This window comes from Stegodyphus dumicola, chromosome 7, assembly GCF_044657685.1.
Source record: "Stegodyphus dumicola isolate Sdum_Otavi_A_Nest chromosome 7, ASM4465768v1".
NCBI classification, from domain to species: Eukaryota; Metazoa; Arthropoda; class Arachnida; order Araneae; family Eresidae; genus Stegodyphus; species Stegodyphus dumicola.
In genome coordinates this window covers 131,869,334-131,991,229 of record NC_140774.1, presented here as the reverse complement: position 1 = coordinate 131,991,229, position 121,896 = coordinate 131,869,334, and the positions used below count along the sequence as shown (strand labels likewise).

Here is a 121,896-nt window from a genome sequence, read left to right as displayed (position 1 = left end):
AGTTTTGAGTTAAGATAATTAAGTTTTTTCTAAGAGGTCTAATTCACATATATTGGATTCCCATATGTCTGCTCGAGAAAGAGATAACACTTGTTGGCGCCAATCTACACCTATAACTAACAAAGAACTTTCGCTTTTAACACTGTTACCGATTGAAAGCAGTCTGTGCTTGCAATTTTCGTCGATTTATGTTTTGTAGCACAAAAATAGAGAACGTAAAAAGATCATCAATTCTTTGAAAAAAAGGAAGGAAAAAAATATTTAAACAAAGTAGAAAAGGAGATGGATATATTAAAAGAAGTGCATATATATATATATATATGCACTTCTTTTAATTTGCCTCGGACCGGCAAATTAAAATTCTATCCGCGGGCCGGATAGAAACTTCCGTCTACACGTACGATAACAAAGTTTACTCAGAACTCACGATATGTTCCAGTCCTTGAATTTCATTATTAGAAACTTTTATATAAAAATTAAAAGACATAAGTATTTATTCTATCGCCTTATTTTATCTTTATTAGGTGCTGAGGACAATGATCCTCTCAGCTGCTTTGAAGAAGTAACAGAAGAAAGAATAGTGATAGATGAAGAATCTTTGAACTCAAAGACTAGCTTACAGTTTTTCTAAAGAAAACTCACCAAATCCAAAACGAAATTCAGTATTTTTTTTTTCTTTTTTACTACATGCGTTATTTATTTAGTATTATAGATATTATTTTGCTCGGAGGAAGTTTTAAAATTCAATAGAAAATGAAAGGCATGTTTTTAAAATAGCTTTCATTTGGGCAGTCATTTTTGTAACAAAATAGTGCCTAATCATGTGTTTGTTGAAATATCTTATCCATAAAAATTTGAAACAAAGGCATGTCATTAAGGATTACATGTTTAAAACGTTAATGACTTTCAGTATACTTTTAAGGAAAAGATATAGTCAATTATACATTCTATATTTACTGTTACTTTAGGACCTGAGAGCACGTGACAACTATATTCTTTAAATCTAATCAAGCGTAATTTTATCTTCTCTTAGAATTATATATAGGATGAAATTACATGTTTAGGATTTTCTTGATCAAAAACATTAATATGTTAACTACAGTTCTCTTTGTCTTTCTCCGTTCTCTTTATTTTGTTTATGTATTTGTTTATGTTTAGCTCATAGGGCTTAATTTCATTTTGACATTTTGAATTGAAAATTATAAATGTCGGTTCACGTTTTCAAATCGATGCCACCAAATATTATCCCCCTGTGTTATTTTAAAGAAATTAAATAATGAAGAATCTGCATAAATTCACAATGTTTCTCGCATTGTGATAAAACAACGGTACCTCGGTGGAGTCATGAAATTTTGAATAACGTAATCTTCCACCGTAATATGGGCATCTGGAAGTCTTAATTTGGAATTTGAAATTTGTTTTATTATCGATTTCATATTTTGTAACACTTCCAACGAATTTTGACAACAAACTGAACGATTTCAAAGAGAGCAATGGCAAATCTGTACGTAAAAAAACATTATCTCCAGCGTGCGAGACTGTGTATTGGAAATTCTAACGATATGCTCATTTTAGAATTATTTTGCGATATTGCTGGATCTTGGATCATATCTTTGCTTCTGGCTTCAACTACTAAAAATTCCAACCAGTAATTAATCATTATACCAGAGGCCATTAGATTTTTTTAAAAACTAAAGGTGTATGTAATAAAATACACTACGCCCGAGGACGAGAATCAATATTTGTGTAAACTCAGCAAAAAAGCGTTTGTGTAAATAAGCATTTGAAGGCATAAATTTGTGTTAATAAGCATTTGAAGGCAATTGATGGTAAATCAAGAATAGCAATTTTATGGCAATAGGCAAGTAATCTGGCGGGGCACGAGCAAGAAGTGAAAAAGCAACCTTCATCTATGGCAGCAGCAGTCAAAATGAATGAGTAGCTGAGCTAAGTAAGGCATTGAGATAAGAGACTGGTCACAGTACTATTATGGAGAGATAAACTTGAAGTACTAATTTGCATTTAAAAATAATAATTTTATCCTGTAACTTGTAAATAACCGTAATTTTAAAGTGACAATTAAGACGTAGGTCTTGTAAAAGACAATAATTCATGTCAGTCAAATTCAATAAACAAATAATGATTTCAATACAATAAATGAATTTAGCCCCACGTGATGGGCTAGAGCCAATGAGGAGATGATGATATAATTTATGCAGTTGAAGGAGTATCCGCGAACTAATTTTTACACACACATTAAGAATATAACAAAGTCATAAATCTTTGCAAGAATAAATGAAGTTCTCTCTTTGTAAGTAATTGAAAATGAAAGTTGAAAAATAGTAATAATAGATATGTACAGAACAAAGTCCGTCAGCTTTGTCAGTAAAACAATGTACTATTTTTGCAAGGTAGCGTAACACTTAAACACAGTTCTTAATTAGGTAAGCAAAGTTCTTGAAAATATTAAAAATATATACAAATTTACGTTACCACCATAACGCATTATGATGGACAGTTTGCGGTCTCTTTACTGCATGTTCTTAAGGATCACAGTCGGTTAAATTCCTAATTGCTTCATATGGTGAGTTTTTAATTTTTTCAAAGAAGTTATGGGAACTCTAATAGTATATGATCATGAATTGGAATAATATCAAGGTCTTTATGAATTTTTAATGCGAAGATTTAAATTAGATTTTCATCCCAATAATGAATAGAATGCCGTAAAGACGGCATTAGCTTTATTTGTCACGTAGTTTATGCGTTCTTTGAAAGTTAAACATTTGTCAACAGAGACTCTTAAATATTTGTACGAGTCAGCAACAGGGATCAGAGAGTTATTAATTCTGATGTTGAAGTCAATCAAGTATATTTCCTGTGTCGATGATATAGGGCAACACAGCATTTCGAAGAATTTAAATTTATTTTCCAATCTTTATACCATTCTTGGATGATGTTAACTAGTAGTTGCAACTTATCGAGGGCATTTTGAGGGTTTTTCTAGCTTGTCAGTAATACTGTATCATCCGCGTACTTTATTATGTTCGAATAAACTGGAAGAGGCATGTTATTAATAAATGTGTAGAAAACTTTTGGGTCTAAAACCGAGCCAGGAAGCTAGTTTTACTCGAGGAAAGAGCATCTCCGCATCTTACTTGAAACGTGCGACGGTTGAGGTAGGAAAGAATGAGTTTAATGAAACTATTGAGTAAGAGAAAATTAGATACCGTGTGCGGTAAGTCTGAATGCCACACTCGATCAAAGACTTTCAAAATCGAGGCAATATTCGGCTACTCCATCTTATTACAAAATTCCTGGGCAATGAATTCAATCAGATTAAATATTTGATTGGGGATTATAGACCAAGATAAAAAGATATGGTTCACTAAATCCACTGTAAACTAAAATTGCTGCGTTTTCAATGGAACTGGGTGAGTTGAGATTGAATTTTGTATGCTTGATATGGTTTTTGATAATGATTTCGTTACAGCCGCCTGTGTTGTGTTGTCTGTCTTCTCTAACAATATAATAAATAACCTTGAATTTTAAATCTGTCGTAGGGACAGAGATGTGCCACATTGATGAGCATGATGTCTATTTTATGCTGAAATGAGAGATTTCATTTTGTTCCTGCCGGATAACGTTAGCATTAAAGTTGCAAACTTTGAGGTAGTTGAGATAAGATTTATATTATTTTGAATGGTCTAAATTTCATAATTAAGGTTTGTAAAATAATCATTTGCAGTCATTCCAAATTCCTGCTTATCAAATATTGTTTTTGTTGCTTTAAATTTGTTAAGAAATTATTTTACTTGTAAAATTTGAGCTTTAATCAAGTCGAAGAAACTTAATTAGCTGCTCTTGGGTTTTTCATTAGTATTTTCGTTTGCGATTGGTATGTCTCAGGCAGGGGATTTCCTTCGAATTATTTCCAGGCAGGGCAGGGAATTCTTTATCATTTAATTTAAATTGCTTGGGATTAGTGGTTTTCTTATCTTCTTTTCTGCTTATGAATTCTTCTATTTGTTTTTTGACATTATAAGGGTGTTTTACACAGCCTTTATAGGAAGAGACGTAATTTTTACCAGATTCGCCAGGCCCAGATTGGGATTTTAACTTTATCTTCTTTAGTTTGAGAGCATGTACAAGTTTCGTGAGGTTGTGCGCATTTAAGACAACGAGCTGTGTAATTACACAGATCCCGTATATGCCCGTACCTCTAGCACTTATAAAGAAAATTATATTAATTAAATAAAGGCAACACACAAAAGGTGAAAAAAATCCCTTTGGGCGTAATGTTAAATCTGAAAGCTTTCAGATTTTTTAAAAACTTTTTATAGATATGTTTCTTGTTAGAAAATGTCATACTCAGCCTCAAGCTGTGTTCCTATCTTTGGCATTTTCACAACTCTGGCAAAACAAATCTTAAATCACTGTTAAACATTTATTTTATAAGGAAAAAAGTCTTATATATAATTCGAAATAACATCTATAAATTGTATTCGAAATAACATTGTTTATAAATACTTGACCTATCTTACTGCAAAAAATAAATAAAATAAAATACAACTTGTTTTAAAATAGTTCTTCGAAGCTATGGTTATTTTACATTGCATACTTAAATGTTTGATTTATGAAAGTCAAATGTCTGATTGCCGTTTATTTTCTCTCCAGTGCAATCAAATACTGAAGCGATGATAAAATCAGTGTATTAGTGAACATTTTTGAAAACATCCAACATTTTTTAGCATTAATATTCATAAACTCATTTTCTAATCTAACAATTAATATTACTTTTTTTTAAACTGAAAATGCTTTTCATAACAACTAAACTGCAAATTTTGAAGACTAATTAATCAGTGTAGAACAATTCGGACACATCACATTTGCATTGAAATTCTTAAAGGCTACTGTGGCGCAATAGAAGATCTAATTTACAACTGTAGTCCACACATTTAATGTGGCCCTGCCTGAAGCAGATATCATAATAGTGGCAGACGATGATACTATATGGATTGTGCACCCTTAAAATTAGAAAAGCTCATAAGATTCCTGAAAAACATAAAGCAAATATAATACAATAGCTCACAGCAAAACTACTCATGGCAAGAAGTTTTCTTTTGGTTTGTTTTTCTCTTTTATGACAAAACACTCAAGGACTTCTATCTGAAGGGAAGGATGTCTTCGTGGAAGACTTTCTAAAGAAAACTGGCTTGTATGCACATTACAAATGGGAAAGCCACGAAAACGCAGTGCAGCCAGCCCCTTCTTTGAGATTAGAGCCCCATAGCCAACTGCAAGTGTTTCGCTACTTTACCGATCAAGCGGCTGGTGTGTTTGTTATAGGAAAAAGAGCGCTAAATACATAACATGGCAAAAATTTGTAAACAAAGATCACATTACACAATATGAAATCGCGTTTGGAACAACAGTGAAATTTTGACCTTTCACATATCAATATGGGGCTTTGTTTGAGTTTCAGTAGAATCCTAAATCTTTACAGACATTATTTTGGAGATACTGCTGTAATCTTTAAATGCCTAGATAGCAAAGGTATGAGAAATTAAAATCTCTAGTAAACAATTGATTAAGTTCTCAGTAGATGGCGCAACAAGTCGCTATTTTCTACTTTCATGTGGTTGCATCACAGAATTCGATGCCGACGAAATACTATGATTTCAGTGCCTGTACTATTGTGCAGGGTGTCAGCATCTATTTGCAACAGAAATTCAAAAAAAATTTCATTAATTCAAATTAATGACTAGTTTGCTAGTGTTTTTATAAGCTTTTTGTATTAAGAATTATGTTGTATATAACAAAGAGTTACTACCACTGCCTATATTATTTAATCAAGAGTAATGTTCAATGTAATATGTAGCCAATACACACAATGCATTAAGTGTAGAAATGAGTTTTGTAAGGTGTCCTAAATATAGTGCAGTGTTCAATGTAATATGTATTATAAAAATTTTAGTGTATTGAGTATTTTATATATAGCAGTATGTTAAGGTGCAATGTAACCAGTAGAATGTTTAATTACAAAGTTATTTTTGGTATGTTTTAAGAATACAGCAAAATTTAAGCCACAGTTAACTTTTAACATGTTATTTAATCAAAAGTAATATGGGCTGTACTGTGTCTTTAAATCTGTATTTTGTAGCACAAAGTAAACAAAGAGGATTTCTGTGTGCAAAATGTGTAATTTGTTTGTAATGTGCAATTTTGCTCTTTATTTAATAGCTCTTAATTTATTTATCTGTTGTATCAAGTTATTTATTTAAGTCTGTCTTATATAACGAAGTTATGGACTATATAATCCAGTTATGTCTTATTTAAACAATTACATTGTTCAGAATCTGTGTTGAATTTTCAAGAATAATGTGCAGCGTAATATGTTGCAAAGAATATATAGTGTATTAAGTGTAGCTTAGAGTTGGAAAAGTACAGTGTAGTGATCAACGCAATGCATATTATGAAATGTATATTGTAGAGAGTATGTGTAGCAATGTGTTAACATGCGATGCAGCCAGAAAAACGTTTAATTTCGCATGCAGAAAAATCTACATTTTGTCCTTGTATTGTTTTCGGAGTGTAGCTTTAGATAGTTGCGGGATCCGGACGATACCCGACTAGTCTATGTAAGCCGTCCGAGTGTCCGGACCTGCTTTCACCTGTCACCTGTATTTTAGCATCTGGCAATAATATGCCTCATTGTAAAAAAATGAAGGAAGAAATGAATACCTGTATCAAAGATCAAGTTAGACGCCATGTTTTAATATATTAATAATAAATTTCAGTTCATAACTATTCATAATTTTATGCAAAAGAAAAATCAATTAAAATTAAAAATTATTTACATTTTATTATACAATATTAAAGTACAGAAAAAATATTATTAAAATTATATTAAAAATACATAAATAATACATATAATAAAGACTAAAGAATATGGACTCCAACTCTCAGATATGCTTCCGGATGATGATAATTTTTCTTGAAACATGAATTTCTGAAAAATATACAGAAGTCCACATTAATAATAAGAAAAAATATTTTGGAATTTAAAATTTTTAAAATAACAGCAATAAATTGAAACAAAAAAACAACTGAGAAAATTTATTTCCAAAGAGGAATCAATCTTCGTATGACATGAAAAAAAATTTTCACCTCTTAAACTGATGAGTAACCTTGAAACACTGAAATTGCGCTTGGAGCTTTTTTAATTCTTTTAGTTAAATGGGTTTCCCAAATCCCTGCACGGACTACACAATTGCGTGCTTTTTACAATCTTTCTTTAACAGCATAGGATAGGAAGTGAAAGGTTCCTAAACATTTACATGATGTAAATATAAAGAACTTTTACTGGACTATTCCTGTGCACGTGGAAATTAACTATCTGTATCTCTGAATGAAAGAAACATTTTTTTAACCATGATTCCTTATTTGCTTTCCATGCTCGAACAGCATTGCATACAAAAGAAAATTTCAAATAATAATGATAACATTCACAATAATAATCTTGTATTCATCAAAAATTTCGATTTTGTATAAAAATACCGGGTAATGCAAAAGAAGCGCCATCAGGTTTTGAAATTTTGATAATTCTAGAAGAGATAACAATGACAAATGTTTTCAGTGCATGACCCCTATATTATTACAAGTAATATATCATTTGAAACCGCAGCTGCAATTTATGTTGCCAGCCTTAAAAGTCATTTTTTAAATGCAAGATGGAGATGAGATTTTCTCAAGCTATAAGAATTTTTTTTTTTATTAAGCATTACTTTGCAACGTATAAATTTGAATACGATGCTATCTTTCTTATACTCGATATTGATAATTGCAACATTTTATTCCTGACTTCGTGCATTTTGTTCGAATTCAGAGGAGAATGTGGCCATTTCATTGTCAATCATAAATGCTTTTGGTTTCTCGAAATCAGATTGCCAATAGGAAAATCATTGTCTTGTTATGCTCATGAGCATTTGGGAAGGCCTCTTTAAACGAAACAACTTTTCTGGGAAAATGCATCATTGCGAAGTACTTTCCGAAAAATTCGTCCGGGTGCAGAAATTTGTTCTGCATGGAAAATTCTGTCATTCTGTCTTGCAAAAAAAAAAAAAAAGTCGCCCAGACGGTATAGTGATTAGGGAAGCCTACTACGGTACCGAACGGCCCGGGTAATAAGACATGGATGTTTGTAAATATGTAGTGTCGATGCGGCATGGAGGCACTCTAAATATGCGGCGAGCCGAAAGCTCTCTCGTGTGGGTTAGGAGAAGGGTGGAAGACTCCCCGGAACGCTCTCCCTGTGATTGGGGGCGGAAAATAGAAGTCCATTCTCACTTTAGAGTAGGATCTGGCAACCATTGTTCCATGTAATATGGACTAGATAACAACAACAACAAAAGCGTGTTTGAAGGTAACAGCGTAAATTGTAACTGAAATTTCAAGTGATATGTTACTTGTAACAATATAGTAACAATTTGCCACTCATGTACATTTTGGATCATCTTGCAGTTTTAAATAAATTTTCGGACAGCCTATAGCTCACAGACGCCAAATGGATGAGACCATTGTGTATTAGCAATTTTTCTTGGCTTCTATTTCCGGCGGACACATCTCAGTTTTATGTAAATACGATCCAGTTTCTCCTAGAGGTTTTGAAGAAAAAGGACTTTCCTAATAAATTAAAAACCTTGATATGAAATGTTGTAATAAAATAACATCTAATTTAATCAAGCTTGACCGCGTTAGTATACAGCCATAAAAAAGTTTGGCTCCAAATTCCATATTCAGAACCAAGTCGAACAGCTGCGATTCATGTCAATGCTTAGTTAGCTGGATGTAAAAACCGAAAGAAATATTTCATTAAAATAGGTATGATTAGACAGCTTTAGCTTTTTATACCCTGCGATTTCTAATTTGCTATACTGTTTTTCAATCTTAACACCATTATTTTTCCGAAAGCTTATGCTTAAATTGAATGCACAAATTATTTTGTTTCTGATGCAATTTTTCCGGAATACTAAAAATCAGATTGTTAAACTTATATTAGGAGGCATATGATGATGGCTGTGATGCTTGTACTTGATATTTGTCTGTTAAAATGTTCAAGGAGTACATTAGATTAGTTACTCTTGTAAAGCACTCTGCCTTAGCAGGCATGCATCATCGAAGACTCGCATTCACAAAGTACATGAAAAGTATTTTCGAAATTCATTGTAACAAATCCATTTAGTGAATGAAATGGAGTGAATTACCGACAACCGCTGACTTAAAACCTTAGAGTTGGTGAGGACCATTTAAAGTAGGGGTGAATGAAACAAGACCATAGGAAAAAGATTGTTGAAAAACTGTTGAAACATTAATCATAATTGCAGGATTTATGCAGCAAGTAAAAAAAAATATGATAAATAAACTTGTTGGAAGACTAAAATTTACTGCCACTCAAAAAAAAAATTAATATGTTATGCAAAAACCAGCGTTTCTTTCTTTTTTTTTTCATTTACAGACATATATACATTTCAAGACAGTTTGCGCTAACGCCACATTGTGCTAAAAATATTTATAAACAACATATCTTCAGAATTTCGGATAAACAGTCTCATGCGCTGGAGATAAAAAAGGTTTTATTCTCTACAGTGTTGCTACTGCTCGCTTTGAAATTGTTGAGTTTATTAATCTAAAATTCGTTAAAGTTTTACATAATATGAAAAAATAGATTACAAAACAAATTCCAAATTCGGGCTTTCAGGTGTCCATGTTCGGGTGGAGGACTACGTAATTCAGAATTTTATGACTCTAGGTGTTGTTGTTTTTTCACATTGCGAGAAAAATACATACATTCATGCAGATTCTTCATTATACAGGGAGATAATATTTAGCGACAGAAATTTGAGAAGTGATTCGCACATTTAAATTGATTCGACGCAAAATGCCGTTTCGAGACTAATAGCCCTTTCGGCTAAAACATCAGTGCTAAATTAATTGTAAACGAATTAAGTTTATTGCCTTCATTAGGTAGTCGCAAATTCATGTTTGCTAACCTCTAATATATATCTCTTACCAATCCATTAACTGGTATCATAAAAAAGAAGAATTTTTATGTCTTGCCACACTGATGATTTCATAACGATTCCCGTACTTTTTTTCAATTCGGTGATTTTCCATTTTGGTAAAATTCTTCAACTGGGTGCCCCGGCATCTTAATGCAGATTGTATTCGTCATGATATAAAGTGACTTTCATAAAGGTGCAGGACAGTCGAGCGACCAATTTCCAATAAGGAACCAGCACTTTTATGCAAGTTGGCGACTTAGATAAAGATTCTTGGTACAAACTGAAATCCGAATAATACTTGGGAAAAACTTATAAAAAGATTCTAGCACCTTTATGCAAGTCAGTAACAATCACCCAGGTAAAGATCTTCACATAGGTGAGCCGACATCTGGATGAAGAGTGTATTCTTCATTGTGTAAATAGATCCTCTTAAGAGTGCCGAGTAATCTTGCGATAAACATGCAAAAAGGTACTGATACTTTCATGCAAACTTGCTGCGCCGGTTAGATTAGTGCCATCTGCACCTGATTTAATAGAAAGGACACCGTTTTTAGTATTTACAAATATAAAATCGAATTACGATGGATAGCTTTTATATAAGCATAACAAATATTGTAAGCATTTTGTTTTGAAAATCGCTGCTGTAGGTGAAAATGAGAAAATAAACTTCTTAGTATATGAAATGAGATATGAAATTATGAGAAAATGACTGTACTTACACCGAACTGAGGTGGTATGGTTTCTTTTGAAATCCCTTGCCACTCGTTCACACATTCATTTTTCCAATCTTTAGGAACCAGATCTTGGATGAAATCTTCATAGAACCACAGAGGACAGAATTCGCTACAACCTTGCAGCAGGAATATATATGGATTTTCGATAACAGTTTCGGGATGAGAGGAATTGAAGAAAAGAAATCGAATGGAACCATCTCCACTCCTTTCTCTATACAGTTCAGCTACTATGGTCGCTGCATGAGGCGCGTGTTTCATATCATACATCTGTAGAGCACACTGAATAGCAGCTATATTACTTCCATGCTGAAAGAGAGATACACGAATTTATACTTACTCATTAAATAGCACATAGAAATTAACGTTGCACTTTAAAATCACAGCCACTGTGAAGTAAAATTTAAGCAGATAGGTAATTCAAATTCTTTCATGGGAGAGGAAAGAAGCTATCCGTATTAACTTTGCTCAAGTTAAAAGCAAAATTTGACTGTGTAGAGTCATTAGGTATTTTTTGACACCAGAAGAGATGAAAAATGAGCAGTGCCCTCGCCGTAACTGGAACCACGGCCTTCTCGAGTAAGCACCAAGTGTGCTGACCACTACACCACGAAGGCATGCTAAGAAGGTGGGAGAAAAGGACGAGTATATAATACTCGTCCTTTTGAAGGACAACTGGGTATTAGGGGACCCAATCGCGAAATCTTGGTAGTGGAGAATCATCATTCACCACCTTTTTTTTTAGTTCGGGCGTCACTGTAGAATCATTAAGTTATTTCGAAGCAGACGTAATGAAAAATGAGCAATGCCCTCGTCGGGTTCCGAACCACGGACCTCTCGAATACGCGCCGAAAGTGCTGATCACTACATCCCGAAGGCATGCTAAGATGGCGGGAGAAATACCTTATAACTGCAATAAAAAAGGCGGCATGTTGACATTTATAAGACTATATTCCCTTCTAAATGGAGAAACACACGTTACATAAGGCCGCCGGATGAGGAACCACTGGAGAGAGGAAACTTACAAGAATCATCGATCAGAAAACGCAGATGAACGGCAGACCACAAACCTCAAGGGAACCTTTCAAAAAAGAGACACGCACCACAAGAACGAAGGTCAAAGGAAATCGACAAGGATCAATAACTGAATCGAAAAACGGGAAAGGTCAGGCCCAGCTCCGTCGACGAATTCTAGAGAACAGAATCGTGACCATAAGGAACGAACACTGTAGACTCTACGTAGAAGACGAAGTAGTGAATACTCGCTATTTCTTTTGAGAATAAATACTGCAGAGGAAGGTTTTTAAATAACCCTTTTATTTAAACTAAGTTAAAACGGACGCACGCAATCGGAGCTTACAAATCACCACTACTTGTGACTAACGTAAATTTAACGGAAAATGAGAATGTAACAAATCGCGAATAAATTAAGATACTAACGACTGGCTCCTTAGCTTAACGCTAAATCGGCTACACACAGCAAAGCCGAGCCTATAAATATCAGTTTAAACGGAGAGGTGTCTAACACTGACTAGAGAGCTAAATTCAAACACGTAGCATAAACTCGGAACTAAGTCCGCTACTACTACTCACGAACTCTTGAAATGCAGCTTAAATACTGCTCCTGAAACAAGTTTAGATTAGCACCTATGTCATAACAAATTTAAATTCCTGCAGGAAACTGAAATTAAGAGGGAAAAGAAAGGAAAACTAAAACATAACTGGTTAGAAGTCCTTACTACCTTTACTATAAGTTTTTTTCTGTATATCTCACCAGAATATTAATTAGTTGTCTGAGTATTTAACGCGAGGGTTTTGAAAATTTCAGTGTAACAGATTTTGGCAGCCTCGTTTGCAGTTTTCGTCCTATCTCTAGCTCTGGTAGAGATTATTCCAGCTTCAGCCATTTTGCTAGTGCTCGTCAAAAGCGTGCTGTTAATTGTTTGAGTTAGTTTACGTAAACCTTTCGTATAGTCTCCGACTACAATACCTGAGTTTAAATTTCATCTTATCTTATTTTAAATAATAATAAAATTGAGGAATTTTGTTTTGTAAGTATAAGTGGTGCTTTCTATTAAAGTGTTAACAAAACCTTAGTTTAACCTTTTCTGTCATTTTAATCTAGACAGTGCAATGATTCGCTTGTTAAGTCTTATAGGGTCTGAAGGACATGTATTTAAACTTATAAGCAACTCAAATGGCACAAATTTCTCTGCATTTTTTTTTGTTTTGTTTTGTTTTGTTTTCTAAGACCGAACAACTGTTTGATTGACCAAGTGTGTTGTGGTAGTTATCAAATTAAATATGAATACCAATAATGTTACGCATTTACTGAAATATTCATGGTCATGGGTCATGGATTTTACTAACATTAAAATACAACATGATAACTGAAAACACTATATAAAAGTTTAATTTTTCACACTTATTATTGCCAAATAAACAAACGAAAAAAATATAATACTGAATTCGGTAAATAAGAGAAGTTAAAATTTCAATAGTTTGCTCAAATGAGTAATTACTTAAAATCCACAGCTAATTAAATGAATCAAAATTAAAAAAAAATCTAGGTATCATAAAACTGTCAAAAGTTTGATCACTTAGTGTTACATAGAAGAATTCAAAGTTTTCTAAAATGTTCACTAAATGTTTTTGTTGTATTAGTTTTAATTTGGCATAGGTTTCTATGTAAAACTTTTACGCCATCTGTTCATTTTCATTCTCGGATTTGTTTTTCAAGAAACTCGCATTAAAATATCTGATGCTTCTTTACCTGGACCACAACGTATTGACGGATTTTCGGGTGGGTCTATAGTTTCTGATGTATTTTTGCTTTTATCTTCAACAGAGTTCTTTTTTCGGACATTTTATAACGTATCTTTATCCATTAGTAAACTCATTGCTTCCACTTCATCAATTATGTTAACAACATTACTTAGGAAAGTGGTGGTAATGGTGGTGTTGTATCCATAGGAATCCAAACACTAATCACAAAGGAACATATATAGACAACACGCAGCTGGCTATCTCAGTGATATTCCAAGAAGAGAACTACGCAGAATCAAAAGGATATTCTCAAAGAAAAATCAAAGATCTTATACTTGCGGGACAGTCCAAAATATGGCCAACTTCATCATTTGGTCACAGTTATTGCAGGGAAGGTAGGATCTTGTGCCACCTCTTTCTGCCTTCCCACAGCGAAAGTGCTGGGTTCTGAGTCGAGTTATAGTTTTTGTGATGTCTCGAATAGCATTAATTTCAAAAACCTGGTAGGATGTTTTTGATGGTATTTCCTCTTAAGTCGACATCGTTCACCGTCAAGAGCAATTATATTAGTGTTGCAATCCTTGAAATCTTTTGCCAACCTGTCTCCCATTTCGTTTCCTGCAATGCAACGTGAGCAGGTATTCATTGTAGATGCAGATCCTATTTAGATTGACAATTTTCCCCAGGTAATGCTGAATATATTGGACAAGTGACGATTGATTGACCTTTATGTATTGACTCTAAAGCAATAGATTTCGAGAATTCGATGAAATAGAATAGTTAATGTTAGAATAATTCGAGGAAACAAGTGTAAGTTAAGTGCATCAAAAAGGTGTATAATTTAATAGCCGTACAAAGAAGTCATGTGGTGTCTACATTAGTGTTTTTTATAATATGACTATCAATATGATCTATTGGTGTCCGATTTTATTTTATGACATTACACAATTCAAAATTCTGGAGCTCAGATTTATCACAAATCATTTGATGCATTAAACAAATTATTTAGAAAAACCTAAGAAGAAAATAAGAGGAATTACTCTTATTCTAAGCACTACGCCACCATTTAAATCGTTACAAATTTACGAAATGTATTACGGTTCAGAAAACTAAAGAATTCCAATTTTTATTTAGGAAAAGCCACTGAGCAAAGAAACTAGATATTTCCTTTTGTTTAAAGCTGGGTAAATGATTCCTTTCCTTATGAAAAAGAAACTTGCAGCTGAACCAACATCTTGCAAAGCCAGTTATATATGTCAATTTCTTGTTTAAACAGTTTTCTTTCTGAATGGTTTCGTTCGAGTTATTCTTAGTCTACATCACCACTAGTATCTGTTTTATGTAGCATTTACGAAGGATAATCGGTGGTTGTATGGTCTGTCGAGAACATTTAATATTGATCGATAATTTTGCCCTAGTTACTTTAATTTGACTTTTTCTCAGCCTTTGAAAAGTTAAAAAGTTGGGATTGTCAGTAATCTGATTACAGCAGGAACATAAGGGGAAGCAAGGCTGCGGGCTCTTAGGGCCCCTTAAACTTATAAGGTATTTCTCCCATCTTCCTAGTGGGCCTTCGTGGTGTAGTGGTTTGCACACTGGGCCGGTATTCCAGAGGTCCGTGGTTCGATTCCGAAGGCGGTTGTTAATTTTTCATCTCTTCTGCTTCCAAAAATACCTAATGTCTCTACAAACTTTGTACGTTATAATTTTAAAAGAAAAATAGCTTCTTTAAATATTTGTACCGATGAAAATACAGAAAAATGTTTTTTGAAATTTCAACTGAAACAAATTCTTATACTAAATTCTTATACTTATAACAAATTCTTATACTTATAATAAAGTTGCATACTTTTGTTCTGACACCCTGCTAGACGAACGCTTTCGAGCCATTCATTAGTTATGAGCGTCATAAGTAATAACTCCTGATAAATTGGGCCTCAAGCTTGTGGGAACACGGTCTGGAAGCTAATATGTGAAGGGGCTTCCGAAATGAAGTTATGGGAGGTCAGACACCATTGTAGTTACCATAACTCCAAGCTTTAGGAAATAATTTGTGTTATTGGCCCCACATAAAATTTTCTCGGAAATACCAAAAGTGTAACTTAGCTTGATGTAAGCTTTCTAACTTTCTAATGCGTCTAAACTGGGTTTCTCATCCGGGGGGGGGGGAATTTCTCCCTAGGGAAAATTTCGTAGTTTTATGTCAATGCGATCTGACTTTTATATGGCGGATAAGTATTTAGTTTTAGTTAATGAATATATATATATAAAATAATAAAAAAAAAACTTTTATTCAAGTTTTGGTATTTACCAAAATTTTCTATACATTTTTGTTTAATTTATAAAACACGTTAGAAAATAATCTAACTCTAAATAAATATATATATATGTGTTTATTTTTCAAGTTTTAGAAAGGAGGGGGAGAAATGATTTTCTAGCAATGGTGACAGGTGTCTGCGGCAAGAAAGATTGAGAACCTTTGGTCAACTATACACCAAAATTTATATAGATAATTAATTTATCTACGTAGATTTCATGATAACGGTTTAATACATATATAAAATAAATAAGAAAGTAAATAAAATGTCTTTTCTTCTTTTCTTTTAGTTTAAAAATTCCCGTTTCTTCCCATCACAATCTTTTACAAATGAGACATTTTTTCTTTTCATTTTTTTCTATTTGTCAGAATATATGATTAATTTCTAACTCTTCTGATGCACAGTAAGTTCAATGCTTGTTTTAGTATATATAATTTTAGGGAAAAAATCTTCTTTCTTATAAGTTATTTACCTAATAACGAAAGTAATTTTTTATTTGTAAAGAAATATTATTTGGTATTATTAATAAAATGATTAGCAATTGTTACAAATATATTTTTCATTTCTCACATCACGCAGAAAAAGGATACGAATCTAATGAAGATAAAGAATGATCACAATAGTGAAATCTGATTTGATATACTCTTAATCCAGTCGTGGGCATTCGTCTACGGGCCGTTGTGATGGGATAGTCGTTGTATCAAATGGTCATGGATTTTACTAACATTTCCAGTATTCCTGTCTTGAGCTATACAGAAATTTATCTTCGAAATCAGAGAAAAATTAAAGGCGATAGATAGGTAACAATAACCTATTTTACATAAAAAGCGCTTCAAAAATGTTTCAAGTAGCAAGCGTTAACAAATCTAGCTATTAACACAAAAAGAAAGCAAGTGCAAGTATTCGCAACGAAATCTTAGTTCAAAGTATGTTATTTTTTATTTTCGATGCATTTTGATTCGTAAATAAATAACTGCCTAAAATTAGTATTGAATAAAGGATTGTATAAGTTATCTGCATCAGAGTTATATGTAAGAATCATATGATAGCTATTAAGTTTGAAATGACGTAGGTTAGAAAGGTTTAGAATGAGCAACTAGTCAGTCTACGAATCTTTAACGACTCGATCAAACGAACCACTACGTATAAATATCGGTTTAAAAAAACTGAATAGATTCATATTTTAACGTCGCATAAGAAGATTTGTTAAGGTTTTTTATGCTTTCCCTATGAATCTTTAAATAAAATAATTAAAAACAGAATATTAGACTTCCCGATTGAGCGTTAGGGGTTTCCATACATTCATATTCGCTGTACTTGAAAACTAGCCGCTCAAGCTGTCAGCCGCCTAAAAGAGTTAGCATAAGCGAAAAACGTGTATAATGATTTTATAAAGCTAGCTTTTATAAGAATATTTAATATGTCTAATTAGGCATCTTGTGATTTGAATGTATTTTTACTTAAATCAACCAGGTTAAAAAGCAGAAAAAATACTTTTTAAGAACTGTGTTTATAGTTTATCAGTCACTTGGTGTGCTTCTCAGTAACAGAAAGATTAAATTTGAAAATTACATATCTTAGGCTGAAAGACAACACGCTGGAGCGTGGAGGCAATAAGTATTCTATGAGACAGTAGGAACACACTATTTTCAAACAATCAAATTTGAGGATTAATATTGAAAGATTACTATGTTATATTTAGCCGAAGAGCATCAGTTTGGCGATCTGGAAATAAAAATGTTTTAGTTCCAGCTGTGTTGTCAATTCCCGCTTTAAAATCTTTGAGTTTATTAAATAAAAATTCGTTAAATCTGTACAAAATATGAAATAAATCAAAACCAAATTCGAAATTTAAAATTAGGGCTTCAAGTTGCCCATTCCGGTTGGAGGACTACGTGTATTCAAAATTCTGTAGCTCTAAGTGCCGTTATTTCTCCGCAGTGCGAGAAATATTGATACATTCAATATTTTATTTTTTTCTAAACCAATACCAATATATCGGGATAACAATGGTGGCGACTATTTGAAAAGTATCTTGGGCACAAAAGTGATGCAGACAAAACGTTTTGAAACTAATAGCATCTCTTATGCTAGAAAGGGACACTTAAAAGACATTAGATTATTTTAAATTAAATTTATTATTATCATTTTTAAATTACTAAAGCAATATCTTTTGAATAAAGTTGACAAAATATGTGATGCAAAGTGTTAGCACAGTAGCTTGAAAGAGTACATTGAGCTGACAACTCGCAGTTACCGGAGCAGCAGATTAGTGTAGTTGACTCTTGCAGTAATATCCAAGTAACTGAACAGTAACTAAGCTACTCCCTTGATATGTACTACAACTATAATAGCTGTGTAAACTTTTTCAAGCAATTCAGCTAAAGTACCAGAAAATTGAGTCACATAGCTCCCTACCCAGTTTCAGCCAGATAGTACTACAACATATGAAAATCAACATTAGAAAAATAGCTCACCCCGTAAAATAGTAACAGGACTGTAAGAGCAAAAACTATTGTAATGTAAGCATACTACTATCCATTTTGTATGCACTTGTTAAAAATAATGTTGTAAAGCACTTTAAAAATGACATAGAAAATACAGTCAATGAATTACAAGTTTACTTTGATTACCTCGGTAAAAGTATTGTAAATATGAATTCAGATAATGTTTAAATGTGCACATAACTGTCATAATTTTATGTAACTATCACATATAACTTGTACAAGACAATATTTGTAATTAATATATCTATGCTTATACTCATATCTTGTATGTCCATGTAATAGTTATATTTTTATACGGAAGAAATTATCCCTTCTGACAGGATGACTATTAAATTAACAGTGTAAGACTTTTACAACTAGACTTTTTTTGTCAGGTCAGTAATTATGTCAGGCGGCGCTCAGTCTTTATTATTAAAATATCAAGCTATCGTTTGAAACGTTCTATTGCATATATTGCTACTTTATTCAAAATTTATTAGAATCTTCGATATTTTAATTTTTAATAGCATAACAGTTTTCAGGTAAATTGTTGTTAGCCTGGTGGTTTGATGGTAGCGGAGCAGGCTACCATAGCCTTGGACACAGGTTTGAATTTCAGAGATGGTAAGAATGTTTATATATGCTTAGTAACTGAATAAAATACTGTCTAACTGAAAGCCCTTTCAAAAGGTTAGTTGCAGAAGAAGACGATAAGAGATACTTGATTTCCCGATCAAAATTAGGATGGAATTTTTCAAAATCATATTGTCATATATAACGTGCCTAAGACTTCTTGTCCGCGATAAAATTCTCGTATCTGATTTGGCTTAAGTTCAGAACAGGAGGCTAGAAACAACAGTATGAACAGTTTTTCAGTAACGCATATTATCGTTTACATATTACATGGATTAATGAACGCAAAAGTTATCTCTTGAAAAGAGATTTATTTCCCAGTTTTCTAGTTTACATATTACACCCAAATCCCATTTTTTCATAATACTTATTTTATTATCATAATTAATAACTAATTAATAAGAAAGAAAAAGAAATGTGGGTTAAAAATCCTTTCAGAATAAATTATTAAATATTAGTAAAATTTTGTCCGTAGTTTCCTTTAATCGGGATATACTGAAGTATGAAATTTAGTTTTCCCAATAATGTCATTCAAATTAAGCAAAGTTGAAATCATATGTTTTACATCTTGAAGAGACGGTAAGTTTTCCGAAGTCAAAAAACTTGAGAAATCAATGAAGAAATCTTGAGAAATCTGTTTGAATTATGTTACTTTAAGTTTATAGATGAGCGTGTTATCATTTATACCATAAAAGCCCGCTTGGAGAAACGCGATAATTCTTTATATGCTTCCTACTTGCAACTTGAGACCGGCACGAGATACAATTTTCCATCACGCTTTAATTTGGGCGAGACTATAGAGTTTATCAGGCTCTTCAGATCCAGGAAATTGGAGGAATCTCTTATGACCTTACCTGAATTTGAAACACGGCTCTGCTAATTATTAGATAGACGTGCTACTACTCACACTATAAGAGGAACTTGGGGAAATGCGAAAATTTCTTATACTTTTATCATCCCATTTATATTATTTCTCTTTATTGTGAATTCGTTTTTTTTTCTCTATGTATATTTAACTAACTTATAATGATAGATGTATTTCGCCAGATAATAAAGAGGATTATTCTTAAAACTGTGTTCTACTGCAAAACGAAACGTAAAGAACACGATAGAACCCTAAAATTTGAAAGAATTTCTCATATCAAAGAAGTCTGGAAGTAAAGGAAGGCTTCGTTCAAACAAATATCTATACTTATACTGCATTATAGATTTTCAGAAACGATTTCAAAATAAGATTTTATCCTATTAAACAGATTTAAATAGTGCTGAATAAATATACTCACTCCTGAATATACATACACCTTTTTGGAACTGTCTCTTCCTTCCATTTTCTCCTTCATGCGCTTTAGAAGTAAATTTAAAATTGGGCCTAAAACAGAAAGATGAATGAGCTGGAAATGTAATGCTAAAACATCTAGAATCTAGGCTTATTATAAAAAATTTGAAATTAAGATTTTGGATTTTAAAACTCAATCATTAATGGATATCATAAATTTATGTAAATACAATGATATTTTAATTATATTCTTAAATGAAAGATAGAATGAAAAACAGGTTTAGTATATTCGCACGTGAAATACAGTAAAACTTTCGTAATTATTATCTCCCTAACCTCTGTTCCTGGCGGTTACCTCCATCGTACAGTATTTATAGGAATGCATTAATATTGATACTAAGTAATTTTAATATTATTTGAGATGATCATTTCCGAAATCCTTTTCTTTTATTATTTGTTCATCTGGCTCCTTTCAACCAATATCTTATCGAGCAAAATTAATTTGCACTTTTAAAAAAAATCAGTGATTCTCATTTACAAATCTTAAATAATTGTAAACTTATTATGATGGAAAATAGCAATTAACCATTTAAATTATCCTATCTTAGCATGGTACAATTTATGTTATAATCTTGATTCGGTGTTTGTGATAAAAGAGTTCTTTAATGATTTAATCTGTTTTTAAACTGAATATACATTTTATTTTTCATTTTCTGCCTATTTAATTGACAACATACAATAAATAAGTGTTCAGAAAGTACCAATTCTGTTTTTTTCCTTTATTATTAAGTGGAAAAGAAACGTTAAATCTTGATTAATGTTAGATTAAGATATTTGTATTAGGCTGATGTGAATGTTCAGGCCGTTTTTAAATGAAAAAGAAGAGTATATAAAGTAATATATAACTTACATGTGTATTCATATAATTCCCAGTATTTAGTATATCTTTTGCTATCTGCTTTGTTATATATTAATCCCTCGTCAATAAAACACCTCTAGCTTAGAATTTAAAAAAAAATCTTATAATACTGTTTTCACATCTTTCGCATCATCCAAGGTTTGAAAGGTTAAGGAATTCTGTAAGTTTGAAAAAGATGGCAGTTCGAAAGAATAGGAAAAAGGTAAAGCAATGTCTGGGGTACTAAATAAAAAAATTGCTATCCAAAGTTCAGTAGCTTTTACCAAGTGTCTAAAACAGCGTGAGGTGTGGAATTTTCATACTGAAAAATAATACATTGGCGAATGTCAAGTACCGTTTAGATATCAGTGGCCGCTTACATATTAATTTTTGTTGTCATAACAACTGGCAACATAGTATGTCCAACTGTTGGCATAACAGGTCAACACTAACGGTTTGTTTGCGTGGGAGCTACGCTGTGAATTATTCCCTTCCTGACATACTTTTAACAAAGTCTTTTCGGGATGCTGTCCTGCTCTTGATGTGAGAGAAGCAAGCTGCTACGCGACACTGGAACTGGTGAAATTTTGATATTGCGATACAGCAGTGGTCTTCAAACTGTGCCCCGAAAGTCAAAGCTCAGGGTTTCATGAGTCAAAATAAAATTTCGGAAAGAAAACTGTAAAGCTCTTGCGTTAGTTGACTAATAATAATTAACTAAAAAATATAAAGATACATTTAGTTACAGATCAAAAATTAATATGTGGTCATCATGCTTCAAAGAGAATTACGTGCAATGCTTTGCTAAACTAAATAGTTTTCTAATGGAAAATGAACTGAATTTAGACGACAGTGTTAAAAATTTATACAATGCAGCATCAATTTCAATTGAAGAAAATTATAAGATAATATGTCGTAGAAAAAAAACCCTCTATGACTAGATAAAAGAAATCCGTTGGAGTACTACGATAAGTCAAACGTTGTGCCACTGAACAATTTATCAACAGATTCGATATCTAAATTTATGCAATAGCAGCTCTTACGATTTTGGTTTTAGATTCATGCAGAAAACCTAGACGTTTCTCATACACATTATAGATATTTTAATGCTGGTTGTAGGAAGTTAATTGATAGAAAAATATTTCTCAACGCATACGGCATCAAAATATAGGAACAAATTAAACGCATAATATGAAGTGCGACTACAGATAACATCAGTAGTTGACAGTTTGTGTCAAAAAATGCAAACACATTCTATGGAATACAGGAGTCGACAAAGTTTGAAGACATTTTACTGCTGTAGACTACGCGTTTGTCACGGACGTCAAAATATGGCTCATTTCTGGAATGAGAAAAGAAAAAAAAGACACCTGTCGTTATTCTTCAAAGAACTGATGCGGAGCACACAGATTTAGGCTTATGATGAACGTTGTGATGATGAACCTAGCCTTGTGATGGACATCCAGGGCATGGTTGATTTTCAAAGCTTATGTCTCCATCCCGAAAATAATCTGTGATATATGCTGTGATTCTTCCTTTCCATACACTTGACGAACATTTGGACATGATCGGTCAGCAATACTATCATACTGCCTATATCAAACTTGTACAGCGAACAATGTCTGATATTCTCATTGTCCCTTGTTTATTTAAACCGTCTGATATTTGTTTACTGAATAATTTACTGTTATAAGAACGTTGCCTTTATATATTATCTGCCTACACATTTTATTTATCTAAAAATTCCAAATCATTGCAGAGTCATGTACGACGTCAAATCTACTCGTAATTTCAATCTTGTTTTTCCTCCTTAAGGAACGAGCTTTTGGATAAGCCCAATAAACCTAAAAGCATTAAAAATCCAATTAAATTTTGCAAATACTGGCAATGATGCGCCCAAGGGAAGACACGTCATTTGAAGTCGTAGCTTAGAGAATTTAAATGAATTAGACAATGAATATTTTGATGAGCAGTTTTTTTTCTGTTGTGTTTTAACTAAATTTATAATGTAAGGGCTTTTGTATGGTTTCTTCCTATTTACTCAAGTCCTGTTCCCTGCATTTTAATATAATTCGCTTAGTATTAGGAGCTTAAAAGTGAAGTATTTTTTGCTACATTATAAGGTATTTCTCACCCCCCCTCTTAGCATGCCTTCGTGGTGCATACTCGAAGCGTATTCAAGAGGTCCGAGGTTCGAGACTCAGCGAGGGTCTTGCTCATTTTTCACGTCTCTCAGCATAAAAAATCCTAATGTCTCTAGAACATTATTGCCTAAATTGCAATTAATTTTCTTAAAGTAACGGTATTAATAAACCATCAGCATTTTGCTTTAGCAGTCCTCATTTCGTCTTGAAGAACACCGAAGAAGATAAATAAATTTTTGAAATCTATTCTTTCTATCATCTATAATAAACTTCTATTAGATGACCATTTCTATACGAAACCAGAATCATGCAGAACCTTAAATAATCATTTTACAGACCGTTTATTATACATACTACACTATAACATTTTTCCTAGCTGTTTTACGTTCTAACTATTCTTGCTTGTGTAGCATGCATGCACAGATATTTAATTTTATGCTGCCTGCGAGTATATTTTCATTATGTATTTTTTTAAATACATATAGTGCTTATAGTTTTAGAGACATAAATGAGCTTAGGTGCGCAAGGAAAAACGATAGAATGAATAGGTTGAGGCTTTGTCACTGCATGCTTGTACGTCAGGCAACGTGACGAGAGTGATGAGGAGAATTCCACACGTTGGTCAGCTGGAAAACCAAATTTACTGACTGTGCTGTTAAGGTCAAAGGAAGTAAGTTATTTAGAGATTATTTAAACATATTGGAATTGCCTGAAATAATTGTCCATCTAAAAGTTTAGTATTTAGATGCTAAAGTTAGTATTTAGATGCTAACAGCTATAAGTATAATGTGCATAACTTTTGCATATTGACAACCCCCACATTTAGAACATGTTATGCTCTGAACGATTATTCCTACCATGAATTAGTTCATAAAATGTTACAAGGTTCCCTACGCATATTTCCTAACAATATTCAAAATATAAGAACTATAAATACTAGCAAATACACAGTTAAAAATTCTAAAACAAACAATTATTACATTGCAGATTTTAAATAAATAAAAACTTATACATGGATAAAATTTTATTTTAATATACAGTACGAACCTATGCTGATGGAGTGAGGACTGGGCTTATTGATCTTTACATGTATTGGGGTGAACTAAGGTCTGATTAACCCTCTGAAAACTCATGGAGAAATAAATGGGACGTTTCTAATGTCCTCTCTACTTGACATTAACCTAAAGAGAGGTGGCATGCTCTGGCGTATTATACAGGCCAACAACCCCGATTTTTAATGTATCTTTCTTAAGAAAATATGTAACTAAAATTAACTGAAGAAGTTTTCTTTTTCTTTCGACGTAAACAGTGTAATGAAGCACTGTATGACGTCATGCACTACAGATTTTCCTTTAGCAAATCTCTCAGAATTTGGCAATTCAGAAAAGTGAGGTTCCGAGATCTTTTAGGTTCCAAATAAATTTCATTCTTTGAAAACAAGTTTGTTCTTGTCTGTGAAAGTTAGTCAAGTGTGGGCACCAGTATATTAAAAAGCCTTTATTTAGTATCATTTTCATTTTCTCTTTGGAAATTATTTAAAAATAGTTACTTAATAAATTATAATTACCTAATGATCTCTGATTTTCACAAGAAATGCTGCGTATCAGCATCAGAGAAAGCTTTTAAAAACATTCTTTTCCAATGCTTTTTATAAACTTTGTTTTCAGATTTAAAAATATTGCATCACAGTAATTCTAATTCCTAATTTATATGACAGATGGCTTTATATTGCCCATTTAAATGATATAGGTATTTAGTATCACGTGCAAAAAAATAACTTTACCTGCTCTCAGTCTTTGTTGTAGTCTAGATTGAAAATGCAGGAAGTAAGCCATGTCAGTAAGTTCAATGAATTTATCCCAATATAACAATGCCCACTCAGGAATTGTATAATTATAATCCTTCTGCAATTAAAAAGAAGTATAAATATTTTTAAAATCCAATTAATTATATAACAAGGTTGGTTTATTGTTCGAATCAATCTTAAATTCAACTCATCATTATTGTAGAATATAACTAGTTTTCCAAAATCTAATAATTCTAAATAATTCTTTCCAAAATGAAATTTTATTGCACTTTCTAGCTATTAATACAGTAAACACTTACCGAGCGGGAATTTGAGAAACGCGATTCTCGTATTATGGTGCATTAGTTGTTTCTTTTTAATTTGTTCAACGCTATAATTTCATTCATACGCAGTTCATCGGATCCTCATCAACACTGAATGCTTAATGGCATCATCTCTGGCCCGAAATTACCAATAATTTTTAAAAAATTGCATTGATCGAAAATGACGCCAGAGAAATTGTATAAATTGAGAAATCATTTGGTGGAGATTTTCAAATACTGAAAAAGTCAAAGAATTAATCGAAAAATCATGAATGAAGAATTCGATGATCTTAAAAGATCAGCTGATTGTGTGTGTGTATTTAATGTGTGTATTTAATTATGGCAAAGCACACTAGGGCTATCTGCCTAAGGGGGGATGCCTTCGTGGAGGACTTTCTAAGGGAAACTGGCTCGTATACACGTTACAGATGGGGAAAACCACGAAAACACCCATGCAGCCAGCCCGTTCGCGAGATTCGAACCTCGGACCGAACTACCAGTGTTCAGCAATTTTACCGCTCGGCCGCTGGTGGACATCAGCTGATTGTGAAAGCAGTGATAAGAAAGAAGAAGATAAATCGCTTTCAACTGAAAAGAAGTTTAATGTATTGGTAAAAATAATTCAGAGGAACTATCTGATTTTGCACAGGCGATAGATCCAGTTAAAGAAAGAAGCAAAGATTTCATTAGAGGCATTGAAAGGTCTGCACTGTTTACTGCAAAACTTGAAGAGTTGCTACAGTTATTATATCAAGCAAAATCCCCAACTTTTTTTTAGAAAGTAAGTATATCAAGTACTTATTTAGCCGTAACAAAAACCTTTCAATTAACATGTGTATTTTTCCTTTTATTTGCAGCAATATTTAAGTTTTTAAAATTAAATATTCTTTCTTAATCTGAATTATAACCTGACTCATTTTTTCCATGGAAGGTTAACTACGCGGGATACGATTTTGCCATGCGCGCCATATATTAATCACGTAAACCATGCGTTCGGCAAGACATAATCGGTTTATAATTGCAAAAATTTCTATTGTAAAGTAGATAATCTTCCAGCCGTAAGGTGTAATGTTTAAAAATAGCTTTAAAAACTTTAGAATCTTATAGCCCATAACAATATATAGAGGTGTAAATATATAATTTTAATGTATGTCACACAGCTGCCAACTCTCCTGATTTACCGGAGACTCCCGGTTTTGTATCACATTTTCCGGTTTACATGTAGACCTCTGAAAAAATCCGGTTTTAAATTTTTAGCCTTCACTAAAAAACATTTCTGACGAAAATGTTTTCTAATAATAAATGAAATGTACTTAATTAATAGAACTTTTGTCCTAATTCCATTCCCCTCATCTTAGCGATTTTCAGCAGAATTTTTCTTATTAAAATTTATTTGATCTGAATGAAAATTCAACCTATGCTTAATTCACTTCATATTTGTATTTAATGTTATTTTGTACTAATAAAAATATATTACAAAGTTTATCTCTATTAATTATTAAGCGTATTTAAAAATACTTTAATAAACAAAAGCTTTCCTTCCCTACCCCCTACTCAGGCACTCCATGTACAAAAGCATAAGAAAATTACAGAAAGGAATTAACCAAAGAACTTAAAATTTAGAATATTTAATTAAATATAATTGGAGATGTTATTGACTAGAATATTTTATATTATTATATATTATAGATTAGAATATCTATCTAAATATAACTGGAGATGTTAAGGCAAGAAGAATCAGCATAATATTCATTAATTTTCATGACTAGATTTCCAAGGATTAAATACAGAAACTTTTTATTCAGCTGAAGTAGAGAAAATGGGAAAAAAAGGAGCTGAAGTTCAGACGATAACAATTCTAAATAAAGCTACTGGCGTCATCTACTGATAAAAAATGAAAATAGCTATGAAATAAAGCTGAGGGTAAAGACGATTTGAAATAGGGATAATTACCCGAGCTAAAAGATTTTTATGAACGTGAAACGCCCCTAGAAAATCTAATACGCCAAGGAAGATGTTTTTTAATAATTTATACAATTGTATTTAGAGTGTGTTATTTTAACACAGAATTGATTAGCTCCAAACACGCTTTACTTTTCCTTCCAATTATCGTTATTCAGCATGCTATTTTAACTCAAACCTAATAATACAGGCACAGGTATTTTACAGGCACTAAACCAGCATCTCAATAGTACAGGTGTTTGATGTATTGTTGAACCACAGGTGATTGAAGCATTGTTGAACCTAGCTAACTGTTAAGCTTCCGTCCCAATTTTAAAGAATAATACGCCAGGGCGGTCCAAGGGTCTCCGAACTCTCCTCCTCTAAACACCAACCTCTTGAGAGGACTTTCGGGTCTCCGTGTATTTTGAGTGCCTTCGTCGCACATACACTGTACTCATACAAATATCTATAGTCTTCAGGATTCGAACCGGTTACGGTAATCAGTGTGCCTAACCACTATAATGACTCAAGGCAACACATTTTACAGGACAGAACGGGAATAAGCGCACGAGACACCAGGACTTTGCAATATAATGATATAGGTTCTGTCTCGTGATGCTACTGATCCAGTGAAGAATTCTGCAGAAGCTCCGTGCAAACTTTCCAAAACATTTTCATGCAGTTTTTATTCAGAAGAATTTGTGTACTAATACACAGACTTTTTTGTAATAGCTATAGTCCACAAAATATCTTGTCTTTGTTCCAAAAGTTATTTTGCAATGTCAATGGTTTTTGTGATGAAATTTTGGATTATTTATAATATATCTTAGAAATTCGAGTTCTTTTATAGTTGGCCTAACCTAACGCTGTGATGGCCTTGTGTTAATGGGTATGATAAGCGATAGAATTTTAGAGAACCTCTTTTACCGTTAACACAGTTCTCTAAGGACGAGATGGTTCTTCGTAGTAATTAATGGGAAAGAATCCATGTCCAGATATCAATTTAATCGGAGTCTACGAAGACATTTTTTTTCCTTTTCATTACGTTGATTAGTTCATGTGTTCTCCTGCCTTGGGGATCAGAGTTCCATTCGTGCTGCCAGATTTTTTTTCTTGTATGTATGCTTCCTTTTTTTTAGATATGAATTAAGCCTTTTTAAGTTCATACATTCGGAAACAGGAACAGTAGCTGCATTCTTAGCAAGGAAATCGGCGTCTTCGTTTTTTTCATTCCCAGCAAGTGCCTTCATCAACCAAGCGAAATTTTAATTTGGCTACTTTCTTGTAGGAATTGAATAATTTCTTGTGCTACTGCAAAAGCATATTGAAGTTCGCTATTGAATGTATGAAGAAAGAGAATCTGATTGAATTTTGAGCTGACTGTATTTATTGTTACTTGTAATTTCTATTAGCTTTTTAACTACTATAATTTCCGCTTGGAAAACTGAATTTTTCTGGGCACAAGCGTCTTTTCCAGGATATTTTTAGATTTTCGGCTTTGTGGAAAAAACAGGCTGATCCCACTTTTTCATGTGTAGATTTTTTAGAAAGTTTTAACTGCTTGATTAATAACTTCCAACTTCAGTACTACGGTTTACCGTAAACCTTCATCGGTTTGCCTTCCACCACATTTTAAATCATGTCATCCGACTAAACAAAAGTTAACTTCATTTTATTCCTATGTTTTCCGTGCTCTTCAAGTTTGCTCCTCCAAACTAGCCCTTGATAAAGAACTAAATTATTTAAAAGCAATAGCTATTGACAGGGGCTTTCCACCCAACATTATTAATCAAGCAGTTAAAAAATTCTCATCTCAACACACTAAAAGGCACACTCTTGTTTTAGGAGATTATAAAAATTCTGTTGTCATTCCCTTCTTTCCATCAATTAGCTATAAAGATGCACATATTTTGCAGAAATTTAACTTTCGGGTTGTTTATTCTCCCATCAATAAAATTCCGAGTTCCATACTCAAGGACCCCATTCCGGATATGAATTCCTGGGGTATTTATAGGATTCCTTGCCAGTGTGGTTTAATTTACATTGGCCAAACTAAGAGAGCCTTAAAATTTCGCGTCAAGGAACATGAGGCATATGTTAGAAAAAAGGAAACACAGAAGTCTTCTGTTGCTCAACATTGTTGGTCCGAAAACCACACTTTCAGTTTTTCTGCTGCCAAAATTATTCAAAAAACATCTTCCATTGGAGAACTGGATTTTCTAGAAGCATTTCACATTCATAAAAATCTTTCTGTTCTAGTTAACGATCCTAATTCCAATCCAAATTTGCCTTCGGCCTTTAAAGAAATTATGTTTTAGTTCTGGTTTTACCAACAGATGGTGCCACTTGCTTATTCTTGTCCAGGCTTTCTTATCTTATCTAATCATTATTTCCTATCATGTTCATTTGTGGTTTTGCAGCTGAAGATGGTGGTTCGGTGAAAATTTTGTAAATATAACGCTGATTTTTGTTGTTTGACTTCTGAATTAGTATTTATTCGGCGTGTTATTGTGTCTTAATCTGTATTCTCTTTCCATTAATTTCGGAGGCTGGTTGTCTTTGTATGGTTTGGCCAGACTTATAAAATGTCATACCTTTGTTCTTTTCCTCGGAAATTGTTAGTTGTGCGTTACATAGTTGATCTGAGATTTCGAGAGTACGGATGGTATTATCTCTGAATTGTTTTCTTGATCTTCCAGAGATGATAAATGCGGCGGCGTCTACAAATACCAAGCTTTTGTATCATTTCGCCATTGATGTGATCTGATAGAGTTAAAGGTAAGAATTCAGAAATCCAGAGTGCTAAAACAGGATCCTTTTGGCCATCCTCTTGTACAACGCTTTTCTATTGTGGATGATTGTTCATCAGTTGAATAAATAGCTTTAAATAATAACAAAGATGTTTCTTGTAAGGTTTGTCGGTCTGAGAGCTTGAAGAATGGTAGGTCACCAGACGAAATCAAATGCCTTTGTAAAGTCAAGACAAAACAGAATGAAGATTTTGTGATTTATTTTATTGCACTGTCCTCACGATTTCGTCTACGGCACAGGTAGTAGAACAATTTGTAACGAAGCCATATTGATTTTCGCTGATTACTTAAAATCTATGAAAGTGGTGCCTTATTCATCGGTATTTGTTCTTATCAGAACTTTACTAATTGCTGGCAGAAGGTTGATGAGTTTATATGAACACGAATCTACTGGAAGTTGATCCTTTTTTGACAGAATGACGATATGTCCTGTCTTGAAGACATGGGAAAGGACTACTAATTAAAAACATTCACTGAGGTAATCTGTAAGTTGTCGGGGTGAGACCCTTTGAATTAGTTTTATGATTTTACTTTTTATCCTGCTAACCCTCGTGCCTTTTTACTTGAAATGATCTTGATAATATTGTGTATTTCTTTAGCAGTAAAACAGTGGTATTCCTCGGAATTTTCAGTGTGTTGACCTCTGTTGACTGAAGCTTGTTCTGATAAGTCGTTTTCAGAAGAGTCCTTTATAAAAACAGAATCCATTATATCTTTCAACAAGAACAATGTTGCGCCAATTGATATTTTTCAGAAATTTGGGCTATTGTTTGATAATGTAATTTGAGTTGGCTTAAAACTTCTTGTAATAAGATTTTATTGAGAATTAGTGATTTGTATTGTTGCTGCAGATTAGTATTACTTCTCTCCAAATCTTTAATTTGGCTTCTATTATTTCCCTTTTATAAATAACTTTTCGCTTTGGGTAATCTAATTATATCTGTTTCTATCGCCTTCTGAAGGAGCGGTTTTCATCTTTCTTCTGAATGCTTTGGTTCTGCTTCTTGTGGCACGTAGTTTTTCTCTCCGGCAATTAACATGAGTTTGGCTACTCGGTTGTTCGATTCTGAAGATTTCATTGCAGGTCTTTTGTATGAGTTTGTAAGAGTTTGGGTTGCTGAAGAGATTTGCTGTACACTATTTGCGATATGAATATTTTCATGTATTCTAGGGATGGAGTTATTGAAGAGCCGAATAAATTTTTGCTGCTACTATCTGTGATTTTAAAATGCTGAGTTCAACCGATCTGACTTATCCATGATTTCAAAGCTACTATATTTATGATCAGATAGGGATTATTACTATTTCTGTTCGAAACCTTTATAATTAAAGAATGCTGTTGCGAAGATAGTGAGATGACAGAGTAAAGTCTGGCCATCCTCTTCCTGAAGTTGCTTCAAAAGGGGACGGACGTTATTTTTACTATGTATACATATGCTGTTATCAGAAATAAAGTCTTCTAATAGATCATCTCTGCTATTATTGTGTTGACATTCCAATATTCGGTACGGGACATTTAAGTTGCCCGCTATTAATTGTGGAGATGATCGGAAATTCTGTAAAAAGAAATCAAATCTTTGCATGGGCAAACTGAAGTCTTCTTCTGGAGATGAGTAATCATATTATAAATAGTTTAATTACCTGAATCACGAATTATAAAGTTAGGATAATTATAAGCCAATTAAGAGCTCTCCTGAAACGGCCTTCCCACAAAGAGCGAAAACTTCTTTGTTTTCGAGCGTGAACTTCTCAGATTTACAGATTTGAGAGTTTGTAGTTATAATGCAATTTACTTTTAATTAATGCCTTGCAGTAAATGGGTTTTAATAAATATACAGAATACTCTTTCTATCAATATCAGTAAAAGTTTGATAATCCGAATTCCAGTAGTGTGGTATACCCGATAATATTGTGCAGGTATTTTCTACTTGTATGCCGTTAGAGATCACTTCGAACATGGAATTTAGCAACATTATTCGAAAACATTTAGCAGTCTGTCTAATTATCAGTCTTTGTTTCTATGTATGAGGTAATAAAAACAATTCTGAAAAGTATTAGCCTCCTATGAACTTCCCCTCCTAAGACTTCTAAGGATTTTTTGAGCTTATAACGAAAGACCTTCTCTTCATGGAAAGCTATCACAACCCCTTTGATTCATTTTCTAAATGAAGGAGCTATTTACAAATGCAAATACAGGAGTTCTTTGAATAAAATTTATTAAAATGAGAATAGCAATATCAAGAAATTGCTTTATAAATGCAATATTAACTATGGCTACCTGCTTCGAAACATGTGAGAAGCATAACTTTAAAGAAAGTTTAGCAAAATATTTTGTCAAATATTAGAAAACACAATTCTTTTTAAGAAAATGGACGAAATTATCTATCTGTAAGGTAATTATTTGAATTTCAAATGCTCATGCAAAATTAAGGGGTTTGAGTAGGAATTTAGTTTGTGGGTTGGTTGTGTATAACAAAATAGTTTTTAGTAGATTACATCGTTATTGCAAAAGAACTATGCAGTGACATATGTTCCCATCTCGAACCTCCGAGATTGCATTTGAAAGCGTATTTTCCTAATTATAAATATAATGAATTTTCACGGGTTATTGATGCTTTTCAATGCGGTTTTTGAAAATAACAAACTATCACTGAATAAAAGAAAAAGTTAAACTTTCTAATAACACCAGACTTGAAATGAAATGCTATGCAGAAGGTATGATGAATTTCTGGACATCATTATCAGTGCAAACAGAATGCAGTTCACTGAGCAATGGTGGATTAAAAATTATTATTCGTTTTAATCTACGTATCTGTATAGGAAAGTACCGAACTCGACTTAATATATGCGCCTATCTTAGTATACACCAAACATATAGATCATCTGTGCAAGAATCATCAGGTTCCTCCATGTCATTAACCTTGAGTACCAACATTTATTAATTTTTAGTTAATAAATAAAGATAATCCAAACTCTACGCGCCTTTAATTATTAAAAACAAATATTATTCACATTGTAATGCAGGGCTGTCCAGCTGCCGGCTCGCGGACCGTATACGGCCCGAAATTATTTTTACGGCCCGCGAGTACTATGAGTAAATTTCTGTTACTAAATTATTATTGTTATTAATATTAAAATTATTTTATTATGCGAAAATTTAAATCTAATTTGAATTTAAAGTAGGTACTATTTAGTTTTCGTAACTTCACTTAACCTGGCTGAATACAGCAGCAATCCGTTTAACGTCTGATGATAGTTGCCTCAACGTTGGCGCCACATATTATATTTGTGGTTGGTTGTTATTTATCTATGGTTAGCGCACGTGATGCGCACACTACCCTGCGCTATTTTGGTTGATTCATGCAATCGTGCGAGTGCAGACTTGTCTAGAATTTGTTGAGGGGTTGACTGTTTTATAATATTATTAATTTAATTTCATATTTATTTATTAATTAAAATAGTTATTGAATATGAGTGCTACTAATAAAAGAAAAATAGACCTCGAAAAATGTTCTCATTAATATATATTACGAATATTTTAAAGTTTTCTTTTTAGTATAAATAAAATATTTTTTAATTAACATAAAGTGATTTTCATTTATCAACCTTCTTGGCCTCCGAAATGTTTGGTGAAGAAAATATGGCCCGCGGGCTATGAAAAGTTGGACAGCGCTGTTGTAAGGTATTTCCTCATTCTTTTCTGCATGCCTCGTGGTGTAACGGTAGCACATTCAGTGCGTATTCGAGAGGTCCAGCTTCGCGTCCCTGCGAGTTCATTTTTCACGTCTCCAGCATCAAAATAATCTAATAACTCTACAGTAGCGCCCGGACTAAAAGGTAGTGAATGATGAATCTCTACCACTAGGATTTGGCGACTGAATCCCCAGTCGCTCTCTGCTTTCTGCATGCTTCGTGGTGCAACGGTAGCACATCCGGAGCGTATTCGAGAGGTCCAGGTTCCAAGACCGGCGAGGGCATTGCTCATTTTTCATATCTTTTGCTTCAAAATAACCTAATGACTCTACAGCATTTCTTCTGTTGATTTAATTAATTAATATCAATGTCACGTAAAATGAATTTTATTCATTATATATTCAAAATATAAGTACATTAGTAGTGACATATGTTAGAAAAATTACTTTTGAAGGGATTTTTAAGGTGGTTCTTAGCATGTTCTATATTATAAATGTGGTTCCTACTTGAAACAAGTTTGAGAAATGCTGACTTAAATTAAACAGCTTTTCTCGTTATAAAATGCAATATCATTTTTAAACTACTTGAAATACTTCTTTATACTCAAAAATTATTTTATTGCTTTTAAAATAGTATAAGTAACCAATTACAGATCTTGGAAAATTTATTTGCAATTTTTCAGTTTTCCAGAATTATAACATGCGGCTTTTACTAGCATGGAGGTCCGTATGCAAGAGAAACACATTAATATAAAATGTAAAACTATTCCAAAATAATTACAGATTAAAGTAGATTTTAAATAAAATTCAATTGATTTCGAGGAGAAACTGTTGTGTTTTCTCCATTCCATATCGAAATCCATAGCATTTTATTACAAAATTACACCAGATTTCGGTTTTTTATTTCCCGCTAACCTATATACACAGGCAAGGAAGGTAAGTTTTCCGTTCCGAAAATTCGACAGTGAGTCTTCAGAGAATAAGCACGAATCGGAGTCCCCACAGTACGTTTCAATTACTTTTACAATGATGTCTCTCTGTCTATTAGTCTGCCCACCAGCGGCCGAGCGGTAACTTCGCTGAACACTGGTAGTTCAGTCCGAGGTTCGAATCCCACGAACGGGCTGGCTGGATGGGTGTTTTCGTGGTTTTCCCCATGTGTAACGTGTATACGAGCCAGTTTCCCTTAAAACGTCCTCCACGAAGGCATCCCTCCCTTAAGGCAGATAACCCTCGAGTGCTTTCCCGTAATCTAATAAACCAAACCAAACTGTCTATTAGTCTGCATGCGTATGATGATATTTTCGTTAACAATAACTTTTACGTAAAACTTCAAAAAAGTTTTTTTTCATATTTAAGCTTTCTACAGTCATCTAAAGAGTTAATTAGATTTTAAAAACAGGGTAAAACAGGACAACGAAATGTAGTACACGAAACCTATAAGTTTTTATGTCCTACTGGTAGTAGCCCATAACAGGTAATTGAAGGAGTTAAAACAACAAGAATCAGAGTAATATTCATCAGTTTAAAGGTCTAGTTTCTAAGATTTAAATATAGAGCCTCCTTCTTGAGCTGCAGAAGTGCGAATGACGAAAAAGAAGGCAGTGATGAAATTAGGCGATACGAATGAGAAGAAGATAATCAAGATACTGGCGCCACCAAATCGATAAAAAGACGAAAATAACTATGAGATAATTTATTTAAAACTAAATCATGGTTTGTTTAAACTCTTTTTTTTTCTTCTAAGGTAAATATGAATTGAAATTGGAATCGTTAACTAGAACTGAAAAATTTAAGAAGAAAATTAATTTGTGGTATACGTTTTTTAAATTATACTATGAAGATTAATTTGTTTTAATTAAAATCCAGTTATATTATATGTTATTAAACTGCCCAAATACAAATTTTAGTAAAAGAAATGGAAGGACAAACATTTTATTACGTTGGTATAAACTTAAGAAAATGAGATTTTACACATGGTCAATTATATTTAATAAAATGTAATCCCAACTTTCTTATTACAGATCTTCTTATTTATTGGAATAAAAAATTAGACTTTGTTTATAAATGATCAACCGGAAGTGATACTTTACTTGAAGCTCGTTGCCATTTAAAACATGGAACTGAGTGAAGGTTATAATCTGAACATATAGGATTTTAGTAAATATATTTATTTTATTTTGGAGGAAGCTAATTTTACAAAACTTAAATACGCTTCCAACCTTTTATTTATTACATTTTAAAACATTTGATACACTATTTTCATAAATCATAATGTTCATAAAGCGTTAATTTCAGTGCGAACGATTTAATTTATGTTTCCATTTATTAGTTATTCCTTCATAAAATTTGACTTGCTTTCATAGCACAAAGAAATATCAAATTCCTAACAGACGTCTGGATTATTGCTATGTCTGAACAGAAATACAAAGTGTTACAAAGGTTTTAAAGCAAATTGTGTTATGAAGGTTTTTAAGCAAATTAAATGAGGACACTGAATATAAATGTATAACTTGTACTCATAAACTTTGCCACCTACTTGTGCTGAGATAACTTAAAGAAATAGTAATCTATTTAGAATTAAATTAAGTCTAATAGCCAGGGGCTACACAAAGAATTTAACGTGAAATTAGTTAACTTCTCACCGGGGAAACAATTTAAATATCGGCAACATAATGCAAAGCCGAATAGGCCCCTACGCAATACAGTCTTATCTGAGCTAGCTAACTTAGTAACTTGGCCTCGAGAGGCATAAAATGCTCTGAATTAAACTCCCGAAACTAAATACTATCTCAGTGTACCCCATTTATATTCCGATAGGGAAACGGAAACGAGTAAAGATCGAGTAAGTAAACGAGTAAAGATCGAGTAAGTAAACGAGTAAAGATCGAGTAAGTAAACGAGTAAAGAGGTGACAGTAAAGATCCAAAACCTAAAGTAACTGGTTTGTGAAGAATAAAAGTAATAAACCTAAGCCTTACTTAAAATTTTATTATTTATTCATTATTCTTATAGTGTCTCACATTTTTTATCGAGCAGTGGTGTTTTCCAATTTTATTCGTAAATGTCAGATGTGAAATGCACTGGTAGACAATTGCTAAGGACGAATGAATGACAGTATCAGCAATAGCAACCACAAAATGGAAGACAGGAAAATGTAAAAACTAACATAAGTGCGAATACAGTAAGATGTGTTGTGCGTATACCAATTTTGGATTCCGAAGCTGTTCGTCACGAGATAGTGCTAATAAGAGATATCAAGGATTTGACGCATACTGACCGTTGTTGTTCAAAAGCAAACTTTAACAGGAACGAATCAATTGACAAACTTGCAATTTTCAGTATATCTTCCGGACATCACGTAGATGATTTTACATGGTTGGAACATTATTCTGAAACAATGAATACCGTATAGAAATGTCATATAGAAATGGCTATGAAATTATAAATCGAGCTGATATATTCGGAAGCTGAGGCGACAGGGAGAAACTGGTTAATTAAAAATGCAACTAGTCGAGAAAAGTCAATTTTCATTTCGAATTCTATGTTTCGGCATTTATTTTGACTCAACAAAATTTCGACACTGCATTTTTCAGACAAAAAAAAGTAACTAGTGCTTTCTACCGCGCAACACAGAACTGAGTAAGAGAATGCTGACATTATTACTTCTATTTAGTTTAATTTGTGATTAATACACCAGTTTTTGTTTCTAATAGTTATAAATTTTATTTTTCAACCAAATATTATAGTATTAAAAGCAGTAAGAAATATTATTACCTCTACAGACAACGTTTTGTACAAATCACCTGCGTTTTCAAAACTTTTGACTTTTCTTCCACTGTGATCAGCCCAAAACTCGTAGTAAAACTGAAAGAAAAAAAAAATTGGGAAAAGCTCAAATTATTTCTTATATATATGTGTGTGTGTGTTTATGAGCGTTAATGTTCACATTATCTAGCTAATCTGCAGATTAACTGATTTGCTTCATTAGAGAGCAGAATCAAGAGTTTTTCGCACTTTACCTAGGTAATGTGCACATTAACGGCATCTCTATCGTTAAAGTTCCAAAGTTTCTTTCCCTCTCCGTCCTTGATTGTATTAACTTGATTTTTTAGATATCGAAAAATAAATAAATCACATTATGTCAGTTTTCTTATTTGTAATAATATTTTAAACCGTTTTTTTCTTTTCATTACAGTTTATTAACTGATTGATGGTTGATTCTATCAACTAATTTGTTGATTATTCGATGAATTACAGCTTGATTTTTTAGATATCGTAAATAAAATTATGTTCATTTAAGCGTTTTGAAACGTTGCTATTGCTCCAGCAAAAATCTTATTTTCACTTTAACAAGTGCCTAGTATGTGACGTATCTATGTAATATGCAGATTACATAGGTAATTTGAGAAAAGAAAGAATTTGCCGCACTTTAACAGATCACCCAAGTTAATCTACAGATTAACTAGGGTGATCATCAGATTAGCTAGATAATCTTCAGAATAAGGGATTTCCGCATATACATATATATATCTATATATGCATGCATGTATCTGTGTATAAATATATACATGTCATTTGGTGATTTGGGAATAGCTGTAATAAACTTGTGGCGGTTTGTTGCATTTTTATGACTTAGAGATTCTTTACTACGTGGATAAAAGAATGGCGTGTGAAGGCGGAACTGACAATAGATTCAAAATTTAATTTTTATTTCTTATATATATATAAGAAATAAAAATTATTCATATAACTCTTATATGCATATAATTCCTTAGATGCAATATTTACTTCACATCACAGCGGATACAATATGTTGCCCACAATTTTGAAAGCTTAGCCCATCTACAGCCAATAGAAGACAGCGGCGGTGTATGTTAGCAAAAGCGAAGATAAACCGTAAATTTTTATAATTAGTAATAATATTAATTATTAATAACAAGATTTATAATTGAAATTGTCTTATTTCTCCGCGCAATGCAACGCGTGATAAATTTTAAGTGAAAACTACGTGGAAAAAATAAAAATATAAGAGCACGTCATTTAACATTGAATAAATCGATACCTCTTTTACTTATATTGAAATTGAATAAATGTAATTGACTATTGTGGTAGCTATATCCGTAATTCCATCTTCTTGTTAGTTTCCATGAAGAAATTACCAGAAGTCTCTAGCGACCGTTTGACAGCTTTATAAGAAAGCCAAAGAGAGACAGACATCTCAGCTCAGTCGTTTAGTTAGCTGTAGTTGTTACTGTTGATCGGATTAGATTTCTCTGTGCTGTGCTTTGCGTTCTGTTTGACGTTTTTATTAGTTTAATGTACAACTACTGATTATTACTGCCTGATAATGTGAAGTGTTGTAAAAATATTTCTGAGAAAAATTTCAGCGTTCTGTTATATTTCTTTTAATAAGAATAAACTTTATTAACCTTTTATCAGACTTGTGCATTCAGTTTGATACGAACCCGTACGCACGCAACTGTATTAAATTAATTGATTCACCTTAATTTTTTCCAGTATAAGGTATATTGCCTTTTTAATATTTAATATTTAATATTGTATTTTTTTTCCATTTTAAGCTATAAATCCTCCATTTCTGTATATGTTTTTTTCTCGCTTTTCTGCACGGATCAGAAATGTTGCTTTGTTGAAAATTCTCCGACTGCTCCTGAAAAAGACCAAGAAGTTTACAACAATTCCTTATATTATTTTTATAACGTTAACTTATTGTTATTATGTAATTGATATTTATGTTATTTTAATTTCAATAAAATAATTTCATTATTTTATTGACTTGTTTTGCTTTTATCTTTGTTTCAATTTTAATATGTTTACTTCTTGTTAGACTGTTAACCCCTTTCTTGATTAAATTCTTAATTTAATTCTTATCTCTCGATTTTATTTCTACATCAACATGTATTTCTCTCTATCTATATATGTATACCGGCATCATGTCCATAGTCCTAACACGGACTTTATTTTCGCAACCGTTAGTCGCCGACATATACTTCTAGTTACAAAAATTATTCAAATTACGGTAACCAGAAGGAATTCACTTTTGTAGGAGGATTACGTGCGTAGATCAATAATGTCGACGTATTCTTTTCTGTTTTAAAAGTAGTTGCATTTAAAATTTATAGAACAAGAAATGGTGTGAAAAATAAATGTTGTTTTTTAAAAAGTGTCATCTCAGTTTAATGGACGTGGTAATATTTTCTTAAGCAACAAATTTTGCATCCCTGTATCGGGACGAATGTCACAGTGACATCAAAATCGACACTTGAATTATTTGGATAATTTAAGAAAATAAGTGAAACGTGCTTACATACAAACATGGGCGACTTGAGGATAACAAAACAAATATGGAAAGCTGTTAGAAGCGCATTTACGAAAACAGCTAATAATTTGGAAGAGCGGATTCGATCAGATTTTCCGGACTTAGATGATTTAGAAATTTGTTTAGGTCAAATTTTCCAAAAGTATAAAATTTTACGAAATACTGATGACCCCTTTTTTGGAACTTCTACAGAAAAAAGGCTATACCCAAGAAGAATAAGAAAGATAATTCAGTGCAGCTCAAGAATATTACGACAAATCATTTACATCAAAAGTAAAAGTTGAACGGAAAAAAATATAAGTGTTCACAGCCATGTTCAATATAAGTGTTCGCATGCGTAACTAATAGCGATACTCCATCAGTAATTCTTACAACTGCAAAGCAGAAACTTCCGAAAATCGAGCTGGTGAGATTTGATGGGAACTCTTGAAACTGTCTAAGGTTTTGGACGAGATTTAGATGAGATACGTGAGTTGAAGATACGAGCATCGACAAGAGAGACAAGTTTTATTAACTGTTCCAATCAACAAAATTTTAGACAGAGTGGAGAGTTTAGCAACAGTGGAGAGTTTTCCAGCTGTAGAGGAAAATTACGGGAAAGCTGTGGAATACTCAGAGCCGGATTTAGACTTTATAAGGCCCTAAGCTATTTGAGATATGGGGCCCTTTATAAAACTTTTGTATTATATTTATACAATATTTTAGTTTTTTTGGGAGCCCCCCAAAACGTGGGAGGCCCTACGCTATAGCTTGTGTAGTTTATACATAAATCCTCAAAGAAAGATTTGGAAACGAAAACTTTTTAATTCAGATTTATATCAGAAAGCTATTAAAACTGGTAATCAGTGACAAACAGAAAACGGACTTATTAATTCTTTATGACAAGCCGCAAACTCAACTACGCGCATTGGAATCCCTCGGTTTTAACTTAAGACCAATTTGCATGTGTTTTATTTCCGCTAGTGGAATTTATTTCCTCTTCCTGCCGATTTAATCAAAAGTACGGAAAGACAACGAAGTAAGTCTACTGAAACGACAGGCAAGAGTGATTTAGATTCATTAAACTGATTTTCTAAAAAAGGAAGTGGAAATTGAATTAAGAGTCAAATATACTCGTAATATTTTAGGTTTTGAAAAAGTAATAAGAAAAATAAGTTTTTTGAGACAAACTCTGTTGTTTCAACTGCATGTGAGCTAATTAATACAAATAGAAGTAATTGTAAATGTAATGAAAAATTTCAAATGCATAAAAAACTTTATTCTTGTATTTTTTGTGAAAGATCACGTATGTCTAAAAATTGCAAACATGCAGCTTCAATTAGTTTAGAATGTAAAAACAATATCAATAAGTAAAATAATGTTTGTTTTGTGTGTCTTAAGAGAAATCATACAGCAAATCAGTGTAGGTCTAAATACAGGTGTCCTTATGTAAAAACCGATATTCGGTGATTATATGTTCTGATTTGCCTTCTGATAAAATAAATAACGTCACAAAGTCAGAAAATCATGAAAACAAAACAAGTGCTGTTAATAATCATGTTAAAATATCAGATGTATATCAACAAACTTTAGTTGTAAAAATTCGGAATGGTTTGTCTGAGCAATTTATGATAGTGGCCGCTATGAAATCATATATGTGCAATGGTGTTGCCCAGAAGTTAAATTGTAAGTGGATTGGTAAATCGAACAATATAGATAAGTGTGAATTAGAGGTACTTAGTCAAAACTAAATTTGTTCTAAAATTAAACAATTCCCATCTGGTTCATGGTTACGCGAACTTAAGTAACGTAGTATCAAAATAAATGATTTAGAAAATGGTCCATATAACGTTGATAAAGAGAAAAATTTTTAAGTGGTGCTGATTCTGCTGGTAAGTTGCTAACTGGAAGAATTGTACCTCTTACGTGCGGCGTGTGGAAAAATCCCCCAAATGATTTAGATATCGCCGTTAGAGGGCGCTTCGCTTCTGAAAAGGAATGTTAGTTTTTAGTTTGCGACGTAGTTAGTGAGCAGTGAACCTTCGATGCAATCCAGGTTGCTTTGTAAATAAAATGATTATTTTTGTAGATTGTTGAAGTATTTCACTTCATTTAGAATTAGAACCACCTTTCGCAATATGGCGCATCGGTGCCGAGAACCTTTGGCCAATTTAGAAGTTTGTGTTTTTTAATTTTGGATATCATTTTATGCGAAGACAGCCAAGGTAAGCCTGTATTTTCTATTTTTATATAATATGGAAGATCTTATTGCTAAACTGAAATCGAAACGAAAGGTATTGAGGACCGGAGTGTCCAAGATATTAAAGAAAATTGAAACCGAACTGAATAAAGATGATAGTAGTATAAATGTAAATGTATTAGAAGAAATTTTAGACCAGTTAAACGAAAAATCAAAATCCTTGAGCAATTTAGACGCTGAAATAGAACGAGAATTAAAAGTCGGAGAAGACGAATTTGAACTTGAAATCTCATCCGCTTTGGAATATGAAGAGAAAATACAAGTGTGGCAGTTTAGAGGAAAGAAAAAGTTGAAAGAGTTGAATAAGTTGGAAAATTCGGACAATGCAAATAGATACACTTCTAATGAAACCGTTACAGAATCCCAAAACGAAAGTAACAAATTCACTCGTCTTCCAAAATTAACGATCTCTAAATTTTATGGTGATTCTTCGGATTGGTTAGAATTCATGTCAGTTTGAAAATGCGATTGATAAAAATCCGAATTTATCAAAAATAGAAAAATTAATTTACTTAAAAAGCTTTCTTGGTGGCTCAGCCGCTAAAGCTATTTCTGGTTTCGCTCTCATCGAAAATAATTACGAAGCTGCTCTTGAACTGTTACGTTCCAGATTTGGTCAAAAGAACATCTTAATTAATTCGCATTTAGGACAACTCTTAAGTACTTCACCTGTTAGAAATCCTAATGATATAAACGGATTAAGAAAACTTTTAGATCACGCCGAAGTACAGATAAGAAATCTTGAAGCATTAAAAATAGACTCTGATACCTACGGAAATCTCTTAACGCCTTTAATTTTGAAATTACTTCCTAATGAATTCGTTCTTGATTATAGCCGAAAAATTAAAGACGAAAATTGGGATTTAAAAGGTTTGTTAGCCTTTTTGAGGAACGAAGTATTCAGTAGAGAACGCGCGGCTTCTGTTAATTATAATTCTAGAGAAAAATATTCGCGATTGGAAAAGCATTTGCCCTTCAAACATAAACATTCTCCAGCCATAACGAGCAAGCCGTCTACAGTTGAGTTATTAACGGCGTCATCTGAATCGCAGTGTCTGTTCTGCGGGAACACAAATCATAAATCTGCGGATTGCGAAATTTTAAGTGTAGAAAAGAAAAAGGAGATCTTAAAAAGTGAATCGCGGTGTTTTTTATGTTTGGGTCGATTTCACCGGATCCAAAATTGTAAACAAAAAATAAACTGTGCCTTCTGCTTTAATAAACACTCGAAAGCCATTTGTTATTCATTCCATCAGAAAAAAGATAATGAAAAACCTAAAAAGAAAACGTCGGATTCGAGCGTTATTTCCGCTGTTTCGTCATATAATTCCGATGAAAATAGATCTAATAAAATATTATTACAAACGGCTTCTGCATTGATCCGAAATAATGATAAATCTGAAAATGTCAGAATTCTTTTTGATAATGGCTCAATGAGATCTTTCATAACCAAAGATGTATCTACTAAAATGGAACTTCCGATTGTTAGAAAAGAACCACTTTCTGTTTATTCCTTTGGTGATAAAAGTGCGTTAGAAAAAACCTTTAATGTTGTTAGAGCAAAACTAGAAAATGTAAACGATCCTAATCTTAATATATATATTGAGCTTCTTGAAACCGAAAATATATCCAATACTGTTATCTCTCCTCCAGATTTGAACTTTGCTAAGAAAAATAAAATTTTACAAAATTTACAATTAGCAGATTGTTGTAGAAAAAGTGACAAAATTGATATTCTCATAGGGGTAGATTTCTACTATTCTATAATTACTGGTAAAATTAAAAGAATTTCAAGAAATGTAGTAGCCACAGAATCTTTATTTGGGTGGTGTTTGCAGGGTAAAGTTAATAATGATCATAGTGAATTATTAACTATGAAAGTAATTGTAAATGAAAACTTGATATCAGATCAGTTACAAGAGTTTTGGAAGCTAGAAAACTTGGGTTTGGAAAGTGATACTCAAAACGACAAAACTGTTGATTTAGAAATTATGAAATCTTTCGAATCTGATATCAGGTATAAGAACTGCAGATACCAAGTAAAATTACCTTCGAAACCGAATTCAAAACATTTAATGGAAGATAATAGGGATATAGCACTTGAAAGATTTAAGAAATTGAGTAACAAATTTAAAATTGATAACTCTTTGTTTGTTCAATACACAGAGGTTTTAAAGGATTACGAGTTAAAACATATTATTGAACCAGTTCAAGAAGACAATCAAAATGATAAAAACCCTATTTTATTTACCTCATAGAGCAGTCATCAGAAAGGATAGAGCAACAAGCAAACTAAGAATAGTTTATGATGCTTCAGCCCATAAACCAAAAACACTCTCTCTAAATGACTGTTTATATACTGGTCCGAACCTATATCCTGATATTTTTGATTTATTGATAAAATTTAGACAAAATTCGATAGCCTTTACAGCGGACATTACACAAGCATTCTTACAGATAGAGTTAAATGAAGAAGACAGGGACGTTACACGATTCTTTTGGAAAGATGATCCTAATGATAACAATGGAAGTTTGAAAATCTTTAGATTTACAAGAGTTTTGTTTGGAGTAAAATCTAGTCCCTTTCTCCTAGCTGCTACTATTAAGCATCACCTTCAAAAATATTCAGAAATATATCCTGAAACAGTAGAACTCTTAAACAACTACCTGTATGTTGATGACATTATTGGTGGTCACCAAAATTTAGAACAAGCCCTGAAAACAAGTTTAGAAATTGTGAACATTTTTAATGAAGCTAGCATGTCACTATATAAGTGGCATACTAATTCCAAAGAACTCAAAGATATTTGGCATCGCAAAGAATTTTCGATGCAAGAATCTCCTGAAGTTGTCCCAATTAAAGTGTTAGGAATTAACTGGGATACGGATAATGATAATTTTTATTTTGACACTCAGCACTTGACAAATTTCATTTCCTCGTCAATCAACTCAAAACGTTTTCTATTGCAAACCGCAGGCCGTATTTTTGATCCTGTCGGATTTTATGGCCCTTTCAATATAAGAATAAAGTGTCTGATTCAGGAAATCTGGTCTGCCAAAATTGATTGGGACGATGAACTGCCACCTGATCTTAGTTGTAAATGGAAAGCCTGGTACGAAGAAATTGAAGAACTGAACCACCTCAGAATTCCCTGCTACTATTTAGAAGGAATATTAGATGCAGATGTGAAACAAATAGAACTCCATAGCTTTTCTGATGCTAGTTTGAAAGCTTATGGATGCGTGGTATATCTGAGAATAGTTTTGAACAATGGAACTTTTCAAACAGTTTTTGTTGCTTCCAAGAGTAGAGTTGCACCTCTGAAATCCCTTACACTTCCTAGATTGGAGCTTTTGGGTGCGCTTTTATCCGCTAGATTGAGTGATAAAATAGCAAAATCTTTAAAATACGAAGTAATCCCCTTCCACTGGACTGATTCTCAAATAACGTATTTTTGGATTCAGGGATCTCCCGAAAGATTTAAATCTTTCATCAAAAACAGAGTTTATGAAATTCAGAAACTAACTGAAAGCAATAATTGGCATTATTGCCGTGGGAAAGATAACCCCTCCGACCTCGTATCACGAGGAACTACTGTTGCTAATTTAAGAAATTGTTCACTTTGGTGGTTTGGACCAGAATGGTTGCAAAACAAACGTATAGACTGGCCAGTTCAACCGAAGTTTGACGTGGGAAACGATAAGCAACTAGAACTCCGTAGTAAGATATCTGTTTATGACGTTGTTGTGAAAAGAGATGATCAACTATTGGATATAACAAAATTCAGTAATGTGCTGAAATATCTCAGAATTATGGCATGGGTTAGACGTTTCGTTGCTAAGGCAAGAAAACTGCCTGCTAATAGTGGAACATTAAGTGCCTTTGAAATTCAGGACACTGAAATTTTTTGTGTTCGTAAATCCCAGATGGATTTCTTCACACCTGAAATTAAGGCTCTTCAATCTAACAAGTCAATTTCTCCAAGCTCTGATATATTCAGCTTGGCACCGTTTCTTGATGAAAATAAAATTCTCCGAATTAAGGGAAGATTAGAAGAAACCGAATATACAGTTGACGAGAAGCATCCAGTTCTTCTTCCTAAAGATTCCAAATTTACTGAATTAATTGTAAAAAGGGAACATAATAACGTTCTGCATGCGGGAGTTGCAGCAACTTTAGCCAAACTAAGACAGAAATTTTGGATTCCTAAAGGCCGTCAGTTGGTAAAGAAAGTCTTAGGGAACTGTTTAATTTGTCGGAAATACGCAGTAAAACCAGCGAAACAAATGACAGCTCAGTTACCTAAAGATCGAATTGTTGAAACTCCACCTTTCTATGTTACAGGCGTGGATTTCACAGGTCCAGTTTACATCAGGTCTGGAAACGACATTCATAAATCATACATCGTATTGTTTACGTGCGCTGTTACACGAGCGTTACATCTAGAACTCATTTCCAACATGTCTGCAAACAAATTCATTTTGGCTCTCAGACGTTTCATTTCGAGAAGAGGAAACTGTCGCACCTTTTATTCAGATAACGCGAAAACTTTCAAATATGCTGCCAAAGATTTACAGTATTTTTACAGCATAATTAAAGGTACAGAGTTTCAAAATTTTCTAGCAAATGAAGGCTTGACTTGGAAATTTATCGTCGAGCTTGCTCCATGGTGGGAAGCTTTTTATGAACGCCTTATGAAAACCATAAAGGAACCATTGAAAAAGATATTAGGCAGAGCTCAATTGAATTTTGAAGAATTTATGACTGTGTTGACAGAGGTCGAATATATTGTGAATAGACGTCCTTTGACCTACGTTTACAACGATTTACATGAACCTGAACCGCTTGCACCGGCTGATTTTCTATTGATCGGACATAAGGATGAATATCCATACAACTTTGCTGAGACCCTGAATAACTCTCCAACAAGAAAGAGTGTAATAAAACGAAAAGAATATCAGACAACGCTTATAAAACAGTTCTGGAAAAAATGGAAAAATCAGTATCTTCTTGAGTTAAGAAATGCTCACTTCTTTGGTACACCAGAAGCCAAGAAAAATCTTAAAATTGGTGATATAGTTTTACTTGAAGGAACAACTAAATCTATGTTCCTCTGGGATTTAGGTCGAGTAATTCAAGTCTTCAAAGGACGTGATGGTCTTGTACGATCATGTGTGGTAAAAACTAAAAAAGGGGACCTTAAGAGACCTGTGCAATTGATATACCCCCTTGAACTATCAGACTGAAAATGAACTAATTTTGTAACCTTTTAATTTTACTTCTTATATTTCATATTCACTAACATTAAATTTAGATAATTAGTTTAGTTTTTACTAATAATTTACTGTTTGTAATTTGAATTAATATTTACGTATTGAGTAACATTTGAGTTGATGCAGTTAACTATATTTGTTTATTTTATAGAATTTCCTTTTGCAGTTTATATTTACATCAGTTGAATGTATTTGATATGTAAGTTGCTTTCTTATATTTTATTATTTGTATGCTGAAATAGTGATAATTTTTGCAAAAATTATCAGGTGGGGAGTGTGGAAAAATCCCCCAAATGATTTATATATCGCCGTTAGAGGGCGCTTCGCTTCTGAAAAGGAATGTTAGTTTTTAGTTTGCGACGTAGTTAGTGAGCAGTGAACCTTCGATGCAATCCAGGTTGCTTTGTAAATAAAATGATTATTTTTGTAGATTGTTGAAGTATTTCACTTCATTTAGAATTAGAACCACCTTTCGCAATACGGCGTCAGCGCAGTGTATACCCAGTTAGGCTGTACTAATATGGGCAAATTTAACTGCAATTGGGCCGCTAAGACAACTTTGTGATTTCTTATCTATTCGTGAACGATCGGTGTGTTAGTGATCTCTGGAAGTTAGACGTTTTAGGCATTAGTGAACTAAAATTTGGTTGCAAGAAGATACGCAAAAATATTTTGAAGAGACTCTTGCGGTAAATGCTGATGGGAGGAACGAATCCGCGTTGCCTTGGGTGTCGGATAACTCGTTTTTACCGGAAAACAGCAGAAGAGTGCCATGTAAGTACTAAACGAAAATTAGTGACTACGGGAAATTTTGAAGCCTATGAAGATGTTTTCAAAGAATGTTTGGCTCTTGGGATAATTGAAAAAGTACCGAATAAGAATAATGCCAAGGGTGTCCATTATTTGCCTCATAGAGCTGCTGTAAAATAAAATAATAATACGAGTATATGCAAAATTAACGCAAGTTCTCATTCACCTGGTTACCCATCGTTGAACGATTGCTTATCTACTGGACCAAATTTGATAGAAATAATACCCTTGATTCTTAATCAGTTTCGCAAGAGCTACGTTGGTGTCACTTCAGATGTACAAAAAGCGTTCTTGCAAATATTTATAAAGGAGAAGGATCAAGGCTTCTTAAGATTTATTTGGTTCAATAGGTATAAACAGGAACAAGCTCAACACTATCGGAATACAAGGATAAGTTTAGGTATTAAATGTAGTCTGTACTTATTAGCCGCTACAAACAACAACATTTAAGTGTGGTTCCTGAAAACTTAATACCTACAGCAGAGATTTTGAAAACATCCTTTTAAGTAGATAACTGTGTGGTTAGTATGACTTCGGAAATAGAAATGAGGAAGTTTGCAAATGATTATGCCTTCGGGGCATTTTAATTTTAAGTTCTGGAAATCCAATATAAGAAATGTTGTACCTGAGGAAGATTCCTCCACAGGAAAAGATGTGCATGTTTTAGCCTTGTATGGCATACAGATACCTTACCTTGCAAAATACATCAAGGTATAAAATTGGATGACCCAGTTACTAAAAGACTAGTTTTAGCTATAGCTTACCAAGTATTTGACGTTATAGGACATACGGCTTCTGTAATGTTGATTCCAAAACTGATTTTACAGAAAACTACAAATTTAAGGCTTAAATGCGACGATGCATTTTCCGAGGATTTAGCCAAAAAATTTAGGTTTTGGCGTAAAACGTTGGAACTGTCTTCAAGTATTCAAACACCTAGATGGGTAGCTTTCAAATATGTAAATATATCTGTAAGGTTTTTTGAGACAGTAGTAAACGTGCGTATGGTGCATGCGTCTTTTTTAGAGTCGAGAGTGGCAAGAAGATAAAGGTTTATTTGGTGCACGCAAGATCTAGAGAGGCTCTTTTAAAACCCACTACGATTCCTCGCATAGAACTTCTTGCTTGCAGTATAGGTGCTAGGTTATTGTGTTATTAATGATAATGACCCGCATGAGGTTAGCATTCATTGTTGGACAGACTCTTCGATGGTTTTGAATTGGATACGGCGAGATCGACATTGGGGAGCATTCGTTTCTAATCGTGCACAAGAAATTATATCTTTGACCTCCCGCACTGTATGGCGTCATGTACCAGGTAGTCTCAATGCAGCAGATATACTTTCTAGAGTTTGTTATTCAGATCAATTAACATAACGACAATGGTGGGAGGGACCTATTTGATTACTGGAAGATGAGGCAAATTGTCCTAAATCTAATGACGAACCAGATGACGATTGGGTTAATTTAGAAATACATAAAACAGTTATTGTACATTGGCAAAGAATAATAATTCTATTGACTGGTACTATAAGTATTTTTCAACATTTAAGAAAATTGTAACAATGTTAGCATGGATAATCAGATTTTTTAATAATGTACGTAAGGAGAATAACAACACAGTGCTAAGAATTTAACTGTATTTGAAATAGAAAAGGAAGAAGTAGCTTTAATGTTGTTAATACAAAAAGAATCGTTTAAATGGTGAAATAGCTGATAACTTAAAAATACTCAGACCATTTGTCTATAGCCAAGGTCGATAATTAAGTCTAATGTTACTCATTGTGACTACTCCATCATATTACCTAATGAGCATCCAGTAGTGAAATTATTGATCTTAAGTGCAAACAAAGACTGATTACATGAAGACTTATTACATTGTTAATGTCGTATTTAAGAGAAATACATTGGATTTTAAAATCACGTAAAACTATAAGAAATTGTACAAGAAAATATGTGACATGTCAGAGATTCAAGGCTAAAAGATATGAGACAATCCCAAGCATTTTACCAAATCACAGTGTTCGTGATTCAGCCGTCTTTGAAATCATGGGATGTGATTTTTCAGAACCCTTGCGTTTAAAGGATGGACGAAAATCATATATTGTGCTTTTTACCTGTGCGGTGTATCGCGTAGTCAATATGAAATTGATTACGTCTTTAACAACTGAATTATTGTTTTCGAGTCTGAGGTGTTTTAATGGCACGTCATGGACGCCCCTTCACCATATATTCTGATAATGGGAGAAATTTTGTTTGTGCAGAGATAGTTCTGCAAACTATCGACTGGAACTGTCTCTGCTCTAAAGTTGATGAAAAGAAAATAGAATGGAAGTTTAATCCTCCATCAGTAGCTTGGTGGGGCGGATGACGAGAGCATTTAATTCAAATTGTAAAGCAGATATTAAGAAACATTATAGGTAGGTTCTCCTGATTATGAGGGATTACTCACAGTTTTGGGCGATTATGAAAGAGTTCTCAATTCAAGACCACTTACTTACGTGTCTGACGGCATTGATGATCCCTTGCCTTTGACTCTTCAACGATTTTTGCATGAAACTCCACAGTCGGGTGTGCCTGACATTGACAGGGTGGATAAGGAACACTAAGGGCGAAATATCTCCAGAAAATGAGAGTATTGTTAAAATTAAGGGAGATTTCGCTCTGAGTATCTAGGCAATTAAAGCAGAAATCTCTCAAAAATTACAAAAATAAGCCTCTCTCCGTAGGAGAAATTGTCCTACTGGAGGATCAGAACAAGAACCGTGCATATTGGAACTTAGCACACATGATTCGGGTGATTCCTGCTCGAGATGACAACATAAAAGTTGCTCTTGTAAAAACCAGTAATTCTTAAGTTCTTGAGAACACTAGAAAGATCGTTTAGACTGAAATTGGAAAATGTAATAGATAATACTCAAGATAATCAAATGCCTTCCGCCACCAGTAGTGACAGAGTTGTAAAATCACAAATAATGTAATTCATGTATTTGAGTTAGCCCGATTTAGTTTCTTGTACTGTATTATTTGTATTATTATTCCTCAATATTAATTTTGTTTTCAAGTAATGAGATTGAAGTATTAAACGTTTATTTTTGTTGGGAGAAATCTGGCAACCTGAATGAATTCCCCTTTTTACGGGGATCACGTGTGCAGATGCATAACGTCTAAATATTATTTTCTGCTTTAAAAATAGTTGCATTTAAAAATTTGCAGAACAAGAAATGATGTGAAAAATAGATGGTGGTTTTTTTAAATCTGTCGTCTCAGTTTTATGGACCTGGTAATATATTCTTACGCAACATACGAAAAGACTAATGTTCTGTCCTTTTTAAATCGAACGAAATCAATTTTTGTAAAAATTACGAAATCTAGTCTTTTATGGATACCCGTGGTCTCCATCTATAGAAAGATTTTGTACTCAATATAAAAAATAAAACGCAAAAGGTTTAACTGCCGCATGATTAAATTGACCCAGATATTGGGTATTAAATTTGAACATCATATTCAGAGGCCGTAAAACAAATTGGAGAGCGAGATGTTCGCATTTACTCGGAACTAAAAATAAAATAACAATTTAGGAAGCGGTTTCGGGACTAAAGAGATTGAAATACGAGCACCTCTATGGAGATTTTGTAGGAAGTCTTAATCAATATACATTTCTCCAAAATGGTGATCTTATTCCCAGAATGTTAGAGAATTCGTGTTCTAAAAAACACTGGCATACTTTATTATTGGCACGTAAGCGTAATATTATAGCCGTAATTCGTAATATTGTTTGCAATAATTAAAAGAGTAAAATGTTTGTAGTTTAATGAATTTTCTGTGTGTTGAGCATATTATGATTTTAAAGAAATGAAACTTCATGGGGAATTAATGACGTATTTTTAGACTTTTAAAATTTATAAATTACCTTCTGTAAAAATTCTTTCGGCATACCACCGTAACAGAATTATAAATTAAAACATTAGTAAATGTCAAAAGAATGACACTTTATAGGGAAAACATCAACCTCGAATTATTTTAATATATTTATTATCAACATTTGAATGCAAATTGAAAAGCACCTCAAGTAGAACAAATTTTGGAATTAAGAATTTGAATAAATTTTTCTCTTACGGAAGTCAAAAGTTTAAAGCTTTATTTTTTATAACAAATATGAAGTTTTTCCTAAATATAACTATAGGGATAGGAGGAATATATAAAATGTTAGATTTCGTAATTTTTACAAGATTCCAGTTTTTTAATTTAAAAAGCGAAAAAAATGATTATTTGCGTCTTTTGAAAGATTTTTGTAACTAGACGTATATATCTACGACCAACGGTTGAGAAAATAAAGGCCAGGTGAGGAATTTTGGGGACATAATGTACATTCTGTTAACAGTAAATGATCCTGTTATCATACAGCTCTTCAAAATATTTGCATAAATCAATTTATTTTTCAAAATATGAAAATTTTTCCATCATCCATGAGAAGCATTTGCTTGTTTAAATTAATAAACATTATGCATTATGTTTTTTTTTTAAATTTAACTTTGAATATAGTGAATATACTACTTCGAATTGCCGAAAATTGCAGTAGATTTCAGATTTTGAAAACATTAATTACTAATAAATCACAAAAATATTTTCCTCAAATTTCTTTCAAATGTGAACAGAATTTTATATCTAAACATTTGAACGGAAACTTTTAAAATTAAACTTCACGTATATAACAGTATAACCTTCGACAAATTAAACTGCTCGTCAGAAATTAAAGCGACTATTTTTTTTAATTCTTCTTCGACAAAAGGATTCTGTTTTTCAATTAAACAAATTGTGAAGAAAATTTGTTTTCACCTTGTTTCCAGGGTCTTCATGTTTTTCATATTCAAGGATGAGTTCATGTTTTGACGTCTCGTACAAAGGACAATTCGGGTTAGACTGGAGATACTGCAAAAAACAAGATTAAAAATAATTATTTTTTTCAGTTATTTCTTATTGAGTTCCATTATTTTTATTAATATATCGATATTTAATGATTTTTAGGTTATTATTATGAATGACTAGCTTCAACGGAAGCAAAATCTATAATTTTACTAATGCTCTAAATTTATGGATACACAGTAATTTATTTCTATAACTTCTCTCTTCTTTCGAAAACGGGAGCGACTTCATCTTCTCTGATTCTGAATGACTAGTACTCAGTAAATCTGTGAGCAAAACACTTAGAACTATTCTCTGAAATCTTTTCAACGGAGGTTTGAAAACGCTTGAGATATGAGCTTGTGAAATCCATTTTTAATTCTTTGTACGATGTAAAGGACGTATTGAAATGCGAAATATTTTGGTTTTCAGATTTCAAAAGAAATACCCATTTTGAACATTCTCAAATCTATTATGATTAGTTCCGTCCTGACATCTTAAGCTGTGTGTCTCATAGCTCAAGATCTCAAAGGAAATAGTCATTTTGACCATCCCTGAATCCATTTTCACTAGTTTTAGCGTGATGTCTGTATATATGTGTGTATGGATGTATCTAGCGTGCTCAAAAATGATTAGTCATAAAATCTTGAATTTTTGTATATAGGATTCCTATAAAATCTAGTTGCGTATCTTCCTTTTTCATTGCAACCCACCACCGGATGAGCTTTAAAATCTCTAAAATCTAATTTTTCACTGCTCACGACAGAGCAAAAAGGACATTTTTATTTTTTTATTTTTAATTTTTTAATTTTTTGCATAATTAAAAAATGGTTTATCATAGAATGTTGAAATTGTATATAGGGAATTGCTATAACATTTAGTTATGCACCGTCATTTTTAGTACTAATCAGTCTTCCCAAAGTTCACTTTATTATTATAAATTTTGAATTTTTCAGAATTTAAGATCCAAATTCTGTATTTAACTATTATACAATTAGCAACTCCGCTACAACCAAATTATGTGTACCCAGTAAGTATAATAAACATTGTACAATTGCATACATATTAACTATTACAATATATAACGGATTTAGATTAATAATAGGGCTGAAAAATTCCTTAAAACGGCCAATACACCATCAATTTTTTATTTTACATTACTACTTCTTTCGACAAAGAACAGTTTTAGTATCAAAAACAGAGAAATGCTTCTGAGTTAAATCGTGTGCTATGTATGAAAATATTTTAAAATTTAACTCAAAACAGTTCTTTGTTTTAGATTTTAGATGAATCTGAAAAAATCTCATTTCCTTTAAATTTTTAGTAAACAAACTTAAATAGGAAAATGATATGTTCGTTTTCATTTATTTGATGATGTACCAAGCCACAGCCAATCGGGAAACCGCCAGTATTCCCGCAATCCACAGTAATTTATTTAATGATTTATTTATTTACTTGGTAGTGCACCAAGTCACAGCCAGGAAACTTTCGCTATCCCCACAATTTAGTCTGTGCCTGGTGACTGTGTTTAAACTGAATTGTTTATTCACAATTATTTGCTGCACGGAGAAAATAAGTTATTCTTCGTAAATTAACAATAATTCAATTATTCCGATTGGAGAACTTCTGTTTACTGGCTATATATGTTAACCTTGACCATACGATATAAAATATTAAATTTTTATTATAAGATTATTTGTTGATTAATCAAAGAGGGAAAACAAACAATTAAACAGGATAAGAAATTTAAAATAAATATACAAAGACAAAAACTCTACAACACTATACTCATTTAAAACCCTGTAAAACATGCTACAAAGCTAAACTAAAAAATTGTAACATCTTCCAGTTTTATTTATATTTTCATTGAATTTGATGAAACATTTGCTGAAGAAACGGAGACAACTCTTTATTTGACAGAGTTAGCACAAAAATACAGATTTTAGACGAACTAGAAAGACGTATACCGATCAGAAATATGCTACAGTCATACAACACATAAGATTTTTAAAAAAACCAAAAATGCTTATTATTTTTTATTTTGATAAATATACATTGAATATTTCATTAAAGGAGAAAAACAGGGCTGTACTTATAAAGCCAGTAAAATTATGTGTAATGATATATTATGGCTGATCAGAAAGGATAATTATACATGACAGTATACCTCTAAAATACGTATTATTGTAATAATTATTATTTAAAATAAATAAATTATTTTATAAGAATATCAATAAAGTTACCAAAACATATTGCGGATATCTACAGAACCTACTAATACAAATCGTGATTGAAAGAATTGTCCGCATCACGGATGATATGTCTAAAAAATATCTTCCCTTAGACAGATAGCCCTCAAGTGCTTTGTCATGATCGAACAAACGAAACCAAACCTATTCCTAATGCAGATTGCAGTGATCTCAGGTGTTGGGAATGCTGTAAGATCTCTCTCTAACGCCTTACGAACAAACTATCTAAACAAAAAATGCTTCGCATGATGAAAGGTGTCTTGACTTACAAACACTCAAGTCAGAAACATATGATTTTCAGATGTGTTTTGAGGTAATCTAAGGTAATCTATGCTCGATAATTAACACTCAGGGGCTACTGAAGATATCATTTTAATATTTTCCATAGCTTTTCTCTCCTTAACGAAGCTTGACAGGAAGTGACTTCGGCCTGGAGGAAATTACAGATTGAGTTGCAGGCAGACTTTGAGTATTTTGACACTTTTTGTTATCTGTGATACGGTGTCTCTAAGCAAAAAGGCCTGAGTAGTTAATGAAGATGACTTCCATCGGAAGTCAATGAAAACGTGGAGAAGTTACTAAAAGATCATAAAAATAAGCTTAACAAGCCGAAACAAAAGGCGATTATGGAAGAAAACGTCTTTGGAAGAAGTGGAAAAGAAGAAAAAAAAGATTATTCAAGTGTTTAAATCAACGAAATTTATTCAAAAATGGAGTAGGATGCAAGGTTTTCACATATCGATATCACCCTAATAAAACAGTAGCAAGGTACAGCAACTATTTTATTAGGCACAGCTACTGTTAAGCATATTCAATAGCAATGCAATGTGCACTTTAGGAACATTTTAAAAGATAGGCAACAAAAAATCACATTAGACAAATTTTAACTGAAATAAAAGCCCAGTGAAATGAAGTCGAGTGAAGCTTAAAGACAAAGAAAACGGAAATGCTCCTAAAAATAGTTTAGCTGATTTTTTATTGAAGTGAATTTCACCATCCAAACAATAAATATTCTAAGTCATTTTCCGCTTACGCAGTCCACTCTCTTTCTAAGTACAGCAAAATTAAATAAAGTTTTGCTCTGTTTTATCTGCTTAATATTTTATTGATCTTTTTTTTTTCGCACAATGTACTACTTTTTTCACTGTACATTTATTGTAAAAATTTAAAAGCAATCACATGTGGTCTTAGAACAAATTAATCCATTTTGCATTATTTCCTGTGAGGAAAATTATTTCAGTTTACAAATATTTTGGTGGATGAACAGGCTTTAGGAATGAATTAAATTCGGGATTCGGGATTTCACTGCACTTACTAGCCCTATGAAACTAGAAATATGTGCCTTTTGTGCTTTTAATAAGTTTAATCAATTTTAATTAGTGCCAGGTTTTATAAGCTTTTAATTTGTTCACTCAGGGTGTTTCACTGTAAGCGGAAGTTTACTATTTTTATCCTACTTTTCGATAACCTATCGAGTTCAAAATCTTGTAAGTAGCAATTAAATGTGGTGAAGCAGGTTTTTCAAAAATTCGATTTAGACTTTCTCTTGTTTAATTTTTAAGCAATGCTTCGCGCATACCTTTATTTAACGAACAAACTAACTTAATTAGAATTTTACTATTTGCACCATCTAATAGAATGGAAAAATCCTTATCAAGAAAACGTGTGTAAAAATTGTAACTTAATGTCTCAATTTTTGGCGAGTTTTTAAAAAATTGCTCTATTTTTTAGACTGTTTGATATTTATGATTTTAAAATTTCGAAATGTATAACGTATATTAGCTATCTGACAAGGGGGTACTCAAATTACAGGTCGAACGGAAATCCTCTCGAGAAGATAACCACACTAATTTGTTAAGATAAACAAAACAACAACAAAAATTAAAATTTGATGGTTGTTGATATGTCTCATACATGTCTATAAGTCAACTACTGTATTTCCTAGAGTAATTTTCTCCCTTTTCTAACTAATTTTATTGTTCGAAAATCGAGAAGCGTGGTGTGTATTGAGAATACGGCAAAGCACACTAGGGCTATCTGCCTAAGAGGAGGGATGCCTTCGTGGAGGACTTTCTAAGGGAAACTGGCTCGCATACACGTTACACATGGGGAAAGCCACGAAAACGCCCATGCAGCCAGCCCGTTCGCGGGGTTTGTACGTCGGACCGAACTACCAGTGTTCAGCGATTTTACCGCTCGGCCGCTGGTAAGCCAAAATCGAGAAGGGAGAATTATGCGAATAATTTAGCTTCCGAAGAACGCGGTTACAGTAAGACCATAGCAAATGAAAAGTGATCATGGATAAACTACAGGTAACTATCGGAATATTATTTTTTAAAAGAAACCTACATTCCTAAAATCATATCTTCTCAGTTCAGTCGCAAACAAATTTAGACACTGCGAAATCATGCTTAATCATAAAAGTTCTTTCTGCTTATCAAACCTGACCTCAATCTTGCGCCAAATGGCGATTTCTGAAGCTTAGAACATAAACTTAAATTTTAAGTAATATAATTACGTATAACCCTATAACGGTGTCATTCATTGAAACAATTTGTCATTAACAGCCATTCTGGAATTTCAAAAAATTTTTTAAATTTGATGCACGACCTTTTGATTTGGTCGCACCATAGTATTATCTCCCTTTTTACTTCCATGTACGAAGTAAAAAGGAAGTATTGTACTCGCAAAAAGTTTCAGGCAGCGAAAATATCCATTTTGACCGCTATCGAATGAAATTTAACTATGTTTTTGCGTGATATCTGTACGTAAGGACAGAATAAAAGACTCGTTTCCTCCAAAAAAATTACAAAACTGCTTTAAAATTAATTCTGAAGAGAATTTTTTGTGGCGTCTGTACGACCGTATGTACGTACGTACGTATCTCGCTAACTCAAAAACGAGTAGCCTCAGAACGTTGAAATTTTGTATATAGGACTGCTATAACATGCAGATGTGCACCTCGTATTTTGGTTGCAATCGGCCGCACCAAACGTATATAAGTATATCCACTCTGTTACCCGGCTCAGTGATCTCAGTTTCTTTACCCTTATATGTTTGTAAATTGTACATTTTTTGCTTTAAAAATGATTGAATTATGTTGTTTTTATCTTCCGGTTAAGGATTTTATGCCTTTACTAAATCTGTGTGCAATATTTTTAGAATTATCAGCAATTTTAATTGCCGCTAAGCCTGTTTTTAATGGCGGTCATTGATTTTTGCATTTGAAACGGGAGACTAGTGGAATTGTTGCCAATCTAGAGAAACTTAGCTTCGCAACAACAAAGATAACGCCTTCGTTTATTATTGCCAATTAAATCATGCTTAATTCTTTCTGGAATTGTTTCGAGGAAATAAGCGTTTGAGATTTACTTCGTAATTTTTAATATAGATATTTTGAGTTTTTATGTATTTTTGCCTTCTCGCGAAGTGAGAACTGAATTAATTAAATGAGAAATACTCAATCATCTGTGAAAAACTGTTTCTTTTTTGTTTTGTTTTCTTAATTTCTTTTATATATAGTTCTAGCTTTATTATATATAGTATTTGAATAGAACATGTGGCAACGATTAGATAATTCTATTCTTTAAATGATATAAATTTTGTGCATTTTGAGTTATAATATGAACGAAATATAATACTGTTAAGTGAATCTAGCGCCAGAGTGTCGCTATGGTAAACAAATACTAGAGTGAATTTTAAAGAATGCATTTATTCTATTGTGGTTTATGCGCTGTCGGCGAAGTAGATTTAATTCAATCCAATAAGTTTAAATGAAAAACCAAAACAAATGCGTATAATTTAATATTCCGTACAGGGAAGTCATGTGGTGTACACATCAGATGTTTTTACTATCCAACATAGGGTTTAATAAATAAAGTTCAGTTGAATTCTAACCGTTCTAATTGAATTATACTGTATAATTGGTAATAATATGTCTAATACATTATCATTAGTAATTATATTTCTGATAAATAACAATGCACAGATGCTTGTAATGCTTAATAATTGTAAAAGATTTATCTCTTCTCTAATACGCGCACTAGCAGACAAGCGTTAAAGTCGCTGAAGCTAAAACATTTTTCAGTAAAAGCGAATTAGGATTAAGGAACAGATTCTAAGTTCATGGCAAACATATATTCTAAACGACTAATTTGTTAAGATAAACAAAACAACAACAAAAATTAAAATTTGATGGTTGTTGATATGTCTCATACATGTCTATAAGTCAACTACTGTATTTCCTAGAGTAATTTTCTCCCTTTTCTAACTAATTTTATCGTCCGAAAATCGAGAAGCGTCGTGTGTATTGAGAATACGGCAAAGCACACTAGGGCTGTCTGCCTAAGAGGAGGGATGCCTTCGTGGAGGACTTTCTAAGGGAAACTGGCTCGCATACACGTTACACATGGGGAAAACCACGAAAACGCCCATGCAGCCAGCCCGTTCGCGGGGTTTGAACCTCGGACCGAACTACCAGTGTTCAGCGATTTTACCGCTCGGCCGCTAGTGGGCCAAAATCGAGAAGGGAGAATTATGCGAATAATTTAGCTTCCGAAGAACGCGGTTACAGTAAGACCATAGCAAATGAAAAGTGATCATGGATAAACTACAGGTAACTATCGGAATATTATTTTTTAAAAGAAACGTACATTCCAAAAGATTACATAGTAATATTGAGATTAAAATATTTAATAAGATAGCTTCATTTCTACTTTCCTGTAACTTAGATCTCGCTTGTTCTTATTGTTGTCTCTGCTACTTCATAGAAAACCATCCACATGGAATCAGAGAATGTAAATGAACAACTTGGACTCAGGAAATTTGTAGACTGGGTATCAGTTCGTACTTGCTTCTGTGTGATGGGTTGGTTTTTGTATTAGGTTGGCATAATGCTCAACACTTAGAACAGAATTGTTCGGCTTGACTTATGTCATACTTTTTTGAGAGAGCTTGTTTTCGGTAGTAAGACGAAAATAATCACGACAGGTACGAATCAGTCTTAAAATTCAGGGGAGCTCCTTTTCTGCACATATTGAGATAAAGAAAAATTACCCGAATAGTAAACCTAGCACTAAACAGAGAAAAAAATTACGCAAGGAAATATGGTACTTATCTTCGACGCTTAGTTCTAATTGGAAAAGAATACATAAAGTATACAATGAAAAACGGTGATCACTTTCAGTGTGCAAAAAGTGCTGGCGTACTGGAAAAGTAATATACTCATTTTTAAAACATTGATAAAAAATCTGATGTGGACATCACATGATTTCTTTGTACGCCTATTAAATTATACACATTATTTGCTGACCTTCATGTAAACTTATTTCCTACAATTATTCGGACTTAATTAACCGATTCATTAAGACAGGTTGGAAATGTTGTTGGACGGGAGCCACAATTTACTCTTCAAAGTGAAATTAGAGTTGATAATACATGCACATAAAAAGACCAGATCGATCGTATTTCGCTTTGTGCTGGTATCTGTGTTGGACGCAATTTCTATTTCATTAAAAATGGTAAAACTTTGACATAGAATTATATTTAAAACTAAAAAATTTTTATTGTACGTATTGTATTTTTATTGTACGTATAATTTTTATTGTACGTATTGTAAGTTGTATTGTATTTTTATCAGTACGTAAGGGCAGAATAAACTACCCATACGTAAAAACGTCATTGAAAAAAATAGTCAAAATGGATATTTCCGCTGAAATGTGAAAATCGAAATTTTTCGCGACTACACTTACTTTACTTCGTACAAGGAAATAAAAAGTAATACGCACTATTGCGATGCTACAGGTGTCTTCAAAATTCGAAGAATTACGGGAAAAAAAGCATTTTCTGTAACGAATGCAGTTGCAATGCAGGCTAACTTAATAGCCTGTAAATGTATTTCGATACAAACAAAAAAGAAATGCAAAATGCACTATGCAGTACTTCAAATGAGAGCGAAGGGCGAAATAATGTACAAAATGTCACATGTAAAAGTAATGGCATATGCATGAAACTTCAAATAATTGAATTTCATTCAAATGGATGCCGCATCTTGAATTAATTTACTTATACGCGACGGTTTGTCTGCAATAGATTAGAGCGTTCTACCAATGATTCCAGATGTGTTCAGAACACTGGAGGTAATACTTTTATTCTGATGGGTGTTATTTCGAAATTAATATCCATAAGTAAAGGAGTAAGTTATAATTTTTACATTTCTTATAAGTGCCTAAGCATTTTTTGCGAAACTGAACAGAGAATTATATAATTACATAAGTACAGTAAAATAAAAAATTTAAACTTTAATATTGTGTCTGAAATGGACTGAAGAAAGTAGAATTATGGGTCCCGAAAAAGCAAATGTGATTGAATCATTGAAATCATTAAAAATCATTGAAAATGTGATTCTCGGAAACGCAAATGCCTCCATTAGCGACACTGGATTAGAAGTCTTCTAAGTAAAGCTCATGCAAAGTTAAAAATCTGATGTGGCCAGTACATGACCTACCCCAATTCCATGTTAAGTCACGGAGTTGGAATAGTAATAAGCTTTAAATATATAATCATTTGTAGTTTATTATTTGTAAATAAAATCTAATGTATTTATAAACTTTATGGCTCACTGTTGATTATAAACTTTACTCGTTTCTTTATTATTCCATTCTCCCGTACAATGAGCAATGATAACTATACGTGGTCACAGGTCACATACACATTCATTCTCGTGTTTTGATTTCAAAATATCGCATCGATAGTAATATATCCTCTGGTCATACAGTGCATTGGATTCGCAAATCAATTGACATAACAATCACAACTTTTCAAAAGCAGCACATCTTTATAATTCTCGATAAGTATTGCCATAATTTTTTTTCATATTCTCTGTATTATGTATGTTTGCTATATTATTTCTTTAAAAATAATACATAGCGATAATATTTGGTGCCAGCATTTTTTTTTATTTGAAAAGGGATTTGACACGAAAGTGCAAAAAACACAAAAGTGAGGATTGAGGTTAATTCATATAATTGTTCCATAAGCAGAGCTCGTCTTCATAATGAGATTCTTCTCGCTGCATTTAGCATAATCCTTAAAAACACTTCTAATATTTATAAAAGTGTATATGAAAACTGAAAAGTTTTGCATTATACTTTAATACAGTTCTGTAATGGGCTTCAATTGAAGTTCCATTTTCGGTTGTCTATTAGCGAAATAGAATGGGTTTCCTGATAAATACAAATTTCGATTATCCAGTTTTACTTAAAATCTAATGTTTATATGAATAGAAAAAACTTAAATACGGAAAACAGGCCTTTTAATAAGTTTGATAAAAGAGTTATCGCAAACGAAAAATTTGCAATAAGCAGACAGACATTGTAAAAATAGTAAAACGTGTTGTGGGGACCGTGATTCTTGCTTATTTACTCAAAACTCACTATCAAAATTTTGGACGGGAAAAATTATCTCTTACCTCTATATGTATGTTGGCGCGAGATAAAAAAGGATAATAAAAATTTCTGTAGTCAGTAGCGTTGAGGGAGATGTGCTGCATTGATCAATTTTCTTTTTATCGATTGTTAATTCCTTTTACATATTTTATTAATTTTTACTGAATAAAAGTGTTTAAGCTAAAGAAAAACATTGTAAAATATTTAGAAAATCGGATCACTGAAATTTTAGATAAACTGTTAAAAGGACAATATATACATAATACCATGTCTTCTGGTTCTGGAACATACGAGACTTGGATGGGTTGCCACGGGATATTCTCACCAATGCTCCACTCTTCATCCGGTGGGTACATTCCAGCCAATAAACAGTATGCGCTATACAGGCTGCGGTCGGCATCAGAACTCATAGCTTCGATCTATAACAATCAAATCTGAATGCTTATGAAAAGAAATTAAACAACACATTTCATTCCATAAATTCCATAAGAAGTCAAATAAATAAGCCTGTGATCTTAGACTAACAAATCGAAAGCAAATTTATTTCAACAGTTCTATGGAATAATATTGTTCCACTATTTTTTATGTTCTGCCATAAGCTTAGAATTCAGAAATTATCAAAGAAATACCCTAAGCTACTGAAGACTGTTTGAAGAATTTATCTGAATAAATCGAAAGATTTTAAAGTTGAGAAAACGCTAAACGAGATTTTTAACATTGAGGAAGCATTTAGTGTTTTTCATCCCAAGCATGCAAGAAATCAATTCTTTAAAGTCGTTCAGTATAAAGCACTCAAGAAAAGTAAAGATCGCCTTACTGTTTGCATTGCTGGATGTTGATGTAATTATCTGCTGTCTGCAAATGCTGATGCCGATTTAATCGAAGAGATGCTGTTTCTAGCCATAAGAAAATCTCAAAAACCACGATGTTTTAAAAGTTTTAAAACATTTTTACCACTTTAAAAAGAATATAAAAAGGCGTGGATGGTCAAAGATAATTTTTCAGAATGCGCCCAGAAAATGTACACTGCGAAAAAAAAGGGGGAGACAGTTGTACCTCCCTTTCTACTGAGCCGAAGGGCCGATTGAAGAAATTCCAATTGCGTTTTTCATGTCTCGAAAGCGCGACTTAGTATAGATATTAGATTTATATATAGCATTGATCTAATATAGGTATTTTGACACAAAATCGGACCTTTTTCTTAAATGACATACCATTTTTTTCCATATTTCAATTCTAGGACTCAAATTATGCATAGATATTAAATTTTAGTGAGAAATTTAAAAATTTATCTTGGAGAATATTTTTCAATAATAATTCACTTGTCCGAGAATAATTCACTTAACGAACTTCTTAATTTATGGTAACCTATTTTCCTTTCCTTTTTTTTTCCCCATTTCACACGAGCCGAAAAAAGGGTATCATTCATACTTTCAAATAATTTCAACATAGTGCGTAAACCCGATTTGGTGTTATTATCGCTTATAACACATATGTCAAATTTCAAAACGCGCCAATATTAAATTCACGTATATCTTTAAGAGATTTTGAATAAAAAAACACTAATTTTTTGCACGAATGCATATAAATAAATCTACTTTAAGGTGATGCTAAAAATTTCATAGGTTTTCATATTCAAAATGTTTTTCAAATTCATATTCGAAACATATTCAAAATGTTTTTGGAAAAATTTATAAAAATTATTTTAAAATACGAGTACAAATTTTAAACATAAATGTTAAACAAATGGGTGAATTTTATTTGGAATGAACCTAAATTTCGAATTGTGAAAGGAAGAATCAAATAAGTTTCAAAAAAGAGATGTTAATAAATATATATCAAATTCAATTAACAATGAGGAGCTAAAATTTTGACAGCTAATTTTTTAAAAAAACTACTCACGATTTTTAAAAAAATTGGCAGTTTGGCATAATTTGAGTCGTAGAATCGAAATCTGGAAAAAATCGGCATGTCATTTCAGAAAAAGTCCGATTTTGTGTCCAAATACCTATATTAGAACAATGCATAAAAATCTAATACATATCTTTCGAGCCATGTCGCGCTTTCGAGACATGTAAACTCAAGCTGAATTTCGGCAATCGGCCCAGTTAAACGAAAGGTATAAGAACTGTCCCCCCCCCCTTTTTTTTTTTTTTTTTTTTTTTTTTTTGCGCATTGCGCAGTGTACATGGCGATAAACCATAAACGTTAGTACCTTATATAGCACACAGTTTAAATTCCCGCAAATTAAAAAATTAAATATTTAAAACTTTTCTCATACGGATAGTATTGTAAACAAACTAAAATTAGTTTGACGAGAATAAATTTGTATAATAGCTGTCATGTATCTGGCTGCGGTGAGCCAATCAGCTGCCTGCCAGAGTCCAGCAAGTGAGAGAGACGGCAGTTGCATGTTAGCCTCAGAGGAGAAAGGTGATAGATCAACTACCGTTTTTATGCGAATCTAATGCGCATTTTAAAACTTTAAATAATAAAAAAATTGTTTGTCGGCGAATGTAATGCGCATCAATGGTATGAGGAATTTATTGAATCTTATTTTATACAACAATGGATTTGTATATAAACTATCAATCAATGGTATGATAATTTTATTTAAATTTAGATACCATATTTTATACAACAATGGATTTATACATAAAGTAACAGAACATAGAATTAACCTATTAGTGGGCTATTGTTATGTGAAACAATCATTGTTAATTACCACTAACGTATATACGGTACATATCGTAAAGTATGAACATGAAATAAATGGTAACATTTCTATCTAGCTAACAGTTTCTACAATCAGTGATTAATAGTAAACGTCTTTATTCACTATTTTGATGATAACTTTTTAGTCCCCTTCTCCGTAATGGTGTAGTTACGAGACATATCAAACCAAATTGGCGTCTCGTCAGCGTTGCCAATTTGCCCCATTGAAAAATTCTTTTCCTTCCGAAGTGTGAAGACATACCGCTAAAATGTTAGTAGTTTTCCCTCAAAATCTGCAGGAAGCTTTTGGCATATTGTTGTACGGCATCTTAGAAATAAGCCCATCCGCTTCATAAACCGATCCATCCATCGACGGCTAGCTTTAAACTCTCGTTTCGGTATTCCAAGAACTTCAGCCTCCTCTTTTGCTTTATTTCTTATAGTGTCGCTAGTCACAGGTTGTCCATTCTTCCTCCTTTCACGTACAAATTCCAAACCTTTTTCTTCAATTTTAGGGTGTCTTCCTTTGCGAGGGCCAGTGAATTTCTTTCTACTAGTTTTAGTTGCAAACAGTGCCAATTTCTGTTGCCGCCACAAGCGAACATTGCTCTCAGCTACGTTGAACTCTCTCCCAGCCTTTCTATTGCCATTTCTTTCAGGATAAAGAATTACTTTACGTTTGAAAGTAGCGTCATATGACATTCTTCTCTGCTTGCCCTCCATTTCGTGACTACGTACTCTGCAGTATGCAATAATGTGTCAACGATAAATGTAACGGTAAATGTAGTCGAGAAATACAGTAATCCATTGTTACGATTTAAATAAGGTTGACGTCATCGGCGAACTGCTGATGTCATCGGCGAACTTTGCACTCGAATCTAATGCGCCATCGAATCTAATGCGCACCCCAATTTTGAGTACTACATTTGGCCAAAAACGATGCGCATTAGATTCGCGTAAATACGGTATGTTGTAGGAGCGAGGTAGTGCTCCGAGTTTACCATTATTCTTTGAACGTTATTTTTTTTACCATTATTCTTTGAACGTTAATTTTTAATAAATGTTTGTTTCGTTTTCTTTATGGTGCCTTATTCATCCGTAAAGCCATTACAACACGCTTTCTTTCGAGAACCAGAGCGAACGAGGGTGACTGGATTTTGAGAAAAGGTGAGAAATCTTGGTAAAATCCTAGTATACGGTGCTGCCTTGGCGCGAATTTGAAAATTATCGCCAACACCAAAAATGATCCAACGAACGTCTATATATATACTATACACACAAAGTATATGTATATACACACATAGTATATATACTATATACATGGTATATACTATGTTTAACTACATATTTTCTTTGAATGACCCGTTAACTACTCATCTTATATGTCCCGTTTTTACTGCTCATCATAAAGTCGCCAAAAGTAGCCAAATCCTGTGTGCACCGGATACTAGGATTAAACCGAAATCTTTGTTGTAATTTTAAGGAAAATTTCTTCTAAATATGTTTAAGGGAGTAGTTAAAAGTGATTTGATTTCGGTGTTGAAGGAACTCGGTGAAGAAGCCGATTCTAGTTTAAAAGTTGTAGAATTAAAAGATAAGCTTTTAAGTTCTAAAGAATATTTGAAATATAAAGATTTTGTTATTGAATTTCTTAATACTACGGCTGAAGAAAGGAAAAAGTCAGAAGAAATTGTGAAACTGCGTTTGATGCAAATCGAAAGTAGCAACGAATCTAGTACCAACATAGAAAATACACTTTCATTAAATAAGCTTTTGAAAGCTGTACAGGCATTATCGATTTCTGTACCTAAAAAGGGTGAAGCATGAAACTTTTTTTTTTTTTTGTTTCAATAGAAAGGGCTTTTAAGCATAAGAACGTACCAAATGAGTTTAAGTCTGAAATTTTCCTTAAACTGATAGGTGATAAATCTTGTAATATTTTAGTATATATTAAAGATGATGAAAAAATTAAATCTTTAATCCTTAAGGAATATGAACCATCGCCAATTATACGTTTAGAAAAGTTTCGCCATGCTCAAAGGTTGACGGGAGAAACTCATTTGCAGTTCGCCTCTCGTGTAAGATCATGTTGGATCCATTATTGTAAAAGTAGAAACGTCAATGATTTTAAGTCTTTAATTAGTAATTTCCGACACTTTTCCAAATGTTGGATAGTGATTTAGCGTGCCATGTTGCATTTCGACAAGGTGAAAGTTGGCTACGTCCAGAAGAACTAGCGAAGGAATGCGACATTTATTTCATCGCAAACGGTAAATCTTTTGATGACATAAGAGGTGAAAAACGCGCTAATTTTCGTGATTCATACAAAACTCTAAATATATTCCACCAGCGCTAAGAAAAGATTCAGTGGTAAATGAACAGAAACATTCGTTTAACCGCGAGAATGTTATGTGTGTAGTAGCAGTTTACATTTGGCTAAGGATTGCCCGAACAGGCGAAATAAATTTGAGAGGTCCAATAAACAGAACGATAATTTCCCGGTCAAACCGAAAGTTGACACTTCAAGTAAACCAAAGGACAATTGTTACAAATGTAAATTCTAAACATTTACAAAAACGCGAGTGTTCCGACGGAAAACTTAATTTTAATTCCTTGGGAAAGATTACTATTTACATTGCAGGGAAGTAAGTACAAGCTATAAAAGATTCAGGTACTGAAATACCAATTTTGAACACTACATTAATTACTGATTTAAAAATAGAAAGTAAGGGTAAAATCATTTTAAGTTCTGCATTTGGCGACGCCATAGAGGCAACGTTAGCAACTATTCCCATTTATTACAAAAAACCAAATAGTTGTCTATATTCGCGCGTTGAAGCTCTTTTCGCGTTGACAGATAAACTCAACGTTCAATGTTGGGATCAATGTTGTCAATGTTCAATGTTCAATGTTGTTGTTCAATGTTGTCAATCAACACCAGATGTATGGGATCGCATATTTGAAGACGAGAATGAATCAATAGTCTTCCCCCGAGACGAAACCGGAAACTCATAAACAAAAACACCCTAAGGTTGGCGCCGTTGAACTGTCAAATGTAAATCTTTTTTATAGCTCAGTTGCGAATCAGAATGATGCAAGACTAAACAGTTATTCGGAATCGAATAAATTTAAGGTCTATCAGAGAAACTGCCAAACATTAATAAATTCTTCTAAGAACGCAGAATTAGGGAAGAATAATTTCTTTTTACAGGACGAATTATTATTTCATAAAGAAAACATTTGTGGAGAAAACATACAACAGTTAGTTTTGCTCGAGAATTATCGAAATAAAGTCCTTCAATTAGCTCATGATTCCATATTCGGAAATCATTTAGGTATGAGGAAAACTAAAGAAAGAATTAAGCTTTCATTTTATTGGCCGAACATATCCAAAGATGTAGAAAATTATTGTAGAACATGCGAAAGATGTCAATTAAAAAGTCCGGAAAGACAACCGCATAAAATTCCGATTACTCCTATTGTTCGCGCGCCATATCCCTTTCATACAGTAAATATAGATATTATTGGTGAAATTTCACCGCCTTCAGGAAGGAAACAAACATCGCTTGTGTTTGATAGATAATCATTCAAAATGGCCAGAAGTCATACCTTTAAAAAGTCTTTCCGCTAAAGCTACTTGTGATGCTCTTTTAGATATTTTTATGAGAAACGATATTCCAGAAATAATTTGTAGCGATCAAGGCACTAATTTTACCTCACAATTAACTCAAGAATTCGAAAAAACGGTTAGGAACTCATCCTCGTTTTTCGACACCTGGTTACCCAGCATCAAACGGCTCAGTGGAAAAATGGAATCGGGTATTTAAACAAATGTTACATCATGTAATTCGCACAGATCCTGTTAATTGGGACAAGCACATACCTTATTTACTTTTTGCGTATCGTGAAGTTCCAAATTGTACTACAGGTGTATCTCCATATATGCTTATGTACGGTCGTAAAGCTAGAGGTCCCTTAGCTGTGTTAAAATCATCATGGTCCGGTGAAATACCATTACCACTTAATCTGAGTAATTCAGCAGTTGATTATCTACAAGAATTAAAGATAAATTTAGAGAAAGCATCTGAGCTCGCTTCTTTACCTGCCGCGGAAAAACAAGAAGCTTATGTATATTATTTTAACTGTCGCAAAAGTTTGAAAGAATTTAAAAATGGCGATCTAGTATATTTACTTATACCAGACTCTAGCAACAAGCTATATGCTAGGTGGACAGGTCCAGGTGAAATTGTTGAAAGAGTAAATTCTCATTCTTATAATGTTAAATTACCAGATGGGAGTATGGGGCATGTTCATGTAAACAAAATAAGAAAATTTTATGTTCGACCACAAACTGTGGGAGTGATATTTGAAGATGATTCTGAGTTTGGGGAAATTCATGCAACCCCAAATAAAGGAGATTACGCAGCAACTAGAAGGGACGGATATTAGTCATTTAGAGGGCAGCAAACAAAAGGAATTACACGAGCTCTTACTCAAGCACATCGCGTTATTTTCTGGTGAGATCCAAATTGCCAGCGTCGGTGAACATAGAATTCGGTTGTTACCCGGAGCTGAAAGAAAAAAGCCATATATCTATAAGATCCCAGAATCTTTGAAACCTGAAGTAGATAAACAGATCGAGGAATTAGAAAGCTTGGGTCTTATTGAGCCAAGTGAAGCTGAAATAGCATACCCAGTCGTATGTGTTGCCAAGAAAGACGGAAGTATGCGTTTATGTATTGATTTCAGGTTGTTGAATCAAATAACCAAGCCTGTTGATTTTCCAATGGAGAATGTGACTAATTTAATCAATAAAATTGGACACGCGAATATTATCACTTGTTTAGATGTCTTGAAAGGTTACTGGGAAATACCTATAGAAGAAGAAAGTCGTGATTTAACATCATTCAAGACACATCGTTCTCAATACCGTTGGAAGGTGATGCCTTTTGGATTAAAAAATGCAGCTTCTACTTTTCAGCGAGTGATGAATGATGCCTTAAGAAAACATAGTGATTTTTGCAAAGCATATATTGATGACATTGCTATCTTTTCACCAGATTCGAATTGGCATCTCAAACATTTAGATGCTGTGCTAACTACATTAAGTGATCTCAGGTTTACGGTGAACGTAAAGAAATGTGTTTTTGCACGTTCGGAGATAAAGTATTTAGGACATATAATAGGAACTGGAAGACATCAACCTGATCCTGAAAAATTACAAGCCATTGAAATTATAAAAAGTCCTAAAACAAAGACTGCACTAAAGAGTGCATTAGGCTTATTCAACTATTATCTTGATTACATAAAGAATTACGCAGAAATAGCCCGCTCATTGACGGAGCTTACGAAAAAGAAAATTCATGAGATAATTCCATGGACTGCTGTTGAGGAATCTGCATTTCAAGATCTGAAACGTCGACTGTGTGAAGCACCAAAATTGTACACTCTCGAACCAGAAAAACCTTACACCATACAGTGTGATGCTCTTTCATATGGTGTTGGTGTTTGCTTGTCACAACGAGACAGCCAAGGCAGTTTGCATCCTATCAGCTTTGCTAGTCAAAAACTTTCGAAGACTCAGCAGAACTGGTCAACTATTGAACGCGAGGCTTATGCCGTTGTGTGGTCATTAAAAATGTTCGAGTCTTGGGTGTTTGGATCGAATATCGAACTGATCACAGACCATAATCCATTATTATATTTGCATAAGTCGGCACCGCATTCTGCCAAATTACAGAGATGGGCAATGGCACTTCAGCGTTATAATATTCATATTTTTCATTGCCCTGGTGCACAATTAAAAAATGCAGATGGTCTTTCAAGACTAGTTGGTGAATGAAATAGGTATGAACTAAGTATGAACTAATATGTTTTAAAACTTAGCATTAGTTACTTTCTTTTGTTTCGGAATTGTACGAGAGCTACTTTCCATCTGTTTTGAAAAACAAATTACTGGTTTCCATTTAATGTTGCATTATAATATCGTGTTTTGAAATAGTATTGCATATATGTTTTATTACAGAACTCCGGTATTGTATCAAGTCGTCTGTTCATCTGTTGTGAGATGAATGTTTATTGCACTTATTTCAAAGTATGTTATTACGTCATGTTATGTCATGTATTTTAAATTAGTTTGGTTAATTAGTTTAATATTATTACGTCATATATTTTTAATTAGTTTGGTTAAGGAAAAATATATATATATTGAGATACTAGGCAAGTATTGGTATTACGTTTGTAAAAATGTTTATATATGTCATTTAAGTGCTTAATTATTTCAATGTGAGATGATTTAAATATTAATAAGTGTAATTATTAACCCCTTCGCGCCGACTGTCACGTATACGTGCCAGCAACGAACGCACTTATCTACCGGCCGACACGCAGGCGTGCCAGAGGATTATTCCATTCTCTACCGACTGTCACGTATTTGTGCCAGTACTTTGGAACGTTTTTCAAACTATAATTTCTGCCACAAGATGGCACTGTATGTCCATATGGTTTCAGATACATGTAAATTAGACCTTCTACTCGAAATGAGAGAAGCATGACTCACATACACGTGTTTTTGATTATATAAACAAACGGGGAAATAAATGTTTCCGAATGGCGTGATTTATGACGTCTCTTTAAATCGCACTTTATTCGCACGTGGTAGTTGTTTACTGTAAGTAGAGAAGTTTTATTTGCTCTAAAGCGTTAGGTATTTCGGTTTGCAGTTCAGTTTTTAGAAAATAATTAGATCTTGTTAGACGTGAATTCTTTGTTTTTACCGTTGCAATGTCGAAGCGTCGAAAATATTTAACAGAGCATGAAATAGCAGAAATGATGCAAAATATTTCAGATATTGATTCTGAAAGATTAACTGAAAGACATTTTCCAAACCTTTGTTCAGAAGAGACTGATAAGAAAATGAGACGACGATGCTTCGTTTGTACACATTCCCGGAAAAATCCTCCAAAACAGCAAATGAGTTATTACGAGTGCAAGGAATGTAACGTAGGACTGTGTGTAGATCCCTGTTTTCAAATTTTTCATACGAAAAGAGAATTTTAAGTAATATATTTAGTTTTCAGATGTATAATGTTAAAATTCATAAAATGGTGAGTAATTAAAATAAAATGTGTAAAATATGCATTTAAACAAGAAATAAGGTAATTAAAGTATATATATATAAATATTTATAAAGCATAAGCCGTTTAAATACTCTATAGAGCATTATTAAACAATGCGTTGATACTTCGGAAATTTCATGGATTTAGGCTTAGTAGCAAAAAAGCCCCCGGCCCTGGAGAGACGCTCGCGTAAGACACTGCCGGCCTCAGCGATAAGCGCGCGTTTTCGCTACCCGGCTCGAAGGGGTTAAGCATTGGTATGTGAAGTATGCAACTGAAGTTTGTGAACTCATTTGTTGGTTCAGTTTTCAGATTCTGCTTTGCTTTGGCGTAGCACAATCTTACCGGGGGGGGAGTGTCATGTATCTGGCTGCGATGAGCCAATCAGCTGCCTGCCAGAGTCCAGCAAGTGAGAGAGACGGCAGTTGCATGTTAGCCTCAGAGGAGGCAGGTGGTAGATTAACTATGTTGTAGGAGCGAGATAGTGCTCCGAGTTTACCATTATTCTTTGAACGTTAATTTTTTTACCATTATTCTTTGAACGTTAATTTTTAATAAATATTTGTTTCGTTTTCTTTATGGTGCCTTATTCATCCGTAAAGCCATTACAATACCAATAATATAGTAATGGCGTAATTACATATAAAAACAGGGTTCGTACGGTCCTTAAAAGTCCTTAATTTTTTCAAAAATGATTTTTGGTACTTAAAAGTCCTTAATTTGGGCCAAAATGAATAAACGGTCCTTAATTTTGCTCATTTGACATTTCTTATCATTTCTAATGATTGCCCTTCTAAGTGTGAATTACGATTTCTCATGAATATGGAATTAAAATAACACGGCTCTTAACCAATCTGTTGGCGGACTTGCGTTGCAAACGATAAAAAAAAAAAAAAAAAAAAAAAAAAAAAAAAAACAATTAGCTACCCGAACGAAAGTATCGGTGTCTGATTGGCTATTCACCCAATCTTTCGAAACAGGTGTTATCCATAAATTTAGGCAGATTGTGACGAAAGCGTGAAACCGGAAGTTCTGTAAGAGGCGAAAGTGATGATGAAGGTGCTCGAGAAAAAAAAGGGGGGATTCTGAAAATATTTGCTAAAATTAGAGCAATCCCAACCTGGAAAGCCACAACCCTTCCGACGCCAATAGGAACGAGATGCCTGGAAAGTGCATTTTCAATAAACTGTGGCTTCATCAAGCTGACTACTAAGACTGGATATTGATGGATATCAATCCTTAAATGTGGTCTTTGTCTGAAACAAATTGAAATTTCTAGAATGGGAGAGTCAGCGCTGAAAATTCACATGAAAATTAAGTTTCGTTTTATCATTTCAATTTGTTTTACACGGTTTTGCTTAGCTTAATTTCTGTGTTTGTTTCAATTAAGCCATAAATTAATTTTTATCACCTTCTACTGAGTTTATTCTCTTTTGCACATACTATATATATGGGATATCGGGATTATGAGTTTATTTCTGCAGAGGGTCTGTTATCGATTTCGCGGGAAATCTGTTGGCTCCATTTCGATTTTAGGTCGCCAAGGGCAAATTCGGTAACGCTAGCCGAGAAAAAGTGAAGTTCGGAAATACGTTTTGAAGCTTCAATAGACAATTAAGTATTTGGTTTAAAAGTCCTTAATTTTATGTCCTTAAAAGTCCTTAATTTTCATGTAAGGAAATGTGTACGAACCCTGAAAAATATGTAACTTTTTTTATTGGTGACTTGAAACATATATATACGGGTGGTATATTGCAGTTGAGCATGAATTTAATTTAGCATAGATGCAACGGAGGTAATAATCCGTGGACATACACCTTGCACGTATCATCAGAAAATTTATGTCCGACCATAATCGAACTCTATGTAAGACATTTTAGAGGTGCATGTGGATGCGATGCTATTTTATGATTTCAAGGTCTACTTATATTGAAGAAACGTGATTAATCGATTTCTTACCAAGGCAAGTTAGATTAGGTTATTGGGTATATAACACAGTATACGAGGGCTATCTGCCTATTGTAAGGAATACTTTCGTGGACGACTTTCTAACGAAAACTTCCTTATACAGGGTAAATGTGAACAAATAGGCAAAACTTTAGGGGGTGATTGAACATAAAAGGCAGCTATACGAGCAGTTTTGCCATAGAATGCATGATCGGAATGCAAGCGGTGAGGAGTTAAAAGCGTAATTTTCCACTGTCACCAATAAAAATTGTAACAAGAATGAGAGGAGATACTTCAGAAAACATTTTTTAACAGGGATGTGCATTCTCAAACAAATTGCTCAAAAGACCTTCCGCCAGCTGTAATGCAGGCGTAACACCTGTAATGCGGGCATAACAATGCAGGAATAACACTTGCGGAAGAGGGACTGATGCACATTTGCAAGGACCCCAGGCATTTCCTGAGTATCGTTGGCAACAACGGCGATCCTGCAGACTACATTCATGTTGGTTTCAATGGGGCACTCGTAGATTAGGCTTTTCACATGGCCCTACAGAAAAATGTCCAAACACGAGAGATCAGGTGATCGTTTTGGCCAAGCCATGGAACCACCTCGACCAATCCATCGCCCTGGAAATGTCGCAGTTCGTATAGCCAGCCATCCTCTCAGCAATCCATGGTAGAAAACACCGTTGATCATTGTCATTGTCATCCTTAACGATTTGGTCACAGCTACAAAGAGCTTTTACCAATAAATCTGAGTAGCCGTTAGCATATCATTTTTAGTTTAAGAAAAAGGTAAACCTTATGTTTACCTGTCACCCGTAGGCGTGAATTTTATCATGACCGAAGTCTGGCCATTCATGGTCGTAGTGGCGGCAAAAGTCAAAAAAGTTCAAAGTTCACAGTTAAATAAATTACTAGGTCGTATTCACCTCGTAAGTTAAAAAACAGTTCTGTTTCTTTGAGTTAGGAATTATAAAGCAGTTCAAAGTAGAAATACCGTTGGGTGCGAGGACCGACCTTTTTTATACCATATACAGTCCACCTAGCGGCTCGTCGTTTGCCTTACCATACATTCTGTGACGAATTTTTCTCGTATAGCTGCCTTCTAAATTACCGCGCAAAAGTTTTGCCACTTGTTCAGATTTATCCTGTATTCATGGGGAAAACCATCAAAAACAAACGTGCAGCCAGTCTATTCACCTGAGCTCAAGGTGAACCCAGATACAGGTATTCTGCATTTTTAACTCTTCAGACGTCGGTAACAGATCGAAGCCCAAAGCAAAGAGGGAAAAGTCTGCAACGAAACCTCTCGATACGAGTTCTGTTATTAAATTATCGCGCACTTTTGGATTTGGCAAAATTCTCTTTCCACGCATTGATGAACAAGCAGTTTATTATATAATTAAACTTTAACGAGCATCTTATTGAAAAAATTAATTATGTTGTACGCATGATAGGAAAGACCATATTCAGTTAATTGATGGAATCACTAGGTAATATATATACGCGTAGCAAGAAAGATTTAATTTCTTACCGTAATCAAAAGTCTGCTTTTGTTTCTACGTTATTTTTTCCTAAAATTTTATTATCAGACATCCTTTACATTTTACTTTTATTATAATATCATTTTCTACCATATGCATTTGATTTTTCAGTTTGTTTCATATGTCATGATACCATTACACTAAATAAAACAATTCAGTTTCACATTCTTGTAACAGATAAGTTTATTCATTACCATCGCAAATTTTATCAGTTGTATAGGGTTTCCCTAAAGTTATAAGGTATTTCTCCAACTTCCCTAGCGTGCCTTCGTGGTGTAACGGTAGCAAGCTGGGCCGGTATTCCAGAGGTCCGTGGTTCGATTCCCGGCGAAGGCGTTGTTAATTTTTCATCTTGCCTCTTTCTAAAAAATACCTAATGACTCTACAAGTGGCGCCCGAACTAAAAGGGTTATGAATGATGATTCTCCGCACCCAGGATTTGGCGACTAGGTCCCCTAAAACCCTAGTCGCCCTTTAAAAAGGGGAGTATATAAGGTATTTCTCCCACTTCCCTAGCGTGCCTTCGTGGAGTAACGGTAGCACGCTGGGCCGGTATTCCAGAGGTCCGTGGTTCGGTTCCCGGCGAAGGCGGTTGCATATTTTTCATCTTTTCTGGCTTCTAAAAAATCCTAATGTCTCTACAAAGTCCTTGAAACATTTTTCCCTATTATTGTGAGCAATTAGAAAAAGGTAGTGCTGCAAATATTTAATGGTTTTATTACATGTATATAAAAAATTTTCCCCAAAATTTGTTTGGTTTAATAATTTGTTTTGGTATAATATGCATATAATGTGAGGATCCCAAAATCTTCATGTCACAAGCAACTAAAGTAGAACAGCTCGAAAGTGAATGCTTGGTTTGTAATGCTGTATTGAAAGATTTTTTGGACCATTTTTTCCATGATAAAAGAGTTATAGCCGACATTTGGCTCAATACATTGATTAATTACGTTTGCCTTCAGCTGGAGGAGCGTCAACCAGATGTCATTTGTCTTACGTCGAAGTTATGTAATTTCCGTCACATGTCAAAAACATTGAAACTTATGAAAGTGTGCTAGTGTAAGTTGTTCTATTCCTAAACAGCAAGCTATTAAAAATGTTCAGGGACTTTGTGAACGTATATGCAACGAGAATTTTAATATTCAATCATTCCTATAAAGATGTTATGCGTTTATATTAGATCATCTACATGATTCCCCCAGTAGCTGGCTTCACAATATGTCTTTGGACATAAATGCGCAATATAATGCATAATATACCAATTATGTAATAAAAAATCCGTAGCCTAAATTTAAAACCTGAATGGAAAGGTTGCAGGTAACACTGTTAATAAAGGTGATAAAGCTTAGATTAATAAAAATATATATCTTATGAAGTACCTCATTCGGATTACTTGAAATAAACTCTGTATACCTTCTTCTCAAATGGTCACCTATTGCATATATCTGCAGTCTGCCAAGCTGTCGAAAACAAAAATCTGTATTAGAGATACATACGCTACATGGATATATTACACAAGAATATATTACAATAACTTTGCTAAAATATTTGTAGCACAATTCATTGGATCTCTTTTCCTTTGTTTAACTTAAATAATTAGAATATACAGATAGAAATTCAAAATTATTTTACTACGTTATAAGTTGTGAGAATAAGCCTGTTGTGTACACATAATTGTTTGATCGCGTTACAAAAAAACCAGGTGATTTTTTTTTTCTGATTTAAGAAAATCTTAATTTTATTTGATTCTGAATTATTATTTTAATGCTTTAATTTTGGGGAAAAACAGATGCTTCTAAGAATATATTTAGCTTCTAAGAATATTATTTATTTTCCTTTTCATTTAAAATTTTTGTCCAAGATTCGGTTCATTGTGAAAAGAATTCGGGAACGGAGGCGATTTTGCTAAGTCATGATTTTCGCGGGTTGTTTTGTTCCTTGGAAAGTTCTAGAACAAATTTCTTTTATGCAATTGACCTTTGGGACAGGATGTGCGTGACGGAAAGGTCAGAGGTTGACACTTCACCTCCGATTTAAGTCATCTTGGTTGGCGATCTGGGTGTTCGGTGTCGTCTAAGTGAAGAGGGGTGCGCGTGTGTGATAAACCTATTTCGGTCATTCAGGGAAAGAAACGCAAATTTAGTCCCAAATAGGGGGCTATAAATGAAGCCACTATGGAAGCCCGTGTTTGTGAAGGAGACGAAGAAAATTCGAGTTTGAATCACTTTTGACTGAACCTTTTTGACCGACACTCAGATTTTAGACTTGTTCTTGTTGTGAAGTGAAAAAAAAAATGTAGATTGTCTTCGAGTAGTGCTTACGGCGGGGAGAGGCAATTATGCTCCCCGGCCGCCTGTTTTAGCAAATATTTTGAGAAGAGGATATTGAGTGGCGATAGACTAAACTGCTGAGCGAATAATAAAAAATTAACAGAGACTTTGGTCTTCATCTGGATCTGCTAACGCCAGGACGACGTCCTCTGAACTTCGACTTGAAACCGAAGGAAGGAATTTCGTTACCGTAGACTAATGAAAACCTGCGACAGCCGTTTTCTTAATAGTCTTTTGCCTTGTTGAGAGTAAATTCTATTCCGACAGCCGTGCGGCGCAAGCTCTTCTCTTGCCTTCCAGTGGAAAAAATTTTCTTTTATGGAAACCAGTTGTAGGCGTTCTCCACGGTTGAGATAGCTGAAGCGAAAATGTAAGCATGTTGAAATGAATCGTGTTTCGAACGTCGACTGGAGTTCCTAAAAAGGCTGAATTAAATCAGTCTTCAGTACCTCTCTTCCGGATGATAAGGTTTACCAGGAGGGCAAGGTCTCGCCGAGTCAATTCCGAGCCCTCTTCAAGATGTCTACTTAAAGATAAGTCATTCCTGTGTATTCATTTTCTGGACTCTAAATTAATTCTGAAATATTTATTAGGACATTTTGTTTCTTATTTAAACTCTAACTTAATTTTGAATGCTTGAAAATTCGCTCCCTTCCGTTTTTTTCCTTACAGAGACTAAATTGGAAAATCTTAATAAGTTAATTATGGTATAAAAATATAGTTTGATTTTGTGAAATTATCCTTAGTACAGTATTCCTTCATTTAAGTAGTAAATGGTATAAATTGATTAGTTCAGATGTGTAACTGAAATAAGGTATTGAGTCCTAATTACCAATGATGTGAAATTTAATTAAAAATCTTGAGGAATCTGAATAAACTAGTATTTTAATCTGGAAACCTATTTTTTTGTTTTCTTTATATCTATTTATGTTTTTCCTATATATATATTGTATTTACCTCTTGTCATCCGATCCTCCCACGGCACGGTCCCGGATGCATAAAAAACACAACGCAATTTTTACTTGAAAGATCACTAGAAATGTTGAAGTTAACTAGCCATAAGAGTTTATTTTCAGCTTGGTAGTTATTTAGTTAGTTACAGTTTCACCTGTCTGTTTCTGTGTCGGTATTTATCTTCAGATACCGATATAGAATAGAACAAGCCCAGCTTCTGTCTCTTCTGTTTGCTTCCAGTTACGCATGTCTTTTCTATGCAATACGAAATTTATAATACTGAAAAATTTCTGAAAATCGAATTTAAAATTTATTTGGTAACGTAGGAAAAAAAGCAGTAGAATAACGGCATTTTTGAGCAGGGAGGAGGAAGGAATAAAATGACAGGTATGTAATCTACGTGTTTTGAAGCACTTGCCATTTTCTAACCTTTCGCAAAATCATTGTTATAACTGAAGTAATAAAAAAAATTCTTCAAGTGATACGAAATGATGCCTTTACAATAATTCTACAATACTTTTTTGATTAATTTCCAACAAAAATAAATTCGAGCGATTAACTTAAGATGGAAATGGATTTTTGTCACCGGGAGATGTGCTTACGAGCATTGGGTTTTGGCCAACGATTTGCCTTTCGGAATGTTCTTTTGCGGTTTTTGCTATTTTATTAAGAAACAGATTTCTGATGAACTGATCCGGAAAGATACTCAAGTCTGTAGTCAAGGTAATCCAGTCTTAATATTATCATAAAAAAATTTTTGCGTTTCAAATTAATGATTTCTATTTCCTTGCCCATGTTTTACTTTACTTGGGTAAGTTATTGAATTTTCTAACTTATTAATTAATTGGGCTGCTGTTGGTAATCATTACATAATAGGGATCCAATAAATTAAATTAAGTGACATTTTCTAACATTTGATGCCGTTCCAAAAGAAATTATTTAATTCAGGTTGAGAACTCTATAATTAACAATGTCTGCCTAATTTACTTCCCTCCCCAAGTTTAATGAATGTTTAAAGAAACTTAGAAAGAAATGTTACATATAACAAATTTCATCAGTTATTCATTCACGTATGCTTTCCTTTTCTAAAAACAGAAAGTAAAATTTACAGTTACATAAACTGGTTTATCACAATCCAATATCAAGCATAACTTAAAACCAGTAGAATACATTATATTAGTTGTTTATCTGTAAATTAAATTACTAACTTCTTTTTAAAAATTAATATTGGACAGAATTAAAGTAATCCCTGATTCATAATTTTAATTCTTAATAATGGAATTAAACGAAAGCGAACCCATTAAAACAGCATTTTGTATCTATAACGTATATTTCATGAAATATTTTAAGCTTCACTATGAGCAGTTCAAGTAACAAACCATACATATTGTTACGAAATGTACAGGCGCGGTGAGATAGTTTCCCCGCAAAACAGTTTTAGGGTTGCCATAAAAATGGGCAAGGTTGCCACGTTTGGCGAGAAATCGCCCATTTGGCGACAAAATTGGCGATATACCATGGACGGATGGAGAACCTTCTGGAACGAATTCTTACCAGTTTACCCCAGAATTTTCTCGAACACAAGCCGAAAGCTATATAAATCCTGCTGGTCCGCTGTCAGTGTGTGTATCTAGCGAGCTGATAGTCAGTCATTGAGCGAGTGTCTCGAAGTCTAGCGCCGAGTTGGTCGTCGAGTGCATCGAGAGAGTCTTTTAGTGCATCGTCGAGTTTTGTCTTAGACTGTGCTGAGTCGAGAGCTATACTCTTGTGTATCGTCGAGTGCACCGCGTGGACAGTCTCGAGAGTACGTGGAGTTCCGAGAACAGTGTGAAGGCTGTGTCGCTGAACGTGTCAGAGTGTTTATAACAGTTCGACGACTGTAAAAGTGATTTTGGAGCTGTCCTGAGAATATTGGTAAATAAAATGTATTTCGATACTTCATCAAGTGTCGTCGTTATTCACTCCAAATCTACGAACCCCGTACGAACGTGAAGGAAGAGAAAAACGTAACAATATAATAATAAAATTTATTTTCTATGTCTCATAACCAAAACAGAACTGAGATTTTATTATCTTTTAATTTTCATTTTCTTTCATGTATTGCTTTTTAATATTTTTTATATTTTAGGAAAAATATCATTTTTAATAAATCACTAAAATTACTGGTAATTACTTTATTTTGAAACTCAAGTGTATAAGATATTTTCTGCCTGCTTCCAGCATGTCTTCGTGGTGTAACGGTAGCACACTAGGCGCATATTCGAGAAGTCCAGGTTTGAGTTCCAGAGAGGGCACTGCGCATTTTTCATATCTTCTCCTTCAAAAATGCCTAATGCCTCTACAAATAGCGCCAAAACTAAAAGGTAGTGGACAATAATTCGTCATCACCAGGATTTGGCCTCTTAATTCCCAGTCATCCTTTAAAAGAAGAAATATATAAAGTAGTTTCTCCCTCCTTCCAGCATGTTTTCGTGGTATAACAGTAGCAAACTTGACGTGTCTTCGAGAGGTCCAGGGTTTGAGTCCCGACGGGGGCATTGCTCATTTTTCACCTCTCCTAAAAAAAAACCTAAGGACTCTACATGTGTATTTTCTTCCATATTTTAGCTCTTCTCATCTAGGATAAACAACACCCAACTGATATAATAGTTTAAAAAAATTAATTAAATGCAAGAAAGCTAAACCACCTTGCAATAGTTTTGTCAGATAACATTGATATTTGGAATTCTTTTAGAACCTTTTCGGCTATACTTAAGTGCACAAGCCGGATGCTAGTGGAATGTATGTTTCCTTTTTCTACTTCTATCTCCCACAATGACTGACACGTAGCTTTTTCACTGGGTTTTTTTTTTTTCGTCCAGATTTCGTTGTACAATAGTTCTTTTTAAGTTACAATGCTTTAAGTAGAATATTGAAGCGCAATGAACCAATATCCTGCAATCAGTGCACAGCATTCCAGAAGCATTAAACTCGAGGCACGTGCACGTATGCAACTACTATTATAAAGCGATAACACTTAAGAATCTGAGGGAGAGTAGGGAGGAAGATCTGGGAGTATATGAATCTGAAGCTACATGTTATATATCTCAGTGCTTATGCTCATTATTCCAGCAAGGATATTATGCACTGGAAAAATTTAACTTAGATACTTTTTCTTTTTGAATGGGTGGTACAGCAAAAGCAAAAAGAAACTTTATGCAAAAAAGAAAAAATTCTCTGAAAAGAAAATAAGAATTTCTAGATTTAAAAATAGATTTTTCGACGTCTTCATACTTTCTCAGAAAATATATTTCCTGCCTTTTCCAATCAAACTTACTTAGAAATCTTATCTTTATAAAATTAAAAACGAAATCTGAGTCAAGAAAGTATTAAAATTTTTTTTGAAAAGATTTATGATCCAGCCTTGCTTTCTTCATTACAGCAGACTACAAAAATTTCTACTATAATATAAGAAGATTTACCTTTTAATGTCTTCTTTTAGAGTTATGTGTCATCTCCTAGCCGAGTGATTAAGACTGCTGAGTAAGTGGTGGTAATTTTACTTAGGTTCAAGACCAACTACCTTTGACTGTACTTGCGCCAAACTTGACGACATTGTATTTTGAAAACAAACGCCGCTGATTAGGCGAGAGAATCCCTGTTATTGAGATTGTTTGCTCGCAGCGAATTAAATCGATGCAAAAATTAAGTGTAAAGAATACACACACACACACATGTATTTGTAATAATAAAATTCCATAGTCAAGAATACACTTAAAATTCTAACGGTATGTTCTTTTCACTTTTAATGGCGACGTTCTCTTATTTGAAAGTACGTGGAATTAAATCCACAGCCCCGTAGTCAAGTTGTTTTTCCCGCCTTTTCTACACGTACAGTTTTGGAATGTTCTGGAGATATTTAAAGCAAACTGGCTGACGTCATTTCTTGGAAGCTCCGCCTTTCCAGAGGCTATGAAAAGACTCGCAAAAGGAATATCGGGGCTTTTTCTTAAATGTCACGATGCAGTAAACTACATACAAAAAGTTATTAGTAATTCTTTTTATTTACTCCGGATATCTGATTTTTGTAACTGCTTTTTCTCCTGAATAATAATAAATGGATTCTGTTTTTTAAACTTATCGTCTGATTATTTAAGTTACGACTAAAGCTGATACATCACATATATATAGGGTTCTGCTATCTTTAGAAGCTTTTTTAATTGAAGCAAATCGTAAGAAGATTTAAAAAAACTTTTCATTTAATCTTAATAAACATAAGGCACTACTTGTGCTACAGACGAACCTCCACCACTTGTGGGTTTTTAATATAATAGGTAGAGGTCGAAGGTAAGCCAACATCTTTGTATAACCACAGGTGGTTCAAGTACTGCTGACCCTAGCTAACTGTTATGCTTCCACTCCAGTTATCAGAGAAAACACCCGGGTAGCGGTACGAGGTGGCCGTGTATATTGAGTGCTCCCTTGCCGCACAGATAATATACGTTTACATTATCCATGCCTTCTCCGGAATTCGGACCCGAGCCCTTTGGTAAGGCACTCTTCAACACTAACCACCATCCCATCTTTGCGGCTGAAGTAATTTTTGTTTAGGTAACGAAACCTGAGATTATATACAATGTAGACTATTTAAGTTGGCTCATTGACGGCACTTAAACGTACCTTAGTAAGATGTTAAAGCCGAAATAACTTTAGCAGACCTGGTGAAAATACGTAACTGCAAGATGAGGCTGCTAGACTCTAACTTTAAAACATTCTAATACATATCTAACTCTAGAACATTCAAACCTTCGCCTTAAGTACACAAAAACTAATTAGCATTCTTTTGAGGACTATGGAAAAACGAAGTTCAAATAATAATAACCGGTTAATTATAACACAAAATCCTACACATGTATCATAAAAAATGTATTGCTCATTTTTATTGTTGCGTTTTAATAAAATCCTAAAAGGATGCTTTCACCTGTATAATAATACAGTCCAGAAGTCTGGCACCATTGGATTTCATGATTTTTAGTAGTGATGTTTAAATTTTTCTTTGTCGTTGTAAACTGTGAATTGAAAGATTACGTAATACTTGCTGCGTCATCACACATATTTAATTCTTGCAGTGTCAGCGGCATTGGCAAATCGTTTATATATATATATATCGTTGCATGCGTACGGGTGCGTAATAGACTAAATGCATAAGTCCGATAATATATTAATAAAAATTTACTTACAGAAAGAAATATTTCAGAGCTCTGGAATTTTCCACAGAAATATTCGTACACATGTTCACAGTGTCACGCAATATAATCAGTAGTTACACTTTGGACCACTAAGAACGGTAAACACATTGTAATGCAAAGCGCATCTAAAGAGAAAGCAAACTCATATATCTGAGTTTACGCGGAAGCTCGCAACAACTCGCAGCAACAATTAATAAGCAGCTGGACAGCAGATGCTTCTCTTCGACCTTAAATAGATTTTAACCGGCCGCCTAGATATTTGTAGTACTTGCTACTTCTCGAAAATTACTGGAAAGCAATATGAGGGTGGAATTACGTTTATAGCTAACATAGCGGTCAATTACATCTATTTAATTTCAGTATATATTACGGTGATACAGGAACCGGACCGAAATGTCGCTAAAGGGTCGCCAAATATTGTGACAAAATAAGTCGCCAAAACCGTTGTCGGCTTGGCGACATCTCAGCAAATTATCGATATACCCATTTACTCAATGTTAAACTTACTTGCCCCTGTATTCTTACTTTTCTGGCATAACCTTCTCTTAAAATTAGAGAGAAAATTACAACAATTTTACTTATAATTTTATTAAAATTAGCTATCTAAGTACAAAATTCGTAACAATATTGAGGCTACTAAAATAATGAATATTAAAGGCTTATAAATACTAAAGGGTCGGCTTGAGAATAGATCTTAGGAAAATTCATAAAGCTTATGAAGCTGATCGGAAGATTTACTAGCCTAAGCTTGGAAATTAAGCTTTAATGTCAGATGCCGTCAAATGATATTTTCTTTAAAATTAAACGAAACTTACTGTTATTGACTCTATAAAAAATTGAAGCATTACTATGGACTCATGCAGATTCTTTTCGATATTCAAAGAAGTTTTCTACAGGATTCCCCATCAGCACAGCATTGGAGAAAATTTTACAAAGTATACTCGAAATGACTTTCTTTTTGAACACACGTATATTCAGTTCTAATTGGATCGTTTAATATGATTTGACTAAGAAGAGTAAAGTGACAGTGTGAAAGTGACATGCTTCAATTATAGGAATACGTGTATGCATATTATGCAGGTAACTCCCATGCAACTAGATACAGGTTTCCTATTTCTCAGGGAACTTTACGATGGTCAGCAGGTAACCATTCTTTAAGAGCAGGTACTGCGGACTTACCCATGAGTAACCTATTACAGTTTTTCATTTATGGTGAATAGTTGAAGTCGCGGATTGTCCTCGATCTTATCGAAAAATGCATAACTTCATTTTTCGATGTAAATATTATTGGCATTATACACTGACTACCAATAAGTATTTGGACACCTATGCAAATGACGATATCTGCGGTCCTATGGTACGTCACGGACTCCGCCGGTATATATCGTGTAGGAAACAGCATCGGCTTTATGACAATGACATTGGCTTTAGTCGCATGCAAGATGCCTCGCTGTTCGGAGCTCTCTGATTTCGACAAAGGTATAATTATCGGGTATCACAAATGTGGCCGATCCTTAAGGAACATATCTAGGGATCTGAAGTACCCAAAATCGACAGTGGCCTATGTGATTAAGAAGTGGAAGGTGAGCGGTGATTGTCGGAATGTGCCCCGAGTCGGCAGACCAACGAAACTGGGAGATTGAGACCGACGAGTGCTGTCCAGAGAAATTCGGAAGAACCGCACCCAACCGAAGGCCCTCATCCGCGAGGAGTTTCAACAGGCATCCGAGAGTATTGTTTCAATGAATACCATTCGTAAGGAAGCACATCTGCTTGGTTTTCAAGGTCGTGCTGCTGCGCCCATAAGCCTTTGATCACAATGTCTAACCGCGCTGCTCGGTTAATGTGGTGCAAAGCACATCGAAATTGAACCGTAGATCGGTGGAAACGGGTTCTTTGGAGCGACGAATCAAGGTTCACCGTTTACCGTTCGGATGGCAGGGTCTGGGTCTGGCGTTTACCTGGAGAACGTCTCCTGCCAGAATGCATTGTGCCAACAGTCAAGTTCGGCGGAGGTGGAATTATGGTCTGGGGGTGTTTCTCCTGGTATGGGCTGGGACCCTTGGTCCCCATTCATGGTAAGCTCAACTCCGATGCCTACTGCACTATTTTGGATGACAATGTGCTTCCTACGTTGTGGCAGTTTTACGGGTTGGACCCCTGTTACTTTCAGGACGACAATGCCAGTTGTCATGTTTCGACGTTAACCAAGGCTTGGTATGGTGCCAATGGAGTTCATCGAATCGACTGGCCTGACCAGAGTCCAGACCTGAACCCTATCGAGAACTTCTGGAAAGAGTTGCATCGCCGAATTCAGGGGTGCACTACCCGTGCAAAATCGGCGAATGAACTTCTATGTCTTCTCCAATCCGAGTAGAAGAAAATACCACTAGCTGTCAGACAAAGACTTGTGGAAAGTATGCCCTGTAGGGTCCCCGGTGTAATTACCTCTCGTGGAGGCTCTACCAACTATTGATTTTGAATAAAGTTAGTTTTTCTTTTCTATCACAGGTGTCCAAATACTTATTGGTAGTCAGTGTAGCACTCATTGTACTTTCTGTAGCTTAATGTACTTCTAGACCACCCACTGAGCACAAATTTTACACTTCAAATTTATACAGTATCGTACGGTGCTTGTTTTACGTATTTTCAAATTCGCACTGTATCGTAAGCTACAACTGTTAATGCCTTTTCACGTTGTAATTCATCAAATGCAATGCTTCGATTGGTAAGTATCAAAGCTGCATTGCGATTGATGTACCTCTCCTACAGATCTACTACTACTCATTCTTTTTATTAATTTTTCATGTCTTATACTGAGGTTAAATATAGTTCTTATACTGAAGTGAATCCACTTAAATACAGAGTCCGAGCAGAATCCATTTAAATACAGCGGTTTGCGCATGCAGTTGCTCACCAAATACAGACATTATTCACTTAAGAACTAACTATACACTTATCTACGGTCTTCTACATTCCGCTTCACATAATGATTCACTACTGCTCTCATACCAGACTAGGAAGTCTATCTTATGGCAAAATGTTGATCTCACACCGCTATCTGACATAAACTTGGCCAGGACGTACAATTATTTTTTACATTAAGTATCTCTGAATAGCAGCACGAGTCCAAATCCTTATCGAATATAATATAGTGTGCATTCCAGAACGCTCATTTCATTAAGGGACAAACGCATTAATGATAGAAAATAATGGATATTTTGTTCTAACGAATAAGAAACAGTAAACTTCTCTGAGTACATTCAGGTGATCATTAAATCCAAGTTAGTCACATATGGCTTTTTAATAACATTCAAACTACCCAATGTCATGGAAACTAGCTATTAATTCCTACAAAAATTCAATGTATGACACCTTCAAAGAAATGATTTAAGTTGGCGTTTCATTTTGCCTAACATAAATGAAGATTTATTTGTGAGTTTTATTTTTCTTTGAATTTTAAAACTCTCAAAATAAATCTTTTACATTTGTTCATAAGACTGAGGATAGAAATGTACCAACCTTTGTTAACATTCCCAGTCTATCTGGCCATAGTTCGGGAGGATTCGGATCGTTTGGGTAAATTCTAAAAGGAGCTCTGTGTCCATGCTTGAATATCTAAAATAAAAACTGTTGTAAGAACATATTTTTATATTTAACTTAAGAAACATAAGAAAATAAAGTTCTGTTTGAAAATGAAATGGAAAGAACATTAATCTTTGTAATATGCTTAATATCACTGGGCTGGTATCGGATATTTTCTAATAAGCAGTCGTCATCTGAAGACTGAAGCAAATGGTAAAATAAATAAAATAATCTATAACAATGACACAAAATGTTAACATAAGAGGAATATAATACAGTACCATTTTTTACAGACTCGCTTATTTTTGTGCCAAGAATCCTGTATTTCTCTCTTATTTGTTAATCATTATAAATGTACTTTTCTACTCTCTAGGGAGAAGGACTAAAATGCATTCAACTATTAATTAACCTGAGGCGGATTAACTGGGTTGCGAGTAAATCGAGCACTGTCCAAAGAGGGTGTTCAAGTTTGTTTATTGTGGAACAATTAAAAAGAATCTATAATATAATATAAAACAGTAAGGATGTGTGTCATCGATCATCGATAAAGCTTTCTGTTGCCACTTTTGCTAAGCATAAGATATTTATGTTTCAAATTTAACCACAAAACCCAGCGATATAAAAGAAGTGCGTTGCTACTGGCAATACATTTATCTTTTGAATATGACCATCAAACTCAGCGATTTAAAAGAAATGTGTTGCCATTCCCCGAATTAAAAAATTTTAAATATTTTCCATGCGGAGCATGGAGCAGCAGAGTGAAGAGGCTTTATTTAACATTCCAGCAGAGTGAAGAGGCTTTATTTAACGGGATGGGGGACTTTTTCAAAACCTTAGGTAGATAGTGATTTTCCTTTTGTTTTGGTTCAAGGCGAGTGCAAAATTTTACCTCACACACACAAATCAAAAAATTGTGAAAAATTTACAAGCTCAAATAAAACTGTAGATTTTATGCAGATATAAAACAAACATTTATTTTTTGCACCTTTTATAACAAAGCTTGAGAGTACACTATGCTTACCATTTTTTGTCCGAAGCGTAAACAAACTGTCCGGCGAGCCGACTCTAGCAAGCTACGTACAATATGGGCATGTGAAAAAAAAATGCAACCAAATTACATAGTACTTCAAAGTCAATATGTGCTACACAAAGTCATTGTACCTGTATCTTGTTGATACCCGTAGTAAATGCAAACCGGATAGGAAACTGCAATTGCTTGATATCTAGGAGCATACTGAAATCTCTGGATATCAACGGAATGCCAGCAATGAATACCATTTTCAACCCTCCCCCTGCGGCATACTCCGTGATGATGATTGTCTCTATTACATTCGGCAATAGATTCTTCACGATGAGCCCTGTTCCAATGTGCAGCTTTAGCGGGTTGATGTTACGCAACAATATGACAGAAGATTCTTTATTTAAAGTGAGCTTGTGTGCTGTTATTCCTAGGGGCTTAAAAGCATTTAAAAATTCTGTCGGGTAATGCACAGCTTGCTCTGTATCCATTACTGAATCAATGGACAAAAATGTGATGAAATTACGGAGAAGTATTTTCTGGATAATCTTGTTATGTAATTATGGATTAATATCTATCCGTCGATCGATTATTTGAAGAGTTTAGTTTCGCTTTTCTATCGTTTTTCGGAAAATAACCATCCACTTCGGCTGTCGAAATATTCGAGACAAATTGATAGAGAGAGTGCTTAAATTATACTTTAAAGGTTCTTCCCCGTTCTGGAACGTTTTACCGAGTTCTAAAGAGTAAGCGAACACAGAGCCATTTAACAAGTTTAGTATGATCTGATAGCGAGACGCAACAGTGGCTACTAACGCCGGATTTAGCATTTTTCCTAAGGCGGGGCAAAAACTTAAAACTGCCGCCCTCATCCGTCTAAGTTTTTCTAACAAATTTAAATTTTTTAAATAAACATAGAAATAGGTAGGGTTTGAGATAAAATGTAAAATCTATTTTATAATAAGAAATTCTTTATATGCCATTTTGTTATAAAAGAAATTTACATAACAAATGGTTTAGTTTCTTTACTTATGGCAAGGCATAAGAGAGCTACTGCCTAAGAAACCGGACCGAAATGTCGATGGGACATAGATAGGATGTTCTTAGGATATAATGGGATGTGTTTAGGAGGTTAGTGGGATATCCCGGGATGTCCTGAGGATGTAGTAAGTAGGAGTTCAGATCCTAATAACATCCCGTACGCTGTCGATGGGATTTTGTTAGGATGTCCTGAGGATATACTGGGATGTGACATTAAGCACTCGCGGGATATTCCGGGATGTCCTGTGGATGTGCGAATATCCCGCGAGCAACATCCTCAGGATATTTCAAGGATGTTTTTGTGCTATGCGGGTTAAGAAATACTCATTTTCATAACAAAATATTTGTTTCATAAATTTCAGATATTACATTTAACTGAATTTAATATAAAGGAATAATAATTTGCCTAACATAATTAATATTTTTATTGTAATAGGTTATGAAAGAACGTTGTAACTATAGTATTAAACTTATTAATGTATACTCACCGAAGCATGTTAAACAAGTGCTCCAGATTACTGATATTAAATTACTGTATTAATAAGGATTGGTTTTTCTTTTCTGGGGTTTTGCTTGCTTTTTAAAACGATCATTTCGAATTTTAGTATAATTATTCAATAAAATTTTTGAAATTGAGGATAAACATAACCGTCGTAATTTACCAATTTCCATTTTACAATATTCATGAGATCTAGTTTTTCTTCAGAAAGTTGTATCAATAAAAGTTTTTGGTTGTTGGCACATAAAAAGTCAGTTTCATAATGTTCTGAAAAAAGTCCTTAAAATATCTGAAATGTAACTGCAATAATATATACAAGAAATTCAGTAGGCCACAATAACCCCCCCCCTCTATCGATGCACTTCAAATAATCTGAAAGATTATTTTCACATTCTATATAAAACCTTATCAAAATGTAGAATATTTTTGCATTTTGAACAATTTGTTTTATTAGAGACTTTTTCTAACAAACTTTTTCTAACTGACTTTGTCTAAATCATCATTATCCGTTTGTAATGTCTTTATTGTGAACTCCCCTTTTTTGAAGAATTCAATTTCATCCAGCTAATTAACTGGAGTTTCCTTTCAGATTCTAAAGCCTGAGTCAGTGAAATATGGTTATTTGCACCACTCATTTGGCGATATTGTCCAAATCTTGCCTCCAAGTTGTCTGTTTGAAATTTTCCATACAGCACATACTGGAATTTTAAATTCGTTAATAAATAATCCGAAAGCTAGATAAAAGTTGTGGTTGTATGTTTCAGTGCATGATATGTTTCTCTGGTGAGTCGACCAACAGTTTTTCCGGACTTTTTCCTGTCATCACCATTCCATTTTATCAACCACGTACAAAAATTTTCAAGAAATTTAATTTTATCATCATTAATTGAAAATGCTGGTTCACGATTCGGATCTGCTAAATGTAGTCCCTTGCGTGGATGTTTAACATTGGCTATACTCCACCATTTCAAAATTATTTCTATTAAATATTTTGTTCCTCTAACAGTTTCTCCATATCCTGTTTTGTTTTCTTTTAATTCGACATGTAATGCTGCAACAGTCGTTTCATCAAAAAGCTTAACGACAGTAGAAACATTCTGCCGTTCTAAAGAAGTTGGATGTAGAACTTTTTTTTCGAAGTCGGATTCGAACTTTTTCTGGAGCTATTTTTATAGAGTTCTGTTGCTCTATGTTATATAATTTTTTCAGATGCAATAGACTTGCACAGTACAACTTATTATCTGTATCATCAAAAGATGGAATATTAAAGGTTTGATTATTTTCAGCTTGGTTTAACCAATTATTCCTTATACATTTCAGTAAATGAACTGAATCAAGTAATAAAAAAATCTTTTTTCCCAAACGAAATTCATTTTCAATAGCAGATACCATATGACCATTGCATAGCATTTCAAACATTTTTCGGTTATAGTTGTCGAAAATTACGGAAACAACCTTGAAACCACAATCGTGAACAAATTTTAACACCTGTAAAGTTTGAATTTTTAAATCGTTTGGCTTGAGATTATGGACAGGAAATATTGCAACAACTTGTTTATTTGAAGATAAGATTGAAGAAATCATGAAGGTTTGAATTGTAGAAGCTTCTTGAGACATATCTGTACATGACAAGCCTTCAATTTTACCATTCTTATATTCAACAGTAGATTTAATATAAATCTCCTCAAGTAAAAGATTCAGAACCTTTTCATGATTTTGTAGTTGTGAAGATTTATGAGATAAATGCTTAGAATTTAACCCCGTTGTCGATCCAACATTTAATGCTAACATTTTTAAGTAGGAAGGATGTGGTAAAATCAAGGACGAGCTTTCTCGTATTCGAGAATAAGACGTAGGGCTGCTATAAAATAATGTGCAAGTCCATATCATCATTTCAGCTGTGTAGGTTGGGCGTTTAGCTTTCAGTAATGATATCTGTTCCCTAAAAAAATTTAATCGGTAGATCATAATTTGTTCTGATGTATTTTTAGAACACTTCTGAAGAGTTTCAGTTACCAAATCCAGCATTTCTTCGACTGTTTTTGAGGTTTTCTCATAACTGTACAGATGATTTGAAAGGTTTTCAAATTTTGACCATTTATTACATAATAGATCTTTTCCCAAAAGCCATTCAAACATACTTGTTATGTTTAAACCTTCACAAAAAACTGAAACAGTTAAACCATGCTGGACTTTAAATGACACAGTGACTGATGGACAATCTTCCATCTCAATACGCAAAAAAAGTATATAATCACATGCTTTCATTATTGCCCATGTATTTGGTAATTTATTGCTGTAAAGTTTCAAAAATTCTCAAAAGGAGACAATGTTGTCTGCAGCACACAGTTTTTTAAAATTATTTTCACGCCGTTCGTTTATTTCTCTTGTCCTGTCTTCTGGTGTCTTTCGCTTTCGTGGTAAAGGACAAGATAAATATTTAGGTTGACCGTACAAAATAGTAGGATATGCATCTTTCGATAAAACTGGCACTTTTCTTTGAACTGTTAATACTGTCCTATCAGGTCGTGTTGCTCTACTGTCTCTTATGATGAAACGTTCATCAAAATGCAAAATGCATACACAAGCACATGATCCCGGTACAAAGGCTTTCCTATTATGTTATTATTTATTAACTGGTATTTTCAAATAAAACTGAAAAGCATAAGAGTCGAAAACAAATGTGAGCCACTGTATGAATGACTCATATGCAATTTAAATAGATGATAATAATGATTATTCCAAAGACGATTAAATAATGCATTATTCCGAAGAAAATGTTTTCATTAGAAAATTTAAGATTTGCTTTAAATTTATAGAGTTACAGTAAAATTTATTGCTTTGGAATTTCGATGGTAAAGGATTAGAAAAGTTATATTATTTATCTTAATTCTGGTAAAAGAAAAATAAGAACTGGAACTGCATGTTACGCCCTTTGATAAGAAAATCGTTCAACAGTTATCAAACACTGATTTCAGAAATCAAATTGTGTATGAACCTTATTTCAAATTCATTATTTGGTGATTAAATAGCTAATCAGTATACCAAGAAAAAAGGTGCACAGAGAATTTTATTTATGCCACTTGACAAAGATCTGGACCAAATGTTGATAATTTTTTGCAAAATCATATTTATTTTTTAAATATGAGCGGGAGTTTTTATGATATATTGTTTAATCCCACTTTCTTATTCGTATCATTTTTAAGATAAAACTCGCTTGCTATTAGACAGTTGAAGATATAGTGGCTATCTTTATTTCCAACACACAACATATCCACAAAAATCCTTACACGGGCTTTATTTTCGCAACCGTTTGTCGTAGATATGCTTTCAGTTACAGACATAATTTAAATGACGCAAGGATTGATAGTTTCGTATTATCGAATTTAAAAAAATTATACATAAAATACGATTACTGTCATTTACTGACGTTACTGAAATTATATATTTACTGACGTTTGGGGGTTATGACAATGGAATCGGTGCAGTATATGTGGTTTACTTGTTTGTTAAAGAAATAAACTATAGCAAAATTTGATTTGAACCTTAGAATTCAGTTTTCAAGCCGAATCAGCTGCTATCATATTTGCTCTTGAATGGATTGATGAAAACCTGACTGTAAAAACATGTATTAATATAGTATATGCAAACTCATTATCTGGTTTAGAAGCAATAGCAGATGCTAATAACACCAATATTTTGGTCTCATAACATAAAAGATCTTCTTGTAAAAGTTGGGAAAATACATAAAGTGAAGATGAACTGGGTGAAATCCATATTATGAGAGGGCTGACGTGCTGGGCAAAGAGGCTGCTATGGTAATGCCGGGGATGTGTTTGATATTCAGTCATAAAAAAGAATTGTTTTTGGTAAAATCAAGGATTTCTATTATGATTGCTGGAAAGAGAAATGGAACATTTCGGGAAAAAGGAAAGATTATTTGTTGAACTTCGAAGTTTCTAAAAATATGAGAATGATATGTGATTTTGATTACAATCAAATAATAACTGGACACGGGCGCTTCCCGGCGTACCTGAAAAGATTTAATCTGCAAAATAATAGTCTTTGTAATTTTTGTAGTGCTAAAGGCTATGCAAAACATTTCGTCAAAGACTGTGTATTATTGCGACGTGTTGAGCAAAAACTTAGTAAGATAAAGGAATTGTATTGCCGCAGGAAAGAGGTTTGCAGAGGATTTGATGAATTTTATAAATATCAATTGAACAATATTGGGAATTTGGTTTTCACGTTTTTAACTGTATTTTTGTTTTAATCTTTGTTGGATGTGCTGCGTTAAACATGAGGTCGATTATTATCGTCCAAGAGGGTTGCAGCACACTCGTACATTACATTATATAAAATACGAAAATTAAAATTTATAAGTTCTTCCGGTTGGTTCCTATATTTTAATTTAGGAAAATTTTATACTCATAGTAAAAAAGCTTGAATCCCGTACGACCCAAACTGACCGAAATATTTAATTTCAAAATTTGTATGAACCACATTTATGAACCACATTTTGAATTTTCATTAATAGATTGTCTACAAGAGAAATTAAAATAATTTGATTTTTTAAAATAACTGATATTTGTTCTCCCTTTAAATGCTATTCAGTAATAATCTTTTGTGATTTACTAGTGTCTTTATTTATAATTTAGTTATACTTGATATTCCGAAAAATTTTTTCATCGAAGTTTTTTTTTCAAAGTCTATCAGTGCCTTACTAGTATTATCATGAAGTTTTATTACTTTAGAATCATAATCCGGTAATCGTAAAAAAAATCATTAAGTACAAATAGTTTTCGCTTTTTTAATTAATGCAAACAATATTAAGAGTTGGCTGCGTGCCAATATTGAAGCCCGGCAGTGTTTTCAAAACACGAATCCTATAACATTTTGTGAATAAGATCTCAAATTTAGAAAAACAATGATTAATGCTTTCCTCAATAATCTGCATACAATGCTTGCCACGTAATCTTTTAACATCAAAAATCTTTTCCTAGAGGATATTTTATTTTTAGCGACATGCAAATGAAAACATTTTGCTCATCAATTTGTGTGAAGCCTGTGAATATGACTCTAGATTTTAATATCAAATACCTCGCTCAGTTTTTGGATTACGGGAACCAAAATGTTTTATTAATGCGTACAAAATTTTCTTATATGAAAGCTTAGAGGCCAGACGATTTGTGCGAAAATCTAGATATCTTATTTTAAGCATTTTTTAAAAATTTAATATTGAGAAAACAGAAATCTTTGCGTCATTGACAACATTCTTGTAATTGGAAGTATATCTATAAGATCAATGGTTGCAAAAATTAAATGTCGAATAAAACCTTTTATAAATACGCTGTATATTGTAGTCACTTGATGACACATTTTCCTTAGAAATATGTGGGAACCGTCATGATCTTTTTTATATTAATTAGTTATTAATGCTGCTGTAAACTGAAAGATTTTCATTGCCTACAAATAATTTATTCAGTTTTTGAAGGTTAACCAGATTTCGAAGTTCGAAATTCGGGACGCTATATGTATAATTTTTTGAATATTTTTATATGTATTTTTTCATAAGAATAAATTGAGTTTAATTTAAAAAAATTCAATTTAACTACATATTTAATTAAATATTCTTTGCGCCATTGCTGCAAGGAATGAAATTTAAATTTAAACAAATTTAAATTCTAAACAAATACGTATAAAAGTAAAAAAGTAGAAAAGCAAATTTAAATTCTAAAAAAAGAAAAAAGCCAAAATAATTTAAAATAATTTAAAAATATGCAAACATGTAAAAGATTTAATTCTCGAACTAATCTATATATCCTTTGTATACATATAATATATAAATTAAAATAAATAATTTTTGTTTTATTTTTTATGTGATGTATAATATTTTTAATATAGAAAGAATAAATCAAAACACCGTATTCCTTTTTAAACAAAATAGTAAATTTGTTATCCTTTTGAATTATTTTGATGAAGTAGCCTTATATTTCTCTAATGCACGAATATTTCTTAGAATATCTTTTACTTTTTCGATCTTCTTATAAAAGTCCGTGCAATTTTTATCAACATTTATTTTGGTGATTAACATAGCCTTCAAAATGTCCACTTTAAGCTGCTTCTTACCACTAGCCCAAAAACTGTTCATAATGCTAAATACTCACTCAGTTGCAACATTGGTGCCAGAAGACAAAAGAAAAACTCTGGCAATTTTAAAACATTTGAAGAAGGAATCTGGTTCTTATCAAAATATGAACCAACTTAGTCTATCTCCAGCGCGCGTGTATCAGAAATTCTAAAGGTATGCTGTTTTCTAAATATTTTGTGATTTTGCTGCTAAATTGAATTTTTTGTAGCTTGAGTGCCAAGAACATGAGGTTTAATAAATAAAGTTAAACACACAATACGGCCATAATAAAAAGAAAAAAAAGAAAGAGAGAGAGATTTGTAAAGTCTTCTTAATGTGAAAACTTATCATTAATATGATAAACTGAGAAAAGACAAAAAAAAAAAAAAAAAAAAAAAAAAAAAAAAAAAAGGAAAAGTGTATGCCAACACTTAACCCTACAGCGGGAATTCTAAACGTATACTGCTGTTAAAATTTTGTAATTTTACTGTTGAATTACGCATGGTGTAAATACGAAGAAAATGATGTTTCCATTATTAATAATAAAGCTAACAGGACACACAAAGAGGGGTTAGTAGGAGTGAATGTAACAGTAGACTGGTTGACTGCGAGCTCAGCGAGATCGCAAAAATCTTTAACAAGCCCTTTTGGACGACCGTTAAAATCTGAAACCTTTCAGATTTTCATTTTTTAATATTAATTTTTGAAATTACATATATTATTTATTATATATTATTTATATGTAATTATAATGTTTTTTATTTCCGATTATCTCATAGGAAACAAAAAATGAATCTTATTAAAAGTTAATTCTTTAGGAGATTGAGATAAAACTATGGAAAACAATTCTTAATAGAAATTGTAAATTATTATGGAATTTATACCAAAAAAAAAAAAAAAAAAAAAAAAAACTGAAAACTACGACTTATTTGCTTTTTTACTTTATATATATAATAATAAGGGTACAGAATTGGCTTGAAACTTCATAGATACAATAAGGTAGTTATTTCAGTTATGAACAGATATTCATGTTTTAACTTCTACAATTTTAACGCTGCTTTTCTTAGACAATATGGGATGTTCTAGATAAGTTCATGATAAAATTAATCTAAGATTTGAAAAGTGTATTTTGTAAACGCACGGCAAATTCTTTCTAAGACTCGTGATTCCAGATAGTTTTGATTTTCTGGGGAGGTAACCGTTTTATACAGCTAATGTTAATTTATATTGTTATAAATACAGATCATTTTGAAAAGTGGTTGTTTTGAAGGAATCTATTTTCCCATCGAATTATTCTATTTTGTCTGATCCCTGTAATTAATTCTAATAATATTTTCTTTCATTTTAAAATAAATCAATAAGTATTAGAAATAAAATAAAATATATTGCTGAGCATAATATTACGGCATACTTGATTAATTTACTATTGCTGAGAAGGAAAAAAAATCGTATAAAAATGAACACTTTTTTATTTTACATTTATTTAAAAGAAAATTGAATTGAATAGCACTTCATCCTGTTCAATTTTTTGGTCTATTATCATCATTTCTTATGTTAAAAAAATATTTGAGCTTGTGTATGCATATGCATGGGTCCAGATAATTTTGATCATTACATGAGACTCGTGATTCATCAATGAGGACCCGAAGTAAACGCAGATTTCGTTTTTCTTCCAATGAATCTTCATTCGAAGTATGCAATCTAGGAGTTCCAATACATTCTATTTCAATGTTTGGTTTTGATCGAAGTGATTCTTGCATATACCCTTTTTAAGGTTGCAGCAATGCAACCTTAAAAACCATAAACCCTTTAAAAAGGGTATATGCAACGGTTAAGCAAAGCAATCAATAAAACACGTGGAACTACTAGCGACTGGCACTGGAAACTCTTTGCACTTGTTCTATGATATCGATTACCAGATGATAACTTTTATTTAAGCCTAAATACATTTTTTTTATATCTCAAAAGCGACGTTAGTTCCGAATGGGATATTAGGCTCGAAACTGTATTTTTGCTTTGAATCACTATAAACCAAGTATCACTTTTCAAATTGTTTCCGCCAAATAATTTTGCCCTATGCTTTAATTAAGGAAATTAAATAATGAAGAATCTGAAAGAATGCGTGCTTGTTTCTCGCATTTTGGAAAAACAACGGTATCTAGAGCCATCCAGTTTTGAATAACGTAGTCCTCCAACCGAACATGTGCTCCTAAAAGCCAGAATTTTGAATTTTGCAATATTATATTTCATATTTTGTAAAAGTTTAACGAATTTTTGACTAACAAACTCGAAGAATTCAAAGCCAGCAGTGGCTACAAATGTACGGAAAGAAACATTTTTATCTCCAGTACACGAAACAGTTTAGAGTATATTCTAAAGATATGCTGTTTTTAAATATTGTGCCATTTTGCTGTTGAATCAAATCTTATGTAGCGTAAACACCAAGAACGTGATATATAATAAATAAAGTAAACACACAAAACGTTAATAATAAAAAGACAAAAGGAAGTTTTGTAAATTCATCTTAGTAAAAAAAATTTAAAAAATGAACTTTGACATGATGAACTGAGAAAAGACTGAAAACAAAAACAGGAAAATGTATGGGAACACTTAATGCTGCATCGGGAATTCTAAACATATGCTGCTTTTAAAACTTCGGTAATTTTTAAGCTTTCCACTTGTTCTATATTTTTAATTTCAAGTGTGTGCATGTTCATGGTTTCTAAAATATTGTGAACTAGTATGAATGTGTATTCTATAGCCGTAAATTAGCTATGAGAGTAATAATAGTTACTAAGCGAAAAACTAAGCAAGCCAACTGGAAAGAAACTAAGCAATCAGGTTGGCTTCACACGCGCTTTCATGAATTTTTCCATATGGTAATATAAACGTCATTTAAATGCTTTAGAAATAATAAGTGCAACAAACCAGAAAAACCATATAACTTTCTTCACTCATTTTGAAGTTGAAAGGGTGGGAAGGACTTTGCTCTTCGTATCCTAAGTTTTAATCTTAGATTCTGCGCAGTTGGCGGTAAGCAAAACGAAACTCTCAGTGACATTGGCTACGCTATGACATATGGATATATATTCTTACCCTCTGGAATCTTTGTTCTTTTAACCGTTTTATGTTATGATTCTAAAGTAAATATTTTAAAGTTACTTATCGAGTTAGTTTTATAGGAATAAATTCTCTTCCGTGTTAAAAATAGTTAAAAAAAACCTTCGACGAAAGACATAATCATCTTTGCCTCCGTTGCGATAATCCATTAATATAAATAAACTATGCAAAGAAATACTTACAAATTGAAAAATATTATGTCTGAGTATTTTTGAAAATTCTGATGTGATGGAAGCTCTATAAGACGGAATTAATGTAGCATTTTAATTAACTTTCTAAAAAACAGCAATTGTTAAAGATTAATATTATAGCATGTGTTATTCATATTTGCTGCATGTCGTAATGACAACTGTTTTGATCGTTGCGTAATAACAACCCTAAAGAAAGTGCGATACTATTTTATTAAAATTTTCATAAAATAAACCTGAATAAATATATAAAAAAATTTGAAACCGTTCAGATTTTATATTAAACCCAAAAGGGTGTTCTTTTTTCATTTGTGCACACATTTACATATTTCGAGAGCATTTGAGCTAACGATTTTTAAAATATTTAAAAACACGTATCTTTAGATTTTACGATAAACAATCTCGTTTACTGGAGGTAAAAATATTTTATTCCGTACACTGTTTCCACTACTCGCTTTGAAATCGTTGAGCTTTCTAATCAAAAGTTCGTTAAACTTTTACAAAATGTGAAACAGACAATAAAACAAATTCCAAATTCGGCCTTCCAGGTGCCCATACTCGGGTGGAATACTAAGTTATTCAAAATTTGATGGCTGTAGGTACGATTGTTTTTTCACATTGCGAGAAACAAGGTAACTTCACGCAGATTCTTCATTATTTAATTTCTTTAAATACAATACAAGGCGATAATATTTGGTGTGAACAATTTAAAAAGAAAAACGGATATTTGCAGTAAACCGATGCAAAATGCCGTTTCGACCCTAATAGCCCTTCTGGGCTAAGCAAAGATGTTATATTTGCTTAAATCGATACAATATATCTAAAACAAATTTTTATCTCTACCAGAACAGTATATTTTCTTTCAAATGCATAACTCTTCATTTCGGTAAATTTCTAATTAAATACAAAGAAATTGTTTATTACTAAGCGATATTTGTTTTAATAATTACAAATATAAGCAACTACTCACCACATGTAACTGCAGCAATTCCCTTTGCGGTAATGGTGTAATCTGTGGAAGATTTTCTAGTAGATTTACATGTCGAATGCGTAAAACTTCAAGTAGAAAGTCCTTGCTTACAAACAAAACAATTACATAGAAAATAAAAATTATTTTATATCGCCTAATTTTTATTAATGAAGAAAGTGAGAGATATAGCATCTTGAAAAACCCATTATACATGGCTACCACTGAGTGAATTAAAAGGCCACCTGCTGCAGTGAACGAGAAAAGTTTTATGACCACCTACTACGGCATGAAAGGACTGGAAAGAAAGAATTCGTGTACTTCGTAACTTCACACTCACACACCTGCGCAATTCAAACTTCTCAGCTTTATCCTTTTAACGCTTCGATATTATGCGATTAGTAAATAAACCGTAGTATGGGATTTTTAAACATTTGTTAGCAAAACCTTCCAGAATGTTTATTTATTTACAAACCAGCGTATTATATACTTCCAATAATCGTAAATAAAAATAGACTAAATTTAGCTTTCTTTTCAGTCGCATTAAATTTTGATCATTGATTATGGAATTTACTAGTATGTTTAAAAACAAAATCTTAAATGCCGTACTATAACGTTTATAGTCTATAACACACTGGTGTGCAAAAATTAAGGACGAAGTCGAAAAATTAGCATATCAGCTGAACGAAGAGGCAGAGCGGACAGAAAGACCAATCAGGAGATTAAGTAAGGTGATGTACGGTAGCACATGCGCAGATATGCAGGTAGACGTAATGGGGGAGTGTCTGAGTAGTGTAAAGCATGTTGTCGGTGTATGATCAGTATTTCTGGCAAAGAGATTGCACGCCGTATAGCAGTTAAAATCACACCGAGTTGCTGCCTCAGCGAGAAATGGCGAATAATCAATCTGTTAGACGACATCTGGATGCTTTTACCCGAGGTCGAATCATTGGGAAGTTGGAGGAAGGCCGCAGTGTGACACGTGTGGCTGCAGAGTTCGGAATTGCTCATAGCATCGTTTCACGACTTTGGAGACAATTTCAAACTACAGGAACAGCTATCCAGTGGTTTAGTAGTGGTCGTCCACGAGGAACCACACCCTCAGATGACCGGTATATTGCCTTACAGGCCAGAAGAAACAGGCGGCAGACAGCGGGAGAAATCGCTAGACACACGACACAGGCGACTGGATGACCGATATCGCGTTTTACCGTGGCTAGAAGACTGCACGGTGGTGGTCTGTTTGCACGACGCCCTGTACGGTGTGTACCTCTAACGCCTGCCCATCGGAGAAGGCGTTCTCTGTGGTGCCGGGAACACCGGAATTGGAGAGACAATGAATGGGGACGAGTACTCTTTACAGATGAGAGCAGATTCAGTCTGAGTAGCGATTCTCATCGCATACTCATCTGGAGAGGGCGGGGAAGCCGCAATCATCCCTCGAACATCATTGAAAGGGACAGGTATGGAGGTGGTGGTGTTCTCGTTTGGGGAGGCATCATGCTTGGTAGTCGTACAGACCTTCACATCTTCGACGCAGGTTCAGTCAACGGGACCCGTTATTGTAACGAGATTCTTCTTCCATATATGCGTCTTTTTAGAAGCGCTATGGGTCCGCAGTTCCTTTTCATGGACGACAATGCACCATGTCATCGCTGCCGAACAGCTCTTAGAGAGTGAGGATATTGAACGTATGGATTGGCCGGCACGATCTCCGGATCTCAATCCCATCGAGCATGTATGGGATTTTCTAGGCAGACGCTTGGCAGCTCGTACCTTACCACCAGTAACGATTCCGGAGCTTCGATTGGCGCTGCAAGAGGAATGGGCAGCAATGCCTCAACAACTCATTCACACCCTCATTCTCAGCATGAGCAGACGCTGTGAAACCTGCCTAGCAGTCAGGGGAGATCATATCCCCTATTAAAGACCGGATGTTTCTGGCTGGATACCCATCACAGGGATGTTTCGGCCTTCAGTCGCATTGCGTTCCATGCTACTTTTTCAATAAAGCTTCTTTTTATCCCTCTGATTTCTCTTTTAGTAAGTGTTGCTTACATTACTCGTGTCCTTACGTATTGGGGATCTTACGGTATTAAATGTGTTGATTTGGAAAGCTTTTGTACAAAGTTATATTGAAAAAACCGTCTTGTCCTTAATTTTTGCACACCAGTGTACACAGTAGCTCAGCTTTAGTGATTCTTAAATTTATTTACATATATTAGTTATTAAATATTAGAAAAATAAAGGCATTTTTCTTTCATGGACACTACTGATTATCTTTTTTAAAACGTGATTAAAATTTCTGAAAAAGGTTGCTCAAAATGTGTTCGGTTGAAAAACAAAAAATTACTCAAAATCTTCCGAAACTCGCATAAATATTTGGATACTTTTAATAAATAATTTGGATTTAATAAAAACAGAAAAATAATGGGTCATTTAATATTTTGTTCACTGTCCTTTAATCAAAATTACAGTTTTCGTGCGCTTTCGAGTGGAATCAACTGACGGATCTGAGGTAAGAATATTCTATTTTGTTCCATTCCACCGTAATAATTGCTTTTAGTAGAAGAAATATCATGTTTCCTTACTATTTTCTCCAACTTACTCCATACATGTTCGACAGGATTTAAGTCATAAAAATGTGAAAAATTGGGGTAACTTCAGGACAGTTATATAAAAATTTCAACTCGTTTGCAAATATCGTTTCAGTTGTTTCAATATGATAAATTTTTGCAAACGTTTGTTGTTTCAATATGATAAATTTTGCTTGTTGATAAAGAATTCCCTATTTACTGATCGCCCATTGTAGACATATGCTCTAATGACATTTTAAGTTTCGCAGTTAACTTTTATTGCAAACTATTCTAAGTAAAAGTCAAGTTTTACAGTATTTTTGTTTGCATTTTGTTTAATTTTTCGTAGGATAAATATCCGATTCCTTCCTTTTAGTCCAGACTTCAGTGCATTTCGAATGCAGTTCCCATCGTTTTAATTCATCAGTGATTGTTAAACACTTTACTGCAAGGTTTTCTTTTTATGGGGGAAGGGAGGAGTATGTTTTGAATACTTTGGTAATCTTTTATATGTTGAATAGTTAAATTTATAAAAGAACTTTATTATGTGAGTTACTGATCAGCATGACTTGAAAAAATTATTTTATTATAAGGAATATTATGATATCTATTTTGTAGTAATCTAGGCTTAATATCGAGAAATGTAATAAGTTAGAAAAAAATTTGGAGACTGCATTTCAGTATTTAATATAAGATCTAACAAATAAATTTCAAACATACAAATGTCAGCGGCTGTAAAATAAACCTTAAATGTCGTATTATACATTTTATAGAATATAATGACCAAAAATTGATGTAAAGCTTCGATAAGATGCAAGGTATTTCTACATGGAAATGTAAATTTTCGCAGAACAGGTAATAGCATTTTAGAAAATAACTTTAGCAGTTTCCTTAATTAGTTTGAAACTTTTCAGAATTTTCGGTCAATGATTGGAAAAAAGTATATCTGTGGCAATACGAGTCATTTGGATTTGATTCGGAGCAGGAAGAATAGTCAGAAGAATATGATTGACCTCTTAAACATATATCTTTTTTGTAAATGCCTTTTGTCAGAGCTGTTCATAGATATTTCCTCAACTGAAACAAAGAGTTAAATGGGCACCCCTATAACAAGTAAGATTATATTGCATACTTTCCTCAGATGAGCCCAAAGTAGGTAGCACTTCTGGGAACGTAAGTAAACATCGGTATTGAACATCACCTTTCCAATGTAATCACAGCTTGAATTTACCGCAATTATCTGGAACCGTAGTTAATCATCGTAGAGGGGATTCATTGTGTACGAATATATTTTATATTGCAAAATGATAACTGTTTTAAATAATAGCGGTTGTTTTGTTTGGTTTTATTGATTTATGACAAAGTACTCAAGGTTTGTTTGCCTAAGGGAAGGGATGCAGTCCTGGAAAACGTTCTAAAGGAAACTGTCTCCTATAGCCAACCCATTCATCTGGAATCGAACCCAGGTCAGAACTACCAGTGTTCACGACTTTACCGCTTGGTGGCTGGTGGGCAAATAGTAGCTTTTATAGAAATTTTAATTCGGTTTTATACATTCATATAAATCATTCATGTTTTTAAAATAATGTTATAATAAATAATGCCTTTTGTTAAAAATAGTTTTTTAGTGAACGGGATTGAAATGGTACAAGTAATAATATAATCAGTATAAAATATTATAATAAACTTCGACACTTTCTCCCCTTTTTTTAAATTTAAGAATAAAAATCAACAATAATGTTTTCCAAAATCTACATGATTAGTTGATTCATGGCCTTCAAACAGAAAATAATTATGCTTGAAAATTCACACAAACGAAGGTCTTCATATTTTTTTTTATTTATTGTAGCTTTTTTAGGTACTAACTACTGACAATGTTGAAAGCCTTCTTAATGCGACTACCATATTCGAATGCATTAAGAACATTAAATATGTAAGTTTTCTCTGTAAGATCTAAATTTTTACTCGTTTTAGTGTCCAGAATTATTAGAATAGAGAGGGTTTTCAATTAGATATTTCTGATGCAGTTTTCGTACCATTTATATCATTTGAATGTTAAATTGTTAAGTTATATGCTCCTTTTAATTTATCTAAAGCCAAAAAAGTCAGTTTTTCTTAAGTTAAGAAATATCTCGTTTTTTTATATCTCCATTTAAAGGGGAGTCATCACCTTTACACATTCAAAAAAATAGAATTTTATTTTTTTGCATATTTAGAAACTGCTAACATTTCTGAGTCTGTTAAAACAAACGACGTTACGATATTCGAATTAGAGCCTTAAAAATTGAGAAATAAAGGAAACGATTCTGAGGTAAATATTGCCAGATAGGGCATTTAAATCATCATCTGACGTTTGTTTACAATTGTACGCCCAGCTGTTTACGAATGTTCACTCGTAGATTGCTTTAATTTTTACTGTTAAGATCATGTATTTTCGTAAAACTGAATGTGTCGGACACATTCAAAAATGAATGGCCACTAAATTACGAAAGAGAAAATAAGAAATGAAGGGGAAGAAACTTAGTGACTGTAAAACTCTTAGTGGAAAAGGTCTCCTTACAGATGATACTATAAATCAATTGACAATTTATTATGGAAATTCTGTTAGAAAACACTGCAATTCTGTAAAAGATATGCAAAAAGCAGTATGGGCAATATTTTACCACAAATGTTCAACAGACGTGGAACCTACTCACAATTTTTGCCCAACAGGGGAGGAGGGATCGTGGTTCATGGTGGTCAATGAGAGAGTGCGAGTAGAAATCTGAAATCGTACAAACATAAAAATTCAATTCCACCATCTGTAATGGATGCTATCATAGATATATTTAAAGATATTAGCATGCCATTATTACTAAAAAAAGTGTTTAGGAGGATATACAAAGAATCCAAATGAATCGTTGAATGCTTTGATTTGGAAATTATGTCTTAAAAATTCCGGGTGTGATTATAATATTGTTAAGACAGCAGTGAATGACGCAGTTATTATATACAACGATGGTCAAGCTAGGCAATTACATACTATGAATGAACTTAGATACCGAATTGGTGATACTGCAGTCAAATTTGCAGCAGACACTGATCAACATCGTATTCAGTCAGCCGAAATAACGCATAGATGTCTAACAACAGATGCTCGCAGAGCAAGAAAAAGAGCCAAACTTGTTGCAATAACAGCTAATTGAAGAACAGGAGGGTATGATGTATGCAACTGGGCAGTTTTAAACTGTTTTAGTGCTATTTGAGAGAAAATATATTGAAAATTTTGAAACTTTTAACTTTAAAACTATTTTTCTCAAAATGGTGATTTTCATACTTGCGCGCACTGTTTAAAACAATCTATCATAGCTACTGATTTAAAATTTTCAGGGTACTTACATGATGATATTGCTGAAAAAATGCACCTACCTTTTTCTTCGAAAAATTATTTTTTTAGTATTTATATAACTTTATTTAAAAATTTTAATGCTTTTTCTGTTTTTTAAGATCTTATTCTAATGGTGTTAATATTCTTTGATATTTTAAAACTTAAATATGTGAAGAATCATACCCAGTGATGTTCCATCACAAAATTGTAAAAATTATTACTGTAACTGAATTTGTATTACTGTCAATTTGCGCGCAGTGATTCAATACAAATTTTAAATTTTCGAAAAATACAGTTTGTTTTTTTCTTTATAAAACAAATTCTTATGCACTATTTGTAAAATAAATGAAGAACAATAATCATCTATGTCTAGAGATGACACACTGACAATTCCATATATCTATGACCATAACAATTTGACTTATTAAAACTCGAAAATCAGCCATTCTCACTTTTTGTGTTGCACAAAAGTGAAGACTCTCCTTTTTAACTTGAGAAATCAAAACACATCTTATTTTTTTTTTGTTATAAATTGCTTGACAGAATAAAAATGCAAAGCATTGAGAGAATAAGTAAAATGTGATGAGAATTCGCAAACACACAGAGAACTCGTATATAAATGAGTGATTTTAATTTCAAAAAGATAACGGAGCACAAAGATGGAATACACATAATTATCAGTGAGAAGTAGAACAACTTTCTTGAGGCTGCATAAGAAAAAGCCTTATTGAGGCTACATTATAAACAACCATTCGAGGTACAGATAAAATCAGCGTGCGGATAGTGTCTGAGAAACGGATGACCCTATGCTTTCATCATCTACGGTTACCTCTTCGATTGAAGCTAAGACAGATCAAGCAAACGGAGGCCATTGACGTCCCACACATGCTCGAACTATGTGAGAACTAGAGACCTCTGTGGTCAAGAATACATCTGGGTACTTTGCAGATATGTGCTGATGTTATCTGCTAATGATTGCTGTGGGCAGAAAGGGTGATCTTGCTCCTCGATCCAAAAAACAGCAGTTTACAACCGCCGAAATTAAAGAAGTAATTGGTTACAGATACAGGTGTAAGTAATTCACCACTGCTTCCACGGGTGTAGACCCTCCTGTTTGGCTCCGCTGTAACTTTAATGGAAAAAACTTGATCCTTTAACGCCAAAGCACACGAGAGAATTTTCGATATTAACCGGCTACAGCATACCACCCATGTACCATCGTGTCATTGTGCCTCTGATACGAACCAGCTACTCGTGGTGATGGCGCCTCAAACCTGTATGCTGCAGTGTCGAATAAAATGGCTTTTAAATTCGTAAAAAGACAAAACCCTGACTCCTTATTCACTTCAGAGTCTTGCAAACTGTTATTGAGCAAACAGAAGCGAGTTTCGTCGCTGTGTGCCATTCAGTCGTCCAAATGGTTGTGCCCTGTCACTACTGCAATCTGCACTTGTTGGCGCTGGTAGCTTTCCTTCAATAGGAATCGTTCTAAAGGATTATATGACTGCAGCTTTCGACTAATCTCCTGGAAGATGCTTTTGCTTATATTTACACATTCAAATCTCCTTGCACCTTCTGCATCATGCTGATAGTCGTAAGCAATTGGAACGCTACTGCATACCTTGGAATGCATCTCTCCATGCCTGCTGACGTCAGCATAGTTGCCTCGGTACCCTTGGTATGATTCGCATTTCCTTCTTCAATCCATCAACCAAATCCTTTGCACAATGTATTCATATAGGTGCATTTTAGCTGCAATACGACTAAGGTCGGACTAAGACATTTAAACACGCTAAAATATTAAAACATTTTGTTACTCCTCCCCACATACGTTTATATTACAACACTTGTTTTCCCCATTCCTTCTCTCTCGATTTTTGATTTAGCTGCATCATCAATTTCACGGTAAAACCAGCAATGGAACATTTTTGTGGTGCTCCCTCTCCATGAATTGAGGACCTTTTGTTGTGTCCTCATCCCTTGATGCCCTAAACACCTGCTTATTTTTCTTAATGGCTAATCCAGCTCTGGATGCGACGGAAAACAAACTAGGAATTCGTAAGCGTAGAGCGACACCCTTAATGAAAACGCCTGATTGCCGAAACTGGCTTCGTCATTGTCTCCTGTCAGGCATTGGTTTCACTATATGTGTCCTTTGAAACGAAAGACGGGTTTCTCATCGTGACAGATTGTACCAGCTGTTGATCTAAATTGATATTTTCTTCACTTTTTTATTTAAACATATTTGTTTGTTTTAATCCAGTACCACAAAAAGTACAAGACCTATCTGCCTACAAGGAAAACAAACGCCTTTGGAGAGAAAATTCTAAAGGAGCCAAGCTCATATTTGCGTTACACATAGAGAAAACCACGAAAAATCCATGCAGCTACTCCCTTCGCCAGGAATCGAATCGAAATCAATCTCCTTGTTAGCGATTAGTTATACAGTTTTCGATTGAAAGACTTTATTTACCTCTTTCGTTTCTTTGGCTATTAAATTTCATTTAGATAATTAGTTTCAGCCCATTATAATGATTTAGCATTTGATACTTTATATAAATCTGATACAATATATTAAATGTTAATATATAATGCCTATTTCTCAAATGTTAAGCCAAACAAAAAAAAATTAAAAAAAAGATGTAAAATTTGTAGAAAATATATGCTTTTGATTTTTCTGTCTCATTTAATCATCTCTTGGATTTTAGTTAATAACTGGGTTTGCTTAATAGGTTAAAAGCAAAACACCAAAGGACAATGTAAGCTTTAGTGGAAGACTTTCTAAGAGGAATTAATTTATGTGGTAAAATCTTTTGTAACTGTCATCCAATTAATCGGCAGTATCAAAATAACTGCATTTTTGAAAATCTAAATTTAAATTCGATACTTAGGTCTATGAGATAAGAAAGTGCGTAATGAGCTAACAATTTGAAGACTTAAATATTGAAGATATTTGCGTTATGTTTCTGCCTCACAACATTACAATGCTTTACGCAACTATGGAATCAACGACGTATCAAGGCTATAAAGATGAACTACTTATCCCCTTTTATGTATCCATATGTGCACCTTAAAAGTAATGACCACGATTTTCAGAAGGAATTTACACTCAAGGATGAAATATTTCCTTTGCCTCTTTCTTGAGAAAACTATAAATAACTTTACATTACGTCGCCATTGGTGTATATTGTAACCTGTTATCATGTTCGTAAATGACGAATCGAGTGACGAAGATTATCTACGCATTAAAGTCCGGTGAGACATACTGAATTTGCTTAGCTATTCGGAGAAGATTAGTGCTGGTGAAGAGGAGGTGCAGGCTTAGATGAAAGTGGATAATTTTCTTTCTTTCGCATTCTCTCAAGATGACGACAAAATAACTGCACATGCACTGGGAAAGGAGAAAAATTATGAGGGAGGATGAAGATAAAAACGACACGCAGAGCAAGAAAGTTACGTGGATGGAAGGGTTGAAAAAAAATCACAAGATTTTCCGGGAAATGTTTAAATATGTCCATACATGACGTTAAGAAACTTCATTGTAAACACAGGAATTTTTTAAACTATGGCGACAGTCTTGTAAACAAACTCACAGTCAAAGATATCTGTCATCGTACGAAGAAATTTGTAATTTTCATGTGATAATAAATTTGGTAATTTTAAAATGTTATTTAATTTTGGTTATCTGAAATATAAAATCATGTTATACGTTTTGATTTTAAATTATATGTACGATTTTCGATATCATTAATTAACTGTGGCGGATAGATCAAAACCACTGCCGACGGATTTCGCACATTGCAATTTCTACAGATGACATCACAAATCATGAGCAAGTAAATTCTAGAAATATATATTTAATTATCCGGAAAAATCTCGTGTCCGGTATCGGAGCGCTGACTTTGCTGCCAGTACAATATTTATGTTATATATGAATTAATTTTATTTATTAGCTTATAGCAAAGCAGTTTGGGTTATTCGTCTTGGAAAAGGAATGCGTTCGGGAAGGACCCTCTGATGGAAACTATTTTGTATTCATATTACAGATGGGGGAAAAAACGAAATCCCTCATGTAGACAACCAGCTGGCAAGATTTGGATCCAAGATCAAATTTCTAGTATTTAGTAATTTTATCCACTTAGCTACTGTCAGATAAATAAATACAATAGCGTAATAAATAATAGTGGCAAATAAGTACAGATAAATATTCTGATTACAATTTTATTTTCTAAAAACCTTTCTTATAACCACGTACTACCGACTTTTTTTAACTTAAGTTTCATTTTAATAAAACTTTTTAATAATGAAAAATATTTATTTTTATTATAGTTATGCTTTCAAAATAATTTAATACCACCGTTATTATCTCTGTTTTACTGTATTTGAAATATTTTTTCCGTCATCATAATCTTTAATATCTGCTGTCATAGAATTAGTAGTGAGGGTTTATTTTAACTCTTCTACAATAAATCTCAAAATTTTCACTTCTTTGATAATAGACAATTCATTTTATTGCCTCACGCTAAATAACTGATAACTTAACAAAGGGGAATGCCTTAACTGATACCTTTACTATCCAGTCATCACAGAAAATATAAATGAAGTACTGATTCGATTAATCAATCCATGAATAACTGAAGTTATTTCAGAAAACTAACCATAAATAAAACCAACTGTGCAATTATCAGAGAAAATAAATGTGAATACAACAAGATGAAAACTCAAAGAATACTTAAAGTTTAATAAAAAACTGCATAGAAAGTATGGATCAAGAAACTGATAATGAGAGATATTTTACTTTTCGGAAAGTCTTTTAATCTCCTAATGCAATTCTAATGGATTTTAAATGCATTAGGTCTTGCTGAAATAAAATTTTATTTGAGCGTCACGTCATTTCAAATTTCGTCGTCCTCTCCTGTCCGAGAAAATTTCCCCCCAGCGGCTGTCTGTTTTTCGTAGCGTGTCATGTTGTTTTCTCTGTACATCATAACTTTCCATAATTAACTTTCGTAGTGGATGAATGTCAATGAATATTAAGTATAATTATAAGTAAATAAAGTTTAATGGAAAAATAATATCTCTGCTTATTTCTAACAGCAGGATAATTTGATAACATCTGTTCCAGGCGGTCCACTCCTTCCATTTTGTTATTGTAATCTTTTACAATTATTGGTTTTTTACAGTTCTTTTCCGTTTCCAAATCAATCATCGAGTTATTATGGACTGTACTCATCAAACGTATAGCCTTCTTGTCTTTCTAATTCACAACCTCAATTTTTCTCTTTTTCTGCTGAGTAGACGTTGAAGCCATCTCTCAACTGTCTTGTATCTTATGTAAAATGGCGCAAATATTCATAAAACCCGGGGCAAATTCAATTAGAAATAGAATGCCTGATTAGCGCTGCTATCTAAGAGGTATTAGAACAAACATCAACATCAACATCCAACATCAATCATCGAGTTATTATGGACTGTACTCATCAAACGTATAGCCTTCTTGTCTAATTCACAACCTCAATTTTTCTCTTTTTCTGCTGAGTAGACGTTGAAGCCATCTCTCAACTGTCTTGTATCTTATGTAAAATTGCGCAAATATTCATAAAACCCGGGGCAAATTCAATTAGAAATAGAATGCCTGATTAGCGCTGCTATCTAAGATGTATTAGAACAAACAAAAATAAAAACTCAAACAAGTAAACATTTAGAAAGCGTTTTAAACGTTTAAAAGTTTTAAAATGTAGAAGAACGCTTGTAGCGCGTTACGGCCGCCCTGCGGAAGTTTCACTTAAACGCGCTAGACGCGTTACGGACGACGAAGAGGTTAAATTCGTGGATTTAAGAAATCATATTACAACACAGTTACCCTACTTTCAGCTTAATGAGATTTCTTATATTGGAAGCTGCAATAAAAGCTAGAAGTACAGCAAAAACACTGACATGAGCGGCATTTTCAATATTTCTGTCTATGTTTTAGGCACGCTGAGTCCATGCATTTCATTAAACAGAAATCAATACCTGAGTTTAATTAATGTATCTCAATATTAGAAAATAGAGAAGGGTTTCTCAACCTGTGATACGCGTAGACCTGGCGGTACGCAAGAGAAAAATAGGTGGTAGGCAAAGGAACGAAATATTTTTAAACTATTAAGTTTAAAAATTAAATACTCCAACATCCTGTTAAAATTGCTTTCTGTAACACTCGTAAATTTATGTGATCTGAGCTTTGCTCAAGGACTTAGGCAAAATATTTTCACAAATAATCTTTTAGCCATTGTTATAACAAAATTTACCATAAATGATGTTTTTAAAAGAAGTAATACAAATGGATGTTGTATTTAATAGGAAATAAAAAATAAGTTCCTATAAAAAGATAATAGTAGCTTATTAATTCTTTTAGAGGTGATAGATTTATTAGAATATCTTCTAATTAATTAGAATATCTTCACTTTATGCCGCCACAATTTTCGGGTTCATAATGCTCAATTTGCAATTAGAAGCATATTTTTACGTCGATTTTCTGTCTCTAACAGCAGGTATTTTGTCCTCTTGTTGCTTTGTATACCTTACTTTTCTACGCGATTTGAGAATATCGTCGTTTGTTTTTGAAGAACTCGTAATATATTGTGCATTTAAAGACTTGTGAAAAATAATAAAACAAAACTGGATTTTCAAAATGCAAAAATGGTTAGGATTGACTAGCGGAAAAGCAATGATTCACAAGTGATGGATCCAGGACAATCTAATAGCACTAAAAATATTGAAAAGAAAAGAAAAAATATAGAAAATATAACAAAAGTTATTTTATCAATTAGGTTTTCTTGGGATGGAGATGAAATGACCCTCAACCTCTGTTTGCGGTGAACTATTACCCAATCAAAGTAAGAAACCATCGTTTCTTAAAAGACACTTTGAATCTAAGCATGGCAGTTTAAAGGATAAATCTGAAGAATATTTTAAGAGGAAATCAGCGAAGTTCAAAAATAGTAAAAAAGTAATGAAAGATTTTGTTTTTGAAATAAAAAAGCATTAGAAGCTCGTTACCTAGTAAGCCTAAGAATTGCCAAGTCTGGGTAAGCTCACACTATTGGAGAAAACCATACATTAACAGCAGCTAAAAGTATAATTTTAACATATTCAATGAAAAAGCTGCTAATGAACTTAATAAAATTCTGTTATCAAATGATACGGTAAGTCGACGAATTCATGAAATGGCAAATTCTATAAAAGAGACGCTTATTCAAAAAATAAAACACAGTGAGTATTATGCATTGGAATTGAATGAAAATACTGATATAACGAACTTTGTTCAATTATTAGTTTACGTACTTTTTGAAGAAGATAAACTAATTGCCGAAGAGTATTCATTTTGGGAGTGTCATCATTATAGAGCAACTGCAAATTAAATTATCAAAGTAACTGACAGTTTTATGGAGAATGTTATTCCTTGGAATAAGTGCAGTGTTGTATGCAGTGACGGAGCTCGGATTTTAACAGGAAAACATTCCGGTGTTATTTCTCAAATAAAAAAAGAAGTAGGGTCTGAAACTAAATTTACTCACTGCTCCATACATAGTGAAGCTTTAGTAGCCAAAACAATCCCCAAAAGCCTGAAAATCGCTTTGAATCAAGCTGTGAAAATTGTTAATTTTATTAAAAGACGAGCTATAAATTCAAGAATATTTACAATTTTATGCCAAGAGATGGGCAGTGAACATGAAACGCTTTTTTGCATTCTGAAGAAAAGTGGTTATCCGGAGGCAAAGTTTTAAATCGTCTTTTTGAACTTCGATCAGAAATTCAAATTTTTAAATTTGATTAAATATTTGAAGTGCAAAAATGTTTATTTAGGGAATTATGGTTGGCGGGTTTAGCATATTTAGCTGATATTTATGGAAAATCAAATAAAATAAATTTAGGATTACAAGGACAAAGTGTTAATTTGTTTACTGTTAGGGATAAAATAAATGCAATGATAAGAAAACTTGGATAATAGTATTTTAAGCTTTTTACTACTTTTAGGAAGTTTTCTAACTGAAGGTAATTTGGAAATAAAAGAAGAATTAGCATTCAACATTAAAAAACACTGTTTTTTACTGAAATAAATTCAAAAAATGTATTTTACCGAGGATTATGAAAAAGATAATTGGATTAGAAGTACCTGAAATTTTATCACATGAGGAAACAAAACAATTGATAGAGATTTCCTGTGATCGAACTCTAACTGAAGATTTCAAAAATAACCCACTTGCAAACTTTGGGCTGAACAATATATATATATAAAGGCATTTCAAAAAAAGCTATTAAATTTTTATTGCCTTTTTTCACACCTATTTTTGTGAACAAGGATTTTCTTCCATGCCATATTTAAAAAGTAAATACAGAACAAAATTAAAAGTGGATCCTAATTTATGGTAAAGACTGAGTGAAATAAGGCCAGACATAAAGAAATCGAGCTTTCTTAAACAGGCCCAAATTTCGCTCTAAATTTTTGAATTAAAAGGCTGTAACTTAAATTAAAATCTTAAAAGATAATTAAAATGGTACCCAGTTTTTAATCTAATATTTTTTATGTAGGCATCTTTAATATAAATAGCTGTGCAAATCTTTAATATAAATAGCTGTGTTAAAAATATATAGAATTAAATTATAGTTTTCTCTGATTCATTTACCTTCATTTTGAATTTCCTTGTCTGTTGTACTTAAAGTAAGCCCAGTGTAAAATCTTTGAATTCTTCAAGTTCGTTCAGAGTTTCATCTGGGTAATATAAGATGAAATCGAAGAATGAAGGTGTTGGAAAGATTAAAAGATTTGTTTTCATTATTAGATTAAAATATATTGTTACGGTTTTGTACTGATTTATTTAGTCTGCTGTTTTTAATCGAATTGTTATTAAATTGTTTCATTTCCCCGTGCAATGCTGCACGCGACTTATTTGAAGAGAAAGCTACGACGGAAAATTTAAAAATACAGGAGCACGTGCATTTAATAAATAGATAGCTCGTAATTGTACTCTTTTAATATCGAGACAAATTGAGAAGTTTTTCGTGCTTTTTAAAACACTTATAAAAGCGGGATCAAAAACCTTTCAATTCAGTTTCAATTTGAATTTTCGAATTCATAATTGGTTATTTGGATTGCGCAGATCTCTACGAATATAAAATAAAATTTGTGCTTGTAAGTTTTTTTTATGTTTTGAAAGATTTATTGCATAAATATGACTGCTGCTATGGCGGAGTTTCAGTTTTAAACAACGGTAGTCATCATGGACGAGAACGAGGCAGATTTCAATTCGGTTCCTCTACCAACCATTGAATCATAAAGGAAGTAAATGAATTGAAATTCAAGAAAATACTTTGCGATGCGGGCACTTTTAGTAAGAATCTCGAAGAAAATCTTCAACGCCGTAAATCTAAGAAAAATGACTTGCAGTCTGAAATAGTAAAATCTTCAGATTTTGATGAACTTAAAAAGAAATCAAACCCTCCGACACAAACAACAAAAGAAAATCGTTTGGATGAGCCGGTTGATAAAAATGTTCCCTCAACTACTAAAGCATCTAAAATGAATAAAAAGCGTACTGTCACTGACAGCGAGGGATTTTATCTCCCCTCGTAACTCAGTAAAATGTCCTTTGCCAGACAATGATCAAAATGAACCTACTCAATCTAACAAATTCTCTAATTTAAGCGACGACGATCAACTGTAAGAGGAATTTTCTGTTAATCAGAATTCTCAAAATGGAAAACACCACATTCCCCCAATAGTTCTCGATGATTTCACCGGGGAACTGGGATGATCTTAAAGAAGAAATTGAGAGTAATGGCATTACTCAATACACTGGAAACATAAAAAGAGAAACCTTAACTATTAAAGTCTTTGATCCCTTTAGATTTATAACAGTCTACTCCAAAAGTGTGGAATTCAATACCACAGTTTTAAAGCAAACAATGAAAAAAACCACTCAAAGCGGTCATTAAAAAACTCCCCAAAAATTCAAATCCTGAAATACTTAAACAGAAACTTGAACAAAAAGGAGTACCTTTTCTAAAAGGGCGCCAATTTATAACAGTAAGGGATCGAAATACAATGAAATTGCCGCTGTTTCAATTGGAATACAAACGCAACATCGAATGCAAAAACGTCTACGACGTCAAAAAACACAGAGGATTAGATATCTTTATCACCTCGTATAAATGTAAAAAGGGCCTCGTGCAATGCCACAAATGCCGACGTTATGGGAATACACGGGAGCTATGTCATTACTCAGCGAAGTGCATGAAATGTGCAAAACCTCACGAAACCTACACCTACACCCAAAAGAAAGAGGATAATAAATCAGCATGCTTTTTTTTGTGCCCTCTGTGGCGAAAATCATGTTTCCATTTGCAAAGGGTATGTTAAGCACCCAAATAATATCCAAAAAGCCATCGCCGTGGCTAAAGCCATGAAAGAAGCAGGAACTCATAATAAATTCCAACTAAAAAGCGTCTGAACTCCCCACCCATTCAAATACAAATGAACAAACCGACTCTAACAATCCAGCATGGCCTAAGACAAAATAGGATACAGAAAATTAAAATGAAATATCCATTTTTAGATGGATAAAAACCCACCTGAAGAAAGCAAAAGAATTCCTACAGAAATTTAAGAATGAAAAGTCAATGATGAGTAAACTTAAAGTCGGCATCGCTGCCCTCGATTATTTTTCAAATATTGATTTGGAGTTCTAGTTTTAAAAAACCTACAAGTCCCCAACTGCAACTTCATTAGTTTTCGACTCATCTCATCTCCATCTTGTAAATATTCAACCTGCAACTTGTAAACTGTACGCAAATTTTATTTAATCAAGATTTTACTCTCCTTTTTGAACTTTGTGTATTTTCGTGTAATTGTGCTTCAAACACTAACTGCTCATCGCGTTGGTTCTCCCAAGCCTCGCCTACAAGTTCAAGTATTTCATTTTTAACATTAATAATCGTGTGTAAATAGTGCAATCTGTATTTTTCCTCATTGCTTTGGACTATGGACTAATGAAAAGTACAAAAATGTATTTCATTATAAGCTAAATTTTAGCTTAATTACAAACTTTAATTGATTTCTGCTAGCACAAACCTCGACCAATCAGGCGCCCTCTCAAACCACGTGACATTCTCTCGGACTGCCTCAACACCAAATGTATCGATCGAGAGTCATATTTTTTGTAATTTGAACTTTACTAATTCATAAACTTTCATTATTTTTTTCGCCTTGTGCGACGATGTACAAGTGTACATCTTTCATTATTTAAACCAAGCAAATGTAAATGGTTATAATTTTCACTGTACTGGTAAGAACTCCTAGTAGTTGAGGCCAGAAATAAAGATAGGATCCAAGATCCATCAGTTCAGTTTTGTTTGGAAAACTGTTTTTGTTTACTGTAGCGAATTCGCGGTGAAATCGGATTAGCTTTCTCTGTTTTGAAATAAGTTCTGTTGAACGTTATAGTAGTTTTAAAAGATAACTAGTGTGAGATATGGCAATATTGCACGAATATCTGAAGAAATTTAAGCATTTTGTTTTATTTGTTCTGATAATAATACATTTTATTCACTTTTCATCGGACTTGTGCTTTCAATTTATTACGATCCCGTACGCACGCAACTCTTTTTTTTTTTTTTTTTGGTGTCAGAAGTGGGATTTGAATGCCAATAACAAGAGCGATGGAAGAACAGTTGACGCAATTCATGACAGACTTTGCTGCATTTAAAGAATAGATGAAAGATTCTGTTAAACGAGAAATGAAAGCCCTTCAAGAAAGGTGGAAGAGGGTCAAGAATCCGTTAAGCAAGACATGAAAGCCGTTAACGACGAGTCGAAAGCAGGTCGAGAAAGATGGAAGCTGGTCAAGAATCAGTTAAAGACGAGATGAAAGCAGTTAAAGAGGAAATGAAAACAGAAATCACCTGCATAATAGAAAAAAAAATTGAAGCTATGGAAGACAGAATTGACACGGTTGAAAATAAAGTTGTAGAAGACAAGTAGAAGACAGAGTTTTTTCTGGAAAAGAACAAATAGAGGAGAGAGATTCTGCCGTAGAACAACAAATTGATGACAGGATTACTGCGGTCGCCAAAGAAGTTGATACGTTGAAAAAATTCGTAGCAAGGCAGGGAGCAACTCCGAGGGTTTTAATTCTTACCCATGTCTGCTCGCCCCTCACTGAAGATATCTACGTATGATGGGAAGACCTCATAGCAAGTTTATAAGACGCAAATTTCAATAGTGGCGTAAGCGAATGGATGGGATTCCCAAGCTAAGGCCTCGACGCAGCAGATATTCTTCAAACTCTTTCAGAAAAGCAGAGACTAGACTTCGAAGCTGTATCCGGCGCGTTGGAGCTGCGCTTTGGCGAGAAATATGTAAAAGATTACAGCAGGCTTCAATTAAAATCACGTCAACAGAAGCCCAAGGAAACACTTCAGGAGCTTGCCACAGATGTTGAAAGGCTGTCCCATCTCGCCTTTTAGTCCGACAGAAGTGCCCGACGAAAACAAGGGAAGTCCTGTCCCCGCAGCATTTTATCGATAGCATTCGGAATCCCGAAATACAGCAATCTCTACGAATGGCGGATGTCAAGGACGTAAAAAGCGCTCTAGTGTACGCCATGAAATTCGAGGCTGCCCAGCAAGCAACTCGTAGAGATCGCTACCCAGTCAGAGCTGTGCGAGTCCACGAGACAGTGGATTAGTTGATGGCTCGTTTAGATTTATCCAGACAAGTCAATGCTTTGATACGGAGTAGGAGTGAGAACAAATTGGCTCTAAGGTGTTGGAAATGTGGTACTGAAGGCCACATACGACAGCATTACAGAACACCCGAGCGCACGGAAAATAAAACGGATGGTTTTACAACACCAATGAATGCCTTGAGACGGAATATTGGTGAAATGAAACCGACCCTAAAGTGCTGGAACTGCGGTGTTGAAGGCCACATACGAAGGAAGTGCATAACACCCTATAACATGGAAAATAAGACAGACGAGTTAAACAGGCAGTTGAATGCCATCAGACGAAAAAGGATTGACAAGAAACCAAAGTGCTGGAACTGTGGTGTTGAAGGCCACGTACGAAGGAACTGCAGAACACCCCACGGTAAGGAAAAAAAAGACTGTTTCCCAGCAACGACGGAGGAAACAAATTAATGACCATATCGTGGAACGGAGCTTGCCAGATAATGAAAAACACCGCTTTAAAGCGCTCATGATTTCTGCAGTGAGGGGCAACAGTAATGTACTTATCCATCAATGGGTATAAATATTTTTCCCGACTCATGATTAAATAATTTCATTTTTGACAACTACTAAGAGTCGATTTGTCTTACTTATCGAAAAAAAAGGTATTCCATGAATTACTAATGACATCATATTTTTCTTTATAATTTAGTCGAAAATTTCCACGTTTAAGATTTTCAGTAGTTTCATTGTTTAAGGCTTATGTCTTAACATATAATATATGTCAATAACATCACTTCAGTTTTTCAAACTCAGATGCAGATTTTTCCAGGTTTTCATTAAAATATTTATGCTGATAATATTTATATGTATGATATATATAATATTATTTATATATATGACTTTCTATAAAAACTAAATTTTTCATCCCAGAGGCATCGAAACATTCTCAAATTATTATCCTAAATAAATCACTATACTGGAGACTGACAGGAAATCAAGTCTGTAGCGTTAAACAGAGGCTCACATTTATTTTCGGATATTTAAGTTTTTCTTATTTGCAATACTAAATATTAGTGAAAAGACTCTATATTTTTCTTTTATGTATACTATTGATCATCTTTTTTAAAATACCTTGTTTTATAAAAAAAAATATTCAAAACACTGGACAAAATTCAAAACGTTTCGGAAATTTATTAATTGTAGGTATTTGGACACTTTGAAGAAAAAGTTTATATTTAATAAAAAATATGACAATAACGGGACATTTAATATTTCGTCGGCTATTCTTTAGCTGATATCATAATTTCAATGCTCTAGATCGTGGATTCAGCTAATATTTTCGCTTAAGTATGTTCCATTTTTTTCCGTTCCTAACAAATGCTTTTATAGTAGGAGCTTTCGGAAATATCATTCTTCCTCATTCTTTTCTCCAATTCACTCTTATAGAGTGTTTCGTAACATTTAAGTCCAGAAACTTCACGACATTGCATAATAGCCATAAGCGAATAATTACAGCTGTACATATAGGATAGTTATCCTGAAGGAATTTGAATATACTTTGCATTCCAAGTTTACTTGCAGGTGTCTCCAGGTTTTTATTAAGGGTATTTATACCGATCTGCAATACTTTCCATAATAGATAAATTTTTCATCCCAGAAGCAACTAAACATTCTCAAATCATTATGCGTCCTCAACAATAGAACCTTAAATACTTACCGTA

General features: G+C 33.4%; 1 protein-coding gene across 2 annotated transcripts; it reads right to left on the bottom strand.

Moving 5' to 3' along the window:
* Positions 1 to 6,842: 6,842 nt before the first annotated feature.
* On the bottom strand, positions 6,843 to 102,092 carry LOC118194255 (lysosomal acid phosphatase-like). 2 transcript variants are annotated; one of them, XM_035365470.2, is made up of 10 exons: positions 101,523 to 102,084; positions 88,494 to 88,589; positions 77,839 to 77,919; positions 63,396 to 63,548; positions 53,370 to 53,462; positions 37,646 to 37,735; positions 25,097 to 25,217; positions 20,279 to 20,364; positions 10,781 to 11,101; positions 6,843 to 7,009 (listed from the first exon to the last, which is right to left on the bottom strand). In XM_035365470.2, exons 1-10 carry the CDS (start codon positions 101,733 to 101,735, stop codon positions 6,902 to 6,904), a joined length of 1,362 nt encoding a protein of 453 aa, XP_035221361.2. In that variant the 5' UTR covers positions 101,736 to 102,084; the 3' UTR covers positions 6,843 to 6,901. The 2 variants fall into 2 exon arrangements, with proteins under 2 accessions (XP_035221361.2, XP_035221362.2); XM_035365471.2 differs by lacking the exon at positions 37,646 to 37,735 and having other exon boundaries at positions 101,523 to 102,092.
* Positions 102,093 to 121,896: the final 19,804 nt, after the last annotated feature.

What these genes read in the sequence shown, in the direction of transcription:
- LOC118194255 (XM_035365470.2), bottom strand. Translation starts at nt 101,735, where the DNA reads ATGTATAATGGGTTTTTCAAGATGCTATATCTCTCACTTTCTTCATTA. An exon ending in TTCCAGAACCAGAAGACATG is followed by an intron (nt 53,463 to 63,395) that starts GTATTATGTATA and finishes TGTTTTTTGCAG; the next exon opens with TATCTCCAGTCTAACCCGAA. An exon ending in AGGTGTATGTATATTCAGGA is followed by an intron (nt 11,102 to 20,278) that starts GTGAGTATATTT and finishes TCTCTCTTTCAG; the next exon opens with CATGGAAGTAATATAGCTGC.